The sequence below is a fragment of the Tamandua tetradactyla genome, chromosome 2 (genome assembly GCF_023851605.1).
Source record: "Tamandua tetradactyla isolate mTamTet1 chromosome 2, mTamTet1.pri, whole genome shotgun sequence".
Classification (NCBI taxonomy): Eukaryota; Metazoa; Chordata; class Mammalia; order Pilosa; family Myrmecophagidae; genus Tamandua; species Tamandua tetradactyla.
The window spans coordinates 199,200,582-199,322,477 of record NC_135328.1 but is presented as its reverse complement, the minus strand read 5'-3'; the positions used below and the strand labels follow the sequence as shown (position 1 = coordinate 199,322,477).

General features: G+C 46.4%; 4 protein-coding genes, 1 long non-coding RNA gene and 1 pseudogene across 10 annotated transcripts; 2 read left to right on the top strand and 4 right to left on the bottom strand.

The window, feature by feature from the left end:
* The first annotated feature begins 656 nt into the window (after positions 1 to 656).
* On the top strand, positions 657 to 22,178 carry NUDC (nuclear distribution C, dynein complex regulator). Of its 3 annotated transcripts, none has more exons than XM_077150695.1 (9): positions 657 to 915; positions 3,185 to 3,262; positions 17,408 to 17,611; positions 17,704 to 17,769; positions 19,065 to 19,184; positions 19,279 to 19,473; positions 21,203 to 21,286; positions 21,377 to 21,495; positions 21,908 to 22,178. In XM_077150695.1, the coding sequence occupies exons 1-9, from the start codon at positions 835 to 837 to the stop codon at positions 21,957 to 21,959; spliced, it is 999 nt and encodes a 332-aa protein (XP_077006810.1). In that variant the 5' UTR covers positions 657 to 834; the 3' UTR covers positions 21,960 to 22,178. The 3 variants fall into 3 exon arrangements, with proteins under 3 accessions (XP_077006810.1, XP_077006812.1, XP_077006811.1); XM_077150697.1 differs by lacking the exon at positions 657 to 915 and adding an exon at positions 2,893 to 3,076; XM_077150696.1 differs by lacking the exons at positions 657 to 915; positions 3,185 to 3,262 and adding an exon at positions 16,769 to 16,882.
* On the bottom strand, positions 5,014 to 5,469 carry LOC143654957 (dynein light chain 1, cytoplasmic pseudogene; annotated as a pseudogene).
* Positions 22,179 to 23,858: 1,680 nt separating the features above from the next.
* On the bottom strand, positions 23,859 to 31,694 carry KDF1 (keratinocyte differentiation factor 1). 2 transcript variants are annotated; one of them, XM_077150699.1, is made up of 5 exons: positions 31,578 to 31,694; positions 28,914 to 28,995; positions 26,552 to 27,628; positions 25,877 to 25,951; positions 23,859 to 25,309 (listed from the first exon to the last, which is right to left on the bottom strand). In XM_077150699.1, exons 3-5 carry the CDS (start codon positions 27,594 to 27,596, stop codon positions 25,227 to 25,229), a joined length of 1,203 nt encoding a protein of 400 aa, XP_077006814.1. In that variant the 5' UTR covers positions 27,597 to 27,628; positions 28,914 to 28,995; positions 31,578 to 31,694; the 3' UTR covers positions 23,859 to 25,226. The 2 variants fall into 2 exon arrangements, with proteins under 2 accessions (XP_077006814.1, XP_077006813.1); XM_077150698.1 differs by lacking the exon at positions 28,914 to 28,995.
* A 4,089-nt stretch (positions 31,695 to 35,783) lies between these two features.
* On the bottom strand, positions 35,784 to 80,064 carry LOC143674658 (uncharacterized). Of its 3 annotated transcripts, none has more exons than XR_013171146.1 (5): positions 79,677 to 80,064; positions 78,073 to 78,155; positions 48,403 to 48,497; positions 47,040 to 47,117; positions 35,784 to 35,959 (listed from the first exon to the last, which is right to left on the bottom strand). It is a non-coding gene; the product is annotated as an uncharacterized LOC143674658 (long non-coding RNA). The 3 variants fall into 3 exon arrangements; XR_013171145.1 differs by lacking the exon at positions 35,784 to 35,959 and adding an exon at positions 46,719 to 46,846; XR_013171144.1 differs by lacking the exons at positions 35,784 to 35,959; positions 47,040 to 47,117; positions 48,403 to 48,497 and adding an exon at positions 73,763 to 77,064.
* A 96-nt stretch (positions 80,065 to 80,160) lies between these two features.
* TRNP1 (TMF1 regulated nuclear protein 1) lies at positions 80,161 to 86,592 on the top strand. Its single transcript, XM_077150693.1, has 2 exons — positions 80,161 to 81,112; positions 85,830 to 86,592. Exon 1 carries the CDS (start codon positions 80,271 to 80,273, stop codon positions 80,943 to 80,945), a length of 675 nt encoding a protein of 224 aa, XP_077006808.1. The 5' UTR covers positions 80,161 to 80,270; the 3' UTR covers positions 80,946 to 81,112; positions 85,830 to 86,592.
* Positions 86,593 to 89,430: 2,838 nt separating this feature from the next.
* On the bottom strand, positions 89,431 to 96,040 carry TENT5B (terminal nucleotidyltransferase 5B). The gene is made up of 2 exons (XM_077150692.1): positions 95,578 to 96,040; positions 89,431 to 91,338 (listed from the first exon to the last, which is right to left on the bottom strand). The coding sequence occupies exons 1-2, from the start codon at positions 95,839 to 95,841 to the stop codon at positions 90,319 to 90,321; spliced, it is 1,284 nt and encodes a 427-aa protein (XP_077006807.1). The 5' UTR covers positions 95,842 to 96,040; the 3' UTR covers positions 89,431 to 90,318.
* Between the last annotated feature and the right edge of the window lie 25,856 nt (positions 96,041 to 121,896).

The following is a 121,896-nucleotide window of genomic DNA, read 5'->3' as shown; positions in this document are numbered from 1 at the left end:
GTAGAGTCCCTAAAAACACTAAGATGATAAAATTCATTGTTTAAATAGAGTAGAGAGAGCCACCTTAGATGGCCAGGATCTGTTCCCACATTGACAGAGTGAAGGCTGAGAACAGGGAAAGTTACACTATCAGTGCCGCCTAGTGTGAAATGAAAATATGAGGCTCATTGTTCAAAAATTATTAAGAATTTCAAGACTGCGACAGCGGAGTAGTAAACCAAGCATAGAGGGCTCTTCAAGCCTGGGGCCTGTGTAGCTGCAGAGTTTGAATGGCAAGAAGCCGGTTCTCGTTGAGTCTGTGATGGTGACTGTGAGGGGTGGGGGTGGGGCGGTCCTTCGGGTAAGACCCTTCTACGTTCTGGGCCTCAGTTGCCTCCTGTAAGTATTGGAAAAGATGACTAAGTGTATTTTCAGCTCCACCGTTCTACAAAACAGAAAAGCAAAGTTTCTTCCTTTCCAATTTCCAATCCCGCCAGATTTGAGCCCTGTGCTTTCTGGAAGGCTCCAAAGCATTTGGTGACCATAGCAACTGACGCCAAACTCCTAGGCCTTCGGCTCCGCCCACCGCTTCATGGACGCCTCGTTGATTGGCTGAGCAATCCACGGCCAATGGACTGTGAAACGGGATGTTTGCCGCGCGGCCAATGGCCACCGCCTGGGCCAGAGGCGGGAGAGGAAGAGAAGAAGGCGGGCTCGGGCCGCGGGCTCACGTGCGTGTTTCCGGCTCCGCTGCGGAAAGCGAAGGACGCGAGCCGTTGGCCCGACGCGACCAAAGGAGCGAGGAGCGCTTGGGGCGCGAGTGCGGAGTTCGGGGAACGGATAGAGGCCGGCGCGATGGGTGGGGACCAGGAAGAGGAACGGTTCGACGGCATGTTGCTGGCCATGGCTCAGCAGCACGAGGGCGGCGTGCAGGAGGTAACGGCCCCGCGCGGCGTCGGCCCAGCCGGCTTCAGCGTGGCCTGCCTCTCCGGGCGGCTCTTATCACGCTCCCTCTTCCCTTCTTTGCCTTCGAGGACCGAGATCCACCCCTGGGGCTCGCGGGCTTCCGCGAGTCCCCCACTTTCTCCCCGCGCTCCAGCTTCCGGTCTGGACTCTCAGCCGGCGTGTCCCTGTCTTTTCATATCAGTTCCGGCCCCCGGGCGCCTTTCTCGCTCCTATCGCTGCCACTTCGGCGTCCAGAACAAATCATTCAGTTTATGAAACCGAGGCCCAGAGAGGGGTGGGGACTTACCTGAGATCATCCTTTAGGCTCTGACCTAGCCTGAACCAAGCTCCTTAGGCCAGTGTGCTTTTCACAATACTTTACTTATTCTGTTTTCATTGTGCCCGTTGAAACCCATACCCAGAGTCTTGGGTTTTCCCTTTTGATTTCCCACATGGTTCCAGTCCGGTGCTCCCATTGATGGCCGCCCCCGAAGAGCATTCCTTAGGATAAACTTTGTTAGGCATTGTGATTTGCATCTACCAAGATTTGCAGTGAGCGGACTAGAGTCTGTGGGGTGTTTGTTGGGGGTGGAGGGTGTGTTAGCACGTGGCCTTTTTAAAAAGGTCTTGAATGGGAGAATAGGAGGCCTGTGCTCACAATTGGTTTCCACCACCCACCAGCTTGGGACCGTTCCACCCCTCCTCAAGCATCAGTTTCCTTATTTCTGAGAAGGGGCTCTATGAATCCCTGTTTTCCTGAATCATTGTAGAGAAGTGGTATCTTGAGGAAGGACAGTGGAGAGTTTTCAGTGATCAGGCTTGTTAGTTCAGCCAGCATTTGTTGAGTGATTGAAGTGTGCCAGACACTCCCTGGGCTGGGTCTTGGGGATACAGACTTGAGCAGAAACCTCCTTGTCCCCGATGGAGATAGCAAAGTGCTTTTCCAAAAGCATGATTCATGCTGAGTGATCAGTCCATGAACTTTAAGGGCACGTAGTGTAGATTTTGGAGTTTGTGTTTTGAAACAGAAACAGAAAGTGAGAAATAGGAAAGCCTGTCAAGATCAGTCCAGAGCAGTCATTCTGTTTATGAAACTAAGGCCCAGAGAGGGGTGAGGACTTGGCTGAGATCATCCCTTCGGCTCTGACCTAGCCTGGACCAAACTCCTTAGGCCAGTGTGCTTTTCACAATCCTTTGCTTATTCTGCTTATCATTGTGCGCAGGTTTTCACTGTGCTGTCCATTTCAATTATTTCCCTCAGGTGTCCATGGTGTGCAAGGGTTCCCGAGCCCTGGGAAGTAGAGAGGGTATAACTAATTTGCAAGTGTAAAATGTCTTTCTGCCCTCTACCTTCCCCTAAATCTTTGAGACAAAATGAGATTTAGGATTGAGTTCAGTTTTCAGTGGATTGGAAAAGTATCCAGAAGCAGGAATTGTATCGTTGAGATAAATTCTAGCATCAGATTTAGAACTATATGGGCAAATAATAGCACTTGGATATGCTAACATTAGGTCACTACTAGCTCTATTCATTAATCAAGAACTGTACTGAGCATGGACTCTGAGCTGCATGTGCCAGGCATTGGGGAAGGAGTGAGAATAAGCTATGGCACCTGACTCCGGCTTGCGAGGAGTCCATGCTCTGGTAGTGGCCTGTTGTTCTGTGCTGAACACTGCAAAGGGCCTTCCCTCCATTACCTTGTTTGATTTTCACAGGGTCCTTTGAAATAGATCTTGCTACTATTCCTGCTTTACAGAGTTAAGACACTTCCCCAAGTTCACAGCTAATAAATAATCAGTTTGACACTCAAACACATGCTCTTAACCACTTGGCTACAATGGTACCTTAGCCAGAGTTATTTGGTCTTGCCCTTCTTTAAGGTGGCTTCCTTTCCTCCCCTCTTTCTGGCTGCCCTGCTAGCTCAACCAGTGCCACTCTGGATAGCTTTTTTTCCTTTTAAGAGTATTTTAAGCCCTGGGTGCAGAGGTTTGAATGTTCTACATCCTCAGGCTACTTCTAACACCACAAGAAGTATGGAACCATGAGCACGTATATACACAAGATATGAGAAATCCACTTTCCAAGTGGTTTGGCTAAGGTTAGGTTTGGCTTCCTGGCAGGAGTGACTAAGGAGGCCTGTGGAAGACTCAGGTGAGAATAGTTAAGTCCCAAGTTCTCTTGAACTTAGGAAGTTGGTTCTTGTGCAGTGGAGGATTCCCAATATGACATGCCCCACAAATTCAGTCTTCTGTCTTTCAGCTTGTCAATACCTTCTTCAGCTTCCTACGACGTAAAACAGACTTCTTCATTGGAGGAGAAGAGGGAATGGCTGAGAAGGTATGTGTTGGGGGCCCGCTCTTCTTTGGGTAGCTCTATCTCTTGAGAAAAGCTTACCTGGCTTTCTTTTGGCATAATAGTAACCTTCAGCAGAAGCAAAACACCAAGGCCAGGGAATAGGGGAAGGGAAGCAAGCTGTCGTTTATTGCAGCCCTACAATTTGTCAGCTGCTGTATCTATTCTACAAGAGAGGCAGGTGTTACTACCCCCATTTTACACATGAGGACATTGGTTCATGGATGTTTTGCAACTTATCCCAGGTCTTGAACTGAGTTGTGGGAGAACTGGGGTTGGGACTAGAGTCTACTCTAAAATACGCCTTCTGTCACTGGCATTATTCTTTGTTCCTTTTTCATTGAAGAGGTTTAACTAATTATAATCAGAGGATGTTAGAAATTGAGGCTTAGAAGACGAGAATTCAAAGTCAACCAATCCCAACTGGTCTAGATGCTGTGACCCAAAGCTCAAGGGTTTGTGACTTGAGGTTTGCTATACTGGATCTGAACCTCTCTCCCCTGATACTGAATTGTCTTCTGATTCCTAGGGGTGTATTTCATTATAATTACATCTTTTGAAAATTGATACATCATATAAAATCACTGAACTATGATTTTATAACTTAAATATTTGTTTTCATTTAAGCTTCAGACAGTAACAAGGAGACATTTTATAAAGAGCTTTTCTGTGGCATAAGTCCTCTAATAAGGTGATGTTCTATAATGTGTTTGAAGATCTGAGGCTACTTTGCTGTAGATATGTGGGCCTGGGGACTAGGGGTCTCTGGTTCTTGGTCTGTATACCCTGGCTGAGTTCCCACCAACTCTATGGTCCTTTCAATTTTTCACGTCTGTAAAATGGAAGATGGACTCACTGACCTGCAGGATGCCTTCTGGTTCAGTATTTCTTCTGTATTAGCACAAGTTCTGCTGAATTTTCTATAGGACTGACTACCTTGTGTTATTGGCAGTCATTCAGTCACTCATTGAGCAAAAATTTTTGAACTCAATCCTTTGCTCTGTTCGGTAACTATACAGAGCCCTTGGGGGTTACAAAAGTGAGAAAAGGCATGGTCTCTGTCTTCCTGGATCTGTCAGGGGAGTTGAGAAAAATAGAGAATGAAGAAGTGCTGGGTGTTAGGGCAGGAGCCCTGGGAGCAGAAAACAGGGACTAACCTAGGTTGGGGGTTCAGAGAAGACTTCCTGAGAAAATGGTATTTGAGATAAGAAGGATGAGTAAGAGGTAGATGGACAAAGAGGGAGAGATGAACTTTTGAAAATATTAAGAAGCAGTATCTCTAGATGGTGGTGATGGTCACACAACAGTGTGAATGTAATCAACACCTCTGAATTGTATGCTTAAAATGGAAAATGTCATATATGTACATTACCACAATAAAAATAAAAGGAACAACACTGGTATCTCAGAAATACCATGAGGATGAGGATAGCTACTCTATATTGAATGTCTACTTGTCCCTTCTTGGACATTGTCATGTTCTTTGGTTCTCCTCCCCCATCTCCAATAGATTTATTTTGTTTAAAAGGAACAGATTTTGAAATAAAAAAACATAGGGCAGGGAGAAGTATGGAATAGAAAGTAAGTAACATGCATAAGCTGTTTTGCTAATTGTTTTATAACCACAACAAACTAATACAGAGAAGGCCCCATACAGAAAAACACAAGAAGTTCTAGAGATCAAGGTCTTCTCTTAGAAGGCTGAGAATTTCAGTCTCTGGCATTTGGACTTTGGGCTACTGTCTTTGTTTTGTATGGATCCTTGGGTGGGTGGCACAGGCCATGCTTTGACCAAGCTTAAACAGAAGAATGGCCACTTGGCCGAGGTAGAAGTAGATGAAGTGCTTGGTTTCATGTGTCACATGACTACCGAAGATTCCCCCCCATGATGCAGTGCCACTGAGGTTATACTTGTCAAACTCCTCCTTGATCTGGGCCACAGTGTTCTTTGTGTTGTATTTCTCCAGCCCCTGAGTTGCATGCTCCAGGTCCTGTTGGATTTACTCCAACATGTCCACATCTTTGATCAGAGCCTCTTGGTTGCGTGTGGTTACCAAGGAGCAGGGGCGGTGTCTGTAATGATCTCCCCACAGAAGGGTCCGCATAATTTGGGCTTGATAGGTGCCGCCGTTGCTGCCAAAGGCACAGTGCAACTCCTTGATTCTTTGTTCCCTTAGGTCAGCCCAGGACATTTGTCAAAGTCTCAGGTGGGCAGAAATCTGTCCAACCTTCCCGCTTGTCTCTAATGTAACAATAACTCCTTTGTGTTGAGCAACTACCATATGCAAGTGCAGTCAGATACATTCTTTTCAATTACAGTGGTTAAATATACGATTTGGAGTCAGGCAGATATAAATTTGAATCCTAGGTCTGTTCATTTATAACTGTGTGGCCTTGGGTGAATCTTATCTCTCTGAACCTCATTTTCCTTACTTTTAAGGGGGGCTAATCCTTACCTCACAGGGCTGTTGTTAGGATAAAAAGAAGTAATATAGTAGTGGCTGGCGCTACTGAAAATAGATGTGCACATGAAAATAGAAGGCCACAGTCCCTTATCTGAGCCACTTGGGGCTAGATGTGGTTGGGATTAGGAATTCTGTGGATTTTAGGAAGGTAGTACAGTGTATGTGCAGTACCCCAGACCAGAGGTCAGGAGGGGCACCTTGTAATCAAACATATTAATATTTCTGCAGAGAAATGTATATCAGTATTCATACCAGATGGTAGTTATGAAGACTAAGTGGTGTTGTGCCACAAATTTACAAAAATTTTTAGTTTTTATTACTTTTGGAGTTAGGAATTATGGATAAGCAATACTGGATTTGAGTAAAACCACGATGATTCAAATAAATATGGTATTCACAAAGGAAGAGGCAAATGGATCAGTGGAACAGACTAGAGAATCCAGAGATAAATCTAGTATATATATGTCTCATGTGGTAATTCAATTCAGTAGGCAAAGGATGATTTAATGTCATGTGCTACATTTGGCTATTCATCTGTAAGAAAACAAAATTTTACCATGTCTTAATCATAAAAATAAATTGCAGATCAGGAAAAGTCTTGTAAGGAAAGCTGGGAAGGTGTGTACAGTCTACTGGTGGGGGGAGGCCTTTCAGATAGAACCTGGAAACTTTGAAAGAAAACTTATATATAGCAAAAGAGATCACATATAAAATCTATTGAGAAACAATAGATTTGGGGGGAAATGTGCACTGCAGAGTCTTTTTTTTTAAATTTTTGTGTTAACATATTATCTTAGTTTCCTGGCTGCTAAAACAAATACCATATATTGGGTTGGCTTAGACAACGGGAATTTATTGACTCACAGATTTAAGGCTAGAAGTCCAAAATTAAGGCATCAGCAACATAATGCTTTCTCCCAAAGACTGGTGTTCTGGGATTGGGCTGCCAGTGATCCTTAGGTCCTTGGCTTTTCTGTCACTTGTTGACGTCCTCCATTCTTCTCCGGGTTCCTGCAGGCTTCCAGCTTCTTGCTTCTTTCACTTCATAAAGCCTCCAAGAATAGGATCAAGGCCCAGCCTCCTTAACTGAGAACAGCATCATCACAAGGTCCTATTTCTAATGGGTACACACTCACAGGAATGGATTAAGATTTAAGGACTTTTTTTTTTACTGAGATGCATAGTTCAGTCTGCCAAATACACATACATCATGACATTTTCCATCTTAACTGCTTTCAAGTGTACAGTTCAGTGGTGTTAATTACATTCATGGTGGTGTGCTACCATTCCCACCTTGCGAACCAAAACTTTTCCATCAGATAGAATTTAATATGTAAAAACTCTTATAAGTTGACAAGAAAAGGATAAACAGAAAAATGGGCACTCCTCAGAAGAGCAGACCTAAAGAGCATGTGAAAAGATGCTCAAATTCACTCATAGTCAGAAAGATATAATTTAAGTAAACAGTGAAATGCCCTTTTTTTCTGTCAGACTAGCAAAAATTAAAAAGAACATTGCTTGCAGGGTTGTGGAAAAAGGGGTACGTGCCAGTAAAAGTGAATTGTAGCTTATAAAAACTTTTTATATAGAAATTTCAATCATAAACAAATAGTCCTATGAGTTGCCTGTACCCATCCCTCCACAACAATAATCATGAACTTACAGCCATTTTTTAAAATTTTATTTATTAATTTAAAAAAATTAACAAATGAAATAAAAATTAACATAGATAATCAGTAATTCACAGTATCATCACTTAGTTGAAATTATCATTTCTTAGAACATTTGCATCCATTCAGAAAAAGAAATAAAAAGACAATAGAAAAAGAAATAAAACGAAAACAGAAAAAAAAAATTATACCTACCATATCCCTTACCCCTCGCTTTCACTGATCACTAGCATTTCAAACTGAATTTATTTTAACATTTGTTTCCCCTATTATTTATTTTTATTCCATATGGTCTACTCTTTTGTTGATAATAGTAGCTAAAAGGAGCATCAGACATAAGGTTTTCACATTCACAGAGTCTCATTGTGAAAGCTATATCATTGTTCAATCATCATCAAGAAACATGGCTACTGGAACACAGCACTACATTTTCAGGCAATTCCCTCCAGCCTCTCCTCTACATCTTGAACAACAAGGTGATATCTGCTTAATGTGTAAGAATAACCTCCAGGATAACCTCTTGACTCTGTGTGGACTCTCTCAGCCATTGACACTTAGTCTCATTTTACTCTTCCCCCTTTTGGTCGAGAAGGTTCTCTCAGTCTCTTGATGTTAATTCTCAGCTCATTCTAGGGTTTTTCTCAGTCCTTTGATGCTGAGTCTCAGCTCATTCCAGGATCTTTGTCCCACTTTGCCAGGAAGGTCCACACCCCTGGGAGTCATGTCCCACGCAGAGGGGGGAGGGTGGTGAGACTGCTCATCATATTGGCTGGAGAGAGAGGCCACATCTGAGCAACAAAAGAGGCTGTCTTGGGGGTGACTCTTAGGCCTAAATTTTAAGTAGACTTGACCTATCTTTTGTGGGTTTAAGTTTCATGTGAACAAACCCCAAGACTGGGGGCTCAGCCTATAGCTTTGGTTGTCCACACTGCTTGTGTCTCCATTACATCTTGAATGACAAGGTGATATCTACTCAATGCGTAAGAATAACCTCCAGGATATCTTCTCTACTCTGTTTGGAATCTCTCAGCCATTGACACTTTGTCTCATTTCCCTCTTCCCCCTTTTGGTCGAGAAGGTTTTCTCAATCCCTTGATGCTCAGTTTCAGCTCATTCTAGGGTTTTTCTCAATCCCTTGATGCTGAGTCTCAGCTCATGTAGGATTTCTGTTCCACGTTGCCAGGAAGGTCCACACCCCTGGGAGTCATGTCCCACATAGACAGGGGGAGGGTGGTGAGATTGCTTGTTGTTTTGGCTGGAGAGAGATGGCCATTTTTTTATATATATATATATTTTTTTTTTTTACTTTTTTTTATTGTATAGTATAACATATATACAAAGCAAAGAAATAAAAAGGCAATAGTTTTCAAACCACTCTTCAACAAGTAGTTATAGGACAGATCTCAGAGTTTGTCATAGGCCATGATAAGATCCTCTCATATTTTTCCTTCTAGATGTTCCAGAATAGAGGAGGCTAGAGGACTTAAATATTTTTTTATCATCGCAATCAAGTTTTTTTTCCCTTTTTTTGTGAAAAATAACATAGATATAAAAAAGCAATAAATTTCAAAGCACAGCACCACAGTGGGTTGTAGAACAGATTTCAGAGTTTGACACGAGTTACGGTTTCACAGTTTTAGGTTTTCTACTTCTAGCTGCTCTAAGATATTGGAGACTAGGAGATCAATTTAATGATTCAACATTCATATTCATTTGTTAAATCCTATCTTCTCTGTATAATTTTACCATCGCCTTTGATCTTTCCATCCTTCTCTTTAGGGGTATTTGGGCTATGGCCATTCTACACTTTTTGTATTGGAAGGGTCTGTCACTAATATGGGGTAAGGAGATGGAACTATCTGATGTTCTGGAGAGGCTGGACAAGGCTTCAGGACTTATCTGGACCAGGGACTCATCTGAAAGTTGTAGGTTTCTGGAAAGTTACTCTCGTGCGTGGAACCCTTGTGGAATCTTATATATTACCTTAGGTGTTCTTTAGGATTGGTTGGAATGGTCCTGGTTGGGGGTTGGCAGGTTATGATAGATAGCAGGGTCTAACTAAGCTTGCATAAGAGCAACCTCCAGAATAGCCTCTCGACTCTACTTGAACTCTCTCTGTCACTGATACTTTATTAGTTACACTTTTTTCCCTCTTTTGGTCAGGATGGAATTCTTGGTCCCATGGTGCCAGATCTGGATTCATCCTTGGGAGTCCTCTCCCACGTCACCAGGGAGACTTTCACACCTCAGTGTCAAGTCCCATGTTGGGGGAAAGGCAATGATTTCACTTGCAGAGTTGGGCTTAGAGAGAGTGAGGCTACATCTGACAACAAAAAAGGTCCTACAGAGAGAAGTAACTCTTAAGCATATCTATAGGTAGGCTAAGCTTTTTCATTACCTACATAAGTTTCACAAATGTAAGTCTCAAGATCAAGGGCATGTATGCACAGGTTTTTTTTTTAAATTTATTTATTAATTTAAAAAATTTAACAAATGAAATAAAACATTAGCATATATAATCAGTAATTCACAATATCATCACTTAGTTGCATAGTCATCATTTCTTAGAACATTTGTGTCAATTCAGAAAAAGAAATAAAACGAAAACAGAAAAAAAAAAAAAGATTATACATACCATACTCCTTACCCCTCACTTTCAATGATCGCTAGCATTTCAAACTAAATTTATTTTAACATTTGCTCCCCCTATTTTATTTATTTTTATTCCATATGTTCTACTCGTTTGTTGACAAGGTAGATTAAAGGAGCATCAGACACAAGGTTTTCACAATCACACAGTCACGTTGTTAAAGCTGTATCATTATTCAGTCATCCTCAAGAAACATGGCCACTGGAACACAGCTCTACATTTTCAGGCAGTTCCCTCCAGCCTCTCCCTTACATCTTGAATAACAAGGTGATACCTACTTAATGCATAAGAATAACCTCCAGGATAACCTCTCGACTCTGTTTGGAATCTCTCAGCCATTGACACTTTGCCTCATTTCCCTCTTCCCCCTTTTGGTCAAGAAGGTTTTCTCAATCCCTTGATGCTGAGTCTCAGCTCATTCTAGGGTTTCTCTCAATCCCTTGATGCTGAGTCTCAGTTCATTCTAGGATTTCTGTCCCACATTGCCAGGAAGGTCCACACCCTTGGGAATCATGTCCCACATAGACAGGGGGAGGGTGGTGAGTTTGCTTGTTGTGTTAGCTGGAGAGAGAGGCCACATCTGAGCAACAAAAGAGGCTCTCTTGGGGGTGACTCTTAGGCCTAAACTTTAAGTATACTTGACCTATCCTTTGTGGGGTTAAATTTCATATGAACAAGCCCCAAGACTGGGGGCTCAGCCTATAATTTTGGTTGTCCACATTGCTTGTGAGAATATCAAGAATTCAACTTGGGGAAGTTGAATTTCTCCCCGTTCTCACCATTCCCCGAAGGGGGCTTTTATGCACAGGTTTTTAATTTATTTATTTTTTCTTTTGCTGCTGTGTTTTTGGTGTCATAGCAAAAATCCATTACCTAAAACAAGGCTCTGAAGATTTTCTTCTATGTATTCTTCTGAAAGTTTTATGGGTTTAATTAGCCCATGGTCACTTTTGTTTTATCTTATACTCAATTTCTCCCATATTATTTTCAAACAAATTCTAGGCATTTATTCAGATTCTTAAATATTTGTGAATATCTAAAAGAAAAGGTTTTTTAATATATTCTGTTTCTGTTTTTGTTTCTTTTTTGGCATGGGCAGGCACCAGGAATTGAACCCGGGTCTCCAGCATGGCAGCTGAGAACTCTGCCTGCTGAGCCACCGTGGCCCACCCTATATCTGTTTTTAACATAACCGTAATGCTATTATTAACTTCCCTCAAAAGGAGTAGTCATTCCTTATCTATCATCAACTGTCTGGATATTCTGGGTTCATATTTCCCCCAACGCTCTCTTATTGTTGTTTTCTTGATTCAAAATCCAGACAAGGGCCACACATTGCTTTGGTTGATGGAGGAATATGTAGGTTGAGAGACCTTTTTTTCCTTACAGTTTAGTTGTTGAAGAAACCTGGTTACTTGTCCTGGCAAGTTTCCATCAATCTGGACTTGGCTTACTGCCTCCCCATAGTGTCGTTTAACATGTTTCTCTGTTGTTTACATTTCCTGTATGTTGGTGGATAGAGAGCCTTGACCTGATTGAGTTTGTCTCTTTATGTTTCCCAAAAGTGCTTAATCGATGGTCTTATGTACTCCATCAGAAAACACATAATGTCTAGTTGTTTCTCTTTTTGTGACCTTAGAAATCATTGATCATTGACTAAAAACATGATTTCGTTATTAGAAGTTTGTAAAATGCTGATACTCTCTTTTTTTATTCTTCTCTTTTAGTAGCAAGAATTCTTCTGTGGAAAGTTTTCCTCATTAACTCTTTGGTTACCTTGAAAAAGCATACAGGAGAGACCCCTTATTTACTGTTTTAGAATAATTACTTGGTTCCTTAGCTTCTTCCATGGATGACCAATGAGGTATTTTTTCCCATAAATTCATGGACTTAAATATACTTTGTGTTTTAGACCATTGCAGTTATTTTTCTTGATGCAGGGCAAGTCAACTGTGGCCCCTAGTCAAGATGCAACTTTACATCAAAGGATGTGGACCAGTTTGGTTTCTAATACTAGCATGGGGTCCATGCTACATTAGTGCCACCAATGCAGAACCTCACCCAGGTCCTTGTGGGTGTCCCCTCTACTGTCAGACAGGCCTTGGCATCAGGAGAGTGTTTTCGGTATGCCTTCCCAAACTTCCCAAATCCCTTCTCCCTATTTTTTGGTGAGTCTGCTTCCTGTACTTTTTTTTGTTATTTGGCTCCCAGTGGAGGATATCTGAGGATTGTTTCTGCTTGTGTGTCATTGAAATACATACAGCATCATTTCATTGGATTTCTTAGATTTCCTATATTAGTACCGATACAGTCCCCAGTGGATTAGCATTTTAATAAGAACTGGTTCATAAAGTTCTTCCCCCTCCAAGAGACATTTGAGGTACTTTGGATGCTGTAGAGATAAAGGTGGTGATAAGGTATGGCCCCAGATAATTATAACTCAAGGAAGAGAGTGTTGTAAGAGAGATTGAGGTAAGATTTTATGGAAGGAAAGAGTACACTTACTTGGTGAGAATCATCTGAGCTGGCCCTGAACGATGAGTGGATTTTGACAGATGACGAGGGCAGGAGGATGTTTCCAGATAGAGGGAACAGCATGGGCAAGGCCCAGAGGTGGGGACGCATATGGTAGGAAGAAGGTGACAGAGAAAGAGCTTGAATTCACCCGGGGGTGGTATGGCCATGACCCACACACAGCTGGATTTGATCTTTAGGGCTGAGGAGGAGCACCACTCCTAGGAGATCAAGGTCAGTGAAGAGAGAGAGGCTGAGGGAGTTTGGGTTAGTTCTAAGCAGGGTCTGCTAATGTGGCAAGGACAGTGCAGTGGCATCTTTGGCAGGATTGGTGTCAGGTGCAAGTTTGGAAATGACTCTGTCATTGGGCACCGTGATGGCTGGTGCTGCTGCTCCTCAGGTTGGGGATCATCGGAAGAGGAGAAAGTTGCTTGGGGGGCACGGGTGAGAAGATGCCACATGTGTTGTGGGGAGCCTAGCAGGAGATCCCAGTGATGTTCTGGGTGGTCACCACACCCAGTACCTTTTGACTGTAGGTCTTAAAAGAGCGCCTGCCTGTTCTGCACACCCCCTACCCCACCCAACCCCACCCCACCCCCAGGCATCTCCACAGCTGGTACCTTTTTTTTAATTAATTAAAAAAAATTTTTTTAAACATAACAAACACAAGCATTCTTACCATATGATCATTCCATTCTATACATATAATCAGTAATTCACATTATCATCACATAGTTGTATTTTTATCATCATGATCATTTCTCAGAAGATTTGTATCAGAAAAAGAAATAAAAAGAAAACAAAAAAATTCATGCATACCATGCCCCTTACCCCTCCCTTTCACTGATCACTAGCATTTCAATCTACTAAATTTATTTTAACATTTGTCCCCATGCTGTTCCTTATATCTGGAAACATCCTCCTGCCCATTGTCAGCTTTCAAAATCTACTCATCTTTCTCGGCCGACTCAGATACCATGTTCTCCTCCAAACCTTCCTGATTCTCACCAAATACATGTCCTCTTATTATTTATTTTTAATCCATATGTTTCACTCGTCTGTTGAAAGGCAGATAAAAGGAGCATCAGACACAAGGTTTTCACAACCACACGATCACATTGTGAAAGCTATATCATACAGTCATCTTCAAGAAACATGGCTACTGGAGCACAGCTCTACATTTTCAGGTCCCTCCAGCCTCTCCTTTACACCTTAACTAAAAAGGTGATATCTAATATGTAATAACCTCCAGGATAACCTCTCAACTCTGTTTGGAATCTCTCAGCCATCAACACTTTATTTTGTCTCATTTCACTCTTCCCCTTTTGGTTGAGAAGGTTTTCCTGAATCCCTTAATGCTGAGTCCCAGCTCATTCTAGGATTTCTGTCCCACGTTGCCAGAAAGGTCCACACCCTGGGAGTCATGTCCCATGAAGAGAGGGGGAGGGCTGTGATTTTGCTTGTTGTGTTGGCTGAGAGAGGCCACATCTGACAACAAAAGAGGTTCTCTTGGGGATGACTCGTAGGCCTAATTTTAAGTAGACTTTGCCTGTCCTTTGTAGGGTTAAGTTTCATATGAACAAACCCCAAGATTGGGGGCTCAGCCTATTCACAGCCGATACCTTTTAGTCCTTATTTCTCTAGGCACCCTGGGTCATGGGCAGCTTGTGAAGTGGTGAAAGGGTTAGGGTCCTGTGCCCTGCTTCAGCCGCTAGTGATTTCATCTTGTTGGGAGGGGTTGGGGATGGGGTTGATATGGGGCAATGAGAATTTCTCAGGTGAGGAGAGATTCCATAGGGCCCCCTACTTAAAAGTCATTGCCAGGGTTAGCCACTGTTTGCCATTTGGAATGAGTCATGTTCCTCTGACAGTGGAGGCTGCTCGCCCTCCCTCCAGTATGGTCAGTTGTAGGACCTCTGAACTAGCTTTTCTGTTTACCCCTTAGTTAAATATCTCTCAGTTAGATCTTCCCTGGCCGGACTGTTGGGAACCTCTCTGTTCTGCTATCACCCTGGCCTAGGTCAGGGAAAACTTGTGTTCAGGTATTCCCACCGGCATCCAAGTCAGTCTTTTAGAGCAGGACCACCCCTCCTCACTGCTTCCCCACCCTGCTGAGCTGTGTTTCCCAGAGATGTGTCCAGTGACGATGCTTGACTCTGTTCCAGAGAGTAGGCTCCTGCACCCCCCGGGGATCTCTGTTGGGTTGGGCCTAGGTGAAGTTGGCTGAAGGGGGCTTCAGGAGGAGAATGGGATGGGGGCAGAGGCTGCTATGATTGGCCCTGACCCGGCCTGGTAGCTCGGCTCTTGCCCTCACTTAACCTCTCACCTGACTTCCAGAAGCTAAGAAGGGATAGGATGGATAGGATGGGACATGACTCATTGGAATTGGAAGAGGGAGTTCCCTGCTTCCGCCTCTTTTGTCCACTAGTTGGCAGAGGCTTGAGTTCAAGGTCTCCCTGATTAGGGACTTGTGATCAAGGCCTTGTGGTGGAGCAGCCTCTGCTGGCATAGTTGTCTCATGACCGATTCTTTCTGTTGACAGCAGAATGGCATGCAGGCGGCTTATTTCTCTCATCCCCCATTTTGCTAATCCACCAGGTATTTTATGTGTGTGTGGGTGGGGGGTGCTTTTGGTTCCTTTAGCCCTGCAGAGGGTGAAGCTAATGCAGTATAGCGTAAGGCTGGGAGTTGGGGTGGCAGCAGGAACCTGCATCAAATGAATGAAAATGGGCATTTGGCAGACCCGTGGGTGGCTTCTGTGACCCTGAACCTTGGCTCTTGTAGATCTCTCCCTCCCTCCTTCCAACTCTGCTCAGAAATGCTTGAAAGGTGGTTTGTTGATCAGTGACCATGTGGTGGGCACCCTGTGAGGCCTCATCCTGGTTTGTGTGGGGTGTGGGTGGGTACGGAGTTTGGTGTTCTGATGGTATGGGCCTGTTGAAGTGTCAGAGGTGAAACTGAAGACACACTTGAGCTGGACTCTGAGGATGAGTAGGAGACTACCAGGTGGCCTGGGAACGGGGCGAGGATATTCTGGGCAAAGAGCAACCTATGCCAAGACTGCTTTTACAAATAAGAAAGTAAAGACAGAAAGGGAGAACCTCAGTCACACAGGTATAAGGAATTGACCAGGTACTGAAATTTAGGTGTGACTCCTAAATGTGTGTGAAAATTGGCCAGGAGGGCTTGTTAAATACAAATTGCTGGTAGAGTCAGAAGTTAGAATACAGGTTTCCAGGGCTGAGGGTGAGGAGTGAGGCATTAATGCTTAATGGGTAGAGTTTCGTTTTAGAGGGATAGAAAAATTTTGGTACCAGATGGTGCTGATGGTGGTACAGCATTGTGAATGTAGTTAACACTGCTGAATAGTATACTTGAAGGTGGTTGAAGTAGGAGATTTTATGTTGTATATTTTTTGCCACAATAAATTTTTTAAAAAACAGAACTATACAGCACATTCAAATAGTTAACCATAATGTAAACTGCGGACTTCAGATAATAAGGTAATTATAGTAATATTGGGTCATCAGTTGTAACAAATGTATCATGCTAATCTAAAATGTTAATAATAGGGAAAACTGAGAGGATGGAATGTTGGGAACTCTGAACCTTCTGCATAATTTTTCTGTAAACTTACAACTTTCTTAAAAAAAAAAAAAAGACAACAAATTGCTGGGTCACGCCCTCAGAATTTCTAATTCGGTAAGTCTGGAGTAGGACCTGAGGCCTGGCATTTCTAAGAGGTCCCGGGTGATGCTGATATGGCTGGCCGAGGAACCACACTTTGAGAGTACTGTTATAAGCAGTGAAGTGGAGCCATCTCTCCCATTTATTTTACTTTTATGGCAAAGAGGGTATTTCTCCCTACCCCCACCAGCTGACATATGGTAGCCCCAGCCAGGCAAGGGTGTTGGGAAGCCAACAAGTGGCCATGATGTGCTAGGGATTGTGCCAAGGTCTTGTTGGGTGCTGTCATCTTTGAGCTTCACGACAGACAACAAAGGCTTTGGAGCGCAAAACTGTTCACTTGTTCGAGGCCATACAGTTAGGTAGTGACAGGTGGCAATGGTATTGGGTTAGGCCTGGGGCAGCAAGAGAGGCCAGCTAGCAGGATGTGGGGTGGAGACATCCTGGGAAGGCAGGCTGGGTGAGGAAGGATTTGAAGTGGAAGCTTGCCAGCTGGAGGGAGGAAGACACTAGCTTCTTCCCCCAAGAAAGTTCTCTGGCTCCCTGCTCATGTAGCAGGGGCTTGGTGCTATGAGCCCTGATGGCTGACTCTGTGGTTGTGGAGACAGGGCACTCACAGGTGAGAGAGATCTTTCAGAGAGTAAATTGATGGGGATCTGAGAGCTCAGGGACGACTTACTGGGGGCTGAGGCTTGAGTACTACTTGTAGCAGCTTCACTCTATACCTTTCACACACTTATTACTTGGACGTTTTGATTTGTACAGCAACCCTGTGAGGGAGGGATTCAGCCTCAAAGATGAGGCATCTGAAGCTCTTAGAGGTAAAGTAATTTGTCAAAAATATAATAGCTAATGTGTGACAAAGCCTGGGTTAGAACCCAGCTTGTCTGACTTCATTATCCATGCGCTTAGTGATTAGGCTATATTTTTTACAGATAGCCATTGTTTATTAAGCCAGATAGTCTCATTACAACACTGTGTGTTGTATTACCTAGGTGTAATATCCCCATTTTACAAATGAGGAGACCGAGGTTCTGGATGAAGTGCCTTGGTCAGGCACCTAGCAGGTAGAAGTGGAGCTGGAGTTCAGTCTGGGAAACTGTTTCCTGCCCTGATGCCTCATTTTCTTTTCTTCCTTCCCCAGCTCATCACACAGACCTTCAACTACCATAACCAACTAGCACAGAAAGCCCGGCGGGAGAAGAGGGCCCGGCAGGAGACAGAACGGCGGGAGAAGGCAGAGCGGGCTGCCCAGCTGGCCAAGGAAGCAAAGTCAGAAACCTCTGGGCCCCAGATCAAGGAGCTAACGGATGAGGAGGCAGAGAGGCTGCAGCTGGAGATTGATCAGGTGAGAGTGGACTTCCCTTTCCCACCCCAGGCCCCAATTGGCACTGGGAAGTGGGGGGGCTCTCTTGCCAACTCTTGTGCCCTTTACCACAGAAGAAGGACTCAGAGACTCATGAGGCCCAGCTCAAGAATGGCAGCCTTGGCTCACCAGGGAAGCAGGTGAGGTTGGTGGAGGTGCTTGGGACCAGCTAGGGCTGGGAACTTTGGACAACTCTCAAGCTTTCCTCTCTCTCTGGAATGCCCTCCCCATCTCCCTCAGTTGCAGAGACCCTCCCCATACTTCAAGATCCCACATAGAGACATTGAACCAAAGCATCCAGGTTAAAAAATCCACTGGCCCTAAGACTTGAGGAGGCAAGCCAAACAGCCAGAAGGGGCAGGGCCTGGAGAGATGCCATCTAGGGTACCTGGGGTTGGTGGGCCCAGTCTGGTGCTCTGTAGGGACTATTCTGACCACTTGGGAGGATGTGTTTCTCAGGGTTCCTCCCATTACTCTTTTTTTAAAAAAATACTTTTATTGATAAATCTTCACACACATACATTCCATAGATGGTGTACAATCAGTGGCTCACAGTATCATCATATAGTTGTGTGTTTATCACCATGATAATTTTTTAGAACATTTGCATCACTCCAGGAAAAAAATAAAAAGATAAAAAAAACCTCATACATCCCATACCCCTCACCCTGCCCTCTCACTGACCACTAATATTTCCATCTAACCCAATTTATTTTACCCCTTCTCCTCCCTATTATTTATTTATTATCCATATTTTTTTACTCATCTGTCCATACCCTGAATAAAAGGAGCATCAGACACAAGGTTTTCAAAATCACATAGTCATATTGTAAAGGCTATATGTTATACAGTCATCTTCAAGAATCAAGGCTACTGGAACACAGCTCAGCAGTTTCAGGTAGTTCCCTCCAGCCACTCCAATACACCGTAAACTAAAAAGGAATATCTGTATAATGCATAAGGATAACTTCTGGATAACCTCTTCACTCTGTTTGACTCCTACTTACTCTTGAGCCCAGCTTGCCAAGCAGGCTTCAGGGCATTCACTTGGCTTTCCAGAGGTTGTCAGGAGTCTCAGACACACAGTGTTTAGAACAACCCTGCTCAAGGCCACCTCATTAGAGGTACCTTCTGTTCCAGGCTGTGCTGGGTTCTCTTCCCAATTCTCTAGGCTTGAACTAGCTGGGTGCCATGGGTCCAATTCTGACTGTCACTGTCCCTTAGCCTTGTTCTTTGTCTTATGGTAAAAACAGTCTGAGTTTCTCTTAGGCAGAAATCAGAGCCAGCAGGTCAAGGCTGGGCAGTCTGCCCCTCCCTGGAGTGTATAGGGACCCGGTCTGTTTGGTTTAGTGGCTGTAAGCTCAGTGCCAGCCCTGGATCTGGCCCAGGTGCTCAGTCTGTTTGTCAGGTACTGAGCACCCCTGACTGTGAACAGGAGGCTGAGGAGGACGAGGAGGAGGAAGATGAGAAGGACAAAGGGAAGCTGAAGCCCAACCTTGGCAACGGGGCAGACCTGCCCAACTACCGCTGGACCCAGACCCTGTCGGAGCTGGATGTGAGTGGCAGGGGCCAGGAGCCGATGTTAAAGAGCCAGCTTGGGGCCCTGGCAACCTCCGGTGGTCTCTTCTGACTGTCCCTGTCCCATGCAGTTGGCGATACCCTTCTGTGTGAACTTCCGGCTGAAGGGCAAGGATGTGGTGGTGGACATCCAGCGGCGGCATCTCCGGGTGGAGATCAAGGGGCAGCCGCCAGTCATTGACGGAGAGCTGTACAATGAGGTGAAAGTGGAGGAGAGCTCCTGGCTCATTGAGGACGGCAAGGTGGTGACTGTGCATCTGGAGAAGGTGCGGGGGCCCAGCTTTCCTACTCCGGGTGGTGGAGAAAGAGGGGTGGGGGGTTGGTGCTTATTCACTCAGGGATTATACTGGGTGACTGGTGGACATATCTCATGTAATCCCCACAACAAGGCTTTTACAGTAGGTCCGTCCCCATTTTACAGTCAAGGAAAGGGAGGCTCAGTGATTTGCCCAAGCTACTACCTTTTTTTTTTTCCCCAACTTAACTTACTTCCAAGGCTGTGAACTGATTTTTCCAACACTCTCTAAGTAATTCATCACCCCCTCACTTGTTTGTAAATCCTACTCTCTCATATACTGACTTCCCCAGATGCCTCTGTTCTGGTCTCTCTTATCTGTTCCTTTGACCTATTTTATTTTTTTATTAATTAAAAAAAAATTTTTTTAATATGACAACAAAGAAACACAAACATTCTTAACATATGATCATTCCGGTCTACATCTATAATCAGTAATTCACAATTGCATCACATCCAAGCTACTACCTCTTGAAAGGGACTTTGGTAGCAAAGCTTTCTCCTGTCTATTAGGTTTGTATATGGATTCAATCCACCAAATGTTTGAAAACCTGTATGTGCCAGGCACTGTTCTAAGTGCAGGAAGACAACAGTGAAGAAAACAGAAAAACCCATGCCCTCAGATAACTACGTTCTCTCTTCCTCACTGCCTTCAAGGGAAACAGGCCCCAGACACCAGTAAATAAAGGTGGTCTCTGTAAAAGGTCAAGGGTCCAAGGAAAGTGTCCCATGATTCTTAAGGCCCTATCCTAGCTCACCTGACTGGCCTGGACTATTGCCTCTAACCTACCCCTCCATGCCTGAGGCCTTGCTTATTTCTCCTTATTGGAATGACCTTCCCTATATATATATTTTTAACTTTTTTTTATTGTATAATATAACATAAACAAAGCAAAGCAAGAAAAAAGCAATGGTTTTCAAAGTACTCTTCAACAAGTAGTTACAGGATAGGTCCCAGACTTTATCATGGGCTACCATGCCATCATCTCAGATTTTTCCTTCTACTGCTCCAAAATATAGGAGGTTAGAAGGAATAAATATTTTTTTTATCATCACAATCAACTTTTTTGTGAAAAATAACATACAAAACAATAAATTTCAAAGCACAGCACAACAATTAGTTGTAGAACAGATTTCAGTGTTTGGTATGGGTTACAGTCCCACAATTTTAGGTGTTTACTTCTAGCTGCTCTAAGATACTGGAAACAAAAAGAAATATCAGTTTAATGATTCAGCAATCATAGTCATTTGTTGAACCCTACCTTCTCTGTATAATACCATCATCACCTTTGATTTTTCTATCCCACTCTTTATGGGATTTGGGCTATGCCCATTCTAACTTTTTCATGTTACCCTATATTTTTATCTGGTATATTTCTTCTTCCTTAAGGCCCAGCCCAATGTGTCCACACTTTTTTCTCTCTCCACTCTGGATGAATATTTCCTTTTGTACTTGATTCTTTCCCTTTTCATGCTGATTTGTAAGTGTTTGTCTCTTTATCTATCTGCCCCGGCCACTGGGGAGGGACGACACTGGTTTTTACTCATCTTTGCCTCTGGTGCCCAGCACAGGCCTGTGTGGGTTGCTGGTACAGTGTGTGGATGGGAAAAAGTGTGAGCGTGGCAGGGTTGGGGGATGGTTCCCAGGGCACAGAGTGAGCTACCTCCCATCCCCCTGATTAGACTTCTTTTCCTCACAGATCAACAAGATGGAGTGGTGGAGCCGCTTGGTATCCAGTGACCCTGAGATTAATACCAAGAAGATCAACCCTGAGAATTCCAAGGTGAGCCCTGGCTGGTTGACAGTGTCAGCAGAGAGATGCGGGGCCTAATGGTCCCAGAGTTTAACCTGTCCCTGTTGCTTTTGATTCCAGCTGTCAGACCTGGACAGTGAGACCCGCAGCATGGTGGAGAAGATGATGTATGACCAGAGACAGAAGTCCATGGGGTTGCCCACCTCTGACGAGCAGAAGAAACAGGAGATTCTGAAGAAGTGAGTGATTTGGAGATGGAAGCTGGGAGGCCAAGGCTCCTGGATCTGGTAACGGCAGGTCCAGAGTGGCTAATAGAGCTGCCATGCCCCTTTCCAGGATAAACCGACCAAGTTTATGGCTTTATGGTCTCAGCCTTCTGAGGTCATCTGAGGGGCAAGGCCAGCTCAGTGTAGGAGGGCAGGAGTAATGGGTGGTCTTTGACACCTTCACGAAAACAGGGCCACTGTTGGCACCTCAGGTGGGCCTCAGAGACTCTGGAGCCCACCCTTGCCCAGTCTGGACTGGTTGTCCTCAAAGGTTGCTCAGGATTCTAAAGAGAATAGACCTGACTTGGGGCTTAGAGGAGGTGACTAGTTTTGGGGGATATAGAAGGCCTGTTTCACCCTCTTCCTACTTGCTACCCCTCCCCAGGTTCATGGATCAACATCCAGAGATGGATTTTTCCAAGGCCAAGTTCAACTAGCCCCTGTTTTTGTCTCCCTGAGCTCTCAGGCTCAGCCTCCCGCCATCCACCTTCCTTTCCCGCCTTTTTCCAGGACTTAGGGGCCTCGGGGCTGGGGCAGGCATGGGACTGGCCCAGGCACACAGATCCCAGGACACCATGGGAGAAAGGCTGGGACCTTGAGGACCTAGTCCTCCACAGTTGGCCTACTGTTACACATTAAAGCTATTTAACCAACTCTATCTGTGTCCTCTCTTCCCTTTGGCCTCTCTTTGGAGGCTGCCCCTTATGGCTGCTTGTCCAGATTCTGTCATGTGACCTGGGGCAGGTCCTTGCCCTTTTCTGGACTTCAGTGTTTCCTCATTGCTTAAAGGTAGGATTAAAACAGCTTTTAGTCAGTGTATAATTCTGAGCAAAGGTGAGTTTTTCTGGCTAAAGGGGCCAGACTTATATCAGATTCTCATCTGGATTTGTTGATTTAATTTTCTTCTTTAAGGGAACTTCCCACCACAGAGGCTCTGTCCTCAACCTGGGTCAATGGTTTTTAAAACTATACAGTTAATTTCCAGGGACTGCCCAGCTTGTGGGAGGGAAAACGGGCAGACCACGCTCCCTTGGCTCTGCTGTACATGTGCAGGAACCTGGCTTGGAGGACAGGGTAAAGTCCAATGGGGCCCCGTTGTTTGTTTCTGGTCTGGACTTCTGCAGATTTTAGGCTTTAGAGCCAACCACTGGGTCAGTACAGACAGCCAGGGCTGAGGAGGTGCTCATCTCTGCTCCGATCCTGTTCCACTTGTCTGGAGGGTGGAGGACATTGAGTACAAGGGAACCACAGAGGCCATAGCAAGAGTGTCTGGGCTGCTGTTCCCTGAGTGCTCTGTTCTGTGGACTGTGTGTGACCCATGACTTTCTGGAATCAGCATTTCTTTCTTTTGGAACTTCAGAATAGCTTGTTAAGGATTTTAAAGAGGCTTACGGTACCTAGCTTTGTTTCCCAAATTTGATAAACCTTTTTTTTCTGGGAATGCCAATAATAGTTTCCAAAGCTGAGTTTGGAAAATACTGCTCCAGGGCTGAGGTTTCGGTGGAGGGACTCTTGCTTACTCTTTGGCTCTGCTGTGATAGCCCTGGATCTTGTTGCCTTGTGGTTCTTTTTATTCTACTGGAGGCCTTGACCTGGATGAGGCAGCAGAACATAAGCAGTGGGGCTGGTTTTATTGCTGAAACTGGAGTTATATCTTGGCCCTATGGTCACAGCTCCAAGGAACTGCCCCATGTGTCCTGATCAGAAACTGGATAAACAACTGGTGTTTGTCTAGTTGACATTGTCCAGAGGTTGCCCATGAGGACAATAAAGAGTGCATTGGGGGCTAAAGGTGAAGTGGGGCTGAGTCTGGAACACCTTCCAGCTTGTTCCTCAGTTAAGAATTGGCTGGTGGCAGGGGTCAGAGGTTGGCACTGCAGAGCTTGGGGAAGGCCCCACAAGCTTTGGAATAATGGTGCCCACTGTGGCTCCAGCCCTGTGGTAATCCCCCACAGTGGAATTGTGTGGCAAGTGAACAACTATAACCCCCAAGTCTAGGAAGTTAGGAAAGGTCTTGGCACAGCTGGAGGCCCACGTCAGGGAGACCAGTCAGAGGGCATATAAATAAAGGGCACACCAGATTATTTCTCAGAAATTGATAACTAAATATGTAATATGATGGGTGCAAGGCCAGAGCTAAAGAGCTAGAGAAGAAAGTCTGGGGAATAGAAGAGTGTCTTGGAGAAAAATATCCTCAGATTCCAGAAAAATATGAGCAAAAGTTGTTTCATGAAGATAAATGGTATACCTTTGAGACTTTGTCTTCTTGGAGTTAGCCCACTGCTCAGATGAGTGTGATATACCCACAAATCCATGCACACACATGACATATCCTGTGAAATATGATTCTCAGTGTCACTTTACTGTTAACATTATGCACGGTTTGAACATTTGCAGAAAAAAAAGGACCGCTGGTGGCCTACCCTGGTCTCCCTGCTGAAAGAGGCTCTCCTGTGCATGAAGTGCAGCCAACCAGGTTCCTCCCCCTGAACCTAACTGGGTTCTGATGCCCAAACAAGGGGACCCTGGTGCTGCCTCCAGGAGGTAAGCTTAACAGCAAAGGGACAAGACCACCAGGAGTCCAGTTTCCCAACCCAGAGTCCCAGCTGCTGGCTGCATGACCCACTGAGTTCCTTGGCCTCTCTGAGTCCCATCTCTCCTTCTGTGAACAGATAATAACCCTGCTCCAGCGCTGATGGGAAAGCCAAGAAGATAACAGTGAAAACCACATAGTGCTTTGTCAGCACAAGGGAGAAGTATGAGGGAGCAGCAGGACCAGAGCTGGGCTGGAGCTGACAAAGGTTCAGGGACTTGGGGAAACTGAAAGGATGGCCCAGAGCAGGCCATCCTGCAGGCAGTGGACTTAATGGGATAGTAGGGTGGGTCCAGACAGGCCTACCTAAAAGAACTTCTCAATAATGATAGAAGACATTTCCTAGAGTCTTCTCAGGTATAGACCCTGTGCTTGGTTCTTTGTCTCAGTGAGCCTGAGAAGGAAAGACATTCCCATTTTATATGAGGCAACTCAGGAAGTGGCAGGGTGGAGATCCTTCTAACTTGAACCCCATGGCCCTGAGCCAGAGTGGATTCCTCTATCCTGTCATTTGCTCCAGGCAGCAGTCAGGCAAATGGGACAGATGAGACCGTATCAAGCTGAGACAACCTGGTAGATGTCTGTTACCTTTGCATTCACAACTGTAGTCACGTAAGCATGTGGAACATCAGCCAAGAACCAGACTAACTGCTCAACTGATCAGCTCATAACATGGAGTGGGCACTGCCCACAGGATTCCATAGAGGTCTTGTCCACCTCCCAACCCAGTCCATTTAAGACAAGCTTCCTTTAGCTATTGGGTTTGTACACTGGTTAAGGTGGCATGTTATGGGTGAGAAGTCAGCAATCTCAGAGAAAGTAATTCTTAAAGCCATTACTTTCCATGGCCCAGAGCTGCCTGAAGGCCATGGGCAGGAAGCATTAGGCCCAGGCAGGGGTCAGGCCAGCTGGGAATGCAGGGGGAATGTGGACACATGGCCCAGTGAAATGCACATGGTCTTGGAACCAGTCAGCCAAGGCAGGAGAAGCCAGAGTGGGCACTGTGCCTGGGCTCATGGCCCGACCTCCTGCAAAGGAGGTTCTGTTCCCCTTTTCATTCTGTAGGCTGTGTTTCTCCCAGAAGGGGCTGCAGCCGCTGGGCCCGGTGAGGTTAGCAGTAGACCTGGAGCAGGGGTGCCCCTGATGAGTCTGTATCCGTGCCCTGGAAGGACGAGTCATGGCTTGGTGGGTACCCTGGGAAGGGGGAAAGGGAAAGGAGGAATCAGGCTCAGAAAGGGAAAGGAAGTCACCATGTCCCACTCCCAGGAGGAAGCCTGCTTAGCAGTAGAGGGGTTGAGCCTGGGTCAGCTTGATCCTGGCTGGATGACCCACTGTTCTTAGACCTCTCTGAAGCTCAGCCACCCTCTCTGTAAAAGGGTAACAACCATGCTCCCTAGGGGTTACTGTGAAGGCCAAGGAGATAGTAGAAACCTCACAGGGTGCATTTTCGGCACAAGGTTGGCTGGCCTTCTGCCCTCCACTTTCCTCCCCAACAACCTGACTTTAAGGGTTGGCATTTTATCACTGATTTTCCCAATCTGGGCACCTGCCCCCTTCTGGTTCAGGAGCAGCCCCCTGAATCCCAACTGAACTGCTTTAAGCCAGACTGCATGCTTGGGATGGAGCTTATGGCTGCTCAGCCCCTTCAAGTCTGTTCCCATCCTCACCCACCCCAGGAGGAAGCTGGGAGAGGAGCACGTGGGGGGGCCCCTAGGGCAGTTCCCCTGCCTCTCCGCACTCCTCCTCAGGTCAGGACCAGACCTGGGGCTCCATAAGGCCTCAGCTTCCTGGCGATGGCATCTGCTGTCGTCTCCTGGGAGATCTGTACTGTCAGTTCTAGGGAGGGAACATGGGGGGGCAGTGGTTATTATCATGTCCTTTCAACCCCAAGACCTCCTGCCCCCAGCCCAGTGAGGGAGGGACCACTCTTCCCTGGGCAGGGAAAATAATATTTAAAACCCAGACATGTAAATATGCAAGGGGTATGTGTATGTATGTATGTATGTTTCTGCAGGGGTAGATGGGTAGAGTTTTTGGTTTGACCAGGTCAGAGGTCTAAATTCATATGGGTCCCTTAGTCCTGTTAATCAGGCTAAGCCTGAAAGCTGCTCTGGCAGGTGGTAGCAGGAAAAGAAGGAGCCTGCTAGGTGGGCTGCTGTGTGGAGAAAGCACCTGTTCCTTTCTGGGGGTAGCAGTAATGGGGAGAGAGCTCCCAGGTCTGGATGCTCCTCTCAGACTTCCCCAGACCTGGCTGAATTAGAAAGGGTAAGAGCAGGAATCGGGGAAGGATGCAGAGGAGTTGAGAGAAAGAAAAGGAGGAGGTAGGTCAGTGTGTGGCTGGGAGGTGGAATCATAGTGGACAAGGACCCTAGTTCAACCCTCCCTTGGCCAGAGCCTCCTCCACTCGGCCCCCTGGCCCCACTGGGCCCCACGTACCATCCTGGCTGAGGCCTGAGCCCACCATGGTCTCATGGCCACTGTCAGGAGCAGCAGCAGCAGCAGGAGTGGCAGCCCGTGTGGAACGCCCTTCTGTGGGCTGGGGGCGGGCGCGGCTCTTTCGGGTACTGATGCGAATGATGCCGCGTACCAGGCGGCCCTCGGCATCCTGTTCATCCAGGTGGTAGTCCTGCGTGATGCTGCTGATAAGGTCTGAGATCTTACTGGTCTTCTCCAGGAACACAGTGTCTGAAGTGCACTTGGCCAGCTCATCAATCTGGTGCACGCTGAACAGCTCCGTCAGCTTCTTGAAGATGAGCACATCAATCTCTCGGCTCGACATGGAGCCACTGCCCATCTCAGGCAGGTCCAGGTCCGACTCATGGAAGGAGTAATATTCCTCAGAGCCCCGAGGACTGCTGGCAAGGGTGCTAGGCAGGCTGTGCCGGGTGGGTGGGGGCTCAGCCAGTGGCTCCTTGCAGCAGGAGTCTGCATCAGGGGCTGGGGAGGTTGCGGCGCTGCGGTAGGGATAGACAGGAATGCCTTTGAGCTTGACGTCAGGGTAGCTGAAGCTGCTGCCCATGGTCGACTTGAGCCGCTGGCCATCCCGCCGGCTGGGGGGTGCACAGTCAGGACTAGGGGGCATCCCATTGTGCTCCTTGGCCCAGCTGGCTTCGACAGCCCCCTCAGTAGAGTCCCTGGTGGACAAGCAGGGGCTACAGCCCCGCACACAGGCTCCGCAGCGCTGGAGGCAGTCCCGGCAGCGGCGGAAGCAGAAGGCAGCCCGACACCAGTCCCACACCCAGGGTCGCCAAAGCAGGCAGCAGGCAGGAGGCTCAGTGGCCGCCTCAGCAGAGCCGGAGATGAAGGTGAGGCTCTCAGGCCCATGGCGGCCAGGGTCCTTGGGGTCTGGCCTGCGGGTGCGGCGGCTTGGTGGGCGCTGGGGTGACTCATCATACACCTCCAGGCATAGTTCTGTTGGCTGCTCCCAGGGTCCCAAACGCGGAGGCCCAGATGACGGGCGGGGGTGTCCAGGGCGGGGCATGGCTCACTTCATGATTTGCTGCAGTCAGGTACCTGTGGGGGAGGCCAGAAAAGGCTCAGGATCAGAGGCCAGGGACGTGCTTCTGGCCTGGCCTGAGGAGCTTTAGCCTCTGGTTTGGGGAGGCCTGTGATCTGAATGAGCCCAATATGCCCATAAACCCTCATCTATTGTGCCCCTCCTTCCCCTAAGAAGTTCTCTCTGTGGTCTAACTCAGATTTTAAAATCTCCTGGAATCCTTTGCTTCCCGGACCATGCACCTCTCCCTGCCCCCCACTCCGCAAAAAAAGAAAGAAAAAAAATCTCCTGGAATCTCACTTGCTGAAGAACAATTTTCTCCAGCTCCTCTGGCTGCTGGTGGCCCAGTGCAGAAGCTCTGAGGCTGCTCAACAAATTCCTTTCCATGTGACTTGCTATGGAACTTGATCATCACCTTCCCTTGCTCTTTCAAATCAGACATAGGAATGTGACAAGTCCCCTGTCAATAGTTCAATCTGGCTCATACTTGCCCTTCTAGCAACATTTAACACCAAGCATTGTTTTGCTTCCTTTGATTAGACAAGAATGCTGAGCCATAAAAATATATCTTCTTTTCCTTTTTGACTTGGTTACTAGGAAGCTCAGAGCTAAGACTTCATTCATCCCATAAATACTTAGCCTGGCCCTGTGTTAGGCACCACAGAATCAAAGGTGAATGAACTATAGAAATTGCTCTTGATGCTTCACACATGGTTTTCTAGGGAAAAAAGATGTTTAAAAACCCCTAAGATAAAAAAATAAAAATAAAAACCCCTAAGATGGAACATGTATGACATATGAGACATTATGGGAGTACATAACTCTGCCTGAAGGTGTCACTGGGGAGGGGACTTGAACAATTGTTGGAGTTTACCAGGTGGTAACTATCCTTAGCCTGGACTTTCTGAGATGATTCCTTACCCTTTTATCCCTGATTTAATGGCAGAGGGTCCTGGGACTTGGAGACAGGATATCTTTGTTCTAGTCCCAGCTAGCCCCACGCATAATCCCAATAGGCTATATGCATTGGGCAAATCAGTGCCATTTCCCTAAACCAAGCCCTCATCACCTTGCCCAAGTACTGTCAAGGCCCCCATTTTGGCCACCTCTATTCCCTTCAACTTGTTGCAGCCAGTAGAACTCAAAAACAACACAAATCTGGAGAAACCTGCAGATACTGCTTTAATCAAGTGATTAAAGTTTACTAAAAATGGGACAAACTGACATTCTGTGCCTCCTAATAAGACGCACTAAGAACGATACAACATCACTTATGAAGCATCCCTGCCCAAAATGCATAACCTGAATGTAATCATGAGGTGACATCAGACAAGTCCAAGTTGAGGGTCATGACTAAATACAATGTGTCATCCTGGATTGGATCCTGGATTGAGAGAAAATGTGGAAATTGGATAATTGGTGAAATTTGAAAATAACCCACATAATATTTAATAGTATTATACCAATGTTAAATCCTGAATTTGATTACTGTGGTTATATAAGATAATATTCTCCTTCTTAGGAAATATATACCAATGCATTTAAAGGTAAAGGGGCATGATGTCTCCAACTAATTGCAAATGGTTAAAAGAAATAAAGGTGTGCAAATAGAGAAAGCTAACCCGTGAATTGGGATGAGGATATGGAATTCTTTATTCCCACAACTCTTCGATCCACCCCCCGCCCAGCTTCATTCAGCTCCTCCAAGGACCCTCCGAACCCCTAGTCAAATGAAGCCCCTTTCTCCGGCTGCCTTCTGCTGGGCTTTCTTGTTCGCTGGGTCAGCCTTGTTCCCACTGTTCAAGGACAAGCCTATTCCCCAAGGACTATGACGGGAGGAGCAGGAGCTGTGCCTGATTCCTTTCTGCCTCAGTGCCTGGAACAGAGTACAATAGGTGCTTCAGGGGCTGACACGTTCTGTGCGACCTCAGGGACCACTAGGGGAAAGAAAAGGGACTTTAGGCTCTGGGCTGACCAGAGTGGAGACCAGCAGCCTTCTGGGGTGGGGGGGTGGGAATGAGGGGAGGGGAATACAAGGTGAAATCCTGGCTCCAAAGATGTGCAAACTTTATAGATAACTTTAAAGTACTTCACAACTCAGAGCCACAAGTGGTTAAAAGCCTTTGCCTTGGTTTGAGCATGTGGGGGTGGGTATGGATTCATTCATTGACTCAATCAACAAATATTTACTGATGGACTGCTCTGTGCCGGACACTGTTCTGAATTTTGTGGATGCAGTGGTGAAACAGTCAAAATTTCCTACCCTCAAGAGCTAGCACTCTAGTGAAGAGTTAATTGAAAGCTTCATTGTTCTAAGCGATTTAGATGTAGTAACCCATTTAATCCTCCCACCTACTGCTAGTATTACTGTACTGAGGCACAGAAAAATTAAATAACTTTTCCAAAATTACACATCCGTTTGTACCCAAGCAGCCTGGCTCCACTCTTATCCACTACCCCCTCCTGTCTCTCAAATGAGGACAAAAGAATGATGGTCAGAGCCTAGGGAGGAAAAAAGGGGACAGTCAGAGCTGCCTGTACCCAAGGAGGGCCCATATCTGCATTGTTTTAACCACACTAGATTTTTTTCCTGGGGGCCTGAGGTTAGTAACAGCATCAAGGGGTTACTGATGATTAACTAGGTCTCTGTCGCTTCCCCCACCCCCCTAGGCTGGAGGACTTGCTGCTTACTATTCATTAAATCAACCCATCAAATAATTATGGAGTGTCTCCATTTGGCTGGCAGTGTGCTAAAGGCCTGGGAATAAGCAAGGAATGGGCCAGAAACAGGTTCCAGCCCAACAAGACTTCTGCCTTATTTACCCCTCACAAGTCCCCTGTAAGTACCTTCATCTCCATTTTAAAGCTTACTTAATCTTTTAAGGACAGGGCCTGGCCTCAGTTTCCCCATCCCTTTTACACCTGAATCCTCCTGAAGTCAAATTCAGCCCATTTCTTCCAGGCTATGTCTCCCTCTTGCTGCTGCCCCTTACACCCCCAAATCCTAGGAACACTGGTCACTTGGTTTAGTGAGGGGAAAGCCCCTGCTCCCATTTTGGCCTGGGGCAAGACTCCGCCTCAGTTTCCTCATCTGAAAAAAGAGAAGAGATCGGTATCTTCATGGGCCACCTTAGTTCCTAGGAGATACTGCGTGCACGGGGCCTAGCAAGGTACCTGGCACCTGGGAGGGGCTTTGTCACTGCATCCGGCAAGGCACTGCACAGATCTTTCCAGGTGTCAGACAGCCCAGACCGCTCTCCTGGATTTCTCATTGATGCACCCCACCTCCACCTCGCGCCAAATCCTTGCACATAGGCACACACAGAGGGGTCTGTTTCTGCACCTGCCCTCCCCCAGGGCAGGCCCAGCCGCGCCAGCCTCTGCCCCACCCCCGTGCCCAGCCGAGCCTCACACACCGGGCCGGGAGGGGCACCCAGCCCTGCTCACGAAACAGCAGTCGGCTCCGGCACCAGGCATCCGTGCACCCTCTGTCTCCAGTCCCAAAGCGGCAACCTGCGACTTCCCCATCCGCGAGCTCAGTACCCGGAGCAAGGAAGGATCAGACCCGGGCACTGCCCCTCGGGCGAGCACGGCCCCTACACAAGCACTGCCCTCGGGGCTATCACCACCCTCTCCAAGCTGCACGGGCCCTCCCGGACTCTCTCCCGCTCTGACACTTTTCCTCAGGGTGATCACGGTCCCGACACTGAGCCCCGGGCGAGCACGGCTCCCGCCCCAAGCCAGCGCAGCCCGAAGGGTGAACACGTCTCCCCCTCACCCCACTCTGCCCGCCCGGCCCGGGCGCCCGCTCAGGCCGCTCCTCGGCCCGGCCCGTGCACCCCGGAAGTGGGAAGGTGGCTCCGAGGAACGGGTCCCGGGACCCCCCGCCTCCCAGGCGCTGTTTCAGGAGTCTCCCACTCTAGACCCGCCCTGGTCCTTGTCCCCTTTAGCCCGCGCGGGGCTTACCTGTCCCGCCAGATGAGCTGCCTCCGGCTCAGCCCCTCCCCCCAGCCGTCTCGCCGCTCACCTGGGGCCCAGGTGAGCGTCTCGCGGGAGCGCTGCACGGACCGCCGCTGAGGACACACTTCCTGCCTCCGCGAAGCGCCGCAGCCGCCGCGCACCTGGGCAGAGGCCCCGCCCCTGGGAGCTGGGCGGGCGTCGCGGCCGGGCTTGGGCTATTGGCCCGCGGCCTCCGAATGCCCAGCTCGGCCTGGTCTGGGTAAGTGAGGACTTGTGGGGAGGAGAGGACAGGCGCTAAGCCTCAGTTTCCTCTTCTGTTAAATGGGCAGGTGGTCCAAGCAATCTCTGAACACCGGGAGGGCTTGCCCAGCTTTAAAGGCCCTGTTGGTGTCCTTTAAGGATGGCCTCCGAGGAAGCCTTCTCGGACCCCCAAATCTGTCTGGTTTTCTGTCATATAGAAGCTTATCAGAATACACAGCGCACTGTTCCTTTTGTTATTGTTTGACCCTGAGAATACGGTCTGGTCTTGTTGTTCTAATTCCCTGGTGCTCACCACAGGGCCTGATCCCACGGTAGGTGCTCAGTAAATATCCTGCATTGAATGAACATCAGGGTTCCTGTTTCTTCCTTTGCCCCGAAGCAGGACTGTAACCCTCAGCCTCTTCCCGCTGGTCAGTTCACTTTCTCCTTTGCTAGGGAAAATCTTCAGGTGAAAACAAGTTCCTCTGTTCTGGGTCCTGGGAGTGCCAGAGGAAGGTTGTGCAGCCCTGAGAGACGCATCCCTGATCAGCAAAGGCAGCCCAGATGGGCTATGATCACCACATCCCTTGGGCATCTCTACAAAAGGAATGCCACATGGGGGGGGGGGGGGGGCGTGCATCACGCAAAAAATCAGGGCTCAGACTGTGCCTGGTTCCTGATCCCCAACTTAACAACAATAGTGCCAGTATGCAAGTGACTTTTAGGGACCACCACCAGGGTCTATGCTAAACCACTTACTACCATAATATTATTGAATCCTTCCATTAATCTGCAAGGTGGGTCCGGTATTGTCATTCTCATTTTATAGCGGAGGATACTGAGGCTTAGGGAACGGAAATTATTTGCTCAGACTGTGAGGACAAACCATGTGACTTTGGGTAAGGCATTGCTCCTCTCAGAAGGCTTTCTCCTCTGAGGAGATAATGGTACATGCCTTCAATGGAAGGATTTTTAAAAGATAATGAATGCAAAGTGAAATAAAGGTTGTAGAGAAAGATAAGGGAAGTAAGGATTGGTAGGTGGAAGGAATTCAGTCCTGCCTAGCCCTTTTCCCCTCCAGGCTATACCAAAGACTCATGACCTCCCACCCCTGGGCCCCCTTTCAGCTTCCCCAAATTGGAGATACAGATGAGGACAAAGCCCTTTGCCCCATTTGGGTTGCCAAGTCCTCCCTTGCCCAGCCCGGATGGGAATCTTCTTGGAAGATGATACCCATGGCAGTTGGGTGCTTCCCTTCCTATCTCACCTCTTAGGGACCATCATCTCATCCCACAGTTGCCTAGACAGGCACACAGTAGGCCTACAGTTTTCATCAGAGACCCTCCACAGCAGCCCCTCCTCCTAACCGGGGTAATGGCACATTGCATCCTCATTTGGAGCTCAGAAAGCGAATGACTTATTGTCATGCAAGTTAAACATTCATGTACCCTAAGACCCAGCATGTCCATTCCTAGGGCACAGCCCAGCAAGCCCTCCTCGATGCACAGAGGCTCTTGCACTAGTACACCAAGAGGTGTACAGGAATGTTAATAGAAGCATTGTTCATAATTACCCCAAACTGAAAGCAGTCAAAATGCCATCAACAGGAGAATGGATGAAAAATGGAGTATTCGTACAAGGGAATAATTATACAGCAGAGTACAAGTGAAGTACAGCAATGTGGCTGGATCTTGGAAATATAACATTGAGTTGGAAAAAAAAAAGAAAAAGAAAAAGTCCCAGAAGATGACATACAGAATGACATCTTTTTTATAAAGTTCAAAAACAGCCACACCTATTATGTTCAGGTATAAGATTAGATTGAACCACATGAAATTGCTGTTATTTGACCTGTTTTGACTTACAAAAATGGCAGATTTATATGGTTCAGACAAATTTATATGTGAAAAAAACAAACAAGAGAATGAGGAATACAAATTTAGAATAGTGGTTTACGTCTTGAGAGAAGCATGTATAGGGGAGTGGCCCACAGGTAGAAGTAAATTATAATATCTGGTTCTTGGGTTGGGTGTGGATTGAAGGGCTTTCACTTTATCATTAATAAATGTATGAACGAGTGAATTAATGAATAAAAAATAGAAATTTATACTCCAACTCTGAATAGTCAACTCTGTCATTGCAAAGTTCCCAATTTATGCAAAAATCTGATTGAGTCTAGAGTCTTATTTAAATTTTTCCCTACTTATTCATTCTTTTAAAAATTAAGGTATGATTTACATACAGTAAAATTCATCCTTTTGATAGGTCAAGTGTACTTAAAATTTAGGCCTAAGAGTCACCCCCAAGAGAGCCTCTTCTGTTGCTCAGATGTGGCCTCTCTCTACAGCCAACACAACGAGCAGTCTCAACATCCTACCCCTCTCTACATGGGACATGACTCCCAGGGGTGTGGACCTTCCTGGCAATATGGGACAGAGATCTTGGAATGAGCTGAGACTCGGCATCAAGGGATTGAGAAAACCCTTAGAATGAGCTGAGATTTAGCATCAAGGGATTGAGAAAACCTTCTCGACCAAAAGGGGGAAGAGGGAAATGAGACAAAGTGTCAATGGCTGAGAGATTCCAAACAGAGTCGAGAGGTTACCCTGGAGGTTATTCTTATGCATCAAGTAGATATCATCTTATTATTCAAGATGTAATGGAGAGGCTGGAGGGAACTGCCTGAAAATGTAGAGCTGTGTTCCAGTAGCCATGTTTCTTGAGGACGATTGAATAATGATATAGCTGTCACAGTGTGACTGTGTGATTGTGAAAACCTTGTGTCTGATGCTCCTTTTATCTACCTTGTCAACAAAGGAGTAGAACATATGGAATAAAAATAAATAATAGTGGGAACAAATGCTAAAATAAATTTAGTTTGAAATGCTAGTGATCAATGAAAGCCAGGGGTAAGGGGTATGGTAGGTATAATCTTTTTTTTTTCTTTTTCTTTCCTGTGTTCATTTTATTTCTTTTTCTATTGTCTTTTTATTTCTTTTTCTGAAGTAATGAAAATATTCTAAGAAATGATGAATATGCAACTAAGTAATGATATTGTGAATTACTGATTATGTATGTTGATGTTTTATTTGGTTTCTTAATTTTTTAATTAATAAATAATTTTTAAAATTCATCCTTTTGAGTATATGCTTCTGTGAATTTTGAAAAATACATGGTTGCATATCCACCACCACAGTGAAGATATTAAACAATTCCATCATCCCCCCAAATTCCCCTCTGCCCCCTTATAAGTCAATCCCTCCTGCTATAGGTAGGATTGTGTTTCCCCCAGAAGGAATGTTCTAGTCCTAACTCCCGGTCTGGTAAATAAGTCCTATCTGGAAACAGGATCTTTAACTGTGTTATTATTTAAGGTGAGGCCAAACTGGATTAGAGTGAAAAGGCAAGAATTGGACAGAGAGGGGAGAACACCATGGGACCACTGAGGCAGAGAATGCCAGAAGCCAGGAGACAGCAGGAAACAGATTCTCCCCTACAGATTTCCAAGGAGGCCCTGCTGACACCTTGATTTCAGACTTCCAGCCTCCAGAACTTGTGAGACAATAAATTTATTTTGTTTTAAGCCACCCAGTTTGTGGTACTTTGTGTAGCGGCAGGCAGGCAGCCTTGGAAAACGAATACACCTCCCCACACCCCAGGCCTCAGCAGTTACTGATTATTTTTCTGTCTCCATAGTTTTACTTTTTCTGGAACTTGCTTAGCTTCAAATGCATCCCTTCGCATTCTGTAAAATGGGGATGAAAATATTTCCAGCTCCAAAGTATTTTGTGGAATGTTTTGCATTAGAACCAATTAGCGATTATTTATTCTAATTACGGTCACACTGAGACCTCTCTTCTTTTCTGCCCCTCTCCCTCTGGCACTCAAGACGTCCGTTTTCCCCAGGGCCTGCCACAATATTAACTGTCCAAAACCAGTGACACTTTTTGAAAACAAAACAAAGTACCTTATGCATCCAGTGTTCAGCATGACAAAGGAGAGGGTCCACAGGGATGAAATTTTTTTTAACGTTTTTACAATAAATTTCCAAGTACATTTTAACAAGTAGTTATAGAGTAGATCTTAAAGTTTGCTACGGGTATACAGTTCCGGAATTTTTCGTTTCTTCTTCTAGTTGCTCCAAGACACTGTAGACCAAAAGAAATATCGATATAATGATTCAGCAGTCATACTCATTTGTTAAATTCTATCTCCTCTGTTATACTCCTCCTCCTCTTTTTTTGTGAAAAATAACATATACAAACAAGCAATAAATTTCAAAGCACATCACAACAATTAGTTCCAGATTTCAGAGTTTAGTATGGGTTACAATTCCACAATTTTAGATTTTTATTTCTAGCTGTTCTAAGGTACTAGAGACCAACAGAAATATCAGTAAAATGATTCAGCAATCATATTCCTTTGTTAAACCCTACCTTCTCTATATAACTCCACCATCACCTTTTAGGGATATTTGGATTATGCCCATTCTAACTTTTTCATGTTGGAAGGAACTGTAAATAATACGGGATGAGGGGATAGAACTAGCTGATATTCTGGAGAGGCTGGCCCTTCTGTATTTCAGGACTTATCTGGTCCAGAGACCCGTCAGGAGATTGTAGGTTTCTGGAAAGTTACCCTAGTGCATGGAACCTTTGTAGAATCTTATATAATGCCCTAGGTGTTCTTTAGGTTTGGCAGGAATGGTTTTGGTCGGGGTTTGGCAAGTTCTGATAGGCAGTAATGTCTAACTGAAGCTTGCATAAGAGTGGCCTCCAGTGTAGCCTCCCAACTCTATTTGAACTCTATCAGCCACTGATACCTTATTTGCTACACTTCTTTTCCCCCTTTTAGTGAGGATGGCATTGTTGATCCCATGGTGCCAGGGTCACGTTCATCCACTGGGGTGAATTTTCCAGATTACAAACTACCTGTTTATTGTGTTTCCCTTTATAGTTCATAATGCAAACATTTGTGATTTTTTATTTGAATCTTACAACAGCCCTATGAGATGGGTATTGTCATATTCATGTTACAAATGGGGAAACCGAGGCACACCAAACGTTTGGCCATTAGTCCAAGGCCATACTGCAAATGAGAAAGGGAGCTAGGTGGGAATCCAGACCCTCTGGCTTCCCTTCTAGAGCTCCTTTTTTTTTTTTTTTTTTTTTTTTTTTAGTATTTTTATTGAGATATCTTCACACACCATACACAACCATTCAAAGTATACAATCAGTGGCTCACAATATCATCACATAGTTGTGTATTCATCACCATGATAATTTTTAGAACATTCGCATTACTCTGGAAGAAGAAAAAAAGACCATACCCCTTATCCTTTTATCCCTCCCTCTCATTGACCACTAGTATTGCAGTCTACTCAATTTTTTATTTACCCCTTATCCCCCCCCAATTATTTATTTTTTGTCTTTATTTGTTTTACCCCTCTGTCCATATCCTGGATAAAGGTAGCATCAACTGCAAGGCTTTCATTATCATTCAGTCACATTGTAAAAGTTATATAGTTATACAATTGTCATCAAGAATCAAGGCTACTGAAATACAGTGCAACAATTTCAGGTACTTCCCTCCAGCCACTCCAATACACTACAAACTAAAAAGTGATATCTACATAATTCATAAAACCAACCTCCAGGATGACCTCTTGAAATCTCTCAGCCACAGAAACTTTATTTTGTCTCATTTCTCTCTTCCCTCTTTTGGTCAAGAATTCTAATGATGAAAGCGAGGGGTAAGGGGTATGGTAGGTATAATCTTTTTTTTTTCTTTCTTTCCTGTGTTCGTTTTATTTCTTTTTCTATTGTCTTTTTATTTCTTTTTCTGAATTAATGCAAATGTTCTAAGAAGTGATGAATATGCAACCAAGTGATGATATTGTGAAGTACTGATTATGTATGTTGATGTTTTGTTTCTTAATTTTTTAATTAATAAATAAATTTTTTTTAAAACTGGAAAAAAAAAAAAAGAATTCTAATGATGCCGCGTCCCGGCTCATCCCTAGGAGTCATGTCCCATAGAGGCAGAACGGCAGTGAGTTCACCTGCCAAGTTGGTTTAGAGAGATTGACCACATCTGAGCAACAAATGAGGTTCTCTGGGTGTGACTCTTAGGCATATTTATAAGTAGGCTTAACTTCTCCTTTGCAGGAATAAGTTTCTTAAGGGCAAACCCCAAGATTGATGGTTTGGCCTATTAAATTGATTGTCCCCAGTGTTTGTGAGAATATCAGGAATTCCCCAGGTGAGGAAGTTTAATATTTCCTCCTTTTTCCCCAGTCCCTCCAGCGGGACTTTTTTATTCTCTGCCCAAATTACGCTGGGATGTATTGGAGCATTGCTGACCCCTGACAGAGCTCCTTAACATGCCTTCCTCCATGCTCTTACAGCCGTGTTTGGGCTTCCTGGTTGGGCTTCTCTCTAAGCAAATGAGAGGGCCTGCCTTTGTAACCACAGCCAGCTGAGCGCGCTTTTTCTTGGCCATGACTTGGAGCCATGATCCTGATCTTCTGCTTCTGCCCTTGTTGCTCTACTTTGTTTGATTTTTTCTTTTCTGGTCACCTTCCCCAGTCACCACTCAGGCTCCTGGGTTGGTGACAGATTTAGGGGAAGAAGGAAGTATTGAGGATGATGCAGATTTCCTGGCTTGAGCTACTAGATGGATGAAGGCAACTGGGGTGGGCAGGCAAGTTTGGGATGTAAGAGGGTAAGCTTGGTCTTAGACATGTTAACTTTGAGGATTTGTCAGATAGCTAAGAAATATTGTGACTATACATATGGATGACATTCACAGGGATATTTAGAGGGTACAAGACCTGAAAAGATTATGGTTCCTCTCTTCAAGTATGTAGCTCAAAATAAAACATACTGTAAACATAATTTATATGTATGATGCAATAAAAATTGTTTCTTTATATATTTCTTGATTGCAAAAATCTGGACATATTTCACTCAAGCGTATCTCACTGTCCATCCCCCACCCCCTTTTTTTGGTCAGGGGGAGGTTTGTCTGTCTACAGGAAAATCTTTCATTAATACACTTTAGCTTCTTCACTGCATTTACCTCTCACTCATATTATCTTATTTATCTGTGTATGGTCCAACCTCCTTACTGACTCTAAGTTCCCTAAGCTCAAGGACCTCATTTCTCTTGTTTGAATCTGGAACATAGATGCTCAATATGCATTTTGTGTGCATGTGTTTTATATATATATATATATATATATTTTTTTTTTTTTTTTTTTTTTTTTTTTTTTTTTGCATGGCCCGGCACCAGGTATTGAACCCGGGTCTCCAGCATGGCAGATGAGAAATCTGCCTGCTGAGCCACCATGGCACCATGTACATATTTGCTAGAGAAGTTGTAGGTTTACAGAAAAATCATGCAGAAAATACAGAGTTCCCATATACCCCCCTCTTATTAACACCTTGTATTTTTTACGTTGATAAAAGAATACTATTATAAATATACTATTAACTATAGTCCATAATTTACATTAGAGTACACCACGTTATACAAATCTATGGTGGTGGTGGTGGTGGTTGTTTGACTTTTATTCCAGCAACATATATGCAACCTAAAATTTCTTCTTTTAACCGTATTCAAATGTCTAATTCAGTACTATTAATTATATTCACAATATGTGCTAACGTCAGCAACCTTCATTACCAAAACTTTTCCATCACCCTGAATAGAAATTCTGTACAATTAAGCATTAACTCCCCATTACCTACTCTCACCTCCGCCCCAGTAACCTGTATTCTAATTTTTCACTCTATGAATTTGCTTTTACTAATTATTTCATAACAGTGAGATCATACAATATTTGTCCTTTTATGTTTACCTTATTTCACTCAACACAATGTCTTCAAGATTCATCCATGTTGCACAAGTTTCAGAACTTCATTCCTTTTTATGGTTGAATAATATTCCATTGTATGTATATACCATATTTTATCTATTGATTTATTGATGGACACTTGGGTTGCTTACATGTTTGACAACTGTGAATAATGCTGCTATGAACACAGGTGTGCAAATATCTGTTCAAGTCCCTGTTTCAGTACTTTGGGGTATATGCCTAGAAGTGGGATTGCCTGACCAAATGGTAATTCTATATTTATCTTTCTTTGGAGCTGCCTAACTGTCTTCCATGGTAGCTGCACCATTTTACATTTCCACCAACAATGAATTAATGTTTCTATTTCTCTACATACTTCCAACACTTGTAATTTTCTGTTGTTTTTTTTTTCTCAGTAGAAGCCATTCTCATTGGTGTGAAATTGTATCTCATTGTGATTTAGATTTGCATTTCCTATTGCTAATGATGTTGAGCATCCTCATGTGCTTTCTGGCCATTTGTATATCTTCTTTGGAAAAAATCTATTCGAGTCTTTTGCCCATTTTACAATTGCATTGTTTGCCTTTTGGTTGTTGAGCTGTACAATTCTTTATGTATTCTGGATATTAAACCCTTATCAGATATGTGGTTTCCAAATATTTTCTTCCACTGAGTAGGTTGTCTTTTTTTTTAAATTTATTTATTAAAAAAATTAACAAACCAAATAAAACATTAACATATATAATCAGTAATTCACAATATCATCACTTAGTTGCATGTTCATCATTTCTTAGAACATTTGCATTAATTCAGAAAAAGAAATAAAATGAAAACAGAAAAGAAAAAATAAGATTATACCTACCATACCCCTTACCCCTCACTTTCACTGATCACTAGCATTTCAAACTAAATTTATTTTAGCATTTGTTCCCCCTATTATTTATTTTTATTCCATATGTTCTACTCCTTTGTTGACAAGGTAGATAAAAGGAGCATCAGACACAAGGTTTTCACAATCACACAGTCACATTGTGAAAGCTCTATCATTATTCAATCATCCTCAAGAAACACGGCTACTGGAACACAGCTCTACATTTTCAGGCAGTTCCCTCCAGCCTCTCCATTACATCTTGAATAACAAGGTGATATCTACTTCACAAGAATAACCTCCAGGATAACCTCTCAGCTCTGTTTGGAATCTCTCAGCCATTGACACTTTGTCTCATTTCCCTCTTCCCCCTTTTGGTCGAGAAGGTTTTCTCAATCCCTTGATGCTGAGTCTCAGCTCATTCTAGGATTTCTGTCCCACGTTGCCAGAAAGGTCCACATCTCTGGGAGTCATGTCCCATGTAGACAGGGGGAGGGTGGTGAGTTTGCTTGTTGTGTTGGCTGGAGAGAGAGGCCACATCTGAGCAACAAAAGAGGCTCTCTTGGGGGTGACTCTTAGGCCTAAACTTTAAGTAGACTTGACCTATCCTTTGTGGGGTTAAGTTTCATATGAACAAACCCCAAGACTGGGGGCTCAGCCCACAGCTTTGGTTGTCCACATTGCTTGTGAGAATATCAAGAATTCAATGAGTAGGTTGTCTTTTCACTCTCATGATGAAGTCCTTTGATGCTCAAAAGTTTTTAATTTTGATGAAGTCCCATTTATAGATTTTTTTTCTTTGTCACTGAGGCTTTGGGTGTAAAGTCTAGGAAACCACTGCCTAATTCAAGATCCTAAAGATGCTTCCCTATGTTTTTTTCTAGATGTTTTATAGTTTTGGTTCTTACACTTAGGTCTTTCATTCATTTTGAGTTTATTTTTGTATATGGTGTAAGGTAGGGATCCACTTTCATTCCTGTATGTGGCATCCAGGTTTCCCAGCACCATTTGTTGAAGAGACTGTTCTTTCCCAGTTGAGTGGACTTGGCACCCTTGTCAAAAATCAGTTGGCCAGCAAGCCCTTAATCTTGGGGTTTGTTCCTATGAAACTTATTCCCGCAAAGGATAGACTAAGCCTACTTAAAATTAGGCCTAAGAGTCACCCCCAGAGAACCTCTTTTGTTACTCAGTTTGTGACCTATCTCTCTCTCAGCCAGCACGGCAAGTAAACTCACCACCTTTCCCATCTACATGGGACATGACTCCCAAGGTTGTAAACCTCCCTGGCAATATGGGACAGAAATCCTAGAATGAGCTGAGACTCAGCATCAAGGGATTAAGAAAACCCCTAGAATGAGCTGGGACTCAAGCTTCAAGGGATTGTGAAAAACTTCTTGACCAAAAGGGGGAAGAGAGAAATGAGACAAAATAAAGTGTCAGTGGCTGCGAGACTTCAAACTGGGTTGAGAGGTTATCCTGGAAGTTATTCTTACGCATTTTATAGCTATTCCTTTTTTAGTTTAAGGTGTATTAGAGAGGCTAAAAGGAAGTGCCAGAAACTGTAGAGCTGTATTCCAGTAGCCATAATGAGATAGCTTTCACAATGTGACTGTGATTGTGAAAACTTTGTGTTTGATGTTCCTTTTATCTACGAAATGGACAGATGAGTAAAAATATGGATTAAAAATAAATAAATAACGGGGGAACAAATGTTAAAATAAATTGAGTAGATTGAAATAATAGGGAACAATGAAAGGGTGTGATAAGGGCGTATAGAAAAAAATAGGGGGAACAAAGTTTAAAATCTATTGAGTAGATGGAAATACTAGTGGTCAGTGAGAGGGAGGGGAAATGGGTATGGTATGTGTGAGTTTTTCTTTTTATTTCTTTTTCTGGAGTGATGCAAATGTTCTAAAAAATGATCATAGTGATGAATATACTACTATTTGATGATACTGTGAGCCATTGCACACCATACACGGAATGCTTGTATGTTAAGAATATTCATGTTTGTATGTGGTTTTGGTTTGATAATACAAAATAAATTTAAAAAAAGACAAAACAAACAAACAAACAAAATCAATTGGCAAAAAAATACTTATAAGGAAAACTGGGGCCTAGATTGTAAGTTCTTATAGCAGTCACATTTAGTCCGGAGTGGTAACTGTTATTTCTGGATTTTGAGGGGCTGTTTTATATATGTTTAACCTGATACTCAGATGTAAGTACAAAGCCGATCAGGTTAGGATTAAGGTAATTCAGAATACAGGGGTAAGGAAGACATTGCCTGTATTTTAGAACTTCATCTATTCTTTGAGACCAGAGGAAGGATGGTTTATTTTGTCCAGAAGCTAAATTTCTGTAGCACATAATCTAACTCAACCTGTCTGAATAGATCATTTAAACAACCCATATTCATCCTGTGTAGCTTAATGTAATGCCTGGATACATCACAGAGTATATTAAGCAGATAATCAAAAGGTATTGGCAAAGCCCCTTGAGAGATGGGAGAAAACTTGTGGAACTATTCAACTTTACCACCAGGGAAAACCCTGACATGTGTTAAACATTAGGGACACCCAAGTCAATAGGCCGAGCCCTTGGTCTTGAGGCTTGCTCTTTTGAAGCTTATGTATGTAGCGGAGAAGTTTAGCCTACCTATAGGTATGCCTAAGAGTCACCTCCAGAGGACTTCTTTTGTTGCTCAGATGTGGCCTCACTCTCTCTAAGCCCAACTCTGCAAGTGAAATCGTTGCCCTCCCCACTACGTGGGACATGACATCCAGGGATGAAAATCTCCCTGGCGGTTTGGGAGATGACTCCCAGGGATGAGCCTGGCCCTGGCATCGTGGGATCAACAATGCCATCTTGGCCAAAAGGGAGAAAAGAAAAGTATAACAAACAAGGCATCAGTGGCAGAGAGAGTTCAAATAGAGTTGGGAGGCTACACTTGAGGTCACTCTTACGCATGCTTCAGTTAGACATTGCTGCCTATCATAGCTTGCTAAACTCCAAGCAAAACCATTCCTGCCAATCCTAAAGAACACCTAGGGCATTATATGAGATGCTATAAAGGTTCCATGCACTAGAGTAACTTTCCAGAAACCTACAATTTCCAGATGGGTCCCTGGGCCAGGTAAGTCCTAAAATGCTGAGAGGCCAGCCTTTTCAGAACACCAACTAGTTCTATCCCCCTATCCCATATTATCGACAGCCCGTGCCAACATGAAAAAGTTAGAATGGGCATAGACCAAATACCCTTAAAGAGTGGGAGAAAGATCAAAGGTTACGGTGGAGTTATACAGAGAAGGTTGGGTTTAACAAATGAGTATGAGTGCTGAATCATTATATTGTTATTTTTTTTAGTCTCCAGTACCTTGGAGCAGCTTGAGGGAAAAACCTAAATTGTGGAATTGTAGCCCATACCAAACTCTGAAATCTGTTCTACAACTAATTGTTGTAATGTACTTTGAAATTTATTGCCTTTTTGTAGATATGTTATTTTTCACACCAAAAAAAGAGAGAAGGAGGAGTATAACAGAGAAGATAGCATTTAACAGATGAGCATGACTGCTGAGTCACTATACTGATATTTTTGTTGGTCCCCGTGTCCTGGAGCAGCTAGAAGAAAAAATGAAAAATTATGGAACTATAACCCAGACTAAACTTTAAAATCGGTTCTATAACTACTTGTTAAAATGTACTTGGAAATTTATTGCTTTTTTTGTATATATGTTATATTTCACAATTAAAAAAATGTTTAAAAAAATCAATTGGCATAGATGTGAGGGTTTATTTCTGAATTCTCAGTTTGATTCCACTGATGTATGTGTCTGTCTGTGTGCCAGTACCATGCTGTTTTGATGACTGTAGTTTTGTAAAAAATTAGAAAACATTTTCTGTTAGAGAAGTTGTATGCTTGTGGAATAATCATGCATAAAACACACAATTTCCATATAGCATCCTTTTATTCACATTTTGCATTGATGTGACATATTTGTCATACTTGGTGAAAATACATTTTTATGATTGTACTATGAACAATCCATGTTCATAAGTCCATGTTAAGTCCATGGCTTAACTTAGGGTTCACTGTGCTGGGCAGTTTCATGAATTTTTTTTTTTAATTTATTCTTGTATCATATATGCAATCTTACATTTCTCCTTTAACCACATTCAGATATATATTTCAGTGCTGTTAATTACATTCATAATGTATTACCATCACCACTAAACATTACCAAAACATTTCCATTGTTCCAAATAGAAACTCTGTACACTTAAAGCCTTAACTCTCTATGCCCTTTCCCTACCCCATCCCTTGGTAACCTATAGTCTAGATTCTGACTCTATGTGCAATAAATTTTAAAATCAGAAAGGGTGAGTCCTCCAACTTTGTTCTTTTTCAGGATGACTTTGGCTATTTGGGGCCCCTTGCCGTTCCATGTAAATTTCATGATTGGCCTTTCCATTTCTGCAAAGAAGTCTGTTGGAATTTTATTAGGATTGTGTTAAATCTGTAAATCACTTTGGGTAGAATTGATGAACACAGACTGCCCTTCCAGTTATTTAGATATTATTTTATTTCTTTTAGCAATATTTTGTAGTTTTTGAGTACAAGTTCTTTTCAACTTTGGCTAATTTATTCCTAGATACTTGATTATTTTAGTTGCAATTGTAAAGGGAACTTTTTTCTGGATTTCCTCTTGTGACTGTTCATTCCTATTCTATAGAAAAACTACTCATTTGTGCATGTTGATCTTGTACTATTTTGCTGAATTCATTTTTTTAGCTCTAGCAGCTTTGTAGTGGATTTTTCTGTATTTGGATCATGTCATCTGTAAATAGGAAAAGTTTTATTTATTCCTTTCCAATTTGCATGCTTTTTATTTCTTTTTCCTGACTAACTGCTCTAGCTAGAACTTCTAGCACAACGTTGAATAACTGTGGTGACAGTGGGTAGCCTTGTCTTCTTCCCAGTCTTAGAGGAAAAGCTTTCAGTCTTCACCATTAAATGTGATGTTGGCAATGGATTTTTCATATATATTTTTCATCATGTTGAGGAAGTTTCCTTCTACTCCTAGTTTTCTAAGTGCTTTTATCAAGAAGGGGTGCTGACTTTGTCAAATGCCTTTTCTGCATCAATTGAGATGTGTTTTTTATCCCTTGCATTTTGTTAATGTGGTGTATTACAATGATTGGTTTTCTTGCGTTGAATCACCCTTGCATTCTTGGGATAAATCCCATTTGATCATGGTGTATAATTCTTTTAATGTGCAGTTAGATTCGGTAAGAATTTTGGAAGAAAATGTCTCCTTGTCATAACCTGGTGAGATGTCAATAAAATAGCTAACGTATTTGAGTGGGTGGAAGATGGAGGCTGAGAGGAACTTGTCATATAAGCAGGAGGAGACATGGGAAACAGCGAGAACTTGGGAGCAGAGACAGGAGACAATATTTCAAGACAATGAAGGATAAAGAAGTACAGCTACCAAATGGTGAGTGGAGAGAGCTGGAGGGGGGGACACAGGGCCCCTCACCCCAGCAAGATGGTGACTGTCATTGTCATGGAAATGACCATGATGGGGCTTGATTCCGAGATGGGGGAAGTAAATTTCTGCAGCTTTGGGGGTGCATGTGTGAAGTGGGTCAGGGTAAAATAGGTGTGTGTGAAGGGGGCTCCAGGCTGTGCCTACCTCCCTTCCTTCTTCCCTTCCAGGGATATCTCCTGCTGGCCTCTGGGGTGCTTCTCCCATGACAGTCACTAGGAGGCAGCATGCAACAGTGGAAATTGCCAAGATGACTGAGTCACAGGATCAGAGTTGGAATCCTAGTTGGACCCCATTCAGCAGCCCTATGAACTTAACCTCTTTGAACCTGAGTCTTTCTCATCTAAAAATTGGCTTGAGTGAGGTAGCACAGTGGTTAAATGTGAACTCTGGAGCCAGAGAGCCTGGATTTGTGCCCCATTTCTACTATTATTCTAGCTTGTGTGACATTAACCAACTTCTTGGATTTCTCTGGACCTCAGACACCTCATCTGTAAAGTGGGGATAGTAATAGTTTCTACCTCATAAAGCTATGGTAAACCGGCACGGTGATTGGCACCTGGCAGGTGCTTAATAGATGTAAACAATTTATTTTAAACTCCCCCTCCCCCCAGCCATGCTAGGGCCAGGATTCTCTGAGGCAAGACCTCTGCCTCTGCGAGGAAGCAGAACAAATTACTGTTAGCAACCACCGACTATGTGCCAGGCATGTTCTGTGCTTATTCCCTTCAATCCTCACGATAACTCAGTGACTCTAGATCTAAAAAACAAAACAAAACATTTTATAGCTGAGAAAACAGAGGCTCAGCAATTTAAGCCACTTGCCCAAGGACCCAGAGCTGAATCCAGCTCTTTCTGGTCCAGAGCCCGAGCTGTTTACAGGGTCCCCTCCGGTACCTGGAGATCGGGCCCTTGGGGCCTGTGCCAGGTCACAGCAGAATGGGGGCTCTTACCACAAAAGTTCCCTTCTGCAATCAGCTCCAATCCTGGCTGCCATTCCCTTCTTCCTCCAGACAGGATTTCCTGGAACTCTAATGGAATAAATGGAACGGAATCAACTTAAAGGGAGCCCAGCAGATTACAAGGGAGCGGAATGGCATGGGTGTGGCAAAGGTAGAATGTGGGAGTTGAGGCTGTCTCAGGACCTATGATTGGTCAGGCTGCCTGTGCAGGGCAGGGATCAGATTAATGACCATTCGGAGTCCTTTCTTTCATTGACCCAAGGATGGGGTGTCCTGGAGACTGGAGGGAATTAGGGGAGTCTGGGAGTCAGCCTCGGGGTGAGAGGCAGGTGAGCTGGGCTCTGGGCTGGGTGAAGAGGTAAACAGAGGTGCAGCCAGAGGCCCAGAATTCTAAGGAGCTGGGCTGTAGGTGCTTTTGGAACTCGGGGCTGTGCTGTTGAGTGGGAGACCCCAGTTCCACCTGAGACTGGGGAACTCCTGTGGCTTTAGCCAGGGCTGTATCTAGTTGCTGGGTCTGGAGGGGGCTGCAGGTTGAGGGGCCATCCCGTAGTAGGTTTAGGTGGGGGCTGCTGCTCGGCTGCAGAGTGTGGATCCAAGGCCTAGTAGAATGGTTTCCCCCAGTCCTTGTGTGAAAGAACCTGCACCCCCCAACTACTAGTGAGGATATGAGGCCCCGGAGGGGAACGGGCTGAGCTGAGTCACACAGTGAGTGAGTGGTGGCCCCTGGAGAAGGTGTGGATCTCTGCTCACCTTCACTGTGCTCTGTGTGGCGTCAAGATAGACTTAGGTTCAAATCCTGCCTTTATGAGCTGGAGCAAGTCACTTGACCTCTCTGGGCTTTATTTTTGACATCATTAAAATACCTTTACTTATTCAGCCCTTTTCTTTCCTCCATTTGAATTGCTCCCACATTCTCTTACACGCACACAGAGGTGTGGACACATGCCTGACGCTGAGTCTGCTGTCATTAACATGGAGCAATAGGGAGCTCAGGCCACTGCCCTCCAACCCCCTCAGCCAACCCCACCTGTCTGTGAAGCCTTCCCAGGAGAGTTCTCAACTAGAAGGCTATCTCCCTGAGCCAGTTCAGAAGCCTGATGGAGCCCCTCTGACCTTGACCTCCCCCACTGCTTTCCCTGTTCCCAGAGGGCCAGTTCTGGTCTGATTCATTTCTGAGTCCCCAGCACCCAGGCTAGGGCAGGGCCCAAAAGCTATGGCAGGGAGTGTTTGTGGAAGGAATAAATAAGGAAATCCTTCCAACTCCTCCCCTTTCTCAGGAGCCCATGACTACTCTCTCCACCCTCCCAAACCACTGGGCTGGCAGAAGGAGCCCTGGAATAGGGGTCACACAGACCTTGAATGGAGTGCTGGCTCAGCCTCTTCCTGTTTGAACTTGGGAAATGACCTCACTTCTCCAAGTCTCAGTTCCTTCTTCTGTCAAGAGCCTTCCTGAGGAAGAGACATTTAAGCAGAGATCTTAAAAGAAATAAATGGAAAGACCTAGATGGAGAGTCTTCCAGGCAGAGTAAACAGTTGATGCAAAGGCCCCAAGTAATAAGCCAATGTTGCTGGAGTGCAGTGAGCAAGGGGCAGCATGAAGGGAGATGGGGATGCAGGGATGAGCAGGCACCAGGTCACACAGGGCTTTGAGGGCACTGGAGAGTCTGTATTTTAATCGCAGTTGGATGGGAACTGACAGGAGGGTCTTGAGTAGGGGCATGGCTTGATCTGGCCCGTACTTCAAAAACTTCACTCTGGTTGCTATATGGTGACTGCAGAAGGGTAAGTTGAAGCAAAGAGTCCAGTGAGGAGGTTGTTATGTAATTCAAGTAAGAGTTGATGGTGGCCTGGACTAGGATGGTGTCTGTGGAAATGGTAGGAGGTGGTCAGATGCATGATATGTGCTGGAGGTGGGCCCCACAGGACTGTGGGGTTGAAGGTAAGGGAAGAGTGAACTTGAAGATGGGCCTTGTTTCAGCTATCTATTGCTTAGAAATAAACTGCCCCAAAACATAGCAGCTTAAAGCAACAATCATGTATAATTTCTAACAATTCTGTGGATTGACTGGGGCTCTGCTGGTTTCATCTGCGGTTGCTCATGGTAATACCAATCAAAAGTGGTGGGTTCTTTGCCTGATGTGCCCAAATGACCAATTCCTGAGACAGCAGGTTTGTTTCCTTTGAAACAGCATTGGTTTCAAAGAGAGGAAGAGTTTATCACTAGGCTTGTAACAGGAGAGCAGATGGCCTGTCGGCCCAGAATCTGTCTCCCTGAACTGCAGTCATTCTGATGGTTTTATTAGAGAAAAAGAAGGGCAGGGTTTAGGATAATGAGCACGGTGGCTCTAGGTGATGTAATTAGAGGTGATCTGATTATGGAGCATGCGCAGATTGATTTCATGCTTAGTCACAGAAGGTATGTAAGATAATGGCAGCCTTAATATGATTATGGGCGAGATTTTTAGTGTTATAATGAGGTATAAGTAACTTATAGGTTAAAGTCTAAGCATACGTCAGGCAGGCCCATTTTGGTTAGACCCAGCTTCAGTTATCAAGATAACTTTAGAATTGGGGTAGGTTAGCTCTAGGCTGACCAAAATGCCTTCATTAATAAACATTAGGGGCGCCTCCTAGCGCGCGCAAGCCGGCGGGCCTGGGCGTGCGGTGGGAGCGGCGCCGTGCAGACGTTGTCCGGGATGCGGGAAGGTTCCACCGCCGCCGCCGCCGCCTCCGCCTGGCCCGTCACTGGTGTTTGTATGAAAACACCCCAGCGGCTGGCGGCGAGGGATAAGCCCGTGCGCCCAGAGAGGAGCTGCCGGCTCCACAGGCGCCGAGCCGGGTGTTGCAGCTCGGCCCCGTTCCTGTCATCGCCCATCATACCGTATGATGCCGTTCCTGCTCAGTCCAGTGTGGTGATCTGCTCCTGCCCGTCCCCATCAATGGTGAGGAACCAGGCTGTCTCCGGCACCGCCCCCGCCGCACCCCGGTGTGAGCAGGCAGGGCCCCACCTTGGATAGTGCCACAGCCGAGTTCAGGCCAACTGCAAACTCCTTATAGCACACCGCCCAGCCGCTGCCACAGCCTCGGAAGAGATGGCCTGAAGACTTCAAGTTTGGGAAAATTCTTGGTGAAGGCTGTTTTTCAACAATTATATTTATTTTCTTTTTTCAAAGGACTATGATCTGATCTCCAAAGAACCAAAGCCTTTTGTATTTGAGGGAATAATACATGGTCCTATTGTTGTTCCTACAGCAGCAGAACAACCATCTGGAAATTCAGGTAATTTAAGAAAAGGAGTTGTAATGAAGGAGAATGTATCTTTTAAAGGAGATGAAGGTGATAAGAAATCGACGTTAATGGATCTAGCAAAAGAAGATATTAAAGAAAATGACAAAGCATTACAACAGCAGCTAAGTGATCAAAATAGAAGTATTTCATCAGTCCACAGTTTACATAATGATACTGTGAAGGCCTTGGACCGAATCACACTGCAGACTGTTCCTTCTCCAACATCCCTGGGTTTTCCTGCAGGAATGAGGAAGGACTACAGTCTCCCCCACACTGTCCTTACGTGCACTAAAGCATGTCCACATGTGGCTGCTTGTGGAAATGTTCTGTTTCAGGGAAGAACAGTTCAACTAGGAAGCTTTGCTGTACTGGAGTTGAAACTGAAGATGATGAAGATGCAGAGTCTAATTCATCTGTGGAGCAAGCATCAGTTGAAATGCCTGATGGACCAACAGTCCATGACTCAGATCTGACAAAAATTGCCCAAGAGGCTAATACCTCACGGTGACATCATAGATCAAGTAGTTTATGATTTAGATAACCGAAATTACACCATTCCAGAAGAAGGAGATATTTTGAAGTTCAACTCCAAATTTGAATCTGGAAATCTGCGCAAAGTAATTCAAATTAGAAACCCGACTACTTATGTGTTGGATGAAGATGAACCTCCAGTCCTTGAAGAAGTTGATTGCAGTGCAGAGAGTAATGAGGAGTTAGATATTGAACTGGCTGACAGTGCAGGAGATTATGAGCCTTCTGCTCGAGAAGAAGGACTTTCTGACTCTGAATTATCCAGAACCTACCTACCTCGAGCCCTCTGCCATCTCCTGTTAATTGCAAAGAAGCAATGAAATAACTTTGTTTTTATAGGAAATTTGAGAGAAATGAATTTCTAGAGAGCTGACTCAGAGAGACAAAATTAACTTGGGCCAGTTTGGTTTCAAGACGATAAATGTGTTATTAATTAATAATAAAATTGTCACTTGTTTTATTTAAGATATTCAATGCTCTTATATACCATTGAATTATCAAATGTGGGTTTTTTTTTTTTAAAAAAACCTCAGCATCATGGCATGAATTTTTACGTCCTTATGGTTATAACCTTCATCAAATGGGTAATTTTGAAGTGTATCAGAGCATAAACTCTAAATTCTAGATTGTTGTGGTCCTGAGTTGTTGAAAACTAATATATATGTACATGGATTTCTATAGATGTGTTTGTGGGGGGAGGGGAGATATTGAAGATAAGACTGCTCTTCAGAATCATGTTAACTATTGGGTTGTGAGTGAAATAATCCAGAATTTGCCTTGAAACCATTTCATTCTACAATTATCAAATTACGCAAATAAAACTATCTAATATTGCATTGTCATCCTTTTTAACACACTCAGATTATTTGACTTTCAGAATCTTTAGAATGTTATAAAAATTTAACATCTGAACACAGTGATAAAAATTCATAAAAGATGCTTAATTTTCTAGTCTCAATGTTTTTTATGGTGTAGGTATATTTATACCTATCATAAAAGTTATATTTGAGCAGCTTTTTTTGTCTAAAATGTTATTTCATGGATACACCCAAAGTTCAGCACTGCAGTCAAACAGTTAAGACACTTTAAAAATGAAGACTCTAATGTTAAATGTGCATTTGTATATTGAGCTTATTTTTCACATTTCATGAGCTATGCTGTTATTAGACTGACGGAAGTGAGCTTGTTTACAGCATGCAGACACTGTTATCAGAGTCCTACATGACTGGAACAGATGTAAACCATTTCTTGTAGTGACATTTTCCCAAGTTTAAGCTGTCTTGCCACAGAACTGTCTTTGCCTTCAATAAAATAAAACAAACTCAACAACTTTCAGAAGGGCTTTAAGTACTAAGTTTCTGTGATAACAAAACAAATCCAAAAATTACATTTCAGACTTTTGCATTTTCCAAATAGATTTTTTGTCTATTTGTGTTATTTAAGGCATTTTATCCACAGTGTAGGTTACTTTTGGTGACATGGGTACTGAGTTTAAAAACAATAGAGTACAATTGATAAAGATGACTTTTACTCTAAGTAGCCTAATTTTAATTAATCTCAGCAAAACAAAGACTAAATCGATTGGGAAGTAGAACCATTCCTCTTTGTATTTAGTGACCTAATTTGGAAGATATTGGGATACTTTAGCAGGGTAAAGTTTTTTCATGGAATAACAAGTTACAATTATTTATTTTATATATTTTATATATAGAACAATGACATTTTACTATAATTATAATATTTATAATTCTTTTCAGAATTTTTATTCCTTTCATTCTTATGTTAGTTGAAAATCAAGGTGACGTATGAAATGCAAAAAAAGTTACTATAATGTGCAGGATGACTAAAAAATTTCAGTTCATTATGTTAGCATTGTAAAGCCCCCATGTACTATCATAATTTTAGAATAGTTTTATTGAGATATATTCACATCTCATACTATCCACCCAGTGTGTACAGTCAATGGCTTTTAGTAAAATCCCAGAGTTGTGAATTCACCACAGCCAATTTTAGAAAATTCTCATTACTCGAGAAAGAAAAACTCTATACCCCTTTACAATTCACCTTTCAATCCCTCTGTCCCTCCCCAGCCCTATCTAACCACTAATCTTAGTCTGTATATAAATTCATGTTTACATTTTATATGAATGTAGTCATACAATATGTAGTACTTTATGTCTGGTTTTTTTCACTTAGCATGTTTTTTTTTAATTTTTATTTTTTAATTGGAAACATTGTAGGTTTACAAAAAAGTCATATAAAAAATGTTTCCATGTACCCTCCTATTATTGACACTTTGCATTAGTGTTGTAACTTTGTTATAATTGATGTAAAAATATTAAAATATTATTAACTATAATAAATAAATAAATAAACATTAGGGGCTGTCCTTAATCATCATAAGATTCTAAAGTTGAAAAACCAGATAAAATGAGTACTAGTGAGGGTCAGTCACAAGGTTTTTACAATCACCAGGGCACAAGATAAAGGCTAAACAATCATTATCAGAGATTGAGGTAGCTGGATTATAGCTCAGAGATTTCAGGTATTTCCTTCTATCTACTCTAATATACTGGAAAGTAAAAAAGGAAGATCTATATAATGATTCAGTAATCATAATCATCCCTTAAGTACTAACTTCTCTGTTGCAATGTGGTGGCATTTAGCTGGGAGCTTGGCTGGGTCTGAATTGTCCAAGATGGTTTCACTCCATGTGACCATTCATCAGTCAGAAGTCTTAGCCAACTGTGTTAGTTGCCTACAGTTGCTGTAACAAATTATCACACACCTAGTGGCTTAAAACAATATACTTTTATTTCTTACATTTCTGGACCAATCTCAAGTCTTTAGGGCACCCTCCCATATAGACTCTAGGAATCTGCTTCCATGCCTTTTCTAGACTCTGAAGCTGCATTCCTTGGTTCCTGGTTCCTTCTTTCATCTTCAAAGCCAATAGTGTAATATCTTGATTCAGTAGTCACATTGTCTTCTTCTGTGTCAAATTTCTGTTTGCCTCCTTTTGATCACAACACTTGCAATTGCATTTAGGGTTCATCCCGATAATTCAGGATAATTTCCCCATCTCAGGAGCCTTAATTTAATCACATGTGCAAAGTCTCTCTTGCCATGTAAGATCACATTCACAGGTTCCAGACTATCTCTATGAGAGCCATTCAGTCTACCACACAGACCTTCTTTATAGCATGGCAGCTGGCTTCCTAGAGGACAAGCCCAATGTGCAAGTGCTTATGCAGTCTCTACTTGTTTCATGCTTCCTGATGTCCTACTGGCCTATGCTTGTCACATAGCCAAGACCAGAATGAACACAGGAGGGAACCACACAAAGGCATAAATATCTGGAAGCCTGGTTCAGTGGAAGCCACCAATGTAATGGTCAACTACAACCCTTGGATTTTGGGCTTGAAGAAATGGATGAAAGGCAAGGATTCAGGGGGAATGGATGGGGTTAGCTGGAGGTCATGAGGGCAGAGTGCAATGTCCTGCTGTAGCACTTCCCTGCTACAAGTTAAACACTGAGGACAGTGGTTTGGATGAGCTAGCCACAGTGGGGAAACAAATCCTGGAAGGTATGGTGGAGGCTGAGGGTGGGAATGGGAAGGGGCAGAAATCAAGATAGAAGAACCTAAATGTTTCAGGGCATTCCCTCAGGTCAGCCCCACTCTGTGCCTGGGCCTTTAGAAGAGAGAATAGCAAGACTCAGCATGTGACCTTAGGTAGGACTCCCTGCCTTCCAGCCCTAGCAGTGAAGACGTCAAAGCAGACTCACGCTCACGCCCCGCCGGGCCAGCCCGCCCTCCTCTCCCTCTCTTTGTCTGCTGGCCTGGCGGTGCTCCATCCGCCATCTTATCCTTCCCTTTCTCCTCCTGCTCTGGCGGCTCTCCAACCACCACTGTGCCCTCTTCTGCCTTCACCGGCTCCTCCGCCACCAGCCTCGACAGCCTTGCCACCTTCACCTTTCCTCCTCCAGAACAGCTACTGGGGGAGTGGAGACGATACAGAGCAGCTCCCGGAGCCACGACGGAGATCAAAGGGATGGCGTACCCCATCCTGGAACGGCTGACTGTCTGGGAGAACCAGCTCCGGTGAGATCGCCGAGGGGCGCGGGCTTTCCCTGGCGGGACGGCAAGTGGCCGGAGTCCCTCCCTTCCTCCTTCCCAGGCCAGCTGGCAGAATTGGGCAGGCGGTCCCCTCGGGCTGCGGCGGCCGGCGACCCTCCCTGCGTTCGGACCCCCGGGCCGGCTGGCACTCTTCCAAGCCGCTTCCACTGCCGAACCTCCCCCACGACAAGAGTTTTCCAAAGTTAAAGGACCCACAGCAACTTTTACTGGTGGAACCCGTAGACAAACGTGTGCCACGAGCGCCACCTACCGGGCAGGATAAGAAAAACAGAATCCAGAGATTTCACAGAAAAATCTTTCAACCTGTGGGGTCCAACACCCAGGGAAATCTGACTAAATGCCCAGACACCAGCAGAAGATAACGGATCACGCTCAGAAAATTGAAAATATGGCCCAGTCAAAGGAACAAACCAATAGTTCAAATGAGATACAGGAGCTGAAACAACTAATGCTGAATATACGAACAAAAATGGAAAACCTCTTCAAAAATGAAATTGATAAATTGAGGGAGGACATGAAGAAGACATGGGCTGAACAAAAAGAAGAAATAGAAAAACTGAAAAAACAAATCACAGAGCTTATGGAAGTGAAGGATAAAGTAGAAAAGATGGAAAAAATAATGGATACCTACAATGATAGATTTAAAGAGACAGAAGATAGAATTAGTGATTTGGAGGATGGAACATCTGAATTCCAAAAAGAAACAGAAACTATCCGGAAAAGAATGGAAAAATTTGAACAGGGTATCAGGGAACTCAAGGACAATATGAACTGCACAAATATACGTGTTGTGGGTGTCCCAGAAGGAGAAGAGAAGGGAAAAGGAGGAGAAAAACTAATGGAAGAAATTATCACTGAAAATTTCCCAACTCTTATGAAAGACCTAAAATTACAGATCCAAGAAGTGCAGCGCACCCCAAAGAGATTAGACCCAAATAGGCGTTCTCCAAGACACTTACTAGTTAGAATGTCAGAGGTCAAAGAGAAAGAGAGGATCTTGAAAGCAGCGAGAGAGAAGCAATCCATCACATACAAGGGAAACTCAATAAGACTATGTGTAGATTTCTCAGCAGAAACCATGGAAGCTAGAAGACAGTGGGATGATATATTTAAGTTACTAAAAGAGAAAAACTGCCAACCAAGACTCCTATATCCGGCAAAATTGTCCTTCAAAAATGAGGGAGACGCCATACAGTTGTGTTCAGAACTCGATCACTCTGCAACTATTGTTACCATCGAGAATGAGGTTGAGAATAAATTTGTGAGCAGACTAATTAGGGAAAATAATAATATTACCATGAGAATTTGGCTTGGATTATCTCAACATTCTGCCAATCCGTCTTGGAGTTGGTTGGATGGATCAGTAGTGACATTTGTCAAATGGGAAAATAAAAGTAGGAGTGATGGTGGAAAATGTAGCATTTTGTTAGCTTCAGATGAAACTTGGAAAAAAGTTGAATGTTCACATGGTTATGGAAGAGTTGTCTGCAAAGTTCCTCTGGGCCTCGATTACAGAGGAATAGCTATCACATTTGCAGTACTAAGTGTCTTAGCTCTCATCGCCGGACTGATTTGGTGCCTCTTCCAAAGGAACCGTTTGCACTGGGAAGGCTTCTCTTCAGTTCGGTATGAACAAAGAGTGAATGAAGATGAGATTATGCTTCCTTCTTTCCATGACTAAATTCTTTTAAAAATGTGCTAATTTGCATTAATGTGTTCTGAAAAATGAGCCATTTAAAAATGTCCCAATGTCAGTATTTACTGTGTTCCAAAGTAGAAGTCTTAAGTACTTTTTTCAGTTATTTATGCTAGTATCAACAGTTAAATGCGATGTCTGTAAATCTACTTAATAGAGTGGAGAGAAACTAAAACTGGAATCAAAGGACAAATTGTAGTTCAGTAAGTTTGATGTGCATTTTCTCTGTAAGAATGTGGTTGGTAAATACGAAGTATATATTTTAATGGCATTTTAATATAACTTCTTGGAAAATTAAAATTGACTTATTACTGTGCTAGGTCACAAGTATTTAACTTTTCATTTTTAAGAACATCCTGCCAAATGCAGTTAGTACCTCAAGGTAAAAAACCAACTATTATCAGCATTGGTTTAAAATATTCATTTTAGCATTTGAGAAAAATTATTTAAACAATAGGACATACTTTTTGTCTTTTGCATAGCAAAACGATGCCTCTTGGAGAAATGCCACTTATAATATTCAGGAGATATTCCATACCAAGACATTTGAATGCAAATGATTTTTTTGTTCAAAATTATTCATGAAACACTGGTCTTTAAAAAACTGATCTTTTAAAAAATATTTAGTACTTAATGTTTTCAAAATGTGGAAACATTATTTTTAGATTGATTAGGTACTGTTTTTCTGTAACTGTGTTTTTGTCTTTTCCTAAATACTAAATTTGAGTGTATCTTTTTCAAAGGGAATCAACTAGGTTAGCACTTTTTGAAGCTTTTACAAATTGTTTATTTCATGTGTCATGTCAAATTTTGTCAGGGTGTTTTTTTTTTAATAAATTTTTTGCCTCTTTAATATGAGCTAAAGTAGGAAGGGGTCAGTGAAGTAAATTGTTTATGTAATTTACATTTGCAAAACTGTAGATTTTACAATGAAACTCTAAACCTTGTTGTAATTACTGCTAAAATGTTTTATATTATGAATGATTAAGGAAGCACTATTTTGTGGTTATCCCTTTAAATTTTACCACCTAGAATATATTCTTAATAATAGCATCTGCTGGACATGGTGAATATTTTATTCATTGTTTAATTTATATTTGTACTCTAGAATATTTTTGTATAGAATTCATAGATTTGTTTTAAAGTTTAGAGTTTTTATATAATGACAAAGTTGTAAATTTTCTAAGACAGTTTTAATAAAATTTTCAGTTGTCCTGAAATATTTTTTTAACTTCTCAGATTAAAAAAAAAAATGAGGGAGAAATTAAAACATTCTCAGACAAAAAGTCACTGAGAGAATTTGTGACCAAGAGACCAGCTCTGCAAGAAATACTAAAGGGAGCACTAGAGTCAGATACGAAAAGACAGAAGAGAAAGGTATGGAGAAGAGTGTAGAAAGAAGGAAAGTCAGATATGATATATATAATACAAAAGGCAAAATGGTAGAGGAAAATATTATCCAAACAGTAATAACTCTAAATGTTAATGGACTGAATTCCCCAATCAAAAGACATAGACTGGCAGAATGGATTAAAAAACAGGATCCTTCTATATGCTGTCTACAGGAAACACATCTTAGACCCAAAGATAAATATAGGTTGAAAGTGAAAGGTTGGGAAAAGATATTTCATGCAAACAACAACCAGAAAAGAGCAGGAGTGGCTATACTAATATCCAACAAATTAGACTTCAAATGTAAAACAGTTAAAAGAGACAAAGAAGGACACTATCTACTAATAAAAGGAACAATTAAACAAGAAGACATAACAATCATAAATATTTACGCACCGAACCAGAATGCCCCAAAATACGTGAGGAATACACTGCAAACACTGAAAAGGGAAATAGACACATATACCATAATAGCTGGAGACTTCAATTCACCACTCTCATCAATGGACAGAACATCTAGACAGAGGATCAATAAAGAAATAGAGAATCTGAATATTACTATAAATGAGCTAGACTTAACAGACATCTATAGGACATTACATCCCACAACAGCAGGATACACCTTTTTTTCAAGTGCTCATGGATCATTCTCAAAGATAGACCATATGCTGGGTCACAAAGCAAGTCTTAAAAAATTTAAAAAGATTGAAATCATACACAACACCTTCTCGGATCATAAAGGAATGAAGTTGGAAATCAATAATAGGTGGAGTGCCAGAAAATTCACAAATACATGGAGGCTCAACAACACACTCTTAAACAACAAGTGGGTCAAAGAAGAAATTGCAAGAGAAATTAGTAAATACCTAGAGGCGAATGAAAATGAAAACACAACATATCAAAACTTATGGGACGCAGCAAAGGCAGTGCTAAGAGGGAAATTTATTGCCCTAAATGCCTTTATCAGAAAAGAAGAAAAGGCAAAAATGCAGGAATTAGCTGTCCACTTGGAAGAACTGGAGAAAGAACAGCAAACTAATCCCAAAGTAAGCAAAAGGAAAGAAATAACAAAGATTAGAGCAGAAATAAATGAAATTAAAAACATGAAAACAATAGAGAAAATCAATAAGACCAGAAGTTGGTTCTATGAGAAAATCAATAAGATTGATGGGCCCTTATCAAGATTGACAAAAAGAAGAAGAGAGAGGATGCAAATAAATAAGATCAGAAATGGAAGAGGAGACATAACTACTGACCTCACAGAAATAAAGGAGGTAATAACAGGATACTATGAACAACTTTACGCTAATAAATACAACAATTTAGATGAAATGGACGGGTTCCTGGAAAGACATGAACAACCAACTTTGACTCAAGAAGAAATAGATGACCTCAACAAACCAATCACAAGTAAAGAAATTGAATTAGTCATTCAAAAGCTTCCTAAAAAGAAAAGTCCAGGACCAGACGGCTTCACATGTGAATTCTATCAAACATTCCAGAAAGAATTAGTACCAACTCTCCTCAAACTCTTCAAAAAAATCGAAGTGGAGGGAAAACTACCTAATTCATTTTACGAAGCCAACATCACCCTCATACCAAAACCAGGCAAAGATATTACAAAAAAAGAAAACTACAGACCAATCTCTCTAATGAATATAGATGCAAAAATCCTCAATAAAATTCTAGCAAATCGTATCCAACAACACATTAAAAGAATTATACATCATGACCAAGTAGGATTCATCCAAGGTATGCAAGGATGGTTCAACACAAGAAAATCAATTAATATAATACACCATATCAACAAATCAAAGCAGAAAAATCACATGATCATCTCAATTGATGCAGAGAAGGCATTTGACAAGATTCAACATCCTTTCCTGTTGAAAACACTTAAAAAGATAGGAATACAAGGGAACTTCCTTAAAATGATAGAGGGAATATATGAAAAACCCACAGCTAATATCATCCTCAATGGGGAAAAATTGAAAACTTTCCCCCTAAGATCAGGAACAAGACAAGGATGTCCACTATCACCACTATTATTCAACATTGTGTTAGAGGTTCTAGCCAGAGCAATTAGACAAGAAAAAGAAATACAAGGCATCAAAATTGGAAAGGAAGAAGTAAAACTATCACTGTTTGCAGACGATATGATACAATACGTCGAAAACCCAGAAAAATCCACAACAAAACTACTAGAGCTAATAAATGAGTACAGCAAAGTAGCAGGTTACAAGGTCAACATTCAAAAATCTGTAGCATTTCTATACACTAGTAATGAACAAGCTGAGGGGGAAATCAAGAAACGAATCCCATTTACAATTGCAACTAAAAGAATAAAATACCTAGGAATAAATTTAACTAAAGAGACAAAAAACCTATATAAAGAAAACTACAAAAAACTGTTAAAAGAAATCACAGAAGACCTAAACAGATGGAAGGGCATACCGTGTTCATGGATTGGAAGACTAAATATAGTTAAGATGTCAATCCTACCTAAATTGATCTACAAATTCAATGCAATACCAATCAAAATCCCAACAACTTATTTTTCAGAAATAGAAAAACCATAGGCAAATTTATCTGGAAGGGCAGGGTGCCCCGAATTGCAAAAAACATCTTGAGGAAAAAAAACGAAGCTGGAGGTCTCGCGCTGCTGGACTTTAAGGCATATTATGAAGCCACAGTGGTCAAAACAGCATGGTATTGGCATAAAGATAGATATATCGACCAATGGAATCGAATAGAGTGCTCAGATATAGACCCTCTCATCTACGGACATTTGATCTTTGATAAGGCAGTCAAGCCAACTCACCTGGGACAGAACAGTCTCTTCAATAAATGGTGCCTAGAGAACTGGATATCCATATGCAAAAGAATGAAAGAAGACCCATATCTCACACCCTATACAAAAGTTAATTCAAAATGGATCAAAGATCTGAACATTAGGTCTAAGACCATAAAACAGTTAGAGGAAAATGTAGGGAGATATCTTATGAAACTTACAATTGGAGGCGGTTTTATGGACTTTAAACCTAAAGCAAGAGCACTGAAGAAGGAAATAAATAAATGGGAGCTCCTCAAAATTAAACACTTTTGTGCATCAAAGAACTTCATCAAGAAAGTAGAAAGACAGCCTACACAATGGGAGATAATATTTGGAAATGACATATCAGATAAAGGTCTAGTATCCAGAATTTATAAAGAGATTGTTCAACTCAACAACAAAAAGACAGCCAACCCAATTACAAAATGGGAAAAAGACTTGAACAGACACCTACCAGAAGAGGAAATACAAATGGCCAAAAGGCACATGAAGAGATGCTCAATGTCCCTGGCCATTAGAGAAATGCAAATCAAAACCACAATGAGATATCATCTCACACCCACCAGAATGGCCATTATCAACAAAACAGAAAATGACAAGTGCTGGAGAGGATGCGGTGAAAGAGGCACACTTATCCACTGTTGGTGGGAATGTCAAATGGTGCAACCACTGTGGAAGGCAGTTTGGCGGTTCCTCAAAAAGCTGAATATAGAATTGCCATACGACCCAGCAATACCATTGCTGGGTATCTACTCAAAGGACTTAAGGGCAAAGACACAAACGGACATTTGCACACCAATGTTTATAGCAGCGTTATTTACAATTGCAAAGAGATGGAAACAGCCAAAATGTCCATCAACAGAAGAATGGCTAAACAAACTGTGGTATATACATACGATGGAATATTATGCAGCTTTAAGACAGGATAAACTTATGAAGCATGTAACAACATGGATGGACCTAGAGAACATTATGCTGAGTGAGTCTAGCCAAAAACTAAAGGACAAATACTGTATGGTCCCACTGATGTGAACAGACATTCGAGAATAAACGTGGAATATGTCATTGGTAACAGAGTCCAGCAGGAGGTAGAAACAGGGTAAGATAATGGGTAATTGGAGCTGAAGAGATACAGACTGTGCAACAGGACTAGATACAAAAACTAAAAAATGGACAGCACAATAATACCTAATTGTAAAGTAATCATGTTAAAACACTGAATGAAGCTGCATCTGAGCTATAGGTTTTGTTTGTTTGTTTGTTTTTGTTTTTTTGTTTTTTTATTATTATTATTAAAAAAAAAAGCAGACTCACAAGCAGGGAAAGTCATCTGAAGATAATATTCTTCCTATTTTGTGGATAAGCAAATTGTGGCAAAGAGAGGGGAAAAACTCAACCCAGGTCTCACTCTTTATATCCTGTTCAATTCTTGCTGCAATCACAGGGAAGGTGGAGGAAAGGGCTCCTGAGCTTGCTGGGATGCCCCTAGAGGGTGGTGGGAGGAGCTCCTGAGAGGACATCCCTCCCTGTATTCTGCACTTGTGCCGTCTTCCCTGAGGAAGCCTGGCTGCAGGCCCATTCTCAGTTCTTTCTGCTTCTCACTGTGGGCAGAGCCCTGTGAGGAAATAATAGAGAGGGGATGACAGACTGGAGTCAGATCTAGTGTTCTAGTTTGCTAGCTGCCGGAATCCATCACAACCAGAAACGGATTGGCTTTTAATAAAAGGGGATTTATTTTGTTAGTTCTTCAGAGGAAAGGCAGCTAACTTTCCACTGAGGTTCTTTCTTACGTGGGAAGGCACAGGATGGCCTCTGCTGGCCTTCTCTCCAGGCCCTGGGTTCCAACAACTTTCCCCGGGGTGACTTCTTTCTGCATCTCCAAAGGCCTGGGTTGAGCTTCGAGTGCTGAGATGAGGAATGCCGAGCTGCATAGGCTATGCTATGTTGTGCTCTCTCATTTAAGCATCAGCCAATTAAGTCAAACGTCATTCATTGTAGCAGGTACGCCTCCTAGCCAACTGCAGATGTAATGAGCAACAGCTGAGGTTCATATACCATTGGCTCAAGTCCACAGCAACAGAACCTAGGTGCCTTCACCTGGCCAAGTTGACAACTGAATCTAACTACCACACCTAGATTTGCCTTCAGGCACCCCCTCTGGAGGGGGAGTCTCCACTCGGCCTTCAGGGCCCCCTGTCTGAAGGGTCAGGGGACAGAGATCTGAAGGATGTAGGGAAACTGCACAAAGATCAGAGTTCATAGGTCAGGCCCAGGGGAGATAGGGGTTCTGCCGGCAAGGTCAAGGCAGGGTTTCTAGCAAGTTGGGAAGGTGGGGTTTGCCAGGTTTAGTCCTGGGGGCTAGTTGGGGGGATGGGGAAATAGGAGGGAGTATAGGACCTTCAACCTGAGTGACCTTGAGTTTATCTTGCTCTCCTGAGCTGATCCCTAGGGCCACCCAGAGCAACCAGCACAGCGGCTCAATAATGCATGAGTCAGCCAATCCTCTGGCCCCCTCTCCACGGAGAAGGCAACCACACGTCCAGCCCCAGCCCTGCTGCCCCCTCCCAGCTTGTCTGGGAGTGGGTGAAAGAGGGAGACATGCTGAGTCCCTGACCTGATGGAAGGGGGATGGAAGAAGCTGGAGGGAGGAGGGGATGGAAGGGGTTGGTGGAGGGAAACAAGGATCGGGGTCTGATGCATTCACAGCAAAAGTTTCTCCTCCTTGGAACCTGAGTGCTTTGCTGGAAGACTGCCCCAGCAAGTGGCAGGGGGTGGGGTAGGGCGGGGAGGAGGCCTAGTCTGGGGAGGAAGGCAGAATTAGAGAAAGGCGTGGAGAGGGAGGTGGAGAACAAAAGAAATAGAAGGAAGGAAAGAAGCAGAAGCAGGTATAGTGGTATGAATATGAATACTGGTGTGCAAATTCAGGGAGATAAGCAATGGGCTGTGTATTTTTATAAACCCACTCAGAGCCTTCATTCCACCTGGCAGGTGAGAAATCCAAATCTCCCATTGTTGGGCTCTCTCAACCCCCTGCAGCTCCTACAGTTGGGCTGAGGTCCAGAGGTAGGAACCAGAAATAGACAAGGCTCTTCCAGTCTGGTTCGGGCACTGGGTCACCCTGGCCAACTGGCCTTCATGACCCCTTCAGTTCAGGGACTGTGCCATTTCCGTGCCAGCCAGGCTTGGGCCATGGGGTCTGGTGAACCTGGGAGCTGTCCTAAGTGCCACTCATCCCCTTGAACCCAGGGCCTAGATCTCTCGCTTCCCTGGGACTGGGGAGACTGTGCTGCCCCTCTCCATCCCCACCTGAGGGATTGGGGAAGGGTCTCTCCCTATGGTCCCTAGAAGCCCCAGGCAGTTTTCTGTCCCAGGGCCATACCCCTGCATTTCTCTGGTCCCCAGGTCTGGGGATCTGTCCACCACCAGAGTCCTTGTCCTTGGGACCAGCCCAGCAGCCCCACTCAGACCTGGAGCTTTCTGGCCCAGCCAGAGAGCCTGGGGTAGGATCCCCAGAACGTCACTGGCTATCCCTGTGGGGGTGGGGGTGGGACCTGAGAGTCCCTGTGGTCAGAAGATAGGAGGCAGCAGGAATGTCCCGATCAAGAATCAGACAGTGGTAAATTACTACGTGCACATTTGTGTTGGGATGGCTCTGTGCCTGGCTCCAGGCTGGTCTACAAGGCTCCAGTCACCTGGCCTTTGAGAATTTCTTGAAAAGTGTCCATCGACAAATGAATGGGTACAGAATGCAGTATATGCATACAATGGAACACTATTTGGCCATAAAAAGTTCTGATACATGTCACATCATGGATAAACCTTGAAAACATCATGCTGAGTGAAATATGGCAGACCCAAAAGGACAAATGTTGTGTGATTCCACTTATATGAACTATCTAGAATAGGGAAATTCACAGAGATAGAAATTAATTAGAGGTTACAGGGAATGGGGAAAGAAGGATGGGGAGTTATTGCTTAATTAGGTACAGAGTTTCTGTTTAGGGAAATGAAAAAGTTTTGGCAATGGATGGTGGTTGTCAGAGAAAGAAGATACCTGCTACCCTCCAGGGAAGGGTTCTCATTGCACAGAGGGTGGCAAAGAGCATAACGATGCCTGCTACCAGGAACAGCAGTCCTGGGGTCTCGACACACTCCATGGTTTGCAGGTGTCAGGGTCACCAACAAAAGCATGAACATGACTCACACAGTGGATGAAACAATGTCTACTCACATAAAGACAGAGCAAGGTCAGCTTCACTGGTGGTGTGACTGCCCAAGGACAATGGATCTGCAGGGAGGTGGACTATACACACCCCTTTTGTGCTGGTCAGAGGAGCCTGTTCTCTCCCTGATGGGAGTAAATACAGCAGTGGGGTTGACCAGATGCCTTGTCATGCACACACCTGGCTAAGCAATTCCTGGGAATGTTTACGTGTGCTCAGGGCAAAAGGGGAAGGAATGCGTGGACAGACCACAATCATTGTGTTTTGTGTCAAGACACCCAAGAAAGGATCTTGGCATTCCCATGTTGTCCTAGAAGCCAGGGCAACACACCTAGTCCTGAGCACAGGGTTCACCTGTGGGTCACAGGGAAAGGTGGTAGGGTGTGCTGTGGCTGTCCCCTTCCACAGCAGTGATGGAGCACAACCCTGTAGATGTAATTAATGCCACTGAAATGTTCACTTAAAAATGGTTAAAATGACTCATTTCATGTTGTATATACATTATAAGAAATGTTTTATTGTGAAATATCTCATCATATAGAAAAAATGAATATATAAACACGCATTTATAGACATGTATAAAAGAATATATATTTATACACAGATCTATATAAAACTATGTGCACATTTGAAGAACAAAAATAAAATAAATAGCCAGGCACTGGCCACTAGTTGAATGGGACATTCCAGTATCTTTTAAGCGACTCCATATGGTGCTCACCTTTCCTCATCTTTTCAGAGAAAAATACCATCCTGAAAATGGTGTTTAATCACTTTGTTTGCAAGCCATCTTATCCATTGGATACAGCAAGAACAGCGCCGTGAACCCACAAAACTTTTAGTTAACATTCTAATTTCTTTTCAAATCATATGATAATTGAATAAATAAATGGGGAAGAAGAAATTTTCCCTCCAGAATTTCAAAAAGTATACTGTTCTGTAGATGTAGACACTCCTCTCCTCCAGGAGAGGGCGCTTTATCAGGTTAGCAGGACTTTACACCTAGTTTGCTAAGATTTTTTTTTTTTTTGGCATGGGCAGGCTCTGGGACTCAAACCTGGGTCTCCCGCATGGCAGGTGAGAATTCTGTCACTGAGCCACTGTTGCCTGCCCCGTTTGCTAAGAATTTTAAGCATAAAAGATTGTGAAATTTTATCAGATGAGTTTTCAGTATAAATTGGAATGTTTACTTGGTTTATCTTTTCTAACATGCTGAGATGATGAATTACATTAAGATATTTTCTAATATTAAATCAGCCTCCTAGAATAAATTCAACTTGGCCATGATGTATTTATTATCTTTTAAATACACTGCTAGATTTAGTTTGCTAATATTTTGTTATTTTGCTTAGGGCACTTACATCTATGTTATTAAGGGCTATTGTTCTATTGTTTTATATTTTTTATATCATAATTATTTGAATTTATCTACTTTACTTTGATTTTAAATTTGTCATAAAATTGTTTATACTATTATTATCTTTTTAAAAATGTTTGTGGCAAGATATACATGACTTAAAGTTTACCATTTTACCCGCTTTTCAGTGTACAGCTTAAAGGCATTAAGTACATTCACAGTGTCATGCAACCACTACCACTATCTAGTTCCAGAACTTTTCCATTACCCCAGAGAGAAACTCCATCTGCATTCAGTAATAATTCCCCATTTCCCTCACTCCCCAGCCCCTGTAAACCTCTAATGTACTTTCTCTCTATGAATTTTCTTATACTGGATGTTTCAGATAAGTGGAATCTTGCAATATTTGTCCTTTTAGGTCAGGCTTATTTCACTTTTCATGTTTTCAAGGTTCATTCATGTAGTAGCATGTATAAGAACTTCATTTCTTTTTCTTTTTTTTATTGTGAATTATAACATATATATAAAAAAGCAACACGTTTCCGAGTACATTTTAACAAGTAGTTATAGAACCGATTTTAAAGTTTGGTATGGGTGACAGTTCCATGATTTTTCATTTTTTCTTCTAGCTGCTCCAAGACACTGGAGACCAACAGAAATATCAATATAATGACTCAGCAGTCATAGTCATTTGTTAAATTTTATCTTCTCTTTAAATTATATTTACAGAGAATAAAGCAATAAATTTCAAAGTACATTGCAACAATTAGTTGTAGAACAGATTTCAGAGTTTGGTATGGGCTACAATTCCACAATTTTAGGTTTTTATTTCTACCTGTTCTAAGGTACTGGAGGCTAAAAGAAATATAATGATTCAGACTCATACTCATTTGTTAAACCTGACCTTCTGTGTATAACTCCACCATCACCTTTGATCTTTCTCCCATTCTTTAGGGGTATTTGGGCTATGCCCATTCTTTTCCATGTTGGAAGGGGCTGTCGATAATATGGGATGGGAGATGGAACTAGCTGATGTTCTGGAAGGGCTGGCCCCTGTGCATCTCAGGACCCATCTGGAGGTTGTAGGTTTTGCAGAGTTACCGTAGTGCATGGAACCTTTGTAGAATCTTATATAATGCCCTAGGTATCCTTTAGGATTGGCAAGAATGGTTTTGGTTGGGGGTTGGCAAGTTATGTTAGGTAGCAATGTCTAACTGAAGCATGTGTAAGAGTGACCTAAAGTGTAGACTCTTGACTCTATTTGAACTCTCTCAGCCACTGATACCTTCTTGGTTACACTTCTCTTTCCCCTTGTGGTCAGGATGGCATTGTTGATCCCATGGTGCCAGGGCCAGACTCATACCTGGGAGTCATCTCCCATGCCGCCAGGGAGGCTTTCATCCCTGAATGTCATGTACCATATGGGGGGAGGTTAATGGTTTCATTTGCAGAGTTGGACTTAGAGAGAGAAATGCCACATCTGAGCAACAAAAGAGGTCCTCTGGGAATTGCCTGAAAATGTAAAGCTGTGTTCCAGTAGCCATGTTTCTTGAAAATGATTGTATAATGATATAGCTTTCACAGTGTGACTGTGTGATTGTGAAAATCTTGTGTCTGATGCTCCTTTTATCTACCTTATCAACAGACGAGTAAAACATATGGAATAAAAATAAATAATAGGGGGAACAAATGTTAAAATAAGTTTAGATTGAAATGCTAGTGATCAATGAAAGGGAGGGGTAAGGGGTATGGTATGTATGAATTTTTTTCTGTTGTCTTTTTCTTTTTTCTGAATTAATGCAAATGTTCTAAGAAATGATCATGATGATGAATATGCAACTATGTGATGATATTGTGAATTACTGATTATATATGTAGAACAGAATGATCATAAGTTAAGAATGTGTTAGTTTGTTGTTATATTTTTAAAAAAAATTTAAAAAATTAATAAAAAAAGAAAAAAAAAGAGAGGTCCTCTGGATGTGACTCTTAGGTATAGGTAGGCTAAGCTTCTCCGCTATATACATATGCTTCACAAGAACAAGCCTCAAGATCAAGGGCTTGGTCTATTGATTTGGGTGTCCCTAATGTTTGGCAGAGTATCGGGTTTCCCCAGGGGTAAAATTTAATAGTTCCAGTTCCATATTCTTTCTCCCATCCCTCAAGGGACTTGCCAATACTTTTTGATTATCTGCTTAATAATCTGGGATGCATCCAAGCATTATATTAAGCTATACAGGATTGAAGGCCCTCATTCTTATCCTGGGCTCCCTGTGTTTGGATTGTTTAAATGACCTATCCAGACAGGTTGAGTCAGATTATGTGCATAGAAAACCTAGATTCAGGACGTAATAAAACTTTCTTCCTTTGGGCTCAAAGAGTAGGTGAAATTCTAAAATACAGGCAATGTCTTCCTTATCTAATATTTCCTTTTTCTAATATTTCATAATATGTATATACTACATTTAAAAAATTATGGTAAGATTACATATAATACTCAACATTTCCAATTTTAACCATTTTTAAGTGTACACTTCACTGGTATTAAGTACATTTACAATGTTGTGCTACCATCATCACCATCTATTACTAAGACTTTTCAAGACCTCAAACAGAAACTCTACTTATTAAGAAATAATTCCTTACTACCCCCCACCTCTGGCCCCTGATATCCTCTAATCTATTTTCTGGTTCTAAAATTTGCCTATTTTAGATATTTCAAATAAATTGGAATCAAACAATATCTATCCTTTTGGCTTATTTCAGTCAACATAATGTTTTCAGGGTTAATCCATGTTATGGCATGTATCAAAACTTCATTTCTTTATATGGCTGAATAACATCACATTATAGATATATATACATCTTGTTTATCCATTCATCTGTTGTTGGACATTTGGGTTGTTACCACCTTTTGGCTATTAAGATGCTGTTATGAACACTGGCATACAAATATGTTTGAGGCCCTGTTTTCAATTCTTTGGGGTACATATCTAGGAGTGGAATTACTGGATCATATGATAATTCTACTTTTTGAGGAACCACCAAACTGTATTCCACAGAGGCTGTACCATTTTACATTCCTACCAGAAATGCACAAGGCTTCCAATTTCTCTAATCCTCCTCAACACTTATTTTCCATTAAAAAAAAATAACAACCATCCTAATAGGTGTGAGTGGTATTCATTGCGGTTTTGATTTGCATTTCCCTAGTGACTAATGATGTTGAACATCTTTTCATGTGCTTATTGGCCATTTGTATATCTTTTTTGGAGAAATATCTATTCAAGTTCTTTGCTCATTTTTAAGTTTATTTTTTGTCTTTTTGTTGTTGAGTTGTAGTTCTTTATAGATTCCACATCTTAAATGCTTATCAGAAATAAGATTTCCAAATTATTGCTTTGAGCAGCTTTTTTTTTTTTTCACATGGGCAGGTGCCAGGAATCAAACCTGGGTCTCCAGCATGGCAGGCGAGAACTCTGCCTGCTAAGCCACTGTGGCCTGTCCAAGGGCAGCATATGTTTTTTTGGCAGCATATGTTTTAAAAATATTTTTCTTAAGATATCTCCATGCACCATACAGTTCATCCAAAATATACAATCAATGGCTCATAATATCATCACAGTTTCTGCACTCATCACCATGATCAATTTTAGAACATTTGCATCAGTCCAGAAAAAAAAAAAGAAAAAAGAAAAAAAAATACATCCCATAACCCCTTACCCCTCCCTCTCATTGAGCATTAGTATTGCAATCTACCCAACTTCTTAAACCCTTATCCCACCCTACCCCTCATTATTTACTTATTTTTTGTCCTTATTTTTTTCACTTATCTGCCCGTACCCTGGATAAAGGGACCATCAGCCACAAGGTTTTCACAATCACACAGTCACATTGTGTGCTGGTTTGAAAGGAAGTATGCCCCCCTAAGAAAAGCCATGTTTTAATATAAATCCCACTTCATAAAGGTAGAATAATCTCTATTCAATACTGTATGTTTGAAATTGTAATGAGATTATCTCCCTGGATGATGTGATTTAGTCAAGAGTGGTTGTTAAACTGGATTAGGGGATGACATGTCTCCATCCATTTGAGTGGGTCTTGATTAGTTTCTGAAGTCCTATAAAAGGAGAATGAGATTCAGAGAGACTCAGAGAGAGCAGAGAATGCTGCAGCACCATGAAGCAGAGAGTCCACCAGCCAGCGACCTTTGGAGATGAAGAAGGAAAACGCCTCCCGGGGAGCTTCATGAAACAGGAAGCCAGGAGACCAAGCTAGCAGATGACACCGTATTCGCCATGTGCCTGTCCAGCCGAGAGAGAAGCCCTGACTGTGTTTGCCATGTGCCTTCTTGCTTGAAAGAGAAACCCTGAACTTCATCGGCCTTCTTGAACCAAGGTATCTTTCCCTGGATGCCTTTGATTAGACATTTCTATAGACTTGTTTTAAATGGGACATTTTCTCAGCCTTAGAACTGTAAACGAGCAACTTATTAAATTCCCCTTTTGAAAAGCCATTCCATTTCTGGTATATTGCATTCTGGCAGCTAGCAAACTAGAACACATTGTAAAAGTTATATAGTTATACAATTGTCTTCCAGAATCAAGACTACTAGAATACAGTTCAACAGTTTCAGGTACTTCCCTCTAGCCATGCCAATACACCACAAACTAAAAAGGGATATCTACATAATGCATAAGAATAACCTCCAGGATAACCTCTTGACTGTTTGAAATCTCTCAGTCACGGAAACTTTATTTTGTCTCATTTCTCTCTTCCCCCTTTTAGTTAAGAAGCCTTTCTCAGTACCATGATGCTGGGTCCTGGCTCATTCCCGGGAGTCATGTCGCATGTTGACAGAGGGTTTTACAGCCCTGGGAGTCAGGTACCATGGAGGGGAGAGGGCAGTGAGTTCACCTGCCAATTTGGCTTAGAGAGATTGGCCACATCTGAGCAACAAAAGAGATTCTCTGGGGGTGACTCTAAGGCATAGTTATAAGTAGGTTTAGCTCCTCCTTTGCAGGAATAAGTTTGATAGGGGCAAACCTCAAGATCAAGGGCTCAGCCTATTGAATTGGTTGACACCACTGCCTGTGAAAATATCATGAATTCCCCAGATGTATAAGTTTCATATTTCCTCCTTTCTCCCCAGTCCCCCAAGGGGACTTTGCAAATACTTTTTTATTCTCTGGGCACTGTATTTAAGAAACCATTGCCAATCCAAGTTTGTCTAGGTTTGTATCTATATTTTCACTTAAGAGTTTTATGGTTTTAGCTCTTAAATTTAGGTCTTTAATCTATTTATTATTATTTTTTTGCATGCTGTATGGCAGGGGTCACATTTCTTTCTTTTTCTATGTGAGTATCCTGTTATTGCAGCAATATTTGTTGAATTTTTGTTTGTTTGGTTTTTTGTTTGCTTGCTTGTTTGTTTTCTGGGGATGTGCATAGGCCAGGAATTGAACACTGCAGCATGGCAGGCTAGAATTCTACCACGGAACTACCCCTGCACCCCTTTAATCTATTTTGAGTTAATTTTTTACATGATATAAGGTTCAGCTTCATTCTTTTGCATGTGGATATCCAGTTTTCCCATCACCATTTGTTGAAGAGACTGTCTTATCCCCATTAAATGTTGTTGGCACCTTTGAAGAAAATCAATTGACTATAGATGTGAGGAGTTATTTCTGAGCTCTTATTCTATTCCATTAGTCTATATGTCTATCCTTATGCTATTTTGATTACTGTAGTATTGTAGTAAGTTTTGAAATTGGGAAGTGTGGGTCTTCCAACTTTGTTGTTTTTCAAGATTGTTTTGGCTAGTCAGTGTCCATTGAAATTCCATATAAATTTTAGAAGTTGAGGATTTTCTATTTCTGCAAAAATGCCACTGAGGTTTTTATAGGGATTGCATTGAATCTTTATATCACTTTGGGTACTGCTGTCATTGTAACATAAAGTCTTCAAATCCATGAACATTGGATGCCTTTCCATTTATTTAGGTCTTTCATTTCTTTCAGCAGTGTTTTGTGGCTTCTAGTATACAGGTATTCGTTGGCTAAATTTATTCTTAAATATTTTATTATTTTTTGATGCTATTATAATGGAATTATTTTCTTAAATTCCTTTTCAGATTGCTCATTGGTTGTTATAGAAGAACAACTGATTTTTCTGCATTGATTTTGTATCCTGCAACTTTGCCAAATTAATTTATCAGCTCTAACAGGTTTTTTTGTGTGTGCTGATTCTTTAGGATTTTCTACATGTAACATCAGGTCATGTGCAAACAGAGGTTATTTTACTTCTTCAATTTCAATTTAGATGTCTTTTCTTGACTAATTGCTCTGGCTTAGAACTTCCAGTATAATGTTGAATAGAAGAGGTGATAGTGGACATCCTAGTCTTGTTCCTGATCTTAGGTGGGGAGAGCACACACCACTGAGCATGATGTTAGCCGGGACTTTTACATATATGCCATTATCATTGTTGAGGAAGTTCCCATCTATTCCTATTTTATGGAGTGTTTCTATCATGAAAGCTCTTATTATCTTTTAAATACCTGCTACAGCTATAGTTATATGTCCCTTTCTACAAACCAGTAGTGCCACCTCCCTTTTTTCCTTTGATCAATCTTACCAGAGGTTTGTCAGTTTTACCTATTTTATCAGTTAGGAATTAGATTCATCTGGAAGTAACAGAGACCCAACAGAGCAGCTCATTGTTCCACCATCACGAGGAGTCTCTCATCCTTGAGTCTCGATGGTATCCACCATCTGAGATTCTGACAGCAGGATGGAGGAAGGGAGAAACAAAAGGGCAAATGCCATTGATTGTACACCATACACGGAATGTTTGTATGTTAAGTATGTTCATGTTTGTATGTTGTTTTGGTTTGATAATACAAAATAAATTGAAAAAAAAACAAAAAGGGCAAACGATGCAGTCCACCTCTTCTCTCTGACTCTTAACCTGGGCATATTCAATGCTCTGTCCTTGGTCTTTTCTTCTCCACCTTCACTCCTACTGTGATACTCTCACCCAGGTAACATCCCTGGGTGATAAATACTGTCTATTATGTGTTGATCATATCAAATTCCTCTCTGCAACCCAGTCCTCCCTCCTAAGCTTCAGACACATGTCACTACCCACTCAAAATTTTTACTTGAATATTTAATAGGCATTTAAAATGCAAAATGTCCAAAATTGAACTAGAAAGGGAAAGAAATCCAACAAAATGCTGGAGCCCTCAGTGGTCCCTTTCTTTTGAATGCCTACTGATTGCAATTTGCAATTTGATTGTAACTTGGCTTCCCTTCCCCGCCTAGAACACTGCAGGTCCTGTCATGCCACCATTTAATGGATCTTTTTTTTTTTAATGAAATAAAATAGCACAGAATAGATTAGAATGGGAAATATCAGTATGGTTCACATATAATTAGGGTAAATATTGCGTCTGAAGCTTTTGTCTATATACTGGGTCCTGCTGTAAAATGTTTTCCTTGTTATGGGTTGAAGTAAAAAAAATTTAGCTGGTATAGGCCTTGGGGTTCAACAGATGCTTTCAGGGCAAACACCAGCTTTGAGGCTCAGTTACTTCTAAGGAATTACCTTTTTCTGTCATATCTGGCCTCTGTCTGTCTGGCCCTTAATTTTGTAGAGAGCTCATGTAATTATCATTTCTGTGTGGACTCCCAAATTTAAGTCTCCAGCCCTGGCTTTTTTAACTCTGACCTCCAGAGCATCTCTACACCAGCCTGCTTATCATAAATGTCCACCATGGAGTGTCCAAGACAAACTCCTTTCCCTGTGAGTGTAGATGGTTAGCAGAAATATACTTTCTCCTCTCTGTATTATTTGTCATTGTTTTTTCTTTTTTATACTGATATGTCATGAACACGATTTTATAAGTTAGATTTTCCAGTGCAGAGAACTCAAACCATATTATGTGGATGCTAAGTTAATTCAGTTATATCAAATAATCTTCCCCTTCTTAGTCAATGGCACCATAGTCCACCCTGCTGCTCCATCCACAAGCCCTCGGTTCACCTCCAAAGAGATCTCAAATCCATCTCTCCCTCCTACTCCTGCCATTACCCCTGGCTGAGCCACCCTCCCCTCTCTGCTGAATTACTATGATAATTTCCTAGCTGATCTCATTCCTTTCCTGCTGCTTTTTAGTCCATTCTCTATACAGCAAATGATAATCCTTGAAAATGAAATTAGATCATGTCAATCCCTGACTTAAATCTTTTAAAGCCTTCCCCCTGTACTTCGAGTAAAAATCCTTGTCCCAGTCTGCTCCTCTTACCACAGCTTTTCCTGGGTTCTCCTGCTGGCTCACCAGGCAGTGAACATACAGACCTTAGACTCTCAGGGCCTTTGCACTGCTATTTTATCTTCTGGGAAGTCTCTCTCTCCAATTTCATGAGACTGACTCCTGCTGTCTTTCAGATCTCAGCTTCAAAGTCACCTCCCCTGGACACCACTTTCTATTGTGCCACCTTGTTTACTCCTCGTTTGTGGTTTCTGGGAAACACTATGGCATCTTAGCTGAAAACTGGCTCTGGAGGCCAAATGCCTGGGTGTGGAATCCTAGCTGGGCCACTCATTGACATGTGACCTTGGCCAATTTATTTCACCGCTTTGCCCTTCAGTTTCCTCATCTGGAAAATAGGTATACTAATAATAGTACCTCATAGGATCAGTACCTGGCATAGCACAGAGGAAGTCCTAAGTAAATATTAGCAGGTATTTTATTATTTCTCAGGATGTGAATATTTTTATTTGTGGAAATAGGGACTGTGCTTCCCTTATTTACTGCTTTGCCCCTCACACCTAGAGCTCAGTGACTGGTGTGTGGCAGGTACTTAATCCCACATTATTTAATGAATGCATGAAAACAGACATGATCTCTGCTCTTATGGAACTTAGTCTAGAGATCCTGGGGTCTAACCTTGTCCTACTTACCCATCAGCTCCTGACCATTTTAGAGATATGAAGACTCAAGACCCATGAAGGTAGGGTGATTGGAGGAAGGGACAATTGCTCTCTCCTGCTCCCCAGAGGGAAAGAAATCTTCTACTTGTCAGAAATGTGATGAAACATCAAAAGCACGTGGAACCTGCCACATCCATTGTGAGCACAAGTCACAGCCTATTTTTATTCTAGGAAGTCTAATCAGGGCAAAGTGTTCATCATAAGAAAAATTTAAAGCAAAGAAAATCTGTGAGCTCTCTGGAATAACTAACTTGACATTGACTCTACAGTTGTGCCCTAGTGGGAAAGACATCCAGTCCCCTGTCCAAGTAGTCTCCCACCCCATTTAGTCCATGTCACATTTAGGAAAACAGACGCCTCATTTAACAAATGTAACCGCAGAGGTTCAGAGAGGGGAAGGGATTCACTCAAGGCCACACAGTGAATTAACCCAAGTCTCCTAGCTTCTAGGACAAGATTCCTTTAAGCCCTAACTGACATAAAAGCTAACATGAGAATGGAAAGAAAGAAGAAGCAAAGGAGGAGGAGGGAGGCGGAGGGAGGAGAAGGACCAGAAGGAAGAGGAGTGTCAAATCAAGTGCCCCCCTGGGCACTGACGATTGGAGGTGGAGCTGGGGGTCAACCAGAGATCTTGTAGGGAGAGCAGAGGAATCTATCAGGAAAGGGGAGATAGAGGCTGGAACCTGGCTGGGTTATTTTCAGAGCTGCTATCTTTGTCTGCATCTGCTAAATTATTAAACTGAGATCACATCCTAGAGGGTGCCAGGCCAGGTTGCCAGGAAAAGGCTGAAAGGGAGGGTTTGGCTCTCTTAGCAGAGGCCTCACATCTACCAGGGTGGGATGGGAAGGACTCCTCAGGCCTTGTCCCCTGGTCCATCCTACACTCAGCCCAAGGCGGGGCTCTGCTTTGGGCCACAGCCCCACTTACCATCCCCTCCGCAGAGCTCTGTCTCCATTGGCTGCTGTCCTGGGAGGGAGGGATATATGGTAGACAGACTTTAGGAATCTGATCCTATCTGCCTCTTCTCTTTCAGGATCTCTGACTGAGAGAATAGATATGGGTTCGACCCCATGACCATCCATAAGATCTGGCAAGTTCCTGCACCTATCTGAGCCTCGCTGTCTTTTTCTATGCCATAGATATCAGCAGTTCCACTTCTCAGATAAGGTCACTGAGGTTCAGAGAAGAAAAGTACCTTTTCCCGAGTTGCACAACTAGGAAGGGACTGAGTTTTGATTCAAAGCCAGATTTTTCTGATTCCAGACTCCTTTCTGCTTTCTATTCTTTTCCATACTTTTATATTTTCTCTATTTTCCATCTCTTTTATGAAGGAAATTGTGGTGGCTTGGATTTATGAATCCAAGAAAAAATATGTTCTTAATCCATTCCTCTAGGTGTGACCCATTATAAACAGGACCTTTTGATGAAGTTATTTCAGTTGAGGCATGACCCACCTGAATCAGGATGGGTCATACTTAATTCAGTCCTGGAGGATTTATACAGAAGGTCACAGACAGAGAAGCCACTGGGAGCAGCCAGAAGCTGGACATCAGTGGAACCTGGACGAGAGAGCAGAAGATACTACCATGAGCACTGTTATGTGACAGAAAAGCCAAGGGCCAGGGATTGCTGGCAGCCAGCCCCAGAAGGTCATAGTCTTCTGGGAGAAAGCATTGCCTTGCTGATGCCTTGATTTTGGACTGCTAGCCTCAAAACTTTGATCCAATAAATTCCTGTTATTTAAACCAACCCATTGTATGTTATTTGTTTTAGCGTCTGAGAAATGAAAACAGGAATGTATAACTTAAAACATAGTAATCACAGTTTAAAAAGTGCATTCCTTAATTCCAAATGTTGTATTTGCTGGGCTGGCTGTACACTAATAAGTGGTGGCCTGCAGCTGAGAGAATGGAGCTCAGGCCAATTAAGGAAGCCAAACTTCTCTCACCCCTGGTCCTTTGTACATGCTGCTCCCTTCCTGAAACTTCTCCCTCCCTGTCCCCCATCTACCTCTGCATTGCTCACTTTGATTCATCCTCCATATCTCAGTTTAAATATCAACCCCTCCAGGAGGAAGCTTTCCCCCCCTGGCTGGGCTGGGTGTCTGCTGTATTCCCACAGACCCTGTGATTCCTCCTCCATCCTAGACTGTGCCCTAAGGGTAGAGCCCCATTTGATCATTGCTTTACCTCCAGCAGTCAGCCCAATTAGGAAACAGTAGTCCAATTTGTGGAATGAGTGAAAGAACAAATGAATAAATGAACAAATGGAGAATGGTTCATCTCCATTCTCAATAAGTTCTACCCTTATGTGACTGTTGATTTCAAACAAACATCTACTGAGTGTTTTCTAAACCAGGCACTCTGCTTAACAATAAGTAAAACCAGTTTGGGTGAAAGAGTATAAAATTACTAAACATTAAACAAGTACACATATACCTATGACTTGTGAGAATTTTCAAGGAACAGGGAACACTGTCAAAGAATAACAGGAACTCAGCTAGGGAGGTGAGGGATGATTTTGGGTTAGGTCAGATCCTGTGATTAAATTCTTGCGTGACCACGTACCTGCATGTGACCTTGGAAAAGGCTCTTCACTTCTCCGGACTTTGGTTTCTCATCAGGAAGAAAAGACTGCTGATCCACTTCTCCTAGGGATGATGCGAGGAGATAGAAGACATTCACTCATTCAATAAATGTGTGTTGAGCATCTTTCAGTGCTCAGAGAAATGACTTGCCCAAGGTCACCCAGATAGGCAGCATGTGTGTGGGATTTGAACACCCAGCTAATGCCCTGGATATGGCTGGTGGGGCACAGTAGGGTGGGCCCTCATCTTGTTCCCCTTCATTTCTCCTCCCAGCATTGGGAGAAGTTATTTGGCTGATGCAGGCACCCTGTATGTCAGTCTTCATACCATTATTGGGATGGGGCCTTCTGTACTGAGAAAGACATGGAGTTTGATGAAACCAAGGAAACTGTTCAACGGGATGACACCATTCAGCAAGGCATCCATCCCCACTGGGGGCCACCTGGCAGCTCCTGGGCCTCCCTCACCCTCTCTGAACCCCTCTGAGTTCCAGAGCCCCCACCCCTCACTGAACTGCGTGTCTCCCACCTTGAGCCTCCAGCAGCACCTCTGTGCCCATACGCCTCCTCCACTGGAGTCCCACCCCCTCCCTGAACTGCTCCTCCCTGAGTCCCCACCCCTCACTGAGTCATGCCCTTTCAGCGATCCTCTCCTCCCCCCACATTAAGCATCCACTAATCCCAGTTACTTAGCATTCCTCCTCCTCATTTACGCCTCCCTCCCTTTAATGAAGCCCTCCTCCCTTCTCTTTCACTGAGCCTGGGGCCTCCTCACTGAGCCCACTCCATTCTCCAGCCCCTTCCAAGCTGCCTCTCAGGAGCCTGGCTGTGTCACCCACGAGGCCCTGCACGCAGTCTAAGGCACCTGAAAGCGCTTATTGAACATGGAGGTGGGCAGCTCTAGCCTCACCTCCCCACCAGCCCCCTCTTCAGGCTAGGTCAGTGGTCACACTGGCCACCCCTTTGGCAGGCCCTTTTGAGCCCAGGGACTGTTGCAGTCCTCCCCAGTCTGTCTCAGAGCTGATTTCTGACCCTCTGGTCTCAGCCCTTGCGTACCACAGAGACATCTCCTATCTCTGATGGCTGCTTTGAGCAGATAGAAACCGAGGCAGGGCCACGGTGTCTGGGAGAGGAGGGGACGGCAGGGTCACTTGTGCTGTGGGGAAGGTGGGCCCGGCTCAGCTATATCATTTTGCCTGAATGACCAAAGTCCCAGATAAGGATGGCCCCTCAGCTGGGAGTAGACCCAGGTATCTAAGGCTCCAGAGAGCATGAATGGCTGAGCTGGTCCCATTGCCAGATTCAGCCACTGACTGGCAGTCTGACCTTGGGCAAGGCACCGCTGCTCCTTCTGGATCTGTTTCCCCGCTCTGTATAAAAAGGTTTGGGGACACTTGCTGGGAGGAACAAACAGGAGCAGGGTCAGGGATAGAATATGGCACACCATGGGGCCCAGGGCTCCTCTGGGTGGGGGGCACCAGGGGTCGCGGGAGCCGCCTCAGGTTTAGGGGCAGCACTGAGGGGTTTGTTCTGCAAGCGAAGGGCCTGCGGGACAGGCGACAACCTGGTCACAACCCTATCTCACCTGGACGCCAGTCGTCCCACTCTGAGAGAGGAGAAAGGATTCCTGGCAAGCCTGAAGGCCCTGGAAAGCCAGAAGAACCATTCCATCAAGGGGCCGCGGGCGGCCCGGGACGGAGCACCGGGCAGTCAGGCCTCCTCAGTCCCCGTCCGGGCTCTCCTTGTAGCCTCAGGCCTGACCCTCCCCACGTGAGAACTGGATTCCATAATTTCTAAGTACCAGCTACCAGAGTTTATGACTGTTTGAGGGGCCACATCACGGAGGTTCTTTTTCACTCAATATTTGGGGAAAGCTGATGGGACCTGGATGGCTAAAGAGGGCGTCGCCGAGCGAGGGACAGCAGACCCGAACCATTTGGGAACCGGCCTGAATGGGCGGGCCGTGGGAGGCGCCCCCAGGGCATGCCAGCCTCTGATTGGCTGCGCCGCCCCTCGCTCCGCCCCTTGAGCTATAAGGCGCACCGGCCGCCGGCCCCGCGTTAGCGTGGGGGTTGTGGCCGTGGCTCGGTCCCTCTGAGCACCGTGTCCTTCCTCCCCCGCGCGGGGGCAGCCGGCCAGGCCAGCGCACCGACAGCTGCGGACCGCCGGGGGGCGGGGGATGCCGGGCTGCCGAATTAGCGCCTGCGGCCCGGGGGCCCAGGAAGGGACCGCCGAGCCGGGGTCACCGCCGCCGCCTCGGGAGCCCCAGCCGTCCCCTCAGCCCCCGCCCCCAACTCCGACCTTGACCCCGACCCCGGCCCAGGCTTCGCCGCTGCCCGAGGAGGCCGCAGCCGAGGGGCAGGAGCTGCGGCGCTGGCGTCAGGGCGCTAGCGGGGGAGCGGGGGGCACCGGGCCGGCAGGGGGCGCGGGCGGCGGCCCCGGCGCGGCGGCGGGGACCGGGAGCCGCGCGCTAGAGCTGGCCGAAGCGCGGCGGCGGCTGCTGGAGGTGGAGGGCCGCCGGCGCCTGGTGTCGGAGCTGGAGAGCCGCGTGCTGCAGCTGCACCGCGTCTTCCTGGCGGCCGAGCTCCGGCTGGCGCACCGAGCCGAGAGCCTGGGCCGCCTGGGCGGTGGCGTGGCCCAGGCCGAGCTCTACCTGGCAGCGCACGGACCGCGCCTCAAGAAGGGCCCGCGCCGGGGTCGCCGCGCCCGCCCGCCAGCGCTGCTCGCCTCGGCGCTCGGCCTGGGTGGCTGCGTGCCCTGGGGCGCCGGACGCCTACGGCGCGGTCACGGCCCGGAGCCGGACTCGCCCTTCCGTCGCAGCCCGCCCCGCGGCCCCGCCTCCCCCCAGCGCTGACCCCCGCGTCCTGGCCCCGGGGTGGCCGGGCAGGACATCGCCGAGGTGCCGGCCAAGTGATGGTGGACCGCCGGCCTGATGGACAGCGTCAGTGGCGCGGATGGACGGACAGGTGGACCGTAGGAAGAGACCGTCGGTGGGCCGAGGGCCCAGTAAAGGAGGCTGAGGTGCGGTCTTAGCGGCCGGTGCATCCGAGGGACGGGATGGGGGTTTCAGGACCCAGGGACCTTCCTTTCCAGGGGCTGCTGGGTCCCTAATAAAGCTGTCCACCTTACCTTGCCGCTTTTCCCAGACCACCTGGGGAATGAGGTTGTTGCACCAAGTCCCCATTAAAGAGTCGGGCAAATTTTGAAGGTGCTCAGATCCCAGGAGGGGTTTGGCAGCAAACTTTCACCAGTTCGAGCCGGCTGCACCGAGGCAGCACCCCCACCTGCCGGTTGCCTTTCCTAGGTCCCATGGGGCTGTAACGAGAGTCTTGCCCTTGAGGCTGCTACTTTCTGGCGCTGATTACCAGCTGCATACTTTCTGGAGGGCAGAATAGTTGAGGTCCCAGGATGGGGTGGGGTCTGGCACTGGTATGTTCTCCCCTAAGCCTGTTTCCCGTTTTAGGAGATGGAATCTCAAAGAGGTTGAGGATTTGTTCCCATCATATTTATCATACTTAATCTTTTTCCTCTTTCTTCATGCCCTCATGCAGCCTCAGTAAGGCTGCAGTTCACAGATAACCAGGGTGGGTGTTTGGCAATTGCCTAAAGTTCCTGCTGCCCTCCTAAGGGCCCTAACATGACAGGACCTTGTAATGCCCTCCCCCAACCTGGTCTCTAAGATGGCTCTGCCAAAGATGGAGCCAAGTGGCATTCTTTAACAGGCCCCACGGGGGCAGGTATGGCATCAACTGCCAGAAAGGGGGGCCTTAAAGGGCCAGGTTTGAAATAAGATCTGCTTCAGTTCCTGTCCAAATGCCCCTTGGTTCCCCCAGTCCCCCGTCCCCACAAGTATTGAATCACCTGGCTGCTGCTCTGCTGCTCCCTGGCTGAAGCCTCCCTTGTCAGGCTGTGAATCGAATAGCATCACCTCCTGGAAAGGCTGGACTGAGGTTTGCATGGGACAAAGGTCTTTCTTCTTCTCCCATAAGTCATGGAAGTTATTGTTTTCTATTGCACTTTTAGTCCTAGAAATATGCAGTGCTTTTGCTGATCGAGCCAGGAGCTAATTTAAAGGAAAGGAGAGGAGATTTCTCAAGGTCACAAGCCATTGCAGGATAGAACCAGGTCCTAGGACAGTGTATACCTTTTCCATAATGTCTCTTCCCTTCCCAAGGGACAGGGACTGGAGAGAGCTGGCTTTTCTCTAAGCTGTGTGACCTGGAACGACTCTGCCCCCTCTCTGGGCCAGTTTTCTCAGTCAGTCCCTTCTCTCTCATAACTTTCCCTCCCTATGGCAGCAGGGATAACATCAGTGTCACTGGAACTTGGTTTAATTCTGCCTTGGTCAGATGCTGTACTCTGATAGGACCCTCACCTGATCCTCCCTTATCAGCCCTTCCTCTCCCTGGGTACAAAACAGGGGCTGGTTTCTTGGCTAACAGTCAGGCCTTCCTGAATCTATTCTTAGCTAGAATAGGGAGGCCCAGGAGGAGACCTCAGAGCCCTGAAACAGAGCTTGGGGAGGATTGAGGGGTGGGGGGGCCCTGGCATCATCTGCCCTCCCCTGAGAGGGAGAAGCCTCTGAAGAAACTCAGGTCATTTGGGTTCTGGGGTCCAAAGAGGACAGCAACTTGAGGTGACAAAGAAGGAGCTCACACTGCAGTGCTGGGCTGAAGCCAGGACTGTTTGTTTTATGGGTTGCAGGGGGAAAGGGGTACTTAGCCAGAAAAGCTTTTAGCTAATGGTGTAAAGTGTTCTGTGTCATAGCAGTTTTACCTTTCTCCGGGATTTATTGATAATCGGCTTTGGCCTGATCTGGAAGGGGATGTGGGTAGGGAATTAGAGATGACACTTGCTGGAGAAAGTGGTGTATGTGGGTGTGTGTGTGGCGGTAATGTAAATTGGTGCTGGTGTCACAGGCAGCTTCTGTCCCCCTCCTTCTATTCGCAGATGTCCCTCTGCACCTCACCAGGGCATCGATGCCCAGAGACTTGAACCCCTGCTCCTGGTTCATTGCTCTCTCCTCTCCCCCTCACTTGGGTAACAGGAGTCACCTACCCATACCAGCCTTGCCCACCCAGCCAGTATTGCAGCTCTCCATTTTCTCCTCAATCAGCAGACATTGACATCTATTCTGTGGCAGGGCTCAAAGAGCACAGCTGAATCAGGATCTGTGCTTTTAGGGGATTAGGTCTTCCAGTCCCACTTTTTTCATGGGTAGGCACTGGGAATTAAACCTGGGTCTCCAGCATCCTGCTGAGCCACCATGGCCCACCCTGGAGGGCTATTTTTAGGCCTTCACAAGTAACTAGCGTGTGGCAGCTGGACAGGAGACTGACCCCACCTCTCTATAACTTCTTGAATACTTTTTTCTTTTTTACATGTAAGTTTGCTTTTATTAAAAAACTTTAAGAATAAGTCACAAAATAAAAATAAGAATGATTCCTATAGGAGGACAGAGGGAACAGAATGGAGGGGACGTGAATACTCTCTTGAAGGCCTTTAGGCCTGGGGGCTGGACTGAGTGCAGGAATCTTGGGGAACCTGTGCTTTGAGGACACTGATGATCACCAGTGAAACTGGGATCTCAGCAAAGGGAAACGAGAGGAACAGGAGCCTTTCTTCAGGTTGATGCCCAAGGCTGGGAGACTAGTTCAGGGTTCTAGTTGCAGTGCTGGCCCTCCCCTTCACCTGAGTAAGTCTCTTTGTAATCTTGGCCGGGTTTGGTGCATGGGGGTGGGGTCGGGTCCAGGCCCAACGGTGTGAGGGCGTTTCCGGCGGACGCCACCAGAGGGCAGTGCGGGACTGCTTCGCGGGGCGTGGGGGCGTGGCCTGGAGCCGGCCAGTTCCCCGTGTCCCCGCCCCTAACCATCCTCTCCGCGGAACCGCAGCTTCCTTGGCCTTGAGCATTAGCTTTAAAGGTCTGGTGTAGGGAACGGTTAGTGGCGTTGGGCACGGCTGGAAAGTGTGGGTGTAGTTCCGGTGATGGCTCCTTGGCAGGGGAGAGCTGCGTCCATCACCCACTCCCTGGGCGCGGGAGCTTACTTAGAAATAAGGACGCAGAGAAGCCGTGGGTTGACCCGCAGCTGAAGTTTAGTTGGGAAAAATCTCTTCTGAAACGTTCCTCAGAGCCCAGGTCCTCCGGGAGGGCTCTGTCAGGAGAGGCTTCCTGGAAAGAGATGTTGGGCCTGGCAGCGATCACCGAGAGTAGAGGTCCCGAGTCGTCTGCTCCACGCAGGACTATCACATTGGCCAGCACACCCCCTCCCACCGTCACCTGGGAACTACGGTGGTGTCATGCTTGGAGTCTTTAACGACTCTGTGCCCAGAATCCAAGCATGACAGGTGGCCTCTTAGATGTTAGGCTGAAGTGACAGGGGCTCCAAGCCTGTAGTGGCTAGGCTGTAGGTGGGCCCCTTCCCTGAAAGTTGGGTCTTTGGAGAAAAACTCCAGGTGCCCAGACTTCCCAGAGCTGAAGGAGTGGCTCCCTGCTTTAGCCAGCTGGCAAGGAGGTATTTGGGAAAACAAGGTGATCCCCAGTATATGTCTTTCCTCATCAACCTTGGCCGCACCCTGGCCTGGAGTGAAAGGGGAAGGAACCCTTGGTAATGGAATAATTTGTTAGCCACCTCCTCTGTGGCAGGCAGTGTGCTAAGCACTTTACACCCATTATCTGTTTAAGTCCTCAACAACCACCCTGCAAAGTAGGGATTATTATCCTCATTTCCACAGATGAGAAAACTGAGGGTCAGGGAGGGCAGAGGATTTGCCCAAGGACACAGCACCTGTCAGTGGAGATAGCTTCAACATTAGGCTATGTGGCTTTTCCTGCATCAGGCTGGTGAGGGCTCCATTTGGGAGGGTTTCTGGTTTCTCACCCTTAAGGCTGGGTACAGTGACCCCCGGTCCTTGGTTCTAGGGAAGGACATGATGGGCCTCAGGAGGGTGGCAGAAGGTGCCCACCCCTGTCCCCAGGACCTGAGTGCAGCACTAGAGGCCGGCTCCCCAGCCTTGTTGTCTCGGTCCTGGGGGGATGAGTCAGACTGAGTTGGCTCACCTGGCTTCTGTGGAGAGTGAGCCTGGAGGCAGGGTCTGGCCTTGCCTTAGAGGGCTGCCACCATGAATGGCAGAGGAGGGTGACAGGCTCTGTGGTGACAGACTTGAAACAAGACAGTCTCGGGCTTCACTCCTGGCCTAGAGCTTCTCAGCTGCAGGACCGTGGACAAGTGACTTCCCTTCTCTGAGCCAATTTCTTCTATTTTTGTTTTGTTTTGTTTTATGGGGAGCTGGGGGGAGATCACCGCCAGCGTTAAATGAGAGTTCAGGCTAAGTGCCTAGCACAAAGTAGGAATCTGTAATGTTGGAGCAGATCTACCTAGTCCAGGGGAGGTGGCCAGGACAGAGCCTGCAGGCATCACCATATCAGGAATCCCTGGAGCTGATCCTCTCCCCTCTCCTCCCCCACTCCCAGGCCCTGGGGAACTTCTTGGGGGGAGAAATGGAGGAGAGGCAGGCCTTTCATCCCAGGAACATTCCATTCCAGCTGCTCAGACCAGTGGGGATCCCAGCCAAGGACAAAAGCCCAAGGGAAGCTCTGCTTCCCAGGGTGGGGGCCCTATTTCATATGTTGCCCTCTCCACAACGGCCTCCCTTTAGGAGGTGGATGTGGAAGGGTTTGGGTGGGGCTGGGTGGTGGTAGGGAAGGGGTAATTAAAGCTCTCGAAATTATTCTTTCCAGTTTCTCAGAGTCTCTGCTCTATGGATCTGGCCTCCTGGATTCTGCACCTCCCCTGGGCACCTCCTTCAGGAAGACTTCTCAGATTGACTCTACACAGCCTTCGCGTCCCCTTCACTTCACAGAAGCAGAGGAGGCTCTGCTTTTCCAGTGGCAAGGGGCTTCCCCTGGGGGAGTTGCCTATCCTATGAATCTCTCTCTATGCCACTTCTGACTTTGGTTTACACTGTACAATTAGAGATGTTACAACAGTTCTCTGAGATATATTCAGATTATTATTTAAGAGTGCAGCAAATATTTCTGATGTGAAAATGAAAAGGATTTATTTAAAATATATAGTCATCCTTAAACAAATCACTGCATAGCTGGAGCCCCCATTTTGGTAGATGTCATTGCTTCTGTCTAATAGAGCCTGGAGGCCTATTCAAGAGAAAGCTTTGGTTTGAGAGATCCTCAGCTTCCCTCAGCCACTGACCTTGCTCCCCTGTTGTGGAATACTGCCCGTGGCCCCTCAGAAAGACAATCAGCTGCTGGCTTCTAGGTGGGGGACACACCTTTGAGTTTTCAGAGTTTTCAGGTGGTGGCAATATCAAAATAATAAGCAAACTTTTAAATGAAAAAGGGAGGTACATTTATTCAGATACCCAGATGATAGAGAAAAGGAGGGCACATTTACTCACATACCCAGGACCTGTAGAATTCTGCAAAGTGAATATATCTCAGTCTCCCGATTTAATTCAGGAAGAATAAATTCCAATAATGTGAGGCACGTGCGTGTGGTTTTCGCGGTTCACTTTGCAAACGTCCTTGTCTCCTTTCCTTTGCATGTGTCTGACCCAGCCCATTAAGTTGGCAGTTCCTTGAGCTGCTTCTCTTTAGTTTCACTGGACAATCCGGGCATGTTGACTGATTTGCAGACTGATTTCTCACTTGACTTGGCTCAAAACCGGCCCTCTCCAGGAAGTCCTACTGGGTAAGAAGGTGGCAAGGAAGGCAGGGCGTGGGAGTGTACCCATGAGGCTGGGTGACACCGAGGCGGCCTGATGCCCGGTGCTGGCCACTATCCGTCGGAGTCCCAGCAGGGCACACACAGACTGGGAAGACTTTGAAAAAGTGACTGTTTGTAAAGATATGGGCTGGGCTTAGGGGACTGAGAGGGATGGTGCAGTACCCCGGCTCTGGTGGACTATAGGGTCCCTACAGGCCCCTACAGGTCAGTTCCCACTGGACACAGAGCAAAGAGAAGGGTGGGGAGTGGGTCTGGAGGGCTCAGTGTACTAGCTAACTGCCTGGGGGGCTAACTTCTGTTCCCCCAATTTCATTGTAATGCTCTTTTAGGGTTCCCCCCACCTCCCCGCATCTGAAAGGGGGTGCTGGGTTGTTACTTGGAGAGCACTGTGGGGTTGGGGGGTAGAAGGTGGGGCTCTCTTCCCTCAGCCCTCCCCTCACTGGTTTGATTCCCAGTTCCTGACACCTTCCTCTCCTGGCATCTTAGAAAGCTACAGGAATTGTCCCCGAGAGGAGTGATGGAAGCTGCTGAGTCAGTGTTTTTTTCTCACACCCGGAAACATTGCACCACCCCAAACCACCCACAGGCACACCTGTTGCCACCATGGGTTCCTGACATGGTCGCCATAGCTATGCCTAGTGTCACACAGAAAATGTACATCTTGGCATGCTGCTTCCCTCTGCCATTGATACCCAAAACAACAAATGCCACAGTAATACAAACCATTTCACTTGGTCATGCATCAAACATGCCATCATGTATGTGTACAAAAATTAAACCGTCACATACATCCACGTGAAATCACAGTGGAGGGGCCAACAGCAACGGCGCTGGGGACAGACAAACCTGTTTAACCTCTCTGGCCTCAGTTTCCTCACCTGTAAAACACAGATGATAATACTGTCCTCATGGAGTTGCTGGGAGGAGGAAACGAGATGCTCAGGACTTTCGCAGAGTGCCTGGCTTGGAGTAAAGCACTATAGAAGAGGTGGCTATTGCTGTGAGTGCCTGTCTTGCACACACCCACAGCCACACACCCGTGCAAATTGTGTGCTGGCACCAGCGAGTGCCCATGCCCCTGCACAAGGCCCCAGGTGCGCACAACCACCCAAGCAGTGCTCATGCTCCCCTCACACACCTGCCACAAGTGTGTGTACATTCACCGATAAGCTCCTTCTGCCTGGAATGTTCTTTCCTTGCTTCCCACAACCTTGATGTCTTTGCTCAATCAGATGTCACCTTCACATGTCACCATCCTGGCTTCTTTTAAAATTGGCAAACCCCAGCACTTTCATTCCCCTGCCCTGATTACTTATGTAAATATATATAAGCATTGCTGGCCTTCTTAGGCTATATAATTTAGCTTACTTTTTTTATTTTTTTAGCTTATTTTCTGCTGACCCCATCAGAATGTAATCTTCTCGAGGGTAGGGATCTTTGCCTCATTTACCAATGCATTTCAGAACCTAGAACAGCACCTGGCACGTGGTGGGCTGAATGCAATGTATACACCCACAAGTCATATAGGTTTCTGGCTTCCTTACCCTAAAAAATAAGCACACCCAGGTGAACCCCACTCCTCACCCCAAGAAGCTAAGCAACCCCCTCATGTCCCAGGCTTCAAGAGGCAAGTCAGGACCCAAGCTGGGTGGGCATCTGGGGTTGGGCGTGTTTCCAGGCATCAGACAAAGTAAGCCCTTCCATCTGTCCTTCCAGCCTGTTTTGAGTCCAGCAGCAGTAGGACCTGGAGATGACTCATTCTGGTGACCTGTGACCTCTTCAGAGGATTTGTTTTTTCCACCCTGGCTGGAACCAAAATTACCACTTCAGAGGCCCCTAATGAGGCTGAGTATATTAAGGGGTTTGCTAAGTCCTGGATCAAAGAGGCAGGGTAAACAATGGGCAGCAGCCAGGCCTGTGACTGGCTGAGGCCCTGAGGTGACACAGCTCCCTGGGGCTATGCGGCTGACACCTGCTCCCAGCTATCCAGGCATGACCTTTCCTGGGTCTGGGGAGGAAAGACCTTGCCCCTCCAGGGGACCTGCACAACTTGGAAGAGCCGGTTTCCCATCAGGTCTGGGGTGAGAGGAGTCAGAGTTAGGGAGTCTCTCCCAAGGCTCCAGCTCGGGGGGACAGGGGCGGGGGGCGGGGGGTGCCTGGAAGACCCTAGTCTCAGCTGCCGTTCCTGGAGGGGCCTCTAGCCCAGAAACTCCCAGTTTGTTCTGCAGCTGCTGGGAGAGTGGGAGGTCAAGGAGTCCTGAGCACTGAGTGGGAGCCAGGCCCAGGGTATCAGGACACGAGGTAGAAAACACTGAAATTTTTACTCTTTAACAAGAGCCCTAGACCTGCTGAGGCAATGAGTATATGTGGGTCACACGTGTAGACATGAGTTCCCAGCACAGTTGTCAGGCTGGGGCCAATGTCGAGGAAGGGAGGAAACAAAGGAGCAGCATTTGCCAGCCACGGCCCAGGTGTCAGACACCCCACCCAAGGGAGTCCTTATACAATGCAAGCCAGACTGAGGCCAGAGGAGGCAGCTGCAGCCCCTGCAGCCAAGTAAAGTCCATTTCCCCCTGAGAAAGCATGGCACTAGGCTCAGTGTAGACAGTTTTTATTGGCAGGTATTAAGAGTGCAAAATAGTAATGGATCCAGAGGGGTGGGAAAGGAAGTGGGGCATGGCATCCCTCCCCCCAAGTAAGGGCCCTGTAACTAGGCTTGTGAGGAGAGCATCAGGACTGGAGTGTGGCCACTTTGGGCCTGGCACCCTCTGAAGAACAAACTTCCAGGCTGGAGAGTTCCTCACCACACAGGGGAAAGGTGCAACACGCTGGAAGGGGCACAGGCCATACCCTGCCCCGGGCTGCCTGGCTCTTGTCCACCATACACGGAGGCCGTTCCAAAGGAAAGCTTCATGGTTTGGAGTACTGGTGTAATAGGACTGGTCTAAGCCTACCCCTCCTCAAACCCAGTTATCTGCCTCCCGTGTCAGTTTCCCTTCTCCCAGTGATTAGTCAGGTTGGACCACCGGGCCGTTAGTGGCCCAGCCCAATCCAAAGTGAGTGGAGTCCCCATAACCTTGTAGCCACATGTGTGGGCTGCAGGGATGGCTGGCCCTGGCCAAAAAGACCTTTTCTGGGCCAAGGAAATCAACCCAAGACGCAGGGCATTGTAGCTATCACCCCAAACTTACTTTGTTTCTAAAGGCCTTCAACCGCCAGGCCAAATCGCCCCTGCAACCCATAGTCATGCTGATCCAAGAGTGTGGCGCAGCAATTGAAAGGCCCTCCTGCCAAGGACCCTAGCTTGGCCTTAGCTACAGGGACTTCCCTCTGGAGAGTCTCCTCTGTTCAACAGAAGGCCCCACCCTGCAGCAGTTCTGGGGCTCTTGTTTCAGGCTGTCTGGCTCTGGCCACATCCTCTACATACTCCTGGAGGGCCTGCCCAATCTGGCAAGGCCCAGTCCCTCCTGGCCAGGGTCTGAGTCAGTTGCATGGCAGCCAGGTAGGGTAGGAGTGGGCCCGAGCCAGCAGAGGCTGCACAGGGGTCACATAGTAACTGACAGTGGCAGGCACGACCCCGTCGGGGCCCGGAGAGTGCCAGGCTAGGGCAGCGGCGGCAGCTGGGCCCTGCTCGGCCAGCGCCTGGAGCGCCAGTGTGGCAATGAGGTCCAGCGTCTGGCGGCGCTCGTGGCTCATGAGGCACATGGTACTCTCATTGACCACCCTGTGCAGCATCACCAGGCAGGCGTAGCGGCGGGCGGCGTCGGCCCCACCAAAGTGGGCCTCCAGGTAGCGCTCCAGAGTGCGCTGCTGTTCCACCAGGTCGGGGAAGTCGATGAAGAAGCGGGAGCACATGTACCGCTGCAGGGCACGCACATCGGTGCTGGGCTGTGGCCGGAAGCCCCGCACCAGGAGGTGGCAGTACTTTAGGAGCCCGCCACCCCGGATCTCCTCCGGGTTGCGCGTGGCGATGACACGATGCCGCAGGTGTTCCAGGGCCTCGGCAAAGTCCCCGTAGAGGCTCTCGCCTGTCACGGTGGGGTGGAAGGCCTCAGACATGGGCGTGGATGAGCACTGGCCAAAGAGCAGCAGGGAGTCCAGGATGATCTGGAAAGAGTCCACGCTGAACTCAAACTGGCGCCTCACTGAGTCAACAAACTTGAGCTCCACGTTCTTGCCACTCTTGTTGGACAGCGAGATGAGGCTCCAGCGGTCTCTGTCCGTGCACACCTTCACCAGCTTCTGCACGTAGGCCTCCTTGAGTGTCAGCGGCGTGATCTTGGCCCGGTTCACGCCAGCTGGTAGGAAGTCCAACAGGCAGGCCAGCACTACCGCCTTGGTCAGCTGGAAGGACGCCTCACTGTGCAGGTCCACGCGGAACACGAGGTCCAGGTCTTTGTAGCCCAGGCCGCTCTCAGGGTGCAGCACGTGGCTGGCGGCAGAGCCGTGCAGACGCACACTGTGCACGCGCAGCCCCTGCTCCTCCAGGCTGCTGCGGACAACCTGCGGGGGGTAGAGTGAGGGGGGGGGGTGGGGGAAGAGAGATGTCAGGATCCTGGGCCCCCAGGATCTCCAGGTAATAATCGCAGCAGCATCAACCACAGTTGACCACTTATCAGCTATTGGGCCTCTGGAAAGTTATTTAACTCTCTGAGCCTGGGTTTCCTAATCTGGCGAATGATCCATTTAGAGGAATGACTCAAAGACTAACAATGATGGCAAATACATGCACAGAACTAAGCACCAGGCTCGAAGCACTTTAAACAATAAGACATTGAGAAACAATAAGACATAAACTCAATCTGCACAACAATCCTATGAAGTAGGGACTATTATTCCCACTGCAAAAATGGAGAAATGGTAGTACAGAAGCCAAGTAAGTTGCCTAAGGTCACACAGCTGCTGAATGCAGAGCTGGGAACTTGGGAACTAAACTCAGGCCGAGTCCATGTCTAATCTGCTAGGCTACTCCAATCTTTCTAAAACTGTTAGGCATGGTGCTAGGTGCTCAATGTCTTGGGAATATGGTCAGCAGTTCATTGCATCACTACATTAACTCTCATAATAATTTTGTGTTTGAGTACTATTATCTCAATTTAGAAAGGAGGAACCTGAGGCTTAGAGATTAAGAAAAGTACCTAAGGTCACCGAGGAACCAGGCTGCGAATAAAACCTGGGTCAGCCGGATTCTAAAATCCATGCATTCTTCTGACTATGATGCACTCATTTTAATTCATCTTTACAAGGACCCAGCGAGGTAAATGTTACTATACTTAGTGTACTCATTTTACAGATGAGGGAACTGAGGCTTAGAGCGATGAAACATCAAGGTTTAGAGGGGAAGTTGCTCACAAGTGGTAAGGCTGTAAATTAAATCCCAGGCCCTCTCTGTTCTTAGGAGAGGGGCTGGGTGGAGACCTCAGGAAGCCTCTGGAGTCAAGGACAAACAGGTGAAGGACAGCCCCCAGGCCTGACAACAGGACATCTGGCACCCATCCCTTTAGCCAAAGGCATCTCCCTGGACCCCAAGGCACAGGTAGGGAGAAGTGTTGATGGGGCCTGACATTCAGTTTTCTCAGCAAAGTGCCTTGCCCACTGCCCCTGAAAGTGACCAGGCAGCATTCCTGCCTGGAGGAGCCCCGCCTTGCTGCCAAGTCAGCACCTGGCCCTCCTCACCTCCCAGGGAATTACTACAAAGAATGCAACTAAGTGCTGAGGAGGCAAACCACAGTGGGGCAATCTGAGGCGGGCGGCTCCCTCTAGGAAGGCTTCCGGGAATGGGGAGGACGACCCCATTCAGGGCAAGGTCAGAGCTACAGGGGACAAAACAGAGGAACCTGGGGCAGGGGGAATAACACTGGCTGGGCACCTATTCCACGCCAAGCACTGGACCTGCTCTCCAGAACCTATAGGGAAAGCTTTATGATTTCCATATTTTATGTCGGATGGGGAAACCAAGGCTATCACAAGTGAAGTCATCTGCCCAAGATCATATTATAGTGCCAGGATTCAGAAGGGGCAGAGATTAGAAACTTTCAAAATGTTAAAGTGAGGGCAACCTGCAAGACCCCGGAGCCCAGAGCTGAAATAGCTGAGGCTTGGGGAGGGGGCCTCAGGGGTGCCGTGGCCAGACATACAGGGGAGGCTGCACGTAGAGGGCCATTTGTTAGGGTCCAGCCTGTGGGACTTACCTACACTTTGTCAACTGGCAGCTGTGCCTGTGTAGGCCAAGGAAAGGAGGGGGGTCAAGGACCTCAGCCCAAGGACCCTGCCAGACCTGAAGAGCAAACTAACTCCTTAAGACCCATTAGAGCTGACTGAGCCTTATTCAGTGCCCACCCCAGGGCCTGGCATATGGCCTGATGAGTAAGTAGCAGTACCCTTGTTAAATCTCCTGCGTCAGGGCCATGGGGCTGGCTGTGTCAGCCAGCCAGAGGCAGTTGTCTCTTTCCCAGATACTGCCACGCCTAGCAACTGCAGAGCCGCTTGGAGCCTCCTGAATCAGACTTTCCAGCCATGGAGGGGGCAGTGCCTATGTCCTCCCTTCACTCGTGCCAAGGCCCTCCCCTGAGACACAGGGGAGGTGTGTGCTCCCGGGGCAGCTGCTGAGGCGTGCAAGGAGACTATGGGTGCTGTCGGCCAGCAAGCTTGCAACAGTCACATCCAGAGCCACCTAATGCAGGTTCTCTGGCTGCAACTGCAGAGATCAGATCTCTAGGATTGTCTAATTCAGGCCTCTGGGTCCAAGAAGGGCAAAGGACTTGTCCAAGGTCACAAAGCCAGTAAGCTGCAGAGCTTCAGAGCTTAAGAACTAGGTTTCCCAGAGTTACAAGCAGGGTACCCCATAGCGGGGGGGTGGGGGGTGGTCCTGGTCCCCTAAGCCCAGGTACAAACAAGAACAACATCTCCAGCTGTAGGAAAAGCTTTGTGGGGGAGAGAGGGGGAAAATAGTTGTAATTCTTGAGCTTGTTCTCACAACTCAGCACTAGTGAGATGCCTAGAGTCAACAACTAGCACCTCCTGTACACACCCCCACACCTTCTGAAGCTGCCAGTAATTGAACTTTCTTACCTGTGGAAAGAAAGCTGTACAGGGCAGGTAAAGGGTTCCCTCTGGATGCTTGAACCAGAGAATGTTGGAGTACAGTCCAACCTACCCCCCACTAAAGAGATGGTACATTGGTCCCAAGAAAGGGAACCGATAGCAGTCCAGGCCCTGAATCTATGTGTCCAACCTCCCTCCCAGTTCTGCTCAGAAGTTGCCATTATCCCTCCATGCCCAGCCAACAGTTCCTTGCTCTCTGAACCGTCTAGGAGGACACTGTCCTACTATAACCCTGGTAAAGGCAGCTCCTAGTGCTCCATAGCCTCCCCAACCAGGCAGGGAATGCTTGGAGGGCAGGGAGGTTGGGTCCCAGTCACATAGTACCCCAACAGTGCCTGGCACAGAGCAGGCACCAGAGAAACTGACCCTGCAGAGGTGCAATAGCTGGGGAACTGTGAGTTGTCCCGATGTCCTGGTTAGAAAAGCCCAAAATGGTTTCCTAATCACTCAGATGACAGCGGGCAGCCAAGGAATGCCTCAGCCAGCACCACAGAGGCTGAGTCAGCCCTGGAGAATCTGCCCCACTGCCTCCCATTCCTTGGAAGAGAGGGCAAGGCAATCCTGAAGCAGGCACCCCTCCTTCCCCTCTGCTGGGGACTAAGGCAGCAGGAGATAAGGGAATGGACTGCTTCACCTAGCTGATGCAGCTCCCTCTCCAGAAAGGAATATGCAGGAATTGTATTTGGATGCTCTGGGCTCTTCCAGAGGATTCCTCTAAAATCTAGACGTTGAATGTTAGGAGCCAGGGAAGGAGTGGGAAAACCTTGAACCTGTGCCACCAGGTCACTTGGATGACCCAAGATTTCCTGCGTTTGATTTTGCCTCTTTGTCAGGTAATCTTAGGGAGCCCTCTTTACTCTTTGGGCCTCAGCTTCCCCAGCTATAAAATGGGTACGGCAATTACCACACTCAGGTGCTTCAGGACATGAAAGTGCCTGGATTAAAGATAAAAGAGCAGTTTTGGGGTCACTGGAGGTCAGGTAAAGGGAGGGGTTGGGAGTCTGGGGGGAGGGCTGCCCTTCATTCTATTTAGAAACACCTAAACTGACAAATGATGTTGCCCTGAGGCAACAATCTCAGCAAAGAGGGACAGAGCCCCTGTGGGGACTTCTTTTGGCACCAGGATTTCTCCTTTTGGTGCCCTTTCACCTGAGGGGGAAGGGGGTCTTAAATCAAGGGCTATAGGAGCAAGGTTAGAGTCTGTCCTTAGAACCTTGAGATACGGAAAGGTGCTGAGGTCCAGGGATCTGGAGTTGGAGATTAAAAGCTATTTTGGACCCAGGCACGCACACCTCCCATTTCAGGCAGCCTGGCATCTTTTGTCCTTGAAGGCTGGGCTGTCGCCCGCTCCCAGCCAGGGTCTGGGTCAGGGGTCCGGAGGAAATCAGGGATCCCCAATATAAGGAGGACCGAACGCCAAATGGGGCGGGATTCTGAGGCACAAGGGGAGAGGTCTCGTACACCATTACATGCTGTGCGATTCTGTTACAGCCTCTCCCCGCCTCTCGGGGCCTCAGTTTCCCAAGCTGTTCAGCAAATGGAAGAGACTCCGAGCGCCATTTGGCCACGAAACCTTAGGATAAGTACCCCACCCCCGCACGCCCCCTGTCCCCCCAGCCCCACCCAGCACCCGCTCACCTGCACGATCTGCCGGGGCTGCACACTCAGCGTGGGGAAGTTGCCGCGCCCGTGGATGGGAATCGGCTCGCTCAGGAGCGCGTCCAGCCGCTGCACCTGCGGCCAGCTCAGCCTGCTCATGTATCGCCCGGAGGAGGCCGACGAGGCCTCCGGGTCGGGGCCGCCGCCTGCCGGGGCGGCCTTGGCCACCGCCGAAGCCGCAGCCGTCCCCACCTGCGCGGCCGCCCCATCCCGGCGCTCAGCTCCGCCCTCCGACGGCATCATCCGCCAGACCCCGGGGCCCCGACGGCAGAAACCCGGGGATGGTTATGGCGAGGAGGGCAGGGAGAGCGGCTGGGCCGGGCCAAGGCGGGGGGCGCGGATGCAGGAACGGGGCGGCAGGGACAACGCAGGGCACAGCTCCGACGGCGACGACTAACCGACCCAGGGACTTACCGTCCCGGGCCCAGCTGACTCTTATAGGCCGCGGGCGACGTCCCCATTGGTCCAGGCAGCTGTCACACAAGGGGAGTCGCCTCTCCTCTCGACGCCCCCGCCATTGGCCAGCAGGGCCTTTACGTGAATTGCTGGCCGATAGCGAGATTCCGATTGGCTGGAAGACACACCCCTGCCCCGCTCTTCTTCTCCGGCTGAATTCCCTCCTTTGGTCCTTACAGAACTTCTGTCCACTGTGATTGGCCCGAAGGAGGCAGGATTTGGACTTAAAGGGACAGTGCCCTCCAGGGGCAGATGGGTGGGAGGTGAGCTATGGAGTTTATATAGTTGGACCACTGAGAATTCCAGAGGGTGTTTTTGGGGGGTGGGGGGTGGGGGTGGGAAGAGGCGCTGGCAGGAGTTTATAAATCGCCTGGCCTGGTTATCTGCTATTTTCAGAAGCCCAGAGATGTTGCTTCCCTTGCTCAACTCCACGCAGCTCTTCTCCTCCCCTCCGGCAATTTTCCAGAGAAAGAGATCGAGGAAAGGTAACAGACTGTGTATACTGAGGTAGATGCTTTCTAACGCGCTGTCCCGATTGGCCTCTAAACCACCGCGTGACAGGCGTTGCATCCGCTTAGGGTGGAGAAATTTGCTCAGAGAGGGATCGTGATTCCCCCAAGGTCACACTGCGAACAAGCCCAATCCCTGGTCCTGAACCAGGGCCATAGAATCGGCGGCGCACGCACCTGCGCAGACCCCGGGCCATTCTGGGGCTGGAGGATAGAGGGCAGCTGGAATAAAGTCTTCCGCACCCCTTGAGGGTGGGGCTTTCTGGGCGGCTGGCTAAGTCTTCCCTGCACAGGCCGTTCTCTCGACCTGGTCTGCTGCTTTACCAGCCACTTTTCAGCTTTCTCAGGTCCGGTGCACCTACAGGCAACTCACTTGGCTTCTCTGAGTCACCCTTTCTTCTTCTGCTCCAGAGAAGGTGCTCAGTAGATACTTTTAAATTTTGATTTGGTTCTTTACATTTGGTAAAACATTTTCAGATGTCCCAATGACATATATGTTTACATGGTTTTCTCTCCCATTTTCCAAAGCCTAGAAGAGAAAGCTTATTTCCTAACTATATCACATTAAATATTCTAGCATTCTCCATTTCTCTGTAAGGCAGGTGTTAAACTAAGACCTAGAAACGGTAAAGTACATCTCAAGATCACTCTGACAGATTTGGGACTAGAACCAGACCAGCCCAGAGCAGGCATTTGATTTTCCTGGGGGCAGCCCAGGAGAAATCCTCCCCTGGTCCCCTTCCCCCAACTTACCTGGTTCCAGAGGCTTTCTCTGGCCCCCAGGGAGAACATTCTGCTGCCTACTCCACTTCTTGGCTTCATGACCCTTTCACTGTCCTTAGCACAGCTGCCTGCTGTTTTGCTTTACCTTCTCTTGAAAGATAAGACATAGATAAGAAACCTCCTTCTAACTGAGCCCAGATTCTTCTAGTCCTTGACCTACCCAGTTTCCCTGAGGCTACTGATGTAAGAGCTTGAGGCTCAATCACAGCATTGTCCTTACCTCCACCTCCATCCCCCAGGGGAGGAGGGATAGGAAGGGAAACAAAGGAATAGTTACTGAATATCTATTACTTTAAATACTTGATCTTGAGTTCCTGAAAATACACTTTAAGACATGGGATCATTATCTCCATTTTACAGATAAAGAAATCGAGGCTTAGACAGGTCAAATGTCATGGACAGGTCCTGCAACCAGCATCCACACAAGACATACAGATCTCTCAACTTCAGGGCCCTATTTTTCAGCTGTTTCTTTTAGAGGAGTTGGCAGATATCACAGAATCATTTTTGGCACTGCGCAGGCCTGACCTACAAAATCCATTCATTCATTCACTCATTCATTCATCAGCCAACATATACTGGGTATCTGCTATGTGCCAGTGCTGGGCTAAGTCTTGAGATATAACGGGGCAAGGTTCCTGCCCTTCTAGAGCTAATATTCTAGTGTAGAAATACAACAGTCAAGTAAACAAATAAGATTTCAGACAGTGCGAAGAAAATAAAACAGGGGGATGTGAGAGAGAGAGCAATTATGTGTGTGTGTGTGTGTGTGTATAAGAGAGAGAACGAGACAGTAAGAGTGACGTTAGGAAGTGACTTTTCCTTTGGGTCTACTGGATCCGCTTCTCCCTGGGTGAGAGGTGTAAGGCTCATACATTCCTAGAACTCTGAAGGTCCAGAGCTGGGAGGGCCTTCCACAATTATTTTGTTCCACCTCTTCCTACTTTATAGATGGGGAAACGGGGATCCCGAAAACAGGAAGGATTTACTCCAAGGGGATTAGCTAAGGCTGGAGACCATGCAGGCAGCAGGGCTTAATGGGCGCAGGCTGGTGCACTGTCAAACCTACCCACATGAATAAAATTCTCCAAGGAAGAAAATCTGGGGCTCCCTTTTCCTCTCTCCTTCCTTCTGTCTAGGCTAGAAAGAGCAATTAGCAAATTCATGCATTGTGAATCACCCTTCTGTTGACACTTCTAGACCCAAAGCTAATTGTTCTAATGTTTGTCCAGACATCTGACCTAAACAGCACCATGTTGGGGGTGTGGGTGTAGGAATCTGAGAGAAAGCAGGGGCATACTCAGTGGGGGCTTTCTGTCACTGTCACCAAATCCAGCTTTTAATTGTCCTGGAAATGCAGGGAACTGGCAGTAGGGATACATCTTGAAGAGTTCAGTTGGCTTTCAAATGTGGTATGTGAGTCCTTGCCCCTGCAGCAAATTTCCTATCTTTAATTCTGACACCAACCGATTTTAAAACAGAACTGACTCTCTCTGATAATTAAGTCTTGGAGACAGAGCTAAGTCCTCCTCCCTGTCTGGGCCTCAGTTTTCTATTCTATAAAGTGGAAGTGAAATAGGAGTCAAGCTCTGCTATCCATATCTTCTAGGATTTGAGGTGGTTGGGAAGGAGAAGGGGTCCTGGGGAGAGTCTTGGATCCTACACTGGCTCCTGCTCAGCTCTGGGACCCCAGACGAAAGCCTTCTGGGGGGCTGCTGTGCAGCTACGTTATCAGCCGACACTACCGAGGACACTCTGTGTGCCTGGAACCACGCTAAGTGCTTTCCACTCGTTTTCTCGATCAATTTTCAGAACATAATCTCAGAACTGATCTCTCACTTTGAGGGTGAAGAAACTGGGCTCAGGGAAGCCAAGTGATTTATAGAGGGCCCTGCAGTAGGAAAGAGGAGCACCAAATCCAAGTCTGGCTGAATTCCAGTCCCGCGCTTTATCTAGGGTCTCGAGGATGATTTGGTGAGTTCAACTACACACAATCTTCGCAGTACCCTTCCTGTCCTTCTATGGTCCTTGTCCTCCACCTTACCTCAGCCACTCATGGCTTATTTCCTAGACCTTATCATTAAGAATAATTGTCCCCTTCCCCCGCATAATATCAAGTGTGCCATATTCTCCTACCACTACCTGCTGTCTTTCCTGCTCACTCCTTCTAGAACCTCGACGCCAACAATTCCTTGACCCACCAGGGCCTTCAAGCCACTGAGCCGCCCACTTTTTTCCCCACAGTTCCCCACCTCCCTCTTGTCCTGCCTGTCCTCCTTAGCCAACTTAGATTCCATGGGCCATCATTATAATTAATTTCTTGCTTACACCCTCAACCCCTAGTTCCAATCTTACTAAGCTGTACTCACCTGGTAAAACCACACCCTTTACTCCTCCACCTCTGCACTTGTACTCACACAGCTCACTGAAGCTAGAGAAAGACACACATATGTAAGAATGGTCATGTTTGTATGTTGCTATGTTTAAGAAAATTTTTTTTAATTAAAAAAAAAAAAGAAAGAAAGACACAATGGCCCGGCTGACTGGTCTTACTTTAAAGTCAGACACCGCCCACCCACCGCAAACTCCAGGTGGCTCTACCATCTGACCCCAGTCCTGTCACTCCTCTGGGGATTTTATTTCTTCTCCTCTTTTCTCCATCCCCAGCAGCTCCTCCCCGCTCCCCCTCTGGGCTGATGATCTTGCTGCCTTCTTCCCTGAGAAAACAGAAGCACTCAAAGAGAATTTCCACGGACTGTCAACACCTTCTCCAGCATCCACCTGGGTCTGGACCACATTCTCAGGCTTCTCTCCTGCTCTGCTCTCAGGCCATCCCTTGATTTAGTCACCAGATCCCATCCCTCTCACCTGCTCAAGGCCTTCACTCTAGTGATTTTCTCTCTCTCTACTGGCTCATTCCAATCAGCACTAAAATATGGTTGCTTGCAGCTCAACAAAACAAAATGAAACAATCCCTCTTGGCCTCTCCCTCAGCTCCCTCCACTTTGACCCCATTTCTCTCGATATACAACTCTTCGAAAAAGTCTACTTCTGCTGCTTTCAGTAGTTCTGTTCTCTCTTGAATACACTCTGATCAGGTTTTTGTCCCACATTCTACACAAATTGCTTTTGTCAAGGCCACCAAGAGAACTTCATGTTGCTAAGTCTAATTGTTAATTCTTCTTTTGGGGGAACAATTTCATTGAAATAAAATTCACATAACATAGCATTTTATGTATACAGCTTTACATATACATTTAAAGTACACAGCTCAATGGTTTTCAGTACAGTCACAGTCATGCAGACAGCACTACAATTCTAGAACATTTGCATCACACCATAAAGAAACCCTGTACCCTTTAGCAGTCTAGTGGTACGTTCTCATTTCCTTCCAATCCCTCCACTAATCTACTTTCTGTCCCTATAGATTTGACTATTCTGGGTATTTCATATAAATGGAATCATATAATATGTGGTCTTTTGTAACTGGTTTCTTTTAGCTAGCACAATGTTTTCAAGGTTCATGTATGTTGTAGCATGAATCAGTACTTAATTCCTATTTATTGCCAACTAATCTTCCATGGATATGTGGTATATCACATTTTATTTATTCATTCATCAGTTGATGGACATTTGGGTTGTTTCCACTTTTTGGCTATTATGAATAATGCTGCCATGGATCTTTATGTACAAGTTTTTGTGTGGATACATGTTTTCATTTCTCTTGGTTAATGCTTGTCATACAATAATTCTATGTTTAACTGTTTAAGGAACTGCCAGACTGTTTTCCAAAACAACTGCACCACTTTACATTCCTACCAGCATGTGTGAGGGTTCTAATTTCTCCACATCTTCACCAACACTTGTTATTATCTGTCCTTTTTCATTATAGCCATCCCGGCGGGTGTGATGTGTAGTTTATTGTGTTTTATTTTTTAACTGAGGTAAAAGTCAGTTAATTGTACAATTAACCATTTTAAAGTGTACAATTCAGTGTCATTTGGCATATTCATCATGTGGTGCAGCCACCACCTTTCTAGTCTCAAAACTTTTTCACCGTCCCAGAAATTCTAACACCCCATATCCATTAAGTAATCACTCCTCACCCCTTGCTCCTGTCCCCTGGTAACCACTAATCTGCTTTTTGTCTCTGTGGATTTGTATATTCTGGATATATCATATAAAAGGAATGATACAATATGTGACCTTTTGTGTCTGGTTTCTTTCACTTAGCATGCTTTTGAGGTTCATCCAAATTGTAGCATGTAACAGTACTTCATGCCTTTTTAAGGTTGAATAATATTCTGTTGACTGTATATACCACAATTTGTTTATCCACTCATCCATTGATGGACATGTGAGTTGTTTTCACGTTTTAACTATTGTGAATAATGCTGCCATAAACATGTGGGTACAAGTTTCTCTGTGGACCAATGTATTCGGTTCTTTTGGGTATATACCTAGGGTAGAATTGCAGGGTCATATGATAACTCTATATTTAGCCTTTTGAGAGATGCCAAAGTGTTTTCCACTGTGGCTGCTCCATTTTACATTCCCACTAGCATTCTATGAGAGTTTCAATTTCTCCACATCCTCTCCAACACTTATTTTCCTTTATTATTTATTTGTATTAAGGCCATCCTAGATGGTGTAGTTTTGACTTGCATTTCCCCGATGACTCATGATGCTGAGCATCTCTTCATGTGCTCACTGACCATCTGTATATGTTCTCTGGAAAAATGTCTATTCAGACCCTTTGACCATTTTTTTAAATTGGATTCTTTGTCTTTTTCACTAAGTTGCAAGAGTTTTTAAAATATATATTCTAGATATAAGTCCTTTATCAGATATGATTTGCAAATATTTTATCCCATTCTAATTAATTCTTAATCCTCATGTTTTACCTGACCTATAAATTGCCTGTAAAACAGCTGATCATTCCCTTGTCCTTTAAATACTTTCTTCACTTGGCTTCTAAGATATCTCACTGTCCTGGTTTTTCTATTTTGCTGCCTGCTCTTTAGTGGTTCCCTACTCATCCCCTCAGCCTCCAAACCTTGAAATGCTCTAGGACTCACTCCTCGGCCTCTTCTCTTTTCTGTTTACGCTCACCTTGAGGATCTCAGAACAGATCCCAAATTTATACATTCCAGCCCAGAGTTCTCTCCTGAACTCCAGGCTCACTTGTCAAATTTTACTCAACTCTCTGCTTGTTTGTTTATAGTCTTCTCAAACTTTGCATGTCCAAGCTGAATTCTTGAATGGAATCACCCCTCCCAGAGCAGATGATGACTTCATCCTTCCAGTTCCTCCACTGCAAACCTGAAGCCATTTAAAAAAAATTTTTTTCCAAAGCCATTTTTTACTCCTCTTTAAAGTCCACATCCCATTGCTGAGCAAGTTCTGTTGGCTCTGCCTCTAGAAAACAAGTGGAGTCTGACCACTTCTCACCAACCTCCAGCTTACTGCTACCTCCACCATCTAAGCCATCGCCCCTCTCTCCTAGATTATTGTAGACTCTGTATTGGTCCTACTGTGGTTGCACTGGCTTCCCTACAGTGCGCTTCCAACCCATCAACCAGAGGGATCCTTTAAAACCTTTAGATCATGCCGTTTTAATGCCTCCATCTCATCTGGAGTAAAAGCCAAAGTCTTTCCAATCATTGCAAGGCTCTACAGGAAGACACCCACCCCCTGCCCCGACCCCCACCCCATCTCCTCCCACTCTCCCCTTTGCTTACTCTGTTCCAGTCACAGTGGTCTCCTTGGTGTTTCTCAAACATACCAGGTGCACTCTCACCCCAGGGCCTTTGCACTTGCTCTTCCTTCTGCTTGACATGCACACCACCCATTGCCTCTCTGCTCTTTTGTTCTCCATAGCACTTAACACTATTTACCACGCTGTATATTTACTGATTTAGTTATTATCTGAGCTGGCCACAAAGCCCTCCCCTGTCCACAAACTCATTTCACCCACCCCACCCTATGAGGAGGCAGGTGGGGATGAATGGTGATTAAGTCCATTTCATGTGTGAGGAAACTAAGGCCCAAAAAAGGTGATTGACTTGGGTCCCTCCTCTGCCCTTACAGAAATCCCACAAGTTCAAGGGCTGCCTCTCTCCCTTTCAGTCTCCCCAGGGGAGATGCTGCTGATGGGACAGAAGGGGATGCTCATCAGTGCGTTCCCAGCCCCAGCAGACCCTACGCCGCCTTCTATAACAAATACTGTGCAATATTCGCCTCTTTCCTATAATGGAATGCAATTCACAGATAATATATTCTACCTATATGCTCATAATTTTGAAAAATAAATCAAGGTAATGTCCTAACTGTAATGTAAGTAAGTAAAAGGAATCTATAATAATATGCATTTTGTTGCTAACCTGCACGTAGGTGGGCCGGCTATTCTAGAACAGTGCTTCTCAAATGGGAACGTGCGTAGTTACCCGGGGATCTTGTTAAAATGCAGATTATGAATCTGCACGTCTGGGGCTGGCGGGGAGAGTGTGCGTTTCTAACCAGCTCCTAGGTGATGCCCAGCTGCTGCCTCCGCAGGTTCCAGAAGACTCCAACCGCAGATCTGAGGGGCCGCAGGGCAGAGGGCGCCCAGATCCTGGGCCCACGCCCCTACCTTGCCCACGGGGTCCCTCCACCCAGAACCGCCCGGTCCGCAGGCCTGAGCGAGGGGCTGCCCTGCCTACGGCCGTCCCGACCCAGGCCCGGGACGGCACCCGCCCTGCCGCCCAGCCTCATTCCTGGAACCCTAGTGGCTGGGCGCCAGTTGCCGAGACAGCAGTTCCCACGGGAGGAGAGAGGCCTGGGGCAGGGGCCACCGGGTAGGGAGGGAGGCCCCGCCCTGGGAGTTGACGTCCATGGGGGCGGGGCCTCCACCTCCCCCCACCCGCGCGCCAGCCCCACCCTCATCCCTGAACCAGTTTGGGTCAGTAAATGCTCAGTACATTGATTCACTTGCCCCTCCCTGTCTCCTTTCCTCCCTCGTTTTTTTGCCCTTAGTCTGAGCGACGCCTCTGTTTCGGGTAGACCAAGATGGATAAGTTGGTTTCTGCTCTTAAGAAACTCACAGTAGGGACAGGCTGCTGGCACATGGACACTTGTGTCCTTAAGCCTGTTCTGTCAAAGAGCAGTTGTGCGAGGGGGATCACATCCAGCCTTTTGGGAGGTGGTCAAGGAAGTCTTCATGGAGGAGGTGGGAGCCCTGCAGGGCGTGAGGGCTGGTGGAGTGGTGTTGTGGGCAGCCCCTCTCTCCCAGAGTCCTTCAGCTTGGCCAGGGCCTGCTGGCATGCGGGGCACCAGCTGGGGCAGAGCTAGTTAGAGGATTCCAGTGGACTCTGTTTTAGAGGCCGGGGTGGAGGGGAGGGTCTTGCAGGATGGAGAGGTCACTTGGAAGCTCACTTTCCATTCTTTAGCAAGCCCCTTTCCTCCCTGGGCTGCCATACAAAAGAAAGGGGATCTGAGGCTCTCCGAGGCTGTTTTGATCCCCGGGTGGTGAGAGACGGATTTACAAAGATTTGCCTAACCTTGAGGTGTGGAAGGCCACGCAGGAGGCAGGGAGTTCAGGCAAGAGGCTTGTGTGGGCCTAGAGCCAGTTTTGGGTAGGGCAGGGCAGGGGCAGTGGGTCCTGGGGAGGCTCTGAGGAGCCCCATGAGTGCCAGACCAGACTGACCCACTCACTGGGCAATGCAGGAAGGCATAACTTTACATCATCACAATAGTAGTGACAACTGCCTGCCCTGCCCCCGTGAGGACTATACAGTTTACAAAGCACTCTTGCCACCATCTCAGACCCATCTGGCAGATGAGAAAACTGAGGTCCCTAGAGGCCACGTCATTACCACGAGGTACTGCAGGTGAGGGAACATCTCAGGATTTGAACCTGGTATCCTATGTGTCTTAGGAGAATCTTCCTGGGTCTTCTGGATCTGAATTATCCAGGAAGTACAACCCTTCCAACCCTTGAGCTTGGGGACCTAGATCTCCATCAGGATCCTTCACTTTGGATATTAGAGCAAGAAGGTTAAATCTGTCACTGTACTGATGGGGGTAGTGAGGCATGGAGTAGAAAGGGTCTAGCCCGAACTCACAAGCCAGATAAGCTCCTGGCCTGCACCCCCTAGGCTCTCAGATGAAGTTTCTAGGGGTTTCACAGCTCCCTTTTCTGCCTCGGGATGTGGGGCCTGTGTTTGGGGCTATTAGGTGGGGGAGAGCTAACAGCCTTCTGCCCCAAGTCTAGTGTTTAGGGCAGAAATCCTCCAAGTTGAAGGGGAAGCCCAGCAGGGGAAGGGGCTGAATGCGTCAGCAAAAAATACTTTACCCTTAGATTTTATTTCCTAAGACAAAGCTGTGTTACCAAAGTAAGGGGGTGATGGTGGTGGGTTTTAAATTGGTTTTGTTTTTTTACCTTTTGCTTCCTGGGCAGGAGACTCAGACCCCAACAGAAGAGGTGCGAGATGTCGAGCCGAGCTCCGTTTGGACCCAGGGGCTGGGCTTTGCCCTTGAGGCTGTGCTGGGCTTGGGTCCAGACTCAGTGTGGGGCCTGGGTCAGGCTGCGGTGGAGTGAGAGGGCCTTTTCTGTGGTCCAGTTAGGGCCCGGCCTGGGGCCAGGGAGGGGCTCCAGCTGGACCTGGGTGGCGATCTTTGTCACTGGATTCAGGCCCAGATTATGACCAAGATTGTGGCTCATCTTGGGCTCAGGGACCAAAGAAGAAGCAGCCCTTGGACCCTCCCCAGGAGTCCGTCTCTGGGGGGGTGAATCAGAAGCCCATCTAGGGACCCACAGGCCCTAGGCTGTTGGGCTGGAGCGGAGGCTCCGGTGATGGTAACGCTGGGTGGATCTTTGAGGGTGAGGAACCTGCCATCTTCACCCACGTTCCACCCCTACCACCGACTCACCATCCCGGACTCCATGGGTATGGTTTGTCTTCTCCTGACTCTGTTTCCCTTCTAGGCTCCCGTGTCCTCAGAGGCAGGTGGTGCCACAACCACCCCTTTCTGGTAGCCGATGGACTTGTGGGGAGTCAGGTTCTCCAGCTGTCCTCAGGGCTTTGTCCAGTGGTATGCTGGTAAACACAGCTTGCTGGAAGACAAAACAAACAAAACCAAAAGTCCTCCACTGTGGCTGATTATATGCTACCCACATGACATCACTGTATGTGGTGTAGGGATTGATGCACACACCTGGTTTATGCAAACTGGTAGGTGTTGGCTCCAGCACACCATTGGCTCTGTCTGAAGACAGTCTCGTTGCCTTCCCCAGCACCCAGGAAGGGGCTAGAGCCCTGCTGACCCACTGGGTAGGGGACGCTTGAGAGTGGCCCACCCTGCCCTTGGACATGTTGGTGTAAAGGTGACTATGCTATGACACTGCTTGTGATGGTCAAGGCTTCACTTAACCACCACCATTCCCTTCTCAGTTAACAGGGGAATGCCCAGACAAGGAAGTGCCTCTGTCCCCAAGGGAACCTGCCAGGAGATGTCCAGAAGGTACCAAGTAGGACCAGAGTAACTTGGGGCTGTAACCTGGCTCTGTCTAGGACACTTGAAGGCTGACAGGACCTCTGCTGTCATAACGAGGCCTGACCCAGCTCCTGCCACTCTCCCCCACCTCCCCTGTGCACTTATACTTCCCGGAGGAGACAGGAGCCCATGGTGTGGGGACACCCTCAGGACTGAATCTGTGTGCCTCCCTGCACTGTGCCTGCCTTCTCCTTTCGGGTTCACACCCCTCCTCCAAGCAGAAGGCAGCCCCTTTATGGCTTCCCATCAACTGGAACGAGATGCTGGTCCTTTACCCTGCCGACTTTAACTTCAACTCCTCCCCACCCTGGCACCTCATGCCCCAGCTCCTCTGGCCACTTTTCTGTTCCTCAAACACAGCTTGTGCCTGCCTCAGTGATTTGGAGCTGACAGTTTCCTCCGTCAGAAAACTTCTGTGTCCGGTTCTTCTCACGTCTGTTTCCTCATCCTTCCATCTCAGCTCAAAGAGGCCTTCCCTGAGCTCTCTATCTAAGGTGGCTCCCCCAGTTACTCTCTATCAAACTCCTCGTCATTTCCAGCCTAGCACTACTCTCTCCATCTAGTTACCTTGTTTACTTATGTGTTCCTGTTTTATTCTCTTCTCACTGATTGTAAACTTCATGAGGGCAGGGACCTCATTCCCTGCTGTACCTGGTACTTAGGTGGTGCCAAATAAATGGCTATGGACTAAATCAATAAGTGTTTTATTTATTTTCCCTTAGTTATACCTGAGTCATCAAGACCATCTTGTTTGAATGCCGAGGTCTGGTTTCTTCTTTTTTAAAAAAATATTTGTATTGAAACAACTTCACGCACCATCAGTCCATCCAAAGTATACAATCAATCGCTCATAATATCATCACATAGTTGTATATTCATCACCATGATAATTTTTTAGAACATCTGCATCACTCCAGAAAAAGAAATAAAGAGAAACAAACGAACGAACATATATCCCATACCTCTTACCCCTCCCTCTCATTGACTACTAGTATTGCAATCTACCCAATTTTTTTTACCCCTTACCCTCCCCCCCATTATTTATTTATTTTTGTCCTTATTTTTTTCATTCATTTGTCTATACCCTGGATAAAGGGCTCATCAGCCACAAGGTTTTCACAGTCACACAGTCAAATTGTAAAAACTATATAATTATACAATTGTCTTCAAGAATCAAGACTGCTGGAACACAGCTCAACAGTTTCAGGTACTTCCCTCCAGCTGCTCCAATACACCATAAACTAAAAAGGGATGTCTATATAATGCATAAGACTCTGTTTGAAATCTCCCAGCCACTGAGACTTTATTTTGTCTCATTTCTCTCTTCCCCCTTTTGGTCAAGAAGGCTTTTCAGTCCCATGGGGCTGATGACAGGTTTCTGCTCTGCACTGAGATATAAAGGGAAGGGGCAGAGTGTCCCATCCACATGCAGGCCAGAGCACTGAAGATGGACCAGTGCCCTGCAGGGACCCCTGTGGCGGTGGCAGCAGAGTTGATGGGTGATCTCAAGGGGTTTGTTGACTTACAGGGATGAGAGGCCAGGTGCCTCTAACCTTGGTTTGATTTTTAAAAAGAAGATAGCAACTCCTCTCAGCTTCTTAATCCCATCACAACCATCAGGCTTCCCCACTGAGTAGACTTGTCTCTCGGCTGCTCTGTATGCAAACCCCTGCTCTCTTTGAAGGGAAGCCCCCACTGCATGAGTCTTGGATGGCCCCACCATCTCCCACTAAAGCTGCAGGGGACCACAGACCCCTCCTCCCTACTCCCTGGCAGATAGGGCCTGGGCACAAAACCTGGGCTCAGCCAGTTGGGTTCTCTGGTGCAGGACTTTGAATCGTGAGTGAGTGATGCAAAGACTGAGAGGATTTACAATTCACTAAAGACAGTGGTCTTTGACGGCACTGTTACCATGGTGTCTGAAGGTGGCAGTGATGTCTGCATGTCTTTTAGTAGAGCCTGGTTTGTCCTTGTTGTTACTTCCTTGGTTCCTGCCTTTTATCTGAGCCTGGATCTTCAGGCTTCAGGTAGATTCTGGGAGCGCCCCAATATTGTCCCTGTAAATTCCTTTTCTTCCTAGGTCAGCCAGAGTCAGATTCTATTGCTTGCACCCTAGAACTCTGATCATCAATATACCTGCCACCAGAAACTCAGCATCACCGCCTCCATCAATCTCAAGATCAAACCCCCATCACACTATTCCCATAACCCTCTCCATCCATAAACTGCCTTAGTTACCTAAGCACCAACAGATTTACCTGTCCTCAGACTCTCAAATTGCATCTCTCTGCCAGGGTTCAGTGCAGGAAGCAGAAACCCTTCTTGGCATTTTTTTTAGCAAGAAAGGATTTAATTCAGGGGATTAAGTACTTATATAATCATTGGAGCGGCTGAATGAGCTGAGCCTTCAAGAATAACTCCCAGGTCTGTACAGAACTGATCCACCAGGAGAGCTGCCACACTGGAGTTTTGTATTCAAGAAAACACCCCCAAAGCTTTAATCCAGGGATCAGGTTGTTGGATTTAAGAAGCTGCTGCCACCACTTTCAACACTGCAAATGCCTCTTGGCGAGCAGGAAAGTAGGGACCTGACATGGGAATGCTGCTGCAGATAAACCATGGCCTGGTAGAAACAGCCAAAAGAGAACAGGAAATAATAATAATAAATAAGAAGAAGAATAAAATAATAACAATAGCAACAAGAAGCAGTCTTATATAGTGCTTACTAGGTACCTGGCATTGTTCGGGAATTATCCCTATTTTATATATGAGAAAACTGAGGCACGGAAAGAGTTGAGCCCCACTTCAGCCTTCCAAACCATGCTTGAGTGAATCCAATTAGTGGAATCCATGCCATGTGCAAATACTGCCAGGGAGGGGATCGTAGTGTTCAACTTCCTGACCTCCCCTTCCGGGACGATGGGATGGAGGCTGACAGAGCCGTCCACGGTGTCCGCCCCACAAGGCGTCACGATTGCTGCCATTTCCCCATCAAAGGGATGATCTACCGCCCCCATTCACATCGCCTTCGCCACCACGTCATCACCAGCCCTGTCACCTCCTCCACCAACATCAAGACCCGATACCTGCTTCACCTTTTCCATCACTAGACAGCGTCACCATCAATGTCACTACCATCACCTCCACCAATTACCCCCATTATCTCTACCCCCAGCGGCAGGGTGTCAGCAGGCAAGAGGGCCATGAGCTCACTTCCTGGCCTTGGCGCTCCCAGAGTTAATTGCTTAATGAGATGGTTGGGGCTCTGAGCTTATTAGTTACCCAGCGCAACTAGGAATTCTGCCCAGGCTCTGTGAGGCCAGGGATGGTTCCTATGCTAGAAGGGCCGTGGCTGTGCGGGTGGGTGTGAGGGTCCAAGACAGGCCTCTGGGAGGTCATTTTGTCCATCCCCCTGCCTCTTCAATGCTTTGCCTTTGTGGCAGAGGAAAGCAATGTAGCTTATAGTTAAGAGTGCTAGGTCTCAGTTTCTTCATCTGTCCAAAGGGAACTGTAAGAGTTACCTTATAGCGTGCTGTGGGAACTCACGTTAAAGAATGAACCTAGCCCAGCATGCAGCACCCAGTGCCCAGGAGGCTCGTAAGTGGAGGCTACTGCTGTCTTTTGTTTCATGTAGTATTTACTTACTGTCAAGCACTATTCTAAGCACTCCTCAAATTTAAACTCACTAATTTAAACCTCATAAGAGCCTTATGAAATAGGCACTACTATGGATCTCATTTTATACTTGGGGAAACTGAGGCACGGAGTAGTTAAGTCGTTTACCTGAGGTTACACGGCTAGTTGGTGATGTAGCTGTGATTTTCACCCATGGTGCCAAGCTCCAGAGTCTAGGCTTTCATTATCCATGTTCTCTGGCAGCAGGTCATCCCCTTCCCACCCCACCCCCACTCCTTTTCTAAGCTTTTCTAAAAAGCTCCCTGCTCTGCCCTGCCCTGGCCACATTAGAGAAGATTCTGCTCTTTTCTGTCCTGCATTTGCAAAGGGGCCTCCAGAAGTCACTGTGTCCAGTCACTTGTCCTGGGATAGAAATGCCCCCATTCACCTTGTCCAGGGCTGTCCATCCCTCCCAGCCAGGAAATCCTTCCAGTTGTCGGACTTGAATTTGGGCTGAGGCAGCAGTTTCCAGGTGGAGCCTCCTCGGCTGGGATACCTTGTGAGAGGGGCCTCCCAAGATGTGGTAGAGGAGGGAGGGGACTCAGCCTTGGGCTCTGAGTGGAGCAGGGTCTATGACCGCTCCCCAGGGAGTCCCACCACAAAGGAGGAAGAGGAATAAGGGACAAGAGGAAGGCAGGAGGTGGGGGCGGGGTCCAAGAGGGAGTGGAGTTTCAGAAACTACGGAGCTACCAGTGGTGTCTGGCACTGAGGAATGGTCAAAAGGGATGGGGTCTGAGAAGAGGGGGACCCAGGGAAGGTGACAGGGCCCAGGTGAGCAGTGGAACTTGGAGGAGGGCTAGGGAAGGGCATGGAGGCTCAGCAAGGGCATGCATGGTACAGGGCCCAGTTCAAGAGGGGTGAGGAAAAAAAGCTAACAAAGCTAACAAAGTTGCCTTCCCCAGAGCTCTGCCCTGCACGTAACTCCAGGCCCCCACCTTCACCCCCTGCTTTCCTCTTGTCCTTTGTGTCTCTTCTTACTTCATGGTGGGGCTTCTTGGGGAGCAGTCATAGACCCCATGGCCCGGCCATCTCAGTAGCACCACATGTCCCAAACCCACCACAGCTTCCCTCCCCAGTTTGGCTCCATCTTAGTAGGGGACCCTTACTGCGTACCAGGCCGCAAGGCACCCAGAGTGGAGGCCAAGGAGGGTGGGCTCCTTGACACACATAAATGGCCCTGAAATGCCCACAAAATGGGGGCTGAGCTCTAACAAGTCCATAATTTCCACATTTAAACTGGGGTGGGGAGAACCCCTCCCTGGGGCAGGAAGTGTCTCCTTGGGGCGTTGTATGAAGGGGCTGATAATGGATGCAATGCTGGGGCGCACCACCCCGCCCCTCTTTCTGGACTGAGGCACTCATTCCCCAGCTCCAGTGAGTGTTTGCTGTTAAACGGCCACAGCCAGTCCCACCCCAGGAATTGCCTGCAGCAGAAAGCAAGATTCTGCTTCCTCCCTGGAGGCAGTTCATATCCAATCATTGACAGGGCAAGGGCCAGGGGTGAGGGGCGAAATCCCAGCCCCCCCCCCCGCCCCCCCCCCCCGCCCTAAGGAGCCATCCGGGCTGCACAGCTCCCCCTGCAGGATGGGCTGAGGCCTCCGTTGCAGCTGCACAGCTGCCCAAGTTCTCCCGGTGGCCACTCCGGCTTCCCTCGCGGCCTTACTGGAGCCATCCCCAAGAGCCACCCCCAATAAGCCTCCTGCTTATTAAGAATATCCAACTCTGGGTCTGCTTCCAGGGAACCCAAGCCCAGATATGACTGCTGTCAGGGGAGTGTGTCTGAAGCTCCAGCCTGGCAACCGGTGAGCTTCCGAGGGTCAGATTTCAGGCTTTCTCCATTACCTCTCTCCCATCCTCAGCGCACCTGAATCACAAAGCTTTCCCTCCCTCCTCTCACATATTTTCCAACATCTCTACAGGACAGCCAGAGGGATCTTCAGGAAACTCAAAGCGGATCCAGCTACTCCCCAGGCTTCAAGCCCTTCCAGAACTTCCACCGTGCTGGGGATAAAGGGAACTCCGGGCCAGGCCGGAGACAGGCCCAGCTTGTCTCGCCTTGGGTCCCCCTCACTCTCTGGCCTCCCAGCGACTCCAGCACCTGACTGTCCCCCACCTCTGGCTTTCAGGTGTGCTGCTGCCTCCGGAGAGTGCTCCTTCCCACATCCCTGTCAGCTGCTATGGTTTCAGCTCAAATGCCCCTCTTCAGGGACAAGGTGATGCCATGTCCTCCTGAATAGCTTGGGACTGGTCAACGGGGAGGGTCAAAGGCCTGACCCCCATGTCTCCATTTGAGTCACCTCTGAAGGGCTGCCTCAGGAAACCCTTCCTGTCCACCCCTTCCCCCAATTAGATGAGGCCTCCTGTTACACAGTGTATAGGCTCCCTCTATTTTCCTCTATAGCACTTACTCCCTCTTTGTAATTGCCTTCATTCATTTGTTCAACAAATATTTATTGAACACCTACTACGTACTGGGCACTGTTCTAAGCACTGATACAGCCATAGAGAGAAGGAAGTCCCTGCTCTAGAGGAGAAGACCAGCAATGAACAACTAGATGCTGCAATGTGAGGTCACCATCACTGCTCTGGCAGAAAGTAAAGCAGGGCAGGGGACGGAAGGAAGATGCTATTTTGAGATGGTAGCATTTGAATGTGAAGTAAGGGAGGAAGCCACGGAAACATCTGCACCTGGAGCATTCCAGGAGGACATGAACAGCTAGTACAGATGGTGAGTGTGAGAAGCATGAGGCCAATGTGTCCAGAGTGGAATGAGCAAGGGAAGAGTGGGTAATGCCTCCGGACAATGCCACGATCCCGGCCAGTGAGGCTTGTGGCGTGGGGAGCCATGTCGGTGGTGAGAAGTGGCTGGACTCAGGATACAGAAGGTAGAACCTACAGGACATGCCAGTGGGTCGGCTAGACACAGAGGACGAGATGCTGCAACGATAGTGCCTGGCTTTAGGTGATTGTATGATTACTTTTTATCATCATTTCTGCACAGGAGACCAGGGACTTTGTCTAGTCTGTTTTTGCTCACTGTGCTTGGCCTTATGCCTGACACATAGTAGGTGCCCCGTGAATGTAGAATGAGGGAGGTGCAGCGACCTGACTTTCCAGCTCCAGGTCCAGTGCCTCTTCTCTCCCACCAGGCTTTTGGTGAGGATCAGAGGAGATGAGGATTATGCAAGGGTTTGCAAATGACGAAACCGAGTCCAGCAGCTGGGGGCTCTGGGGTCATTACCCAACAGGAGCGACACAGACTCAGAGCTGGCTTCCACGTGCAAGGTGGGTATGCTGCCAAATCAGCCTGGCACAACCTTCCCTGGAGCTACCTTCCCTCCACTCCTAGAGCCCAGAAGGAGCTTGGAACAGCCATGCCCAAAGGGTAAGTACAGGTACCCAGGTTGGTGCCCAGGGGCCTGGGCCAGCTCCCTCCACCTCCCAGGAGACTTGAAGGAGATGCAAGACCCCATGTGGGCCCACCTTCTTCCCGGGAAGTTCTCCGCAGGCCTCCCTCTAGGACTGGAGAAACAATTGGCAGAGCTGTCCTCTCCCTGGGCCAGCTGGGGTGGGAGGGGTCAGCTGGCCATGCTGGCCTTCCTGTTCCTTCACCCCACCCCACCCTCCTCTGGGCCTTGATACAAGTGCTTGATCTTCCCTGAGTTTCAGGGTTGCCATCCCTGGCTATGGGGGTGAGGATAAACCTTGGCTGCTCTTGTGCAGGTTTGCTGAGATTAGATTGGGGCCCTGTTGTGAAGACCCTTTCTGGTTCCTCGTGCTTTTCTCTCCTAGCCCCTACTAACCCAATCCTAACTGTGGACTTATTTGTGTGGTTACCTACTTCATGTCTGCAGGCTACAGCGGTGCAGGGGTAGTGTCCTCCTTAAACACAACACTACACCCAGAACCCAGCACAGTGCCTGGTTTATATAGGAGGCCCTCAGAAAATGAAGAATGAGTGAGTGAATGAATAAATGAATGTATGAATGAAAGCACTTTGCAAACTATGGGGGAAGGGTTAGACTGGAAACATTGCAAGATAACTGCTGTCTACACAGGTAGGGGAAGAAACAGCAGGCGTTTCACCAGCAGCTGCCTTGTGGGGAATGATCTGAGTGGCCGCCTCCCCATTCCACCCCCACCCTCACCCTCACCCCAGGGTCAAAGGACTTGGTGAGATTCAAGAAAATAATAATCACAGCTATCATTTACTGTGGAGTTACCATGCTCAGTATTTCACATATCATCTCTTTTAATCTGCACACCCTCACCTCTAGGTAAGTACTATTTTTATTCCCATTGTAACGATTTGGAAACTGAGGCTCAGGGAACTTAAGCAATGTGCCCAAAGTAAATAAGTGGCAGGCTGGGATTCAGACCCAGGTCTATCTGAGGTCACATGACATTCTCCTGCCATCCCCTCTTTGAATTTTAAATCTTCCCCTTCCCTCTCTTGCCTCCTATCCTCCCTGCTCCCTCCTCAGCAGCTTTGAGCAGACACCTCTCAGAGCCTTGGTTTCTCCAACTGTAAAACAGACACATCAATCCTTGCCCGTTCGGTAGACCTGTAGTGAGGGTCCACGGGAAAGAGGCAGCTCTTGTAAACAGTCTGGGGCCTGGCAAAGTGAGGTGGAGATGGTGGCAGACCCTGCAGTGACCTGAATCTCTGCCCCCAGCCCTGGGCTCTGACTGAGCACTGTGGGTGAGTGTGAGTATGTGAGAGCTGTGTGAGTGTAGAGTCCCCCCCAGCTCTCAGATGTCAACAGAAGCCCCAGCTGCTTCTTTTTTAATTTAATAAAAAAAGAAAAAAAGATTGCAGGAAACGTGGTATATTATAAATGTTTACATTTAACAAATGAATGCTTTTAACACACAAAACACAATGCAATGTAATTGTGTTATTCACAAGATAATTACAGGATTTATAGGAAATATTAATTCATAGTGCACTGTGGGAGGTGTGGCTGGGTAATGAGACACATGTTTAGAGCTGCCTTATGAGAGGCTCCATGCTTCTCGCCCATCATGCATCTTTGTCACTATATGTATATCCTCATTCAGGACCCCCACCCCCAGATCTACCTCCCCTACTTGCCCCTTGCTTACTCTATTCCAGCCACACACTGGCTTTTTCACTGCTCCCTGAACAACTGGTCTCGTCTCAGGAAGACTTTCCTTCACCATCCTATTTAAAATTGCAAACCATTCCCCCCATTCCTTATTCCCCTTCCCTAGAACTTTTCACCATTTCATATGCTATAAATCTATGTGCACACACACACACACACATGCACACACACGCATTACATTGGTTTATTGTCTGCTGCATCCCATCCCACCAGCAGGTGCCTTGATTTTCCTTGAGTTTCAGGGTTTCCATCATTGGCTATGGGGGTGACCATATAACAGCCCTACACATAGTATGTACTCAGTAAACTTTCGTTGGAGGAAACGATGAATTACTGGCTACATCAAAGGGCTCTATCCAAAGCCCTCCCCCCATATGAGGTCGAGCCCAGCTCCTTGACCCAGTGTCTGCAAAGTGCACGCGCTCCCTGTCCTTTGTTGAACTGCCTCAAGGCAGCCAAGCCAGCTCGGCTGTTTCATGGGGGTCTGGGTGCTGCCGTCACTGAGGTCACGATTTAAACCAGCTGGGCTTGTGTCCCGTCCAGCGTGGAACCCCCCCTCCTCCAAGTCTTAGGCCTTCCCCCAGGGGCCTCTGGGGCCCTGTTACTGGCCCATAGGAGCCAACCCCCTGAGGAGCATCTGGGGCGGTGGGTAAGGTCTGGGACGCCCCTAGTAGGGAGAGCTAAAGCTTGCTATGTGCCAGGATAGTGCTTCACATTTCCCTTCTCATTTCATTCTCATCTTACTCCTGCTTGGTGGGTGAGGACTCGGAGGAATTTTCGTGGAGGGGTTTGTTTTTGATGGCTAGTGGCTAAATTCCCTGCAGACTCTCTTCCTGCCTCATGCTCCTCCTTGAGGTCTAGAATTTCTAGCACAGTCCGAGTTTCTCCTTTCCAGACACTTGGTTGTGCTGGGGCCTCGACCTGGAGCACTTTCCCCTACTCTCTTCCCCCGTGTCTGCTCTGAAGGGCGAGGTTAGGGGCCTGCTCTGGACTTTGACAGCTGCTGTGCTCCCCTCTCACAAAGCCCCGACGGTTCGGAACCACGCGTTCCTTTACCAATCTGTCTTCCTCTGCAGACTGTGAGGGCTGTGAGGGCAGGGACAAGCCTCTTAACCTTGGGTTCATCACTGAACTCCTCCTCTGTGTTTCTGAACTCAGTTTTGAGTGCTGGGTACACAGCAGCGAAAAAAACAGATAAGGTCTCTGATCTCAAGAAGCCCACAGTCTTGGTTGTGAGAGAGACACTTACTAGGTAACCAGGCGATATAAATGGTGATAAATGCTGAGACAGGAATTAACAGGGACCCAGGGCCCAGTTCAGGGTCTGACACAGGGTCAGCACCAAAAATATATTTGAATTAGAGCTGAAGGCCCCAAGACCAACCCGGTTTGCCATCTGCAGAGCCAACTGCTTCTTGTCACCTTCTTGGACAGAAAGAAGCTCTTCCAGTCCACTTCCTAGCTGTGTGGCATTGGGAAAATTCCTTTGCCTCTCTGTGCCTCAGTTTCCTCATCTGGAAATTGGAGTTAAATATTACCTGCCTTTTAAGGGTGGGTGTTCCAACAATTAAATGTGCTAGAGAGATGAGCACAGAGCTGGGCGTAGAGTTAGTGCTTAATAAATACAAGGGAGAAGGCAAGGATGAAGGGGACGGAGGTCAGGAATGTTGGAGAAGTGTTGGCTTGGCTCCTGGGTTCTTAGACCTCTAGGTTCTGTGCAGCCTGGGTGGGTAGTTCCAGGAATAGCCACAAGATGGCGCCTGAACCCCAGTTATTCTAACAGAGGAAGCCGTTTAGCGGCTTAAGGGCCAAAGAGGCAGTGTGGGCTCCTCCGGCTTGAGATGAGTTGGGTCCAGGACCGGGACATGAAGCTGCTTGAAATCCTGACTCTTTCAACCTCTTTCCTTTTGGTCTGTTTCCTGGGGGGTCCTGTCCATGCTCAGGCTTTCCCCTCCGGAGCCCACGGTTTCTGGTGAGCAAGCTCTGCTCCTTGCATACCCGCTAAGGGGCCTCCCAGCACCTCAAGCCCGACCTCTCCCTTCTCATCCATGAATTTAGGGGTGGGGGTGGGAGGTGGGGATAGAAACTAAAAGAGGGAAATGGAACATATGCAGGAAGTACTTAAGACTTCCTTCCCATTTGTTGGACACATTGGAAATGTTTTCAGTTACGGATGCAGAAACCGAGATGCAGAAGTGTTAGGCACTGCCCTTCCCGTATGCCAGGTGGTGTCACCAGCAAGGACGTGTGGCCCAAGCTAAGCACATTCATAAATTCATGCAACAGTAACTACCAAGCTCTGTATATCCAGCCAGAATCTGCCCTGGGGAGCTGGCAGCGAAACACACCAGGACATATTGTCCTCAAAGCCTGCATTGGGCATGGTGGGGACCCAGAAGATACAGAGGCAGTGGAGGGTAGGGGAAAAGAAGGGAAGGAAAGTGTGAGCAGATTTGTAGATTCTTTGGGAGCAAGGGTTTGCTCAAGTATAATTTTCAAAAAGGAAAAATTGTGACCCTTAAATAAAGAAATGAACATGTCAAAGGATTTTTTTTGATGGGGAATTTTTTTGAATCGATATGGAGCATTCATTGATTAGTCATTCTTCCATCTGACAAACATGGCACTAGGCCCACAAATCTATTTCTGAGGTTCTCCAAACAGAGGTTTGGATGGGTCCAAGGGGCAGACCTTGTCCCTCTGCTTGCCTGGCTCTTCCTCTCCCAAAGGGAGTGAGGACTCAGACTGAGCTCTTTGAGGCTGATTCCTGCAATCTTATGTTCTTGTCCGCTCCCCCCCCCACCCCCACCCCGCTCTGCCTGCTGGTGCATTCACTGCCCCTGGAACATTCACTTCATCAGAGGTTGAATAAAGGACTTAGTCCAAAATCTCCTCTTAACCTCTTATTATCCCCATTTTATAGGTGAGAAAGCAGATTCTCCTCCACAGACCTCAATACTTCCCTCTTCTGGGATTGTCCTGGCTTGGCAGGGAAGGCTGTGCCTCCATCCCCCTGTCCACTCCAACATCGCAGAGGCTGGGGGCTGGCTGACATGTCCCCAGCCGTCACCACTTCCCTGCCCTTCTTATAAACCCACACTCACAGAGCTCTGCAACCAAAACAGCACTTCCCCCAGCCCTTCCTAGGGTCTCAAAAGTTTTCCAGCAGGTAGTGGGAAGAACTATAAACCCAGACCCACCCCAGTTTAGCAGACAAGAACAGCTGAGGCTGCCCTGCTCTGCAATGGGTGCCGCTGTCTCCGGGGGGGTGGAGGTGGGCAGGGTGGGCTTCTGAAGGCCCTCAGGGCAGTGAGGTAGAAGAGTGATGGGGGGCACTGTGGCGTGGGGCCACAGGAGGCTCATGGCCCCACCCTGGCTCCTCCGCCCTTCCTCCAGGCTGGGTCTGGGATTGTGGAGTGTGGGGGAGGAAAACTTCCTCCTGTCCTGGGAGGTGGGCCAGGGATTAGGGTGAGAGTCCCTGCTCCCCACACCACGACTGTAACCTCAGCAGGTCAGAGCTTACCACAGGGCTGCTGTCAAACCTTTCAAGAATGTCCTGAAAGGGAAATGTGGGAGAGAAAAGAGTAGGACCCCAGTGGAGGTGGATCCTGGGGCAAAAGGCCCCAGCCCGTGAGCAGCTGTGCCTGCAGACACTGAGCTCCGGCTGGAGTGAAATAGATGGGGCGGGGGTGGGGTGGGAGTGGGTGGGCGGGTGTGTGTGAGCACTCCGGAAGAATCCCAAGGCAGACTGGGGAAGGAGAATCGTGAAACCCTCAGAGACCTACCTTACCCTGAAGGAGGGAGCGAGCCCAGGCAGGCCGGGAGAAGTCCCTAGGCTGATAGCACAACCTCAGGTCTCTCCTTCTTCCCCGGGAAGCCTGCAGCCTGACTCAGCAGTCCAGGCAGACGGCGTGCACCAGTGGCCTGGACTTCTTTTCTCTTACAGGTTAAGACAGCCCTGCATCATTCCATCAGGATGGGTCTCTGGGGGCTTTGTGAAGACGCCATTTCATTTTCTCAGATACATTCTGAGAAACGGTGGGAATGTTCTGGTTTAGGGAAGGCTGTGCACCTGAGAACCGGGCCCTTCGGTGAGACCAGAGTTTCTGTTTTCCATCTGCCAGGGAAAATGAATCTGGGTGACTTCCGTTGGCCTGAAAAACACTCTGAGACGCCTGGACTTACCTCGGAGCCAAAGGGGAACGTCTCACCCTCCACAAGGTGGATACTTAGAAATCTTGGTATTTTTGAATATCAGAGGAATTGTGAACTTGTTTGGCTCTCGTGATGGTGAAGCAAGACAGATCTGAAGAGGGCGTGGAAATTAGCTGTGTTTCCAGGTGCTCAGGCCCTCTCCCTCCATTTCCAAAGGGGTACCCTTCCTCCTCTCCACAGTACGGGAGAGGCTGTGGGGCTGCCTTTGAAGGCAAGTCTGGGCCACACCACCTCATCCTGTCACACCCTTTGTGACTGTTTTCTGGGGATATTCCAAATCCAGCATATTCTTGTCCTCAGAGGTATTAGTTATCTATTGCTAGATCACAAACCACCCCCAAATTTCGCAACTTAGAACAATCAACGTTCATGCTCTCACATAATTTCTGTGGTCAGCAATCTGGGAGTAGCTAGGCTGGGCAGTTCTGACTTGGGGTCTCTCATGAAGTTGTGGTCAAGCTGTACGTCGGCCCTGCAGCTACCTGAAGGCCTGAGCGGGGTCGGATGGCTCCCTCCCACAGCTGACACGTTAGTGCTGAATGCTGCGGGGGGCCTCAGTTCCTCACCGCAGGGGCCACCCTGGGGGGCTGGCTACCACGCCAACCTTCAGGTAAATCTTTAGCAATATGAATCTCATACCCTGCGGCCCCCTGCCTTCCTGGAATTGTTTAAGCCATCTTAACCATCACTTCCATCCCATGGTGGACTCTGTCTGAAGAAGGAGGCCGCTGGTGCCCAGTGCAGACCCTGCCAACTTCCTCTCAGCTCACTTCCGCCTTCGCCCTCACTTGATCCACTTTCTGCATCTTAGCAGCCAGTTCCAGCTGCAGCACAGAAGTGTCTTCCCCAGGGCTGCCCGGCTCTTTCACCAGCGGCCTGAGCCGCTGGCATCTCAGGGCCCGCCCATTTTTCAGGGACGGTGCAGCCTGGGACCAGAGGGCCAGCCACTGACTCTGTCCCCATCGCCCGCTGCCAGCCTGCTGCAGCTACGGTTCAGGCCAGCGACAGACACCAGCTCTTCCCAAAGTGGCGTTTACTGGAAGGATGTCGGAGTGTGTCACAGGATGGAGGGGGGCTGACGGGCCAAGACCCAGGGACAGGCAGGGACCAGAGAAACCCCCCGCAGACTTTAACAGCAGGGACCCACGGCCTCTCACTCTGGCACCCTGGCTTTGGCGGGACTCCTGCCTCGAGGTGCCAATTCCCCGGCAGACGGAATCTGATTGGCCCCGCTGGGGTCAGGCGCGCATCCCTGGTCCAATCAGCAGTGGCCGGGGAACGGAGTGGACTCAGCCACAGCGATGAATGGATGGTGCGGCCGCTAGAGCCTGTCACGTTGTTGAGGGAGAACCACCCGCCAAGCGATGTCTATTCAGAAAAGATGTTTATTTGGTGCAGAAATAAAATGTCTGAGTTATTAGGAGCCCGAGGATCACCTTGCAGCTCCCTCCCCTTTCTAGGATCTCCGTGGCGGGCTGAGAGCCACTTACTCTTTCCCGGAGCTTTCCTCTCACTGATTCCTCCCCCTGAAAATCTTGCGCAGGCCCTATTGCCTACGTAGTGGCTTCAAAGCCACTTCAGAATGTGGTGGAAAGACCACCTGCCTCAGAATCTTCTGGGGATAAGCGTAGGACTCTGCTGTCACAGCCTCTCCACAGGGGATGCTAAAGCACAGCAAAGATGAGAAAAGCCACCTTGGAGCCTTTAGGCGGAGTCTCATTCCAGCTCCCCCAAATCCCACAAAGTGACGGGGCTCTCTGGGAGGTTGCCCCCCACCCCCCACCCCAGCCTCTGGCCATCTCTTTGTCTCTCCTAGTAGGAGCACAGGCCACAGGGACTCTATTCTCCTCCTGGTCCCTCTTTTATTTTACTTCTTACCTTCATTTTTCTTCTGTCCTGATTCTCTTCGACACTTATTTATTTATTTATTTTAATTTTTATTTATTACATTTAAAAAAAATTATAAAACCAACCATCATAAACATTCTTTTGCTGGT

Excerpts from the sequence above, each read along its gene's own strand:
- TENT5B (XM_077150692.1), bottom strand. The coding sequence starts at position 95,841 with ATGATGCCGTCGGAGGGCGGAGCTGAGCGCCGGGATGGGGCGGCCGCG. Across the intron at positions 91,339-95,577 it reads AGCCCCGGCAGATCGTGCAG|GTTGTCCGCAGCAGCCTGGA; the intron begins GTGAGCGGGTGC and ends TACCCCCCGCAG.
- NUDC (XM_077150695.1), top strand. The coding sequence starts at position 835 with ATGGGTGGGGACCAGGAAGAGGAACGGTTCGACGGCATGTTGCTGGCC. Across the intron at positions 916-3,184 it reads ACGAGGGCGGCGTGCAGGAG|CTTGTCAATACCTTCTTCAG; the intron begins GTAACGGCCCCG and ends TCTGTCTTTCAG. Across the intron at positions 19,474-21,202 it reads TGACTGTGCATCTGGAGAAG|ATCAACAAGATGGAGTGGTG; the intron begins GTGCGGGGGCCC and ends TTTTCCTCACAG.
- KDF1 (XM_077150699.1), bottom strand. The coding sequence starts at position 27,596 with ATGCCCCGCCCTGGACACCCCCGCCCGTCATCTGGGCCTCCGCGTTTG. Across the intron at positions 25,952-26,551 it reads CTCAGGCCTCAGCCAGGATG|AACTGACAGTACAGATCTCC; the intron begins GTACGTGGGGCC and ends TTCCCTCCCTAG. Across the intron at positions 25,310-25,876 it reads GAGGCCTTATGGAGCCCCAG|GGTACCCACCAAGCCATGAC; the intron begins GTCTGGTCCTGA and ends CCCCCTTCCCAG.
- TRNP1 (XM_077150693.1), top strand. The coding sequence starts at position 80,271 with ATGCCGGGCTGCCGAATTAGCGCCTGCGGCCCGGGGGCCCAGGAAGGG.